This window comes from Platalea leucorodia (genome assembly GCF_965183815.1).
Source record: "Platalea leucorodia genome assembly, chromosome: 1".
Taxonomy (NCBI): Eukaryota; Metazoa; Chordata; class Aves; order Pelecaniformes; family Threskiornithidae; genus Platalea; species Platalea leucorodia.
In genome coordinates this window covers 83,341,582-83,485,760 of record NC_138823.1, presented here as the reverse complement: position 1 = coordinate 83,485,760, position 144,179 = coordinate 83,341,582, and positions in this window count along the sequence as shown.

Sequence of the window (144,179 nt, the reverse complement as noted above, 5' to 3'; positions counted from 1 at the left end):
GTTGTGTTATAGCTGAAGGAGAAGCAGTAGGAAACTTCACATTTTTTTTGTAATAAATGCATAAACCATTGTCAACTAAAAAGTAAGCATCAGTTAATAAATAACTGGCAGCATTTCCAAGTATGCAATAATTCAAGCCAAAGTATATCAAACTGTCATATTAATTTAAAATCATAGACAGTTCTAAATTTACATGTTAGGTATTGAATATTTTTTTCTTATGTTCTATAGGCTTTCCTCCCTAAAACAAGATTTGACTTGAGATACGGTTTTCAGTGAAAAAATAGCAGGGTATGAACTACATTTTCAGGTAAGAAGAAAGTGTCTTTTCTTCTTTTGTTCACCTAATAAATACTGGGCAGGATCCCTAGCCAGGGTATTAAAGTCTCCAGCTGAATGCTCTCCTCTGATGGAATTTGAAGCGACAGCGCTGACTCCCAGAAAAATGCATTAACTGCCAGGGTATCATTAAACTTTCCTACTGATGTCTTTAATCAGGAAGCATTAATTGGAACAAGATCTAGAACTTGGACATTTCGTGTCCCGGCTGAGAGTGTTAACTATCAAGAAAACAACATATCAGTAGAATATAATGTCATCCTAAGCAAATGTGTTTCCAGAGAAAGGTTTGGCAGGACACACTCATTCACTTAATTCACCCATGGTTCTGACAAATTAATGTAAACAACTGAGTATCAGGAAAAGCAAAACTATACACAAATTCAGGTTGAAGTCAGCAAATAAAATAAAAATGAGATCTTCTGGAAAGTGTAAAAGTATTTTATTTATTTTATTTCCACATTTTCAAAGAAAAGAGGGTGTGATTTTGAAAAGCCAATGTTTGGGCTCTTGTAAAACACCCTTATTTTAAAATTGGTCTAAACTGATGGGTAAAAGATTAAACTACATACTGCATTTTCTTTCAAGCTGTAGAAATAGATACTGTTTGAGCGATTCATTTATTTTGATGTTTTTCTTTTGATTTGTGTGAAACAGACTCTTCTTCCTCTGTCCCATGTTTTCATCTCAGACACCACTTGGAAGAAGACTTTCATCAGCTTCTGATTACAGTACTCAAGTTTCATCAAGGTTTCATCTCAATATATGAAAGAAATTTTATTATGGTGAGAACAACCATTCACTGGAACAACCTCCCCAGGACCTTGGTAGAGTCCCCATCACTGGAAGTTTTCAAGACATGATTGGATTGCTAGATAATCTCATCCAGGCTCTCTTTCCCAAGAAAGGCGGAACCAGATGACCTTTAGGCATCCCTTCCAACCTACGTTGTTTTATGGTTTTATGATTCTATGATTCTAAGTTCAGAGGTGCTGTTCCTGGACTGGAGTATGGGATCTGACTCAGGCTCAGCCACATTTTATGGGACTGCTCTGTTAGACCTGATACCATATTTTTTTATAGTTAATTATTCCAAACCAGCTCTTAACAGATCTCCCATTCCCAGAATGTTCTACATCATGGTGGCCAACACTGAGTATGTGCATTAGATAGATGAGGAATATGCAGATCTCTTCATATTGTGGATGACTGCCATAAACACTGAACTAATGAATATAAGGGTAATGACATTTCTACAATATTTTTTTAAGTCTTTTCTTACAAATCTCTGACTTGAAAAATGTAATTTTGGGTTACACCAACAATGATGAATACACAGTCCTGAAAATTAGCCACACAAATATTTTGAAGACTCTGAGATGTGTAAATTGTGGAGTAGATTACTACTTCTCTCTTTGCAACCTAAATCTGAAGCAATTTTTTTTTTTTTTGCAATAGACATTCCATTATACAGGAATTGCAGTATACTATTTCTTTGTTTATGTCTTTTTCAAGCACTCCTATGAAGCATACAGTATTCACTGATCCATCACTGTACTGTGCATTTATTAAAAAAAAAAATTAGAAGAAACATACTTCAATACAAATCTCCATATATGGACTTCTATTGTAATAAATCTATCCAGACAAAACCAATGAAATGACACATGATCTAAGAAAATCACTTCACCATAGGTCTGACTTCTAAAACCTATTAAAACTCTTACCTGAGGTCTTCTATTAAAAGTATTATATGTTCAAAAGAATGTCAAAAACCACAGAATATTTCATTAGTTTGTCTGCTTGCCTTAATTTGGAAAAATATAGGCAAGGCCTGTTCACTGTATCCAGATTCAGTCAACAGAAATCACTGGAATCATTCTGGATTTATATCCCTGTAAGATAAATTGAATTCACACAAAAAATAACTAATTACTGCCAACTGTAGCAAACTGTTAAAAATAAATCTGCAGAAATAATTTATCAATCCCTTGGTAACACAAAATCACCCGATATCATTAAATACTTCACCAAGCAAATGGTGTGAATTTTCAAACAAATTCAAGGTATTTTAGATCTTTTTTCAGTTTATTTAAAAATTGTAAGACTGCTTTTTCAGAGTAGGATGTTTTTTTGTACTAAGGATCTGTGTCATGTCATACATTACATACTTCTGAGACTAACAAATAGTTCAAATAATGTTACTTTCACCTAATGAAGATAATTTGGCAAATGAGACAATATATATTGCAATGCCATACAATACAGTTCTGAAGCTCTGTTTGTGGCAAGCGTCATTTTTCCTAACATACAGTCAAATTGTTTTTCTTCAGTGGATTTATATCAAGTACTGTAAGCCATTTGGGGGAGCCAGTGACAGAAGCATTCTCCACATCCATTCCATCTTTCTCTAGCCTTGTTTGATGATTACTTCACAGCCTCATCTGATATGTGATATCATTCCACCACCATTTTATCTGCTCATCTGCTGATTGCTTTCCTGACACTTTACCCTGCAGTATTACTTGCCGTGATTGTCATCCAACCTTTTGCTAAAATAGAAAAAGAGTTTCAGTTTTGTCTCTCAGATGTGTATATTGAATGCCTACTGCACACCAGCTGTTGAAGTATCTACCCACTAGCAGTTCCAAACATTGACTATTACAGAGGAATAGGTTTAAAAAGGAAAATATATAAAGATGGTTATTTGAGCAAAAAGTCTGTTTACCAAGCATGTGAACTGTGGGTCAAATAATATCTACATATTTTTGGTAGAGTTCTTTTCATATGGATCCTCTATTGAGTGGTTTTACAGCCAAGCCACAAAAAAATAAACAAATTCAAAGGTTGCATTTTTTAAAAAATATAAGTTTTTAGTATTAGGCAAATATCATAAGCAAGTTCTGGTGAATATTTATTTGCAGAATAATAAAAAGAACTGCAAATTTTCAAATGTCAGTATTTATGTTTTATGTCCTTGAATACTCATACAGCCAGGGAATAAAAACTCTGTGAATTGCTAATCTGCCCATCCGAAACTAACAAATTCTATAAAATCAGCAAATTTCACCTGCTCAAGTCTTAAGACTTAACATTAGAGACTAATGCATTTCATCACAGTAAACAATAGAACATTTAAAAATTGCACAGTAAATATTTTTGCTTCAGAACTACTTTAAAACCCCTTATCTAAGGCTGGACAAAATTTATAACCCATACAGCAAGACAGACAGTCTCTTCTCAGAAATCCATCAACTAAAATAATCAAATAAAAGAGAATAAGCATAGAGGAAGCTGAGGTGAAGCTTAAGTCTTCAAAATGTTGAATAAATGTGGTTCAAGACATTTTGAAAACCTGGTAAGGAAATTAAGTGCAACAGGTAAAATTTTGTTATAGAGTACTTACTAGCTCTAGTAAGGAGACTGCTGCAGGTTATTTTTTGTTCTATCATCTGTGGTAATGGGAAAACCCCTTATTCACATCTCAAGTCTTGCTCGGCAACTAAATACATTGAGTAAATTATGTAAATCAATATACTAAAGCAATGCAAAATATGTACAGTAGTTGCATCCACTAAGCGAGAAAAAAAACTCTTTTAATTACAATGGTGTTCTAGTGACAATTTAAATCAGCTATGCCACTTAGCTTAATGACCAAACTACATGAATGAAGACACTCAGAAGCTCCCAGGGATGAAGGATTCCTCCAAAAGCGTGAGCAAAATCTGCGCCACTTAAACCAGAGGTTCCTCACATGTGGAACTGACTCGACCCACTGGCTGTGTCAGGGTAGATGTAAGCATTCTGCAGGTAGTGCTGGCTACATTTTTGGCAGTCCATTTACCACATAGGAACATACTGCTGTGCTGAGATCACTGTCAAAATGTGCAGCTGGATGAATTTCCATCTTTATTGACACATGTGGAGCTATACTATCTCTTGGGTTGGATTTCTTGTTGCAATGCTCAATAAGTACTTGAAAGAAAAGATCCATGCTACCTATCCAGCACTGCTCAACACAGTTATGAAGGCAGAATGAACAGAATAGTCACACCATGGATTTTCATTTTAATGAAAAAAAAAACCAAATTGCCTTTCTCCTTCATAAACACGAAATGGTGACAGTCAGCTCTTGCAAGCTGTCCACAGATTTACTTTTCTTTACAGTTTCAGATAGAAATTGACATTTCAGTGTGCAATGTAATTACAAGAAGACCCAGAAAAGTGAACTGAGAGCATCTTTCTGAAATAATAAGGCAAAGAATGGCAGATGCAGCTTAATAAGTCATCATACTTTCAGGAAAATGAATATTGTGAGGGCAATTAAGACAATTAAGGTGCTGCAGAAATTAATGCAACAGTTAATTCTTCCAGCATGCTGGAACATTTGAGTGATAATTTACTTCCTGTCCAAACATAAAACTTTTTTTTTTTTTTTTATTCTTTCATTCTCAGACCAACAGAAGCTTTTTGTTTCCAAATAAAAAATTCTTGGAAAAAATCACACTTGCCTTTATGTGAAAAATCTCAATATTACTAAATTAAATGCTATCTGAGGCACTGGTTTTGACGCATTGTGTCATCACAGATTTTTAATTTTTATTATTTTGAAATACATTTTTTCAGAACAGTCAGTGGGTGAGGTGATAATTAGAACAAGTTAAGAGGTTTCCTACAAGATTTTTATGGAAAGTATTGTTTCTACTAAGCCTATTTCCACTGAGAAGTTATTTAATAGAATTTCTGTGTTTTGTAAATTTATCCAAAATGAACATTTTTATTTCGGATCACAGTGCTCATTAGGAACACTAATTAACACTTATTTCCTTTTACAGTTCTGTTCAAGTCTTCATGACTGACTCTCCCCAATGGGATTACTATGATGTGCCTCAGAAATTTTGTTCAAACAGGGATTTCTAGTAGATAAACAGAACAGGGATATATGACACTGTAAATGTTATTTCTCAAAGCAGCCAAGGAGTACAAGAAGACAGTTAAGGTTAACCTGAGTGGAACATCTTCCCCATGGTCTGCTCTTCCCTCTCCCCCTCAAAAATGAGGAAAGAATTAGGAAAAAAAAGGAATTATTTTAACATTGTGAATGTGGATTAAGTTAGAAGTATTTTAATGTAATCAGTTCTGCGAACAGTTAATTTTCTTAAGAGAAAATACAGAAAAAATCAGTGCTTATCTACAGCCAGTTCTACTTCTTTATCAAAATGAACTTTTAGAAACAGAAATAGAAAGGATTGTTGAATGAAAGTAGACTTTAAAGTTTGTATTCCACTCAAGCGGAGAAATGAAATAGAAAAATATCCTGTAAAGACTACTGAAAAGATGACTCCAGATAAAAGATCAAATCTGTTCCATCAAGACCAGGGAAATACCTTTTTAGCCTGTATTAAATTCACTTTACTTAACCCATGGAAAGATAAAGAAAAGTGATTAGAAGAGAGCATGTGGCCTGGAACATATTTGAGAACTATGTCAAAAATATTGAATAAATGTCTTCCCACATCCTACTTTATTTCTGAAGTGGTCCATAAGCATCTACGTGTTATTGCTATTGTTTTGTAGTTCTCTCTAATGTATTATTACTCTCATGTGAAATTGTTGTGAGAGCATAAATTTGACACAAATGCCATACATGTTAGTAATCAATTTGGTTTATATGCTTCAGATATACTTCTGTCTGTGGCACAACTACTTTATTTTACACTCACAATGACATCATCCAGTTCATACTGGACTCCTTTCCGGACATGACAGCTGTCAGTAAGTATTTAGAATTTAAAATGAAATTACCTTGCATGCCAGCATTTTTTCAAAACTCTCTAATTCAAATATGAAGATGTATTAAAACAAATTACAGGAAATCTCACTCACAGAGAAGAAAAATATCAAAGCACAGGATTTTGAAGGTAGCATAACTGTTTTCCTTAGTTAAAATGTTCTCTTTGCTTGCTTGGCAATAATGAGCACAATAATTTTTGAAGTGCCATATTATATTCTTTAAGATGAGAACTGCTGTATTTTTTCTCCAAAAGGTTACATGCTGGAGACAGAGTGGTAATAAAGCACCTCTATAAAACATTTTTTCAACTTAATATAAGTGTGAAAAGAGGTATGAACATTGTCCTTGAATATTCTCTCTGTGAAATTATGGGAAGTTTTAGCAAATCTGTTACATTGTGCAAAAGTACATTATCAGGTACTCCCCCCATGCAGAAACTGTGTCCCCATCACATTACATGTCACCAGGGAAGAGACCCTCTTCCCCAGGACCTTGCACTATCTCCTACTCTCCCACTGCTGTCCTAGCAGTAGATGAATTTGCAGTGGCCAAGCTGTATTTCACCTATGATTCCTGCCATAAATACAGTTGAGGGAGATAAACCAAGTGGTGGGAAGGCATCTCCAGGCAGTGATGAGATGCATGAGTTTACAACTAAAATAGGAGATTTGAGAGGCCTGGAACTGTGCTGGTAGGATTATTTGGCTCCATGGACAATGGCATCTTTTGCAGGAGCACAAGTGACATTCTTAAAGCAACTCTAACTACAAAGGCCACAGTGTACTCTTTAGAGGAAATCATTATTTTTTTCCGAGGTATGTTTTTGACCTTTTCTTGTTCATTGCTTTCTAAACTTGTAATTGAACGATTGTCTTAATGTCTACTCAAAAATATATACTTTTTTCCCTGGTATTTTGCATTGTAGAAAGCTAGTAAAACGCACATCTTATAAATGATACTCTTCTATTTGTTATAATGTTAATAGAGTTGAAAAAAATCTACATTAATTCAAAAAAACAACAAAAGCAGCGTAAGCACTGTTTAAAGATCTTTTATTTATATTGTATGAATTATTTATATGCATTTTTATAGCCATATGTGGCAAATTCCAGATAAAAAATACTATTTTGTAATTTCAGAATATATTTATAAAATATATGTGCAAAGTTGTATTAAATCAGTCTTTAAATTATACTTGTCAACTAACATATAGCAAATTACATAATTATGGTCTTACTAAATATACAGTTACTATATTACCAATACATACACCTCAGCCTGTTTCTACAATACAGGGTTTTTTATGCACTCTCAATGAGCAGGTTTGCTCAAAGTTAGAGCAATGTCAGTATGTCGTGGTTTAACCCCAGCCGGCAACTAAGCACCACACAGCTGCTCGCTCACTCCCCCTCGCTGAGATGGGGGAGAGAACCAGAAGAGTAAAGGTGTGAACGGGTTGAGATAAAGTCTCTTTAATAAGTAAAGCAAAAGCTGCACACACAAGCAAAGCAAAGCAAGGAATTCATTCACTACTTCCCATGGGCAGGCAGGTGTTCAGCCATCCCCAGGAAAGCAGGGCTCCATCATGCGTAACGGTTACTTGGGAAGACAGACACCATCACTCTGTATGTCCCCCTCTTCCTTCTTCTTCCCCCAGCTTATATACTGAGCATGATGTCACATGGTATGGAATAGCCCTTGGGCCAGTTGGGGTCAGCCCCCCCGGCTGTGCTCCCTCCCAGCTTCTTGTGCACCTGGCAGAGCGTGGGAAGCTGAAGAGTCCTTCAGTAGTGTAAATATTACTTAGCAACAACTAAAACATCAGTGTGTCATCAACATCATTATTCTCACACTAAACCCAAAACACAGCACTACACCAGTTACTAAGAAAATCAACTCTATCCCAGCTGAAACCAGGACAGAGCAGTACATGGAAAGTTACGTACAGATAAAAGTAAGAATACCATCATTACCAGTTTCCTTCTTCCTTCACTCTCTCTTCCCCCTTGCTCCCACCTAACACCCAAACATGCAATGTGCCTGCAAAAGGAAAAGAAGTATACGGAAGGATTATATTCCATATGGGGAATGCAGAATGGCTCCTCATGGCTGGGATCAAAAGGGCTGAGGCCAAAAGGAACAAGTATGACAATCCACCCTACAATCCTTCACACCATGAACTGTACGTTTCAAGCACAGATATCTTCCTGCAGGCTTCAACAGCTGAAATAGAACATGTATTACAATTCTTGATAATACATGTTAACCTTACACGTTATAAATATGTGCATCGTCTTCCCATTCTGAACCTGCAGTTTATTTAATTGCAGATCACTGGCTTTGCCTATTAAACTGCAGAGGTGGGTATGTTCTGTTTAGAGAATTACAGTCTGGGATTAAGTTACCTCAGTTTGGTCTTTCATGACCTAAACTAAATTTCTTCAGCTTCATTTTAAAGTATTCTTGTTGAACAATGTATCTTCTCCGACCCTTCATTAAGTTTTCTGTAGTCTTTTAAAAGAATGGACATGAAATGGGTCTCATTCATGTGATACACAGTTTTAAGGTATCCTCCTGAACATCCAATATAAATTCTTGTGTTTGACACAGTTTCAAAATTTATTATATCATAACATGTTGAGAACAGTACCAGAAATAGCGACATCAGCATTAAAAGGATTCCACTTTGAATCTGTACAGAATCTAGACTCATGACCACAAGTTCTCTTGTTACTGCTCAAGATACTGTAGATATTTACTAACCATCAACTGCCTGTAGTGGAAATACTTCCTTCATCCTTTTATCATGTGCTGTCATTTCTATTGTTTGACTCAGCCATGTTTTGATTCTGATTTTCACAAATTTAGCAGAGTGAAACATGTAAAAGCTTCATAAACAAAGTTTTTGTTGAATTGAGATGCAGATGGAAGCAAGCAAGCGAGCAATACCGGTGTCAATACATCAAAAAATTATAGATTGTCTCTTGAGACAATCCCACTGGGCTCAAATTCATTACCTTTACTCACAGTGAATAATTATACAGATTTAATTTCACAAGAGGCTACATATAAAGTAGGGTATTAAATGTCACTAATGAATGTAGAATCAGGCCCACTGACAGAAACAGGAATTCAATTACTGCTCTATGTAAGATTTGCTGAAAGAAGCAAAATACTACTATTCTACACATACAATCTCAGTTCATACGCTTGAACTTTACTTGTAGCCATTTTCTAAATCTTACTTGCATACTGACTCTTCACCTCATTTACTTTGTGAATTATGTATGCTGCTTAAATCCACTTGAAACTGTAAAATCATTGTGAGATGATGAAGTAAAAGGAAACACATGTGAGCATAAAATTTACAATAGATTTTGCACATCTATCTTTTATTGACAAAGTACAAGTATCATTATACATGCAAAGTCTCTGAGTTTTAGATGACTCTGTTAAGAGATCCTTGGCAGAGAGATTCATTGCATCAACAATAAACAACAATAATATCATCAGTTTGCAACATTTTGTAACAGAAGGGTTATTAAGGTAGTTATAAAATATATTTTTTTTTTTTAAAAATGGTAAGTTCTTATGAGAGTTGCACCCAAACAAGAATAAGCAGGACAAGAAGTTGATTGAGAATAGTCAGTGTGGATCCATTAAGGGCAAACTGCCCTTGGCAAGTGTGATTCCCTTCTCTGATGGGCCAACTAACTTCATGGATGAAAGGAAAGCAGTGACCATTCTTTACTTTGACTTTAGCAAGGTCTTTGAAACAGGTGATGCTTGGTGATGTATGTATGTGATACTTCAAATAGGCTTCGTTGGTCCACATGAGAAGGTTGCAAACCTAGAGAGACTTGTATATCTACATTCTCTCTGCTCTGAGAAGAAATACAAGAAGTAAAATCACATTGTTTCACTGGTAACTAGGAAAATCAATAAATTTGACTTGGAGTAACAAACATTAAATTCATTCCTCAGCTGATCCAACAGCAAATTTCCCCTAAAAATTACAGAGTTCACAAGTGAAACAATAAGTTTATCAAAATCAGTTAGACTAAACAGTAGAGTTTTGCAATGAAGCTTTTTCCAAGGCTGTATCCCCATGCCCCAACAAAAAAAAAAAAGTCAAGGTCCCAAATTCGGTACCCTCTCCTACCCCCCAAAAAACATCATTTTTTTCCTCCAAGTATGGGTATTGCTTTCTCTGTATTGATCTCTTTTTTTTTTTTTTCTTTTTTTTCCCCTTTCCTTTAAAAACTATGATGTGCTAAACTCATAAGCTGATGCTTCTATGCCTAAAGTTATTGGACACGGTCCAGTTTAAACCAGTGTAACTAAAAGAATTTAGTTTTTTATAGTGATAGATTTTTGTTTACAGTTCAAAAGGGAAAATATCATTTGATTTGCAGGGTTTGAGAAAATGATTTATGTAGCATTTTATGACTACTGTAATCAAAATTGAGAAACTTATATTATACTCTGTGCACAGTGATCTAAGATCCCATTTATAACCTAATATAACATATAATAGAATATTGGACAATCAATCAAGAAATTGAGACACTGATGACTAAATTATACAAAATTTGAAAGATTCATGACTGAACTGCTGAGGTTGGATTTCCTGGGTACTGTAAATATCAGAGAATTCAGCCTACTTTGATGCAAGTTCATAAATTCAGTTTACAAACATGGAGTCAAGTGGAAAAGAGAAATATAAAAACCATGAGTAAAACATTTCTCTGCTAAACCCCATGATTTTCCCATTTCATATTTTAACCAGGAATGCATTCCAAGACACAAAGAAATATAGCACACAACTGAAACTAAATATACGTTAATAGAAGGCATTTTCCATTTGCACCAGGAAATTAAAAAATATTTGTCTCAAAGTTACAAGAACTGAACATCAGCATTGCCTTCTGGTACAACATGGGGAAATCAGAAGCCAAATCATAGCTGATAGCCATTTCTTACAAGTTGTGATTCAAAGCAATTCTGACTAGCAGACCTGAACAGTCTCTAATTAATTTATAGACATTGCTGATAGCTATTGGTTTCCATTGACTGAAACATTAAAAACAGTTATTTTATGTAGCAGAAAAATGAGGAATACTGCACTATTTCAGGATGTAATAATGTGACTTCAGTGTTAGGGCAAAGGCCTAGAATACAAGGGAGTCAAGGGTTGTATTTGCCAAAACTGAGCAGTGGTACCTGAGCACCATTGTCACTAGGACACTGATTCTTCATTTTTCCTACCTTTTCTCTTTTTCCTCTGGAAGTTTACTCTGTGAGGCAAGTGCTATTGCTTCCTATGTGCTGTCACAGGGAGGCTCGGCATTGAAGCAGAACGCCTACATGTTTCTGTAATACAAAGAATAATTAAAGGTTACTGACACTTTCAAGTATAGCTGAGCCACAGAAAAGCTGTGTGAAATCTTTGCTGGATGTTCTGTCACGGGTCTGAGTGGGCTTTAGGGGCTGGCATTAAGATTCAATGAGTCATCACATTGGCTTGTCTACAAATGTAGCTTGAATTCTGTCTGGCAGAAAACTGTGAGAATGGATATCCCCCTTCTTCTACCCCCATCTGCTCATGGACATCATAACAGAAAAATGTTAATTACTTCAAGTGTCTGTCTAAGTTAATTACTTCTTTAGTGTGATAACCACAAATTCTCAAATTCCAAAACATAAGAAAAATGTTAAATGGGAAGCATAAGAGAATTGTCCCTTTAAATGCTAGTTTGCCCTATATGTTAGATGTACCTTAAGGTAATTTTCTTCAGCGACTTTGTGCTTGATCTGTTTTGACAATAACAACTTTCAACAACTGAAGTGGAGACTGAGGCTTTGAGCAGCAGAGAGCCATATGGTACTTTTTTTTAAGCAGAATTTTGCACTGAGCTAAGTAAGCTGCTCTGTGTAAAACTTTGACATACTTTGTATATGGTAGGAGTTCAATGTATTTTCCAGCACATTATCAATGGTTCTCAGCACAAATCAATACGGACACCTTGAGAACAGCTTATGAAATAATTTGGATTTTTATATTTTGTATCAGTGTTATGTTTTATGGCATTTGGCTCTATATTGCCTCACTTTTTTGCTAAGAAAATTAACATTAGAAAACTGACAGATTTTTAAGTTTGTTTTCTCTAGATTAAGGGTATGTTAGTTGAAAATTTTCAGATACTTCTTAAGTGGAAAGGAAACGTTAAATGTTATACTGCTGTAAGGTATCCCAGTGTTGGTTTTTTTTTTCCTTTTTCTTTTTTTCTAGGTACCTTAAATTATTTTTTTTTGGCAGTTCTCCAACGACATAGGCTTCTTAGCTGACTTGTTATGCCATGCCTTGTTTTTCTAAAAGACAAACAAACTGCAACCCCAAGGTTAAATGAAAGCAATTTCTAATAAGAGATCATATTTATTTAATAAAGTCATAGTTATAACCCTATCTAGCATAATATTAATATTTTAGTATGTCTAATAGATCATGAAAAGTTCTGCAGTATCAGTAAGAATTTCTTTATAGAGTTCATGTATAAAAATATTTTTCATTTTCAAATTACTTATGTATGATGCTTGAATTGACTAAGTTGTAGCAGGAAAGATACACCACCAGCAATAACAGTGCAACATGCTCTTAATGACCAAATTTTAATATCTTTACAAAAAATAATTGGATATTGCAGTTTGTTTACTACAGTCACTGCTGGCAAATATTTACTTGTTCAGAAACCAAACAAATTCTAACATATTATTTTTGCTGGTTATTTGGAAAATATTTAGTAATTTCTGATGGCATTTCTCTGAGAGTAATAGACCCTGCAGCTGTTTCCTCTTCAGTTAAATACCAAATATTTACATTCCTTGATTCTCTCAAACCTATATTCTCACACACATATACAAAATTAGTTTCAAGGTGTAGACAGAATAAAAAAGACAAAACTTGTGCAATCAAGGCTACCTGCAAGCATTTGGTAGGAGCACCCAGGTGGTCATTGTGATTACAAAGCAAGATTCAGAAGATATTTCAGACTGACTGCTTTTCCAGAGCTATCATATACTTATTCCTTACTTATTTACGTATCATATACTTACCGTGTTATATTCCTAACAGAAGACTGCCCTTCCTTCAGCCATGACAGCTGCATGTAGCCATGCTACAATGTCAACTCTTTTCTGTAAAAAGAAATAAACACTGAGCCAATGAATTATTTCACCAGGATATGCAAATCATTGCAGAAAAATTCCAGCTTATTAATTAGAGGAGACAGCTTTACTTTTTCCTTTGGTGTTTATTGTAACAATACATTATCCTGCTTTTTCAACATGATTCTTACATATGCAAGGTTAACTAGTACCATTTTATTTCTCAGTAACAAATATAGTAAGACAGTCATGTTCAACAGGTATGGTATGTAACAAGTCATTTTCCTCTGTGCAGCTTGATATGAGCAACATTATAATCAGGTACATAAACATATAATTACACTCTATTATCTGCAGTTGTGTTGTAGGAACCTTCTTACATCTCTGTGTTAACATGACTAAATATCAGTTTTAAACTATGGTTAACGAAGAAAAAATACTGCTTTAAGCATGTCCTGGTTGCAGCTGGAATAGAGTTAATTGTCTTCTTGGTAGCCGGTATGGGGCTGTGTTTTGGGTTTAGGATGAGAACAATGTCGATGATACACTGATGCTTTGGTTCTTGCTAAGTAGTGCTAAGCTGTCTCTAAATAGGTGCTAAGTGGCGCTCACACTGGTCAAGGACTTTTCAGCTTCCCCTGCTCTGCCGGGGGTACAAGAAGCTGGGAGGGGGCACAGCCAGGGGGAGTGCTGACCCAGACTGGCCAAAGGGCTATTCCATACCATATGACATCATGCTCAGTATATAAGCTGGGGGAAGAAGAAGGAAGAGGGGACATTGGGCATGATGGCGTTTGTCTTCCCAAGTAACCGTTACGCGTGATGGAGCCCTGCTTTCCTGGGGATGGCTGAACGCCTGCCTGCCGATGGGAAGTAGTGAATGAATTCCTTGCTTTGCTCTGCTTGCGTACGCAGCTTTTGCTTTACCTATTTAACTGTTCTATTTTTATTTTACTTCAATTATTAAACTGCTCTTACCTCAACCCATGAGTTTTCTCCCTTTTACCCTTCCGGTTTTCTCCCCCATCCCACCAAGCGGGGAGTGAGCGAGCGGCTGCGTGGTGCTTAGTTGCCAGCTGGGGTTAAACCACGACAAAGCATAACCTGAGTACTGCTTTAAACATAACTTTTTTTTTTTTTTTTTTTTTTTTAACAGAAAATAAAACCAATCGGTTTTAGAGGTGCTTTTATTTTAGCTTTTACCTTAATTACACACTTGTGTTTAGATAAAGTAAATAAACTTACCAAGCTATATTCTGAATCCTGCAATGGATGCTGAGAAAATATAAGGGCCCTTCATTGACTAGAGGTCAAAGATAGTGATGGTATCCCTGAGATATAAAACACAAACTACAAGACATAAGAAGAAGAAGGGAGAAAAAAATCAATGTTTTCACAAATCCTATATCCTAAAAATCACCTACCTCAGTTAGCTTTTAACTCACCTCAAATATTTTCTTCTGGAAGGAAAATAAAGTTAGAGGATTTTAGATGAAGTGTACTGCAATAAATATGTGTGGTATTTGAAAGGCAACAGCACCAATCTTGAAAATAAAGTTACAGACTGCATATTTAACATTCTGACTCTAAAACAGTTCCAGACGACGACTGACTGTGAGATTTATACTCTTCAAATTATTAACTATTTAAATACAAACACTGACATTTCATTCTTTAATAGAATCTCTAAGAATAATGACTGATGTAACAATTGTTGTAGAAAAATGCCATGTCACTTCCTTAAAAAAAGGAAGGCACTAAAACCAACTTCTTTCTAAATAAACAAGAACCCTGTATATATTTAAAGGATGTACTATGAAGCTAGTTTTGTTAATAATACCTTGATAAGATTCACTGTTTATCTAAACTGTGGAAGAAAAATCTCAGGCATACCATTACAGCAAAAAAGACTAGTTACCAGGGGTCCAAAGAAAGACCAACTTTTTCAATCATATCCAGCTTCCATGTCTGAAAAACATTTAAGAGTACTTTTGTAATTATACATTCCTCCCTACTGACAGCTGTCATCTGCATGGGTCTGCCAAAGGTGCAACCATTGAAGCATGCCATAGAAAAGATTCACATAAATCTCATAGAAAGAATGGCAAGGAAAAAAAAGTGCTCTAGCAGGTATGTATTTGAACCATAGGCAGACCCTAAGGAAATCTCTTTTAAATTATAAACATTCATATCTTCCTACTTCTTTGTCACTTTTTTCTGCACCAGAAGAGACAGTACTTTTTTCCAAAGAGGCAGTCGGCTGCAATATAAACAATTCTCAAGTGAGAGTCATATTCTGTTCAAAGACATTTTGAACTATCCCTCATTTGATGTTCCAGATAAGTAGAAAAATTCTGTCTGAAGTTACCATTCCTTCTCCATTAGGTGAGGACTTTTAATAAATAATGCCTAAATTTTAGAATATTTGTCAAAATTTTAGTTGGCTAAAATTAGGTGAAATGAATGGTAGGCTTAGAAGATGGTATCAGAGAGTTGATGTCTTTTTAACAAATACAAAGAAAAAATTTGGTCTTGAATTCATCTTCTCTCTGCTTCACAACAAAGTCTATCTGTGGAATACTCATATTTCACCTAGGTTTTTGTTTTGTTTTGTTTTGTTTTTTTAAATACAGTGCATTTTTATAGACAAGGTATACTTAAAGTTCTGCATGGGACCCCAAAGCTAGCAGAAGAAACTCATGTTCCACACCTTTGCATTGCAGAACAGTGTCTGTTAAGGTATTAACTCACTTGAAGAGAGTGGTCCTGGTAAACTTTTGTGAACTTAAAATAAGGAAATTACATTCTAGCATAGCATAGTCCTATTAAAAATTTAATATTAATTATCTTCAGTTCTTTGGGGCCCACGGAATAAAGTTCACATTGAACTACAACACTAGAAGATGGTGCTATCAGTTATGACAACTGCTGGCAATGGCATGATGCTACATTGCTTTACAAACTTTTTTAGCCTGTCGATCTATTTCTGGGTGAACACAAGGCACTGACCAACCAGCTTGAACTCACTTAGTTCAGATTCTCACAGGTTGATAGCAAACTTCAAGGTGTGTCAGCATCTCACAGCATCAAATGGCACCAACGTTGCAGTATATTTTCAGAACAGAAAGTTTAGATTTGTCTTGCCTTTCTGTTTCTTGAACTGGAGAACATTTTAGGTATTGTAACACATATTGTACTGGAATGTGTATTATGTTTGACTTGATATTTTAACTTAAATACAAGTGATATAAAAGGCCATGGTATAGTTATTTATGTCTCTGTTAGTAATGACATATGTTTAAACATTTTTCTCATTAAGCATGTTCTTCATGAAATATATTTTTTGCATAAGAGGTCTGGTGTCTGCTCCTGCTTTTCTCCTGCAATATACACAGTTGCATGGCAACCAAGACATTACTGTCCCTCACTTACTGTGCTTGGAAATCTATTTAAAAATGATCTCATGCCAAAAAATGACTGCAACATTAGCCTGCTATCACATGCATTAGATGATACTGTTGAAAAAGAATGCTATCTTCTTCCTATTGTATTTTCCTGTTAACTTCACTGCTGTGCAACTAAGCACACAGTCACAACATGTAACACATGAACTCTAGAAATGTCTTCATTTTAAGACACCTTTCCTTCTATGAACAGCCAGACTACTAGTCTAAATCTTAGACTAATCAAAAAATCTTAATTCTGTCTTCTTTTGCAGAAACAAAGGATTAACAGACCGTTACTTTTAGTGCTACAGAAAACATTTTCCTACACATCTGAAAGCACAGAGCAGTGCAACTAGTTAATAGATCATGGTCAGTGCATCAGCTGAATAGCATGTAGTCAAAATAGATTTCTGTTCTTTAAATGAGAAGCTATTCCCTGTACACTGTTAGGTATCAGAGAACACAAATTCTTAGCCCATCTGAATCAAGAGTTGTAACATGAGTTACTCCATTCTGCAGACTGTGAAAATTTACTTGCTCACAGTAATTTTCTTCAGTAAAGAGGACCTAAGTAGGCAGTGTCATGGTGCAGAACAGATGAGTAATTAATCAAAACATTGGAAAGATGGGACAGGAGAAAATTATTTATTTTCTCAGTGGAGGGAGATACCAGTAGCATCTCAGAGAGATCTCTGAGGGAACCTGTGCAATTCAACATATTCTCAAAAGGAGTCAATAATAAAGTGACAAGATTTGCTATTGATGCTAAGCTACTAAAGGTAAATCAGGGCCAAGAGAAGAACTGCAGAAGTTCTTTCTAATACTGGAAGATTAAATTCTTTGTAAATAAATGTAAAATGCTGTACGTTGGATGGGGGAATTCAATGCTAATGTTACATATGAAATGGTGGGCTCTTGACTGACTTACAGCTCAGATGAAAACTTGGAACTATAATAGATAGATAAAAAATGTTGGCTCACTACTCAGCAGCTGTCAAAAATAATAAATTTAAAGCTAGAAACTGTTGAGAAAGAAAAAGGAAACAAGGGGATTTATGCCACACTATGAATCCATGGTTCGGTAGCATGCTGATTACAGTGTGCAGTTCCAGGTACTGATCCCCTCCATCTAAAAAAGGATTCAAAGGAATCTCTGAAGATGTACAGAGAAAGGATGACAAGAGTGACTTGAAATGGCTTCTGTGCACTGAACAGTGGAAATGGAGGAACAGATGACTAAAGGGGATATGAAAGAGGCCTTCATGGTCATAAGGGATAGTGAAAAAAGTAGAAATAAATTTTTCACTGTCTCTTCCAAAAAAAGACAGATGTGATGTCAGATGAAACTAGGGGATGGCAGTTACAAACAAAAGTCTTCATATGATGAGTAAGTAATCTGGAAAACAGCCAAAGGGGAGTGAAGACAATAAATGTTTGTAAGGGTTGCAAAAGTAATTTGATTTTTCCTCCAAAGATTTGTCCACTGAGGGCTACTAAACAGAAGGATACATACTCTGGTATATATCATACATGCCTTATATATATCATGCATACTCTTGCCTAGGCATGTGCTTTTGGCACACTTACTGTCATGGGCAAAACAGACTCAACTTGGGGAAAATTAATTTAATTTATTGCCAATTAAAAACCAAGTTGGATGGTGAGAAGCAAAGACAAAAGCTAAAACTCCTTCTCTCCCCTTCTTCCCAGGCTCAGCTTCACCCCTTCACTCCCAACTCCTCGACCTCCTCCCTCCAGCTGCAATCTGTCCATAAGAAGTCCTCTCTGCTGCTCCTTCCTCCTCACATTTTTCCTTGTTCCAGTGTGGGGCCTTCCCATGGGCTGCAGTTCTTCATTAACATCTTCAGTGTGGGTCCTCTCCATGGACTATGGTCCTTCAGGAAAAGACTGGTGCAGCATAGGTCACCCATGGGCCTCAGTTCTTTCAAATCTTTCAAATGTTTCAAATGTATCTTTCAAGTGTTAAACTGGATAGGATTATGCTTTCTTCTCGAACAGGTGATTACATAAATTGCAAACCCAACATTCTCCTTTCTGTAAAGACAACTGCTTAGGGAGCCATCTTAACTACTATGGCTATCCTAAAGCATTCAGAAAGTACTTCAACCAGTCCCTGGAACAGAAGTCAGAAAAATTCTGAAAGTTCTTCTTACAAAAACAAAAACAATGATTTTTTTTTTCCCCCGCAGTTGTGGGTTCTGAGATGGTTACAGTTTTCTCTTTGTATCATGTTACTGAAAACTTAAGTCTCTTGTAACTATACATAGAAATGGTTAGAAACTTGATTTAAAAGACAGAAAATGCTATAAGACTCAATGATAATACTAAAAGAGCATTACTATAAATATTGCCAATTTCAGGGCCTTAAATCTCCTCTTTTTTTTGTGGCTTTCTCAGAATAATAGGGATAAAATCAGAAACAATTTCTAATCTTTAGTTAGAAGTAAAGAAATGCCTGTATGAACAGACAACCCACTGATATTATGTAGCATTTTAAAAATTTTGACTCAGTTCACAGTACAAATACAAAGCTGAAAGGTCCATAGAGATTTTCAGTCATTTGCAGTAGTATTCTCCAGAGTACATTCTCACTAATGCTACAGAAACAGAACAAAGGGAGGGGGAAACAAAAACATGTTTACTAAAAAGTGTATCTTGGAATAGACGTGATGGTTTCAGCAGGTTAGAAGGGCAACTACAGTCCCAAGTACTACAGATACCATTTCAAAGTTGTTAGGTGAGAGTTACCTTTTCTTCCCCATTGATCTTTATGTCCGCACAAGCAATGTCCTGGGCCTCCTCTTCACCTTCTCAATTCCTATGCACTATGCACGAAATGTGTGGAGAGGAGGGAAGGGAGAAACACAGCTGACATGGTATAATGCATTCTCCTTTGTAACCCCACAGAGGCTTCCATAGCCATGGACCTTACCAGTGTTATGCAAAACATCCATACCTCATCCTGTACTTTTAGGAAAATCAGCTTAGATATGGGGTGCGTATTTCCACGCTGAAGAACTCTCTACCTGTCTTTTAAATAAACGCGGATTAATCTCATCAGTTGCTCATGCAGGATTTGATTGAACACCCACACTTTTTTCCATCAGCTGTATGAGGATCCTTTGACTGGGTTCTGACCTGAAATCTGAGGCAAATCTGTTTGTTCACTTATCTGAAGTTGATTAATTTCATTATTGATCGCTGCAGCTTGTTTACCGTGGCTACAATGTCACAGGTTAATTCTACTTGCTGTGGTCTTGACACCGTATCTCCTAAATTATTGACTTTTGTGCATGCTACTCTCTCATTTTGTTTATTCAGAGTAATAAATCTTCAACTTTGTTTACAAATAAACAACACAGCACTGCTTAAGTGACTTAAATGTCACTCCAAGGGAAAAAGCCTGCAACTGCATCAAATCTTTACCCCAAAATAATGTTGCTTTCTAGTATCCTTAGTACCCCATTTGCTTCAAAAGTTATAGTCTGCTTTATGAACAACAGTTAATTTTCCTGATACTTTCAGGACTCTTGTAATAGAAAAGCCTAGTTAAGTTCTTTAAAGTTTAAAAAAAACAAACCCAACCTGATCAATAACTTCTGTTTTATCTGAGTATTTCCTGAGATTCATGAGGATCCCACAGTTGGAATCTATCTGCTCTATATGTGTCCTGTCATAAAGCTTCTTACACTCAAGACCCATGTTATGGGGACAAGCAAACACACCTCTTGGAGCTGACATCACTTAGTGCTAAGACAATCCTGCACTAAACAAAGTTGGATTCTGCACTTCTGTAAATTGTTAGTTTTATTTCAATTCAAATTTTTATGAGTGAGGAAAAAGAAGCATCAACATTTGCATGAGCAAACTGATAATTCACAGGACTGCGGAAACCTATACCTCCATCATTAAATATTGTCATTCAACAGTGGAACCACACTTTTCCATATTTGATCACCCAATGCTTGATGAAAAGAGTATATATCTTTGTTAGGCCATGAAACTAAGTAGTCCTTATTTTAAAATTATTCTTGAAGCAATAAATATTGGCAGTCAAATAGGTACTTAGCATGTTCAACAATTCTATTGTGAATATCATAAATTACTATAACCTTTTGATTTCAGTACAGCTATGTTGAAATTTTTCAGACATTTTGTCGCTGTCCTTAAGGGAAACTAAGCTTCTTATTGTACTTATAGATACTATACACAAGAATGACGCATTTATGTCCTGAACATCATTGCATTTAATTGCATTCTAATTTCTTTACTTTCAGAAAAGTCAGAGGTCTCTACATATAACTAAGGACAAAAATTATATAAAGAATTCCTCTGATTTACATTGTCATATCAGCTCAAGAGTCACCACAATGAGTAGTTAAACATCCTCTGTTGACAGCTCCATAATGTATATGTACAAATGCCTACTATCAGAAAGAATCATATTAATGTAGGGTTTCATTGGCCACAGTAACTAGCTGCAACATTACAAAAATTTACATCTGAAATATTTTACCTAACACATTGATTTGACAAACTGTCAAGAAAAGTCTCTGCTGCAGATGTATGTAAAGTCATATTGAAAAGCAATTTAAAGGAGATTATGATGTTTAAAAGTTTGGGAAATTAAGCAAGACTCTTTTTTATTAAACATTTACATACTAGTAAAAGATTTTGCATGCAAATGAAACAAAAACATAGAGTTCCATCCCACCATCCCACTGGTCCTGGGGAGTGAGCGAGCGGCTGCGTGATGCCTAGTTGCTGGCTGGGGTTAAACCATGACACTTCTGTAGCAACCTTCTTTACTCCATCAGGGCAGAGGTGACTGAAGAGGGGATTTCAGAGCCCTAAACTGGGCTGCTGCTCTGAATTGCTTCCGGAGAAGCATCTTTCTCAGCTCATTAGTAAGTGTGTCATGGCTCCAAGGGCACTGCCAGCCATCATTGTCCCTGACCAGCCCCTGGGTCTCCCCCAACCCTACCCATGGCCCAGGACCCCATGCCAGCCTCCCAGGGCTGTCAGCCCCTCTCCCAGTGATGCTGCAGCAGGGGCTGGTCTCCAGCTCCCCACAGCCCTGCCTTGCCCAGCCATAGGCCCTGCTGACACGAGCCCACCCACAGGCCCAAGTCCCAGCCCAGCCTCAGCCTGACCCTGTCCCTGGGGAGGTGCCCAATGCCTGGGACTGGAGCTGCCCCAGTGCACCCCCAGCTGCCCTGCTCCTGGCTGGGGAGATGGGACAGGCCCTGACTGACAGGCCCTGCCATCACCCACTCAGGAGAGGCCCCAGGGAGCTGCTAGCCTGCTCGGTGCCCCAACAGGTATCTCAGGCAGTGTCTATATACCCAGGCGGAACTGAAATGGGGTCCTGGACCATGGACAGCAGTGGGGTGATGCCCCAGCCAGGCTGAACAGGACTAGGAAACATTGGTAGTGTTCTCAGGAGCCTGAGAAAACCAACCTGGAAACACCAGCTACCTAAATCAGATGCCAAATTTGGATGTTGTGGATACTAAATCTGTTTCTTCTATGTGCTACCCTGCTTTGTCTTAAATTATTAAAATTGCCATCAACGAACTTTAGGATGCATTTGTTTTTATTCTGTTCCTCTAAAATTTTGTCTAGGGAAGAATAATATAGAGCGGTTTAAATCCCTGCAGAAGATTCATGGTTTTACGGGTACAATGATCCCCACCCCTCCACACTATGAACTTTCTCATTCCAATACCTAAAATTGCTTTCTGAAATCTGCCAAGAGGTTCAGATGCACTGTTAAATGGATTTCAAGGCATTTGAGAAGATAAGAGTTCGTAGCAAGTTTTGATCTCTAAAAAGGGGAAAACAAAATTTGAAGCCTCTCCTTAAACTGAAGGAAATAACAGCTCCGGTGGGCAGGTGACATGACCATCTCTTAACTAAATGTTTTGGACAGATGAGGTCATGAAAGGACACAAAATATTAGAATGGCATATATATATTTTTTTAAATACTACATACAGCTTCCTTGGAGTATCCAGTGAAACATGGTAGAATTTGTAACATTTGTGTAGCCAAATGTATGACTTTTCTAGAGAGAACATATGCCTTTGGAAAATTACTTCTGATACAAAGTATATATATCTGGAAAATGAGTGAAGGTACTCTCCCATTTGAGTACACAATACAGTCAGGCAAACATTTATGGAGATTGTTAATCTGAAAGGATCCGGATTGATTTATAATGAGGCAGGTAAAATAGCAGCTTGAAGGAGAACTGTCATCCTACTTTACCTGGTCTGCTAATGGCCTGGATAGTGCTTGTCGAATTGCCGTATAAATACAACAGGTTTCTGTTTTGCCTTTAAACCAGAAATGATAGCTTATTGAAAGGTATGACTTCATTTCTTTAAGAATACTTCTCAAAGAAAATCAGTGTCTTTCTTCATTTACCTTGTAAATGTAAAAAAACCTTCATTTACCTTACACTTGCACAGTAGTATAGGTTTTCTTTTTTCCTCCCATACTGATCATTCTCTCAGCATCAACTCATTTCTTCTAAGTCCCTCTGTAAGTATAATCGGATTTTTAAACAATCATACAAATCCTTAAAAAACTGATTCCACAACTCCATATGCTGAATTGTTGTCCTTAATTCTTTCCAGTTCATCCTCCAGCTTTTCCAATAGGAAAACTGGGGAAAAAGCTGTTGCAAAAGAGAAAAGTGCCATTCTCAGCATGAAAAGGCTGTGAATAGAAACTCTTTATTCAACCCATATTTTCTCATCTCTGGTCAGGACCCCGAAGGCACCCTTGAGGGCCCTCAGTTTGATTGCCCATGCTACAGGCCATCTGTGATCCAGCCCAGCTGTGGTCCCCTGGGTCTGACTGCTGAGAGAAGACCTGTGAGAAGCAGGTGCCTGGCTCAAATAAATCTTACTTCATTCTTAAATGATCATACTGTATGCTTTCTGTGAGTCTTCTCATTTTTCTGACCTTTGACTTTTTTAGGCCAAGAAGATGAAGAGAATTGGAATGGTGAAAGTCAGAAAACTCGTGGGTTGAGATAAGAACAGTTTAATAATTAAAATAAAATGAAATAGAATAGTAGTAATAGTAGTATTAATAATAATAATATAATAATAGAATAATAATATACAAAGCAAGTGATACAATTGCTCACCACCAACCGACCAATGCCCAGCCAGTGCCCAAGCAGCAATCACTGCCCCTCGGCCAACTCACCCCAGTTTATATACTGAGCATGATGTCATATGGTATGGAATAGCCCTTTGGCCAGTCTGGGTCAGCTGTCCTGGCTGTGCCCCCTCCCAGCTTCTTGTGCACCGGGCAGAGCATGCGAAGCCGAAGAGTCCTTCAGTAGTGTAAATATTACTTAGCAACAACTAAAACATCCGTGTGTTAACAACATTATTCTCATCCTAAATCCAAAACACAGCACTATACCAGCTACTAGGAAGAAAAATTAACTCTATCCCAGCTGAAACCAGGACAAGAAGTTACTGTCTAAATTATGATGCAGTTAGGTGCTGAGCATAATTGTCTCCATGGATGACTTTCTACACGTTTGGTCTGTAGTTCAGTAAATCCAAATTTGCTATCACTAGTAGAAAACCCAAGGCTCTGTACGGCCCTGACAATTCAGGGATCAGGACCTGTCTGTCTGTAATGCTTTGCATGTGTTATTACAACTGGGCTAATAAAACTTCTGGTTGTATTTTTATTAGATTGTTAATATTTTAATTTGCTCAGAGTAAATTGCTTCCTCCTCCCTTTCAGGTGGGTTCCAGTTTTGTCTGTAAGAAGATTCTGAGTTTAACAAATGTAATTGACTTTCTTTGGACCTCTCATTTTTAAATGTAATATAAACACCCTACCAAATCCAAGCATAATGAATACAAAGACTGAGATCCAGTCAGCCAAACTGGTTACCTAAATGACATTGAACTTTTAGACACCTCACATGATAGTGGTCTTAAAGTACCTGTCTAAATGCATATATAGCCAAGATTAGTGTTTTTATTAGAGATTAAAACAAAATAAAATTTCAGAAGTCTCCCTAATGCAGTAAAATTAGCATTCACTGGAACTATATTTCCCAAACTATGCTTAAGTTATTCACTAAGCTAGGATACTGAAAAACTGATGTTTTTTTTTCCAGGATCCATAATTTGTAATTCAGTGCAAGAGTTTTACTGCAATTCCTCTATGTTCAAGCTAAGGTATAAACCCATAAATATTTCAGGAGTAAACAATTAAAATCTTCAGCACCTTCCTCCTCCACTTGATAATTTACTTTGATAAGAAAGAAGCACACAACAATTGGTCAGCCCTAGAGTGACATCTACAGTTTAGAAAAATAGGCAAGAGAAACAAAAGTTACATCCACTCATCCTGCTTTAACTAGGAAACAGGAGTGTACTAATGATGAACTAAACTATAAACTGGGGATACAAAAAAGGAATGCATTTTACCACAGAGTATCCTGATGGCCAGGCAGCAACAGGAATACCTCAGCCCACCTGTCAATTCAACTCTTCTGCCAGTAGTTTCCCACCTCTACTTTTTACTAACAGTTCTAGAAAGTTTTAATCCTGGAATAGAAAAGGAACATCCATCAAGTGTAGTTGAAAAATAATCATCAGATCTGGGGAAAGAAGTCATCTGATGAAGCAATCTTTTTGGAGGATGGAGTACAGAAACTAATAGGAAGGACAGCCTGAGAAAGGATGCAAAAGATTCAGTATGATATATTGTGAGACAACAAAATTTTGCATCATCCATGTAGATAAAATTCTATCGTGTTATGGGTAATTGTGCAGTCTGCAACACTTGTTTCAATGATAATAAGAAGAACCATGAATTTCAACACCAGACAACAAAACTCTGGTTTTTTCTTCTAAATGTATTATACTACTTAGATGCTATTTTATGGGATAGATGTATTTTCAACTCCTCAAAATAAACAAAAACCAAGAAATCAAAAAATTAGTAGACATTTCTGAAAGAGGGAAGCATTTAATATTGGCTTTAATACACAGATAAAGAAAATAATTCCACTCCACTGACCAGGTCAATAGTACCATGCAAATACTGATTGGCTTATTTGATCTGACAGTATTTCTGGAACTACACATATGACATTTTAACCCTGAAGACTTCGTCAGTAGAGTAAAACAGTCATATGCAATGGATTTGTATGCTGAAAGTCAGAAGAGCTGGAAAGGTCTTTAGAATGGTCATTAGAAGATAAGAAGTGCTGGTTGTAAGACGATTCGTGATTGTTTAGACACAAGAATCAATGATAGATAATTTGGAACATGTGAGTCTATTATAGGTAAGCTAGCTTTGAAATATGATTCTGAAATTATGTACATTTCTCTCTCATGTCAGGTCATGAACAGTGAGTGCAATATTTTACTTACAGGAGATTGATAATCTCTTTGCATGTGGTTAGAACAGCTGTAGAGAAAAAAAATCTTAAATTTTCCCTTTAAAATTTCCTTTGACTTGTTTTTCATGCTTTCAATTTTATTAGTCTTTCATTATCTAGAAACATAAAATTCTGATTTCTGTGTACCAACAATATTGTCTGTGCACAAGGATTTGTAAAAGAATATGGGAAAGAATAATTAATTTTAAAAGGTGCCAGAAAACATAGGAGGAAGAACAGGGGAAGTACCACTATAAATAACCCATTTGCAATAGACTTACTGTCCTTGTCAGAAAAGAACAGATAGTTTAAAAAGATTTAAACTTTGTGGATATGACAGGTTTATTTTTACTGAACACAACCCAAAGATAAAGTCTGAGTGAAGGTGAAATGAAAAAACTAATGCATGATAACTACTTTGTGTCATTTTAGCAACTTGGCTAATAAATGTGTTTGTGTCCTAGCATTCAGAATAGGTACAGAGCTCACTCATTAACATGTGCTCTAGTACAAATTCGGTAGGCTGCAACAATTGCCATCTTTAAAACCAAACAAAAAAAAATCTGGATGGAAGGCAATATTTCTATTTCTTCCAATGGTGATGGAGTTCATCAAGATGTTAGGCAGTCCCACCATTACAGACAGAATACCACAAAAGACTTCAGTATAACTTCCCCTATCCACTCCACCACATATACTCCAGGTTCAGGAGCTGATCATTGATTCTTATTAATATTAAAAGATACCAAATTCACAGTAGAATTATTTTTGTTTGCTTTTTACCTATTTTCTGGATTTTCAACTTTTTGATTTCTACTCTCAAATTTATTTGAACACATAATGACAAATTCTGTTTCTTTAAAAGAAAGGTAAGATTTTCTCTTAATCACAAGATGCTAGAGGCATTGGCAAAAAACAAAAGATCATAAAATTAATGAGACTTGGGGATGCTGATGAATTCTTTGAGAGACTAAAATTTTCCATGTCATTTCAGGTATGATCCTTTACCTGTGTGTTCTCATGGGTGCAACTCTTTTTTCCACTGATATATAGCATATTATTTTGTACAATGCTTTGGTGGAGCAAGAGGTCTGTTTACTGACCCTCTGTCCTTTCTCTGATGGGTTGCTCCAAGGTGGAGGACTTCTTTTCTGAGAGTAGTTTTCCTTCCATTACTATGTTCTGGGCAACTTAAAGATGCTTCTTAGCTCATAGTTCCCCACTTGAAAGGAACAGGCCCTAGCATTCAGCACTTGTGAGATTATCACTTCCTAGCATGGGAAACAAACAGGAGGAATTAGAGGTTTGTGTGTAGTTGCAGGGCTACAATCTGATTGGGATCACAGAAGTATAATGAGACAGCTCACTCATCTGGAATGCTGTAATGAGTAGATATAGCCTCTATAAGAAGGAAGACCTAGAAAGCAGGGACAGGGAGTTGCCTTTTATGTGAGAGACATGGATGATGGCCAGTGAAGAGCTTACGGATTAGTCATAAAGGGCAGACCAGTGTGGGCAATGTTGTGGTGAGTGCCTGCTACAGATTGCCTGAACAAGAAGCAGTAGTATAAGACGCTTTCTTCACACAACTTGAAAAAGCCTCACATTTGCAGCTCCTGGACCTCATGAAGAACTTGAAGAACCACCTCAATATCAGCTGAAGGGACTACTCAGAGCACAATCAATCCAAGAGATTTCTGGACTGCATTAAGTTCCTGAAAAAAGTGATCAAGTAGCTGATGAGAAGAGGCACTCAGCTGGACCTGATACTTGCAAACAAGGACTGGCCAGGGGGTAAAGGCTGGGGGCAGCGTTAACTGAAATGACCATGAAATAGTGGAGCTCACTATCCTGAGAGGAGGAAACAAGGCAAAAAAATGCACAATCACAGACCTGGACTTCAGTAGAGCAGACTTTGGCCTCTTCAGGGACCTGCTTGGAAGAATTCCATGGGATGCAATCCCAGAGCAAAGAGGCTTCTGGAACAGCTGATTGGCTCGTAAGGATCAGCTCCTTCAAGCTCAAGAACAGTCCAATCCAATGGCCAGGAAATCAAACAAAGATAGTAAAAGGCCTGCATGGCTGAACAAGGAGCTCCTGTCAAAACCTGAACATAAAAAGGAAGCATACAGGAAGTGGAAGAAGAGTAATGTGATCCAGGAGGAATACAAAGACACTGTGAGAGCTTGCAGTGTTAGGAAGGCCAAAGCCCACCTGGAGTACAATTTGATCAGGGATGTGAAGGGCAACAAGAAGGGTCTCTGCAGGCACATCAGCAGCAAAAGGAATTTTAGGGAAAATGTGGGTATGCTGCTGAATGGGACAGAAGAGCTGGTGACAAAAGACATGGAAAAGGCCAAGGTACTCCATGCCTCCTTTACTTTGCTCTTTACTGGTCGTATTTTTCTTCAAGAATCTGAGGCTGCTGAGACCAGTGGGAAGTCTAGAGCAAGAAAGTCTTACCCTTAGTGGAGGAGGATCAAGCTAGGGAACATTTAAACAAACGAGACATATGCAAGCGCATAGGACCTGCCAGGATGTATCCATGAGTGCTGAGGGAGGTGGCCAATGTCACTGCAAGGCCACGCTTGCTTATCTTTGAAAGGTCATGGTGATCAGGGAAAGTTCCTGAGGACTGGAAGAAAGCAAATGCCACTGTTATCTTCAAGAAGGGCAAGAAGATCCAGGGAACTGGTTGTGGTGCTTAGGGATATGGTTTAATGTTGGACTTGGCAGTGCTAGGTTAATGGTTGGACTCGATGATCTTAAAGGTCTTTTCCAACCTGAATGATTCTATGATTCGATGAACTACAGGACAGACAGTCTTATCTGGATCCCTGGGAAGGTGAAGGAGCAAATAATCCTGGAAGCCACTCTCAAACTTCTTAAGGACAGAAATTGTGGAGTAGTCAGTATGGATTTATGAAGTGAAAATCATGCTTAATGAATCCGATAGCCTTTTAGAACGAAATGGCCAGCTCAGTGGATGAGGGGAGAGCAGATGATGTTGTTTATCTTGACTTGAGAAAGGCTTTTGACAATCTCCAATAGTATCCTTACTGACAAACTGATGAAGTATGGGCTAGATAAATGGACAGTGAGGTGGACTGAAAATTCACTGAACCGCTAGACTCAAAGTGTTTTGATCAGTGGCATGAAATCCAGCTAGATGGCGGTCACTCATGCAGAAAGCAGGTCTGCAGAGAAGGACTTGGGGGTCATGGTGGACAAAATGTTCAATATGAGCCAGCAATGTGTTATCGGCCAGCAAAGAAGGCCAACTGAATTGTGGGCTGCATTAGGAAAAGCATTGCCAGCAGGTCAAGGGAGGTCTTTCCCCTCTACTCAGTACTAGTGATGCTGTATCTCGAGTGTTGTATCCCGGTCTGAGCTCCCCAGTATAAGAAAGGTTTGGACTTACTGGAGCCAGTCCAGCACAGGGCCACAAAGATGATTAAGGACTGGAGCACCTACCATACAAGGAGAGGCTGAGAGAGTAGGGACTGTTCAGCCTGGAGAAGAGAATAATACCGGGTGGGAACGAGCAAAGAAGAAGGAGCCAAACTCTTCTCAGTTGTGCCCACTGAGAGGCCAAGAGGCAATGAGTATTTAAACATAAGAAAACACCTTTTAACTGTGAGGATGATGAAACACTGTAACAGGTTGCCCAGAGAGGTTGTGGAGTCTCCATCCTTGGAGATACTCAAACCCAACTGGACACAGTCCTAAACAACCTACTCTAGTTGATCCTGTTTTCAGCAGAGGTCCCTTCCAACTATTCTATGACTGTGTGATATAAAATGGTTTTATTGGACAGGTGAACACATGTAATTGGTTTATTTTAATAGGATATGTTTGGCACAGATCTAAGAAGATATTTTTGATGTATTGCTCAGTACTATTCCTGCAAGATACAAAGTCTCTGGGGTAAATAAAAGGTACTTCAGAGAAGCTGAAATCCACTATACATAACTAAATGCTTGGAAATGGTATCATCCTACAAAAAGCACAGAGCACCATGCATTTCTGATAATCCAAGACATTTATTATGTGTCTGTAGAGGAAATTGAGTTAAATAGGTACTACTGAATTTAACATGATATCATATGGCACTAGGGCAGCTCTACATTTCAGAGGAGAAAAATAGCTACTGTTCAAAAGCTACAGAGAAAACACACAGGAAAGCATGTAATGGAAGGTGTATGGAGAAAATTAATGCTTGCTTTTCTTTGGATTATTCTGGTTGGTTTTGCTGTTTGTTTGGGTTTTTTGTTAGCTTAAACTATTTTTTAAAAAATTAAATTATTATTTGTCTTTAAAACTATCAAAACACATACTCATGACAATCAAGAACACCTTTCAGATAGAATAAAACTACAAAACTCTATTAATACTCTATGGGATCATGTAGTTAATAATGTAATTATATTTATTTATAATTTATTTATATATTTATTATAGTATATTTACTTATAGATAACATATTTTAGTTATAGAAACATTTTTTTTTTCCTAATTGTAGTTAGGTAACTGTATGAAATCTCAGATTCTGCTGTATTATGTAAAAGTATTGACAGTTTTGCAGCAATTATAACTAGTCTGTTTTGCTAATTTTTAATGTGACAATGCATTTCCACAAATAAGCATTTGCCTTGCAAAATTAATGATCCTTAGCACTGTAATTACAAATTTCCTTAACATATATATTCCAGTGATACTGATAAACATACATTGCCTACCCTTGTGTTATGTATGAAGTATTTTTCAAGCCTCAGAGAAAAACAGGGTTTGTTTTTTGCTAGTAAGATGCATTACTTTACTTTTTTTAAGTCATAATGAGAGACTCTGAAATATATAGCAGGCTGTCCTTAGATGTTTTTTGAATCAGTCATATCAAGGACTAAGCAGAGAAAATCTTTGGGCAAAAAAGATGCACAGTCATACTAAAGTTTACAATTCTGTTCATAAATAAGACAGGATAAAATAGAAACCCACAGCAAACTGGTGATTAATATTTTTCAGGAAGTTCTCCCTTATTTCTTTGGCTCAAGCCAGCAGGATGGGGAAAATCAATTCTACCACTGGTCAGACCACAGCAGGAGGATTAAGTCCACTTTACTACTCACCACACCAATAACTACATTAGCAAGCTGCAGCAAATGCCCAGGAGGTCCAGGTGAGTAAGCAGACAGAGCACAGAATATATGAGGAAAGGGTGACACAACTGGCTTGAGTCACTCTGGAGAAAAAAGGCCAAAGGGGCCACACCCTGCTCTCTTCACCTGCGTTTTAGCATCCTCGAGAGAGGACACAGCCAGGCTCTTCTCATAGATTCCCATGAAGTCACAAGAAGCAAGAAAAGATGCTCAGGTGACATCTGCAACTGATGGAACATAAAGGACCAGCTGGACCTAGTGGTATGTAAAGCAGATGACCTCGTGACAAAAGACAGGGAAAAACCCAAGGGCCACCTTTCCTTGGATGTTGCTGGAAAGTTCTGCTCTTGGGCTGCCCAGGTGCCTCCATCTGGTAGGAGAGCAGGGGTAAACAAAGAAGCCTGAGCTTCCTCCCTTGAAAGGAGGATCAACTCAGAGAACACTAGATGTTTTGATAGCAGAGGAATTCCTATGTTGTTAAGACTAAAAAATGTGCATCTCTTTCTGATGAGCTATTACTTATCATAGAATCACAGAATGCTTTGGGATGGAAGGGACCTTTAAAGGTCATCTAGTCCATCCTCCCTGCAATGGGCAGGGACATCTACAACTAGATCAGGTTGCTCAGAGCCCCGTCTAACCTGGCCTTGAATGTTTCCAGGGATGGGGCATCTACCACCTCTCTGGGCAATCCGTTCCAGTGTTTCACTATCCTCATTGTAAAAATTTCTTCCTTATATCTAGTCTAAATCTAGCCTCTTTTAGTTTAAAACCGTTACCCCTTGTCCTGTCACTACTGGCCCTGCTAAAAAGTCTGTCCCTACCTTTCTTATAAGCCCCCTTTAAGTACTGAAAAGCCACAATAAGGTCTCCCCACAGCCTTCGCTTCTCCAGGCTGAACAACCCCAGCTCTTTCAGCCTTTCCTCATAGCAGAGGTGTTCCATCCCTCTGATCATTTTTGTGGCCCTCCTCTGGACCCACTCCAACAGGTCCATGTCCTTCTTTTACTGAGGACCCCAGAGCTGAACACAGTACTGCAGGTGGGGTCTCACCAGAGCAGAGTAGAGGGGCAGAATCACCTCCCTCGACCTGCTGGCCACGCTTCTTTTGATGCAGCCCAGGATATGTTTGGCCTTCTGGGCTGTGAGAACACATTGCCGGCTCATGTCCAGCTTTTTGTCTTTCAGTACCCTCAAGTCCTTCTCGGCAGGGCTGCTATCAATCCCTTCATCCCCCAGCCTGTACTGATACTGGGGATTACCCTGACCCAGGTACACTTGTCGTTGTTGAACCTCATGAGGTTCACGCAGGCCCACCTCTCCAGCCTGTTCAGGTCCCTTTGGATGGCATCCTGTCCTTCAGGTGCATCGACTGCACCACTCAGCTTGGTGTCATCTGCAAACTTGCTGATGGTGCACTCGATGCCGCTGTCTATGTCATTGATGAAGATATTGAACAGCACTGGCCCCAGTACGGACCTCTGAGGGACACCACTTGTCACTGTTCTCCATCTGGACATCGAGCCATTGACCACTATGCTCTGGATGCGACCATCCAGCCAATTCCTTATCCACCGAACAGTCCACCCATCAAATCCATATCCTTCCAATTTAGAGAGGAGGGTATTGTGGGGAACTGTGTCAAAGGCCTTACAGAAGTCCAGATAGATGACATCCGTAGCACTACTTAGATGTAAAGATTACTTAGATTACTTAGATGTAAACCCTGGAAATATTAGTTTTCAAGGACATGACATGGTAAACCATATCAACTGTATACATGTAATTTGTAAGACTGTAGCGAATGTTAACTAGTAAAGCAATAGTTTAATTGGCTGCCCTGTAAATGGTAAATCTAAGCATTTTTCTGTTTATGATCAAGGCAGTTTTTCCCTAGTTTTCATAAATTCACACTAAATTTTGATCTTATTTGTACTAAGATGACAGGTCTCCCAAGCACAGTACAGATGAAATACCGTAAGCAGAAGTTCCACTTTAAATGAAAGCTATATCCCAATACCACATTAAGTGCACTTAAATGCAGTAAAGCCAAGTTGTAAACAATTTAAATCAGCTGCCTTAGATACTCATAGCAGTCGACCCAGAACAAATTTCAGCATTAGTGAGGACAATCAGCTGAATACTTGCCCTGCTTCTTATTTGTATCAAACAGTATTGCTGCCAGAAAAAAACAAAACAAAACAAAACAAAACAAAACCAGCACCCAATCACCTCATGCATGTCGAACAGAGGGGCTCTAGAAGTCTTGATAAAGAGTTCTCCGGGGTTTGTGATTCTCCTTTAACAGGGCACATCTCAAGCAACACATTTCTACAAAGCATTTGTTGTTGTGCTTTTGGATATTATTCTGCATCTGTTATGCCAGCCATACATAAAGTCAAATAAGTCTTCACTTGATTCAAAACAACTTCCATTTAAAGTTTTGCCCACACACAGACTTATACTATTAGCAAGAAACAAAAGAAGTGAGTGTTATGCCCTCACGTGGGGGTATCTTTCTGCAAAATCTGTGCCTTCAGCTAGTTATTGTACACAAAGGCCACAAGATGGTAGTCTTGCCTTGAAAATAATATGCTGACTCTTGTTTTTCTAAAAAAGGGGTTGGCTGTCTTTGTGACATGAGGGATTTTCAGCTCCTATCCTATTTCTCTAAATAGCTTCTCATGTACAAGCAAAATTAAAGCACAGAAGGTTTAAATCTCAGCCCAGTTTTCATCATGACAATTTGATGTATTCCTAGGGAAATGAAGAAAGTTCATATATTAGTAGTAACTTTAAGAAATTCAGAAAAATAGTGCAGCTTACAAATAGCACTTGTATTTTAGCACTTGTATTTTAGTGGGGTAAAGCTCTTTCCTTACAGGAAATTCATTCTTGTAATTCAGAATTTTCCAGCTCCGTAACTTATTATAGCAGTTTTTGTTAGTTCAGACTAGGTTGAGTAGCTAATTTCTTCTTCACATGTTTTGAACACTAGGTGATTCAGTTTTATAAATGGAAAGGTGGACTTCAAAATACATTATTTGAATTAAATATTTAGAGTCAATCTTCAGGTCCAGCAATTCTTACACCTGTATCCTAAACTAGCCCCCTAAGGGCAGATGTGCAGCAGGTGTTTTGAGGGGGGGAAACAAACATGTAAACAGCCATGAGATTTGGATTTCTGTTGTAGCTCCTAATTCCTCAAAGCTGAGCTAGCTCTGAGCTTTTTGTTCATTCCAAGCTAACAGCACTAAGAAAAGTTTCTTTTCTTTGCCAGAAGTGGTAGAACACTCTGTGATGAACAGTTACACCAAGCATATGGCAAAAGAATGAATAGAGTTTTCTCCCAGAAATCCTCTGATACCCTAGTTCACTGAGATGCAGACAGCTGAATCATTAGGTACGCAGCTTTTCTTGATAAATTGTTTTTGTAACTAATGTGGACTTCAGCTTCCATTCTGTACATCCTTTGTTCTCATCTCTTTATATCATATTCTGCTGTTACTCCTACCTATACTGGTCATTGATGGCCTTGTTGAAAAAGAACACCTTTCAATTTCCTTAAGTCAAAGTTTTTCATGTGTTCTAATTTTGATAATAATCATCATTATGAGTATTGCCAGATGTTTTTTTTCAAACCTACGAACTTTGGGTACTTGGAATAAAAGGTTTTAAACACTTTCAGGTACTGCTGAAAAAAAAACATGGTTTAGGTTTCAGAGGAGAAATAACAGAACTTTTAGTTCGCTGGTGCTCTACACCTAATCTTTGACATCAGAAGTGTTAGCTGTTCTGTCACAATGAGATTATATGGTTAGAAAGGATTTACAATTCTATAGTGTCCAAGAGCTAATATTCTACCACTTCTGGCAAAGCAAAGACTCGTTTCTCAGTGCTGTTAGCTAGGAATGAACCAAAGGCTCAGAAAGCTAGCTCAGCTTTGAGGAATTAGGAGATTTAAGTAGCAAGCTATAGGATAGAACAACAGAATTTATTCTTGTACCAGTTTGGTAAATTTAACACAAATGTTTTGGGTTTAGTGGGTTTTTTTGGTTGTTTTGGTTTTTGGTTTTTGGTTTTGGGTTTTTTTGTGTGTGTGGTTTGGGGCTTTTTTCCCCCTAGTAAAAAAAATCTACCTTTCAGGAAATAATACATTCCAGAAGCATATTACCAGGAATTCACTAGGCACCCCTCTGGAGGTATATTGCCATCAATAATAAGGGATCTATAAATGAAATCAAGTAATTATTGGATAACTTTACACAAAAGTACAGGAAAATAAGGCTATGGATAATTCCTTTAGGAAAAGGTATTTTACCTGTTAATCACTATTGTTTCCTCCCTGGGAAATTAGACTTAATGCATCTTTTCTAAGAAAAAGATTGTGAACACCATAAATAACAAAAAGGAGTGTGGCTTAGCAGAGCTCCTATCGTCCTTTAAACCAGGAAAACAAATGAGATGGCTTTTGTGTACTAGAGATGTCTACAGCAGCAAATAATATGGCACAATAGTAGTTAGTTAGTAGATCAAAGCATTTAGTGCTGACACTTCAACATGTTAACTGCATGAGGTATGAAGGTTTTCACTTTCAACCAGATTTAGTCTGTTGGACCATAAGCAAAATTTTTCAAAGCTGCCTGAAGGACCAACTTTTGGGTTGGACACTTACGTCCCCACCAGAATTTGAAGTGTGTTTGGTGCCCACCTTTTGGAGCTTGTAGTTTAGTCTCCTTGGAAAGAAATCCAGTTTATGTACCCCAAGGTTGCAGGTATTCATAGGCATCTCCACTAAGAAAAAAATAAAAAAGTTTCTATAAAAAGCTTCATTTTAACCTGTGTTTTCATGTAGCCTTTAGCTTAAAGCAGAAAAAGAAATCTGTGGAGAATTAATAGCTTTTAAAATATAAAATTTATTTATGAAGATGATTTTTGTATTAAACTATTTCATCAAGGGTTTGGTGTTCCACACCAGATCGTAAATATGATCTACAGATACCTTCCCACACACGCTGCACTTACTCAGGTTAGCAATCCTCTAGTAACTCCCAGGAGACCGGCTTAATTAAGAAAAACTAGTTTTAAGAGGATAGGTCATTGAACCATGTGCATTACAGATTGCCATCCCCAATTTAGAAATAAGCCTAATAATTACCCCAGTTGAATGATCTTTTTTTGCCCCATGTTGTCCCTTCAAGTTACCCATCATTGGCAGAAAAATAATTTTGAGAAGGAAAAAAAAATTTTTTCTTTTTAACCTTCTGTTTGAAAACAGTTTCCTTTAAAAACCCTTAACACTATTTTGCTAACAAAAGCTAAAAATCATTCTAGAATTCACTCATACACATCTTCAATCGGTTCAGCATTGGTTCTTCAGAACAAATGTGAAGCTAATCATTGTTACTCATTGATTTAAAATGTGGAGCTGACCCTGTAGTTCTATTTCCTAAAGCGGTCATATGCTTGTCACTGAACAGTCCATCCTTCCCTCCTCTGCTGCTACATCTTTTCTTTTACCTATTATATGGCTCTTGCCTTAATGGATTATAGACTTTTCAGAGTGGTGTCTTATTGTATCTGACTGACAGAAAAATGGACCTAATCTTTCTCCAGAAGTTCTGGATTAAATAGTTATACTATATTAAAAAGCAGAAGAGGCACATCAATACATTACAAAAAGAGCTATTTTGTCTTTTTCATAGCTTTGTAAGAAGACAGCTAAACTAGCCTGTAAGAGTGAGGATAAATTTCTGCTTTATGTTATTACTCCAGCTATATTGGTAGACTAAAGCTATTTGTCATTAACTTATGAAAGCAAAATTAAGCAACTCTACTCTACTTAGAGTTGACAGAGAACAAGCTTTGAAGTATAGTGTGTTTCCCCTTTATTGACAGCTCAGAGAGCCAAGTGTTTGGTCTTAGCTGAGACTCCCACTCTGCAAGTATACTCTGACAGCTTATAGCATCAGAGTGAAAGTACATGCACAAGTGTATACAACAGAGGTCACTTGTCACATAAATGCTCTATTGCTAAGCTTGACTGTGGTCCAAACAATAGTAGCTAAAGCATCTGTTCTCTGGTATGTAATTTAGTTCTGAAAGGAAACCTCTTATCTTTTACTATTGATGTTATGATTATTTCTTTCCTTTTTATGATGCCTCAAGTTCAACTAATAGCAGCAATAACTGGTGTTAAATTTTTACATTCAGCAAGGAGAATGTTAGATTGTATGTGACAATGCTTACATTTACATGCAACAGTCACTTACAAAAAATTTTTGCAAGCAAACTCTTTGAATCAGAGAGAAAAGAAAACTTCGAATCTCTGATAGCTTGTCACACATTATTTAAGTATTTGAGTTACATCAACAAAAAGAACACCTCAACATCTCACAAAGGATGAAAAATATGGAATAGGGAAAAAGAAATAATTCCTTTAATGGATATATTTTTACAGAAGTTTAACATGTTCTACTGTCAGATTGCAATGTATCAAACATTAACCAGAGTTTACCCAGCACCTGAGCTTAGAAGCAGTGAACTGCTTCATAAGCTGGTCTCCAATTTCTTTTTTTTCCTGTCTTATTTCACTGAACTATTCATTTCCTTGTATGATTTATGCAGCTATGAGATTAACACATTCTTCTAGATGTGCTGACTGCCTAAGATTAGTGGCTCTATTTAATCAGATGCCAGAACTAATTCAAGTATTAAGATCATCACTGCCAAAAAGTCTTCTTAATCACATCTCAGCTGCAATCAAGACTGCTATAGATCCACAAGTGTAAACAGAAAAACAGTGTGCCTTTGGACGTGTTCTGTACCTGTTAGTCTTATTTTCTTGCTTGGTCAGTTAGAGAATCCAGGACAACTTGACAGGATATATGCATTCCCCATTAATGAAATGGTTGAGAGTTGATGCAATATCTGTTTCCATATGTGCTGAATAAGTAAACCAACTTCTACGTGTAGACCTGAAGCCATAGTGAAATATCTCGGTGGCCACACAGTTATTACAAAGAGTTGCCATTCATGTTAATTGTTTCCCAGTTCTATCACATTTGATATTTTATTGCTTTGAGAATTCTTTGTTTGTGAAAAGCACTTTATAAAACAAGCTATATTTTGCTGCTGATAATAATAATGTCTCTGAAGATAATACCTCTAGTTCTAGTAGTCACTTCACAGCTATCACCAACCCATTTCATTGACAAGAAAAAGATTAATTTCTCAAACTTGATGATGATTTAATGGAGAAGTACAGTTTGCAGTTCTTTACAATTGAAGTATGCCTGAACTTCTTAACACAGCCATCCTCAACCTTTCTGACCCATGGGAAACAATACTAAACAATACCTTGCTCTCCCCATTAAGCTTCATCACAACAGTGGTGGCCTTTCTGGGTGCAAAACCAACAAAGTATTTCATTAGCAACACACTGTATGGAATTCATACTCTATTGTCCACCACTTTAGGGTCTTATAAAGCTAATTCAGACTGTAAACTCATCAGAAGAAAAGCTAGATTTTCACATGCCTGTGAAAAGCAGCCAGTATATCGTCAGGACCAATAGCAATCAAAGAGTATTGTGGAGCTTGGTTTAATTAATTTCATATTTATTTTTTTATTTTGGCTTGCTTTGACATCTGTATCCTGTTAGTCTCTTTTTCCTTGAGTAACTCACTCACTGTGGGTAATTCCCTACCTTGTAATTTGCTGTTGGGCTCCCAAATGGAACTGAGCATAGAAAGCAATCACATGGTTCAGTCCTAATTTGCTTTATATATTGTTTCTCTCACCTGCTTCCCCCTCCTCCCAAATAAACAGATAAATAGAAAAGTTTTAGTAAGTTTCAGCCAACTTTTATTACTTTTTTGGGTTCCTGCTAGAATGCACTCCACTAACACATGCTACCAGATGTCTGACAATTTGAGGTCAAAAGATCAATTAAGCAGAAGTTACACCTTGGTTTTGATCACCGTCTCCTGTCTTAGAGAAGCAGAGATACTACAAATGCTATAAATGTAGTAGCTAATAAAAAAATTTTCAAGCTTTCCTAAACCAGTGTATGTTACAGCAAAAAAAAATGAGCTACTTTTTCCATTTGTAATGTTGCAAACCCAGAGTAGCTGTTCTGAATCTGATTGAATTACTTGGTGTTCACCGCTAATCCCAAACATTTCACATCTTCTCTCTGAGAGCAAAAATCAACATCGTAACAAATCAGAAAAAACATCAATGCAGTTAATCTGTTGAACACAGAATATTTCAAGTCATATATGTATTCTGCCTAGTCCAACATGACTTTACCTAGTGAGCGTCTAATCATGTTCAGGCCTCTGCACTGTTTTCATACCTAGAGCCAAAAAGTAAAAATGCAGTAGATATTAACCAATATTTCAGGTCTCAGAGAAAATTAAGACATAGAAGTGATAATGTTGCTGAGCCTGTATTGTTTGCCAAACTATAAAGAAAACCAAATATATGGGGTTTAATGCACAGTAGTTATTATACTCAGCCTTTTATTGTGATAAAGTTGAGAGAAATACTGAGAATCACTGAAAAATATGTCCAATCTGTACTATGCCCCTGATAACACAGTGTAGTAGCAACTCCACAGTTAAGTCTGGAAAGTCAGTGCAAAAATATATAATGTAATTTGTCTCCTATACTTGAGAAATTTCTAAAACAGTGCTCTTTGAGGCACAGGCCCCCACAAAGAATATAGAATCACAGGAAAACATAGGTTGGAAAGGATGTCTGGAAATCATCCTGTCCAACTTCTGGCTTCAAGCAAAAGTAACTTCAAGGTCAAACCATGTTGCTCAGGATTTGCCCAGTTAAGTTCTGAAAATTTCCAATGATGGTAATTCCCTCTTATTGTGAAAGTATTTTTCCTTACATCCATTTAGACTTTTATTTGCTGCAGTTTATGACCATGCTTTGCATCCTTCCACAGTGCACCTCTGAGAATAATCTAATTCATCCTTCTTTATAATCCTTCGTAAGGTATTTGAAGACAGCAAACAGGAATCTCCTTAGCCTTCCCTTCTCCAGGCTAAACAAATCCAGTTCCCTCAGCCACTATAACCAAGAGGTAGGCAGGAATCCCTGCTTCCTCTGAGCTCTGAATCTGATTGTAGGCAGAAAACACTGCCTTTGATGTGCTATAGGATCCAATACCTGGCTCTCCACTAACCCGACTGAATGTCATTTAAAGTTTGCACACAGGTCACGCTTATCATCTGTATATAGTTGGCTAATTCAAGGTGACTGGATCTTCCTTCAGCTTCAAACAAAAGTTTCATCCTGGAGCACACAGGCTTTTCTATCAAAACTGTCATGCTGTCATTAAACTTTGTTTTTTATTAATTATCGTTATTTTCTTAATATAGGGACATATCAGTTCTGAAGTATTCTTACTAGCAAGTCTTAAAGCAACTAAAGGAAAAAATAGCTGCCAAGATGCTAACTAAGAAGAATCCCTAAAGCTTTTAAAAATTACATTTCTGAGGTAGTGCTTAATATTGTTCAAACAGCTGACCTTGAAGGGAATGCACACCAAAAATTTCACAAGGAAGACATCAAAACCACATTTTTATAATCTGAGAAGTATTATGATTAGGTTATTCACTGTATCGTAACCATGATGAAGTGATCCCGACATTCATCACAAACTCTGTCCCTGATCCCAGTGCAGTGAGTTAAAAAATAAGCATATGTATAAGTAGGTGTTCCAAAGACAAAATCCAAGAAGGAGCTCACAAATGTAGGCCAACAGGTGCCTAAGGCATCTAAGGGGTACAGAGCAGTTTTAAAGCTGCAGATGACCAAACTAAAGCTTTTGCCATAAAAGTGCTAACTGGGTTCTGTGGTCCCAATATCCAGGCTTCAGGTACCTATTAATGGACATCAGTTAATTGCTACAGTGTAATACCCATTCTCTGGCTATTATTTTCCCATGCATTAACTAATGTGCAGAAGTTTCCATCGTGTAACAAGTCCTCATGATGATAGTGCACATTCATTCACAGAGCTAAGGTTGTTTAACTTGTCAAGCTTTCACATCTGATAAGGAAAATACCCCAACCCCCCAAAAAATAAACAAAAAAACCAACCCCCAAGCCCCAAGTTCTTGCAGAATTGCACTCACCAGCACCCTTTTCTATAACAGTAACTGGTGGCAAACACAGGCATTGCAATCCCACCATTCCCCAAGATTTTTATGGAGAAAGAACCAATGGAATTTAAATTAGTAGAAGAAAAAAAAAATCATAGCCACAACTACATTGGCAACTAATTTAGCTATAGTTCAATCAGCAGTGCCAAGACTCAAGAGAACAATAGAAAATATGTGCATGTCATCTGTGGAAACAGTAATGGAAGAAAAATGAGAGCAGTCACACCATCTTAAAAGACAGAAGTATTGTTAACTAGAAAGACTAGACAACTTCAATTGCTATGAACAGCAAAATGAAACCTTACAGGGAAAATATATAGAAAAGTTAAAATAATGTGTGATGAAAGTGAAGAAATACAGCAAATAGGTTCAACTGCACATTAAATGCCTAAAAGACCTCAGTCTCCTGTCTCCACTGCTGTCCAAAGCAGTATTTGAAGAAAAATATTTCCCTAAAATCATTAAATACTTGTTTTCGTAACAATTATGCATAGCCAGAAGATATTGTAAACATACTTCTCTTCCTCTTTTATCCCATACTATTTTCTGGCATCCAGTGCATGAATTTAAATCTCTAACCTGTTCCTTTCTAGGCAGTAAATTTAGGAAGAGATTGATGCAGAAAGTAGTTTTGCATACATCATCTCTGAAGTACTGAATTCCTACACGAGAAGCTGCTTTGCAAAGAGTATCTTTAATTTTTTATTCTGAGATAGCTCTTCCGTTTCTGTGACACTTCAAATGAATTTGTGCCTTTTTTTTAAGCATTAATATCACCTAGGGACAGAAAAACCTTTCCTACTAGAACAAGCCTCTCCTGAATGTGTCTTGTCCCTTGCAGTTTATTCCCACAGCCACTGGATGCCGCTGCTAGCAGTTTGGGGTTTTTTTAAAATATATAAACATTTGAATGCTCTCTATTTGCTGACCAGCTTTTGGCTTATTTTCTACCATCTCTTCCAAATCCAGTGCTGTTGCCATCTTTATTTTCTTTGTCTCCTATACTCCTCATTATGCATTTGATCCTGTTTAATAAACCAGTGCTTGTCATATGTTCATTATCTCTCAGTCCCAGTCGTCAGTCTAAGAAGTGTTACGATCAGGGACCATGGCTCATGTATGAAGAAATTATGCAAAAAAACCTTACTGGGACATACGTATGTTTCCATTCTTTAAACTGTTAAAACACACTACCCTCTCTGCTTTTTTACTGAGATGCTTAAAAAATTCAGTGTAATTTTGGCAGCTAAATATGTCTCAGACATCAAGATATTTCTCTATATGGAATTAAATAACGTTCACACATGATTTCATATCAGAGTAGACTAATTTCCAAAATTATATTGTTTTAATATAGCAGAAATGGTTTCTCTATAGTGAGTCTGAATACAGATTTTGCTAGCTAACTTCTGATCAAATGATCAACATTAAGCTAACAAAACTACCCACAATTGCTTGTGGAATACCCAACATGCAGAAATTCCCTCAAAAGTACAGTGCAAATATTAGCAAATCATATGAAGTTACAACCTCGTTAGCAAACACTACTGTGGCCTATAAATGATTTTTTTCCCTTAAGGGGACTAGTCTTCAACTGTAGCATCATTTATATCACTCCTGTGAGTTCTGAAAAAATCAGGAAAAAAGATCTCATTACCTCAGGGGTATGATTATGTCAACAGAGCCTACAACATAAACGTTCTACTTGTATTAGCTGTGCAAAAATATTTGTTCAAAATAAAAAGGCTACTAAAATTAGTGTTTAATATCTAACTGCTCTTAAACTAAAGATACAATGATGTATATGGGTAAAAGAAAGAGTCAGATACCTTCACTAACAAGAATCTAAGCTCCATCAGAGAAAAAAATAATTTCCATTCCTACATTTCAAGAGGAAATTATCACAGGGCCAATAGAAACCAGTGGTTTGGAGAACTACTGGTTAGGCAGGTAATGTAGCTATTCTGTCTAGTTGTGAACTGTAGTAGTCCAGGGAAATTAAGATTAAAAGCCATCAGTGTAGGATGGAGCAGCAATAAATATGAGAACAATATGTAAATAAATTTGAAAGAGCATGGGACTAAAATGCAAATGAAACTTAATAGGCTTTTTTTTTTTCACTATTAACTTATCTACACAGAAGATTTTAGGGTAGAAATGGTATAACTTTGCTAAGGTACCAGAAGCGAGTAGGTACTAAATAAAATAACAAGAGCTAGTGAGAAAATGGCATGGTATCTTATTCTCAAGCACGTCACAACTTCTAGGTCAAACTATTTCAGATAACCAAGGGCAAAACTCTTACATCTGTAGATATCAGTCTTCACATAAACTAAGAATAAAAATATGGGAAGATGCAAGTGTAACAATTCCTATATTAATTTATTTGGAGATTAACTGAATTCCTTATTGCTACTAATGAGTGTTTGTCTTATAAGATTCTCAAGAACTAGGTGAAAGTGAATCAAAGCCCCACTAAGCACATCCTCCAGTTTGCAGAAATACCAGTGATGAACTTTTGCTTCTTAAATGAAGTTTTCAGAGAAAAATTGAAGGTCTGATGCCACAGAATCAGAATCTCACCACAAACATTCAAAGGATGGTGAATAAACTACAGAAAAGCAGCAAAAGTATTGGCTATACTATACCACACCTGTATATAGAATTAGATTGTTAACCCAGCCCCTTTCACAAAGATTATATTTAGTACCACCATTTAAAATTTCAGAAAAACTATTTGCTACTGTGCTATAGTCTTACTGTTTTATATATTTTTACATCATTTGGAAAATGTAGTACAAATTGTATGTAGCTTTTTTTGACAGCATGAAAGCTGGTGCTAAAATTTCATAAAAATATTTACTCAGATTTAGAGAGATATAATCAATAAACCCATTGATAAAGATAAGATGTTTACTTTCTCTATCCAACATCTTTGGCAAATTCAAAGAAAACATCAAAATGTTTTGGTTTTTTTTTTTTTCCGAAAAAAAACCCTCGTATTTTTTTTTTTTTTTTAAATCTGTTATTAGGATGTGAATGCTTGATTGGTCTTTTCCCATACAGACCAAGTCTACCTCAAAGCATAAAGAGACAAACAGATTGCACCTGCTCCGTGCAACTGGGGATCAAATCATAACAGATGTGCAGGAGATGAGAGCCATTAATATAAACCATACTTCTTTCAGCTTTTTTTCATGTTTCACTCTTTACAAAATTTCTTTCCTTCATTTCAGCCTCAGCTAGCTTTTTTGTAAAGACACACGACTGAACACCTGTTATGTGACAGCACAGACCTTACCTGGGAACAGAGCACAGGACAAAAAAAACCCAAACTTGTAGGGATTTAAAAAATTAATTTTAATTTTTCTTTAGGCTCATTAGATGTCTATAATAAATATATTTCCATCTCCCTTTTTAGGCCTATATGCCTCGTCTCCAAGGAATCTCACAGTGACATTCTTGGGTCTCCAGTTACCTTTATTCATAGCAACAGGCAATACCGTGTCACTTCAAAAACATGTTCAGATAATTCAATTAGGTCCTATATCTATTTAAACCTTTAACTGACGGACTCATAAAATATTTGCCAACTGAAGGTGTTTTCTATGATTTGGGTTTTTTTTAATTCACACATGGTAGAACAGCTAATTGGCACATTAGTTGTGTTTAGCTCTCAAAACCCCATGAGCACCTGACCTCCTATAAATGAGAACACACTCTCAAAATGTGGCTAGAAGTCAACCACATTTGAGAAACCAACACAGAGGCTTACAGCAGCAAACCTGATTTTTACTTCAGATTTAGCTAGTTTTCGAGGTGTTGCACAGACTTTTTAGTGATGATACCGCTTTTTTTCAGCTATTTGTAAGTGGCTCCGTTTTCTAGCCTTAACACTAAGCCACAGATATAGTTCTGCTATTCTTAGTAACTTTAATTTCTTTACAGAATATTGTCACTTGAATTTAGTCACTTTCTTTCTACTAATTTAAACCACCTCTCCTAACTTGTGTTTCTTCTCTTGATGACAGATTTTGCTTAATTTCTATAAATGCATGTTTAGAAATGGGTACACTTACATCATTATTTTTCATCATTCTTTAGTTGTACTTTCCTAGGAGGATTTCTGCTAGGGCCTCACAATAGCAAGATTCCTTACAAGAGAAAAAAAAAAATGACCAGACGTGTTGACAAGCTCAGCCTGGCGCAGGAATAATTTCTGTGGGACTTCATTCTTTCCTCATAGCACTTTCTGATCTTCTTATGGTTGAATAGCTCACATTTTAACAGATATGATCTCATATTACTTTCTGGTGAGAGAATGCCATACTCAGGCTATGAACTCCAAGGAAAGATTATACAACCGCAATGCATCTACAGAGACGTATCTTAGGGAGTTTGCTTTGGCTCCATTTTCTAGATAGGGACTAACTAATCTATTGTTAAATCTAGCCTAATTTATCTCCATAAACTGGGAGATGGCTCAGCTTACTGCCAAGTCTTCAGATCTTATTTGGAGGCAGAACTTGCAGGGTTCCTCTAGTTGTGGTTTTCAATAGCTGGGTAGCCCCTTGACATATAAAGTTCAATAGAAGATTTTCGCTCATCCAGTTCCTCAGGATATTTGGCTAGAATCGATACCAACTTTACTAGTTTAGTTGCCAAAACCAGTAATAATCTAAGTATTAGCACATCACTACCTCTCTTGCCTAGGATCCTGGACATCGTCCAGGTATTCTGAGACCTGTTATAAACACTGATGGATTGAGTTTCTCAGCTTTTAAGATTCTTGAGTTTAACAGCGTGTCAAAATGGAAAGTTTTAAAACTAATCTCCTCCCTAGCCGGAATAAGAAAATATACCATTATAACTGTGAATATTATCTGTGGTCTTCCTATAAATAAGCAGTAATAGTATTTAGTACTTCTTTTTTAGCCTCCTGGACAGGGTTGTTGTTGTCCCACTTCAGGAACAAAACTATCACTGCTGTAACTATCACTGCCATAACTCTGTTTACGAACAGAGAAGGCCTGGTAGGGGATGTGGTGGTCAGAGGCTGTCTTGGACTCAGTGACCATGAAATGATAGAGTTTTCAATTCTTGGAGAAGTAAGGAAGGGGGTCAGCAAAACCGCTACCCTGAACTTTAGAAGGGACTTTGGATTGTTTAGGAGCCTGGTTAACAGAGTCCCTTGGGAGGCAGTCCTGAAGGGCAAAGGAGTCCAGGAAGGCTGGATGTTATTCAAGAAGGAAATCTCAAAGGCACGGGAGCAAGCCATCCCCATGTGCCATAAGCTGAGCAGGCGGGGGAGAAGACCGGCCTGGCTGAACAGAGAGCTTTGGCTAGAACTCAGGAAAAAAAGGAGAGCTTGCCACCTTTAGAAGAAGGGGCAGGTGACTCAGAAAGACTACAAGGATGTTGTGAAGTTATGCAGGGAGAAGATTAGAAAGGCGAAGGCCCAGCTAGAACTTAAACTGGCTACTGCCATTAAAGATAACAAAAAATGTTTTTACAAATATATCAGCGACAAAAGGAGGGCCAGGGAGAATCTCCCTCCTTTGTTGGATGCAGGGGGAAACTTTGCCACGAAGGATAAGGAGAAGGCTGAGGTACTTAATGCCTTCTTTGCCTCAGTCTTTAATAGTCAGACTGATCATCGTCAGGGTTTTCAGGCTTTCATCCCATAAATGTTTCCTGGACTTTTTCTTTAATTCTTTTATTTTCTGATGCTCCTCCCTGAATTTGACTTTAAAAATTTTCCCCACTTTTCAGACAATTCCAAGTGCTGTATGAATGTTCTTTATATATGTTCTTTGTGGAAAATTTCCACGCTTTAAACAAGGGAAGGTGTTCATAACAATGACACTCACCACATAAGACACAACCTCCGCTTTATGCCTAGAGTTATACCTTCATTTTTTAAATAGCTGCCTGTTCCTGTGCAGTCTGGCTGACTTATCTTGCTGTCTCCATCTCTAAGGGCAAGACTAGGCCCTGTCTGACATCCCTGTCTGCTTCTGAACTCTGATCTGCCTCATCAAGGCTTTTTCTCTTGTGCCCTGGCTGCTGCACTCAAACAGGAGGCTATTGCACCATACCTGGCTTTGCGCTGGTGACTGGGTCTACTTTTTGGCCAGATGCCCCACTTCCCTGGCTGTTTTCACACAGTGACCTTGACTTTGCTGCTTAAGCCCTGAAGAGTCCTAACAGCAGCCGCCTCAGTTGCTGCAGTGATCTGTTCCTCCATACAGTTTCTAGTGGTAAGCCTAGAAGTACATCATCTCATCAAGCTTTGTACCATAAAATTTGAAACTGATTTTAAATTGTTTCCTAAAGCTTAAATTTCAACTTGATGCTCCAGTTTAAATTAGAAAAGTTAGTTTGCCAAGCTATGAGTATTTTAAGTTAAACTGAATCACAGATTTTCCTTCTTTGATGAAGATATTTTAAGAAAAGTGAACGTGTTGTTTGGTCTTCCCTTTCAGCAGGTCACCATGCTCTACAATGTAGTGTAGAACCAGCCAAATCTGAAAAACTCTGGAAGTTCCATTGTATTAACACTCCTTAGAGCTAGCTCCAAGTGACACAATTTGGAGTGTCCAGTAAGTTATAGTTGCTATGCTATGAAAAAAGAAGATGGTCAAGGACTGCTTAAGAGAAACAAAAAGCAATACATGATTAATCAGAAGTAGTATGCAGAAAAAAGAATAACTCCAAGCATCTATTTTTCAAGTTTGTCATCATCACCCTTGGACTGAAACTCCCACTTCCTTTGTCATCTCAGTCCATTTCAGGTCCTGCCCTTTTCATGCAGTATTGAAGACAGCAGTGTTACATTTGTTCAAATATGGTTAGGATACCCTTTTCACATTTGCATGTCATAAATAGGTAGATTTCACCAGATAAAAGATGTCAGATAGCTGAAGGATATCCAGAGCCTTCATCTCATATAGCTGTTTGAATGGTATAGCGGAGAAAACCAATAAACTATAATGTTAATGAAATAAATATGTAAAATACTTCCACTGTAATTTGTGTAGATTGTGATACCATTCAGAGACTGATTCAGGGTCAAGATTCTCCTGTTTCAGATTCAAAGGCTCAGCTTAGCAGGTATTATCTGATCTCTGTTGATTGCTTATTGTCTAACCAACTTTTGTCTCAAATTGCTTAGAGATGCTTTGAGTACTTCAAAAAATATTATACTATTATTTCTGACAAGATATCAGATGTCTTTCAAAACTGTGTTGTGGGCTTTCAAAAGGAGATCCGAATGCAGCATACTACAGCAGGCAGCTGGAGTCTTGCCTGTGAGTTGTAAAATGTGGAATCAATAACTTTCAAATTATGGATACCTATTTGCAGATATCTGTAGTGTAATAAAAAGCAGGCATAACACCTGACTTTACTTCCTCATTCAGATTTTTAATTTTTTCCTTTATTTGACAAAATGGCTAGTGTTGACAGCAAAAAAAGCTCTTAGGATTAAATGATTTTGCTTGCTTTGCAGGCTATGAGCTAAAAGATGTTGTTTTACCTTCCTAATAATGAAGAGGAGAACAGTACAGAAGAGAAAGTCAGGGTATCATCAGATACTAGAGATGACCAGTGAGTACACTACAGGTGCCTGGATAATATATAGCACATTTCTTAACCTATCCCAATTTCACAAATCAAAAGTAAAACTGGAAAGAATAATTTTAGACATATTCCTAATATAAGAGAACTACAAGAATTAATTTCTGACTGTACTAAAACATCTAGTGGAAAAAATACCTATATTGAACAAGAAGTTTCTGCAGGTAGGAAATCCTAACAGCTCCTGCTTAGCTTCCTCAAGTCCCTTACTGCTGAAAGTATTTACACTTATCACCATTTTTTTTAATTTGTCCAATTTCACTTTCCCTACACTGGATCTTATTTTTATCTTTCCGACAAGTTCAAGGGATGTTATCAAAGCTTTAATCCCTTGAGATAGCTGACAGTTATACATAAAATGTCTCTCAAAATGGATTGAGCTGCTGAAGCTTACAGTATTTTCTAGTTCTCTGATCATTTTCATGAGTCTGTTTCAGTTTAAGACATTCTTTTTCCAGCTTTTGTTGAGTATGGGCCAAGTAATTCAGAATTGACCATACTGCAGAGAGGTAATAAACTTGCTGCGGATCCACTGTGGATTATTTACTCCAAAGATCATACTGACTTTTCTGGATAGATAACCCTCCACCTTCAGAAGTTAACAGAGTAAACCTCTGCTATTTCTTTTTAAAACAGGGAAAAGCATATCAGTTAAGCAATTTATTATATTAGTAAAATGCATGCATTTAAAGTTAATTGACCATAAACACTTATCACTTTTTTTTTTTTTTTTTTTTTTTTTTTTACCTCAGGAGTTTACTGGTGATATCATTGATGCTTCATTTGAGGATAAACCCATTCTTCCTTTCACTTTAAACAACTTTGTATGGGTTGCTATAGACCACCCAGGGTTTTACTTTTATACCTGTAAATTCTTAGTGATATTCAGATACAAGTATTCCTTATCTTAAAATGCATTCTTTGACAAGTACCCAGAAAAAGCATTTGTTAAAAAGCAGTTTCTAGTTTTGCAATCAGGTTAATAATAGCAGATGCCTCTGAAAGCAGGCTGCAGTTGACATCATCTGCCAGAAGCATTTTAGTAACTGTCCTTAATTTATCATTGTCTGTCTCTTATTGTTTTTAAAATAATGATGCAAAATCCTTCAGGAAATGCATACAGAACAGCAACCAATAATGTTACAGATAACAAGGAAAGATAATTCTAACATTTATTTTGAAGTCTTGAAGTATGATACCGTTTCTCATAGCAGTTTAACTTCTTCTAAATAGTAGAACTAATGAAGACTTACTCTATAAAGAAAAGTATTAACTGGAATTTAAATTTAGTTCAGAAAAGATGCCATCAAAGGTATTACGATAAAAGCTTTTTTTTTATGTAAAGGGTACAGGAATGTTGAACAGATTATGTGCCTCTTAGAAGTTCAGCACTACTGAAATGCAATGGCATAGTTCCTAAATAGGATTTGTCGTATGTCTGTTTATGCGCTTCCTTTTGAAACCTCTATCTATGAATAAGTCTAAATTATCTTTCAAATATATTTTGTTTATTTCATCTCCTTCTTGCTTAGAATCATTTTCTACCATTGCTTCTTCACAGCCTGCATTTGTCTAAAGCAAAGAAAATATGTTATTTAAATAAATTGGATAGACCTTTTTCTTTCCTTCACCTATTTTTCTTCACCAATATTTCTGCACTAAAAAGTGACTTGGTTTCCTCAGCTTTCCACTCATGAATTCTCCACTCTCCTCCTTGCACACTCTTCTTTTGTATTTTCCTTTTGTGTGCATGTAAGTTCATCTGGAGGAGAACTGATAGTACTTTGAATGACTCCTATGGCATTTTCAGTCAAATATGTGAAGTCTGGGTGATTATACAGATTATACAGACTCAGATTATACAGAAGTATAAATACAGATTATACGGCAGTATAAATACATATTATACAGTCTGATAATAGACTCGGATTTTATAGAAGTGTCACACTACTGGTCTGATTTGAGTACTTCTCGCTCTTATTCAGAACAGGTAAAAGGATCATAAGAGACTGCGATTGGTAGTACTCATAGGTATTGCAATAAAAATGGAGAGGCTGAACAGTCACCCTAACCACATACGACATAATTTCCATTCAAACAATGCTGATCAACTTTTTTGTTTTTCTAAAGGAGTTTTATCGCCTGTTTATGATTCTCTGGCATGGCTCATTTGTACCAGATCAAAGAAAAGTGCAAGAACAGTTCAGCACTTTGGTAGGTTGATAGCCTAGGCTAGTAACCTCCTCCAGAGTAGCCAAGGCAATAGCACAAATAAAACCAGTGTAGAACCATTCAATGTTATGCCGAATTTCACTAAGGAGCTGTTGTATCAGACAGCCACAACTGAGCCCAGGTATATCAGCTGGGTTCCCTAGAAAATGATAAGGAGACTCACCACCTGAGCTGCCAGTAGTTTGGCTCCTTCTGCATTCTATCTTCAATTTTACTACTTCCCATTACAACCCCTCTGTATTTTGAAGTATTACGCTTTTGCTTTCTCCAATTTACTTCCCCACCCTCTTCCCCTCGGTATCTTATAAGTCTGGAAAATTGGAGATGAATGTACCCAGATCAATAAAATATAATGCAAAACCTGACTTTTACACCAGGAAATTAATTTTTTTAGGTTGCTTAATGATAGTCTGTTCCATATAACTACATTAGAATACTACTCAAGTACTGTTATAAGCACATGTGATCACATGCATTGCCCACGTAACATCTTTTGAAGCAAACAGGTTTCTTCTGACATTTGCAAGAAATACAAAGATATTTTGTACCCCTGAGATACTATGTCTAAGATCCAACTGTGAATCACCCATCTGTTTCCACAAAGGGCAATGACCTATCAAGATTGAATGGTGATTTGCAAGTCCTAAATGCAATACATTATTAAAAAAATGGAGCTACATGCTGAACTGATATGTCAGCTAGAATCATCCAACATCCGCAAACACTCATTTTACATAGCCTACTAGTACACTTGTAAGGCAAAGAATTTGACTCCAAGCTGTTATGAGTTATATTTACTGAAGAGGTCGAATAAAAGTAAAAGACGAACTTTTGCACTTAAAGCAATTACATACAAAAAGAGCTGAGGTAGACTGCAGAAATTGGTAGAAATTTGCTAAATTAGAAATAAAAACGCATACAAGCCTATACAATCTATGCCTCTTCCCCTACAAATCATGCAAATTCCTGTTGTGGGGTGAAAAAATTGTTTTTAGACAAGGATTTTTTGTCTGTCTTTTTCATGCCATTTACTTTGAATGCTTCCATCTGCTGTACTTAGATAGTATGCAGAGGAGTTTTAGTAGCTACAACATGCCAAACGGACCAACCAACATCAGTACAGTAATATAGTATAGAAATAGGAAGACAATATAGCTGTTAGTTTAAAGTATCAGCTAAATCAAAGCCAACTGGACTAGCATTGCGTAAGAATGTTTGTAAGCAATTCAGCTTAAAAAGTCATGCCACAAATAATTAAGGGGAGTCAGACAGGGGTTTAAAGGGTATGAGACTGCTATAGACCTTCTATAAAAAAAATTGTTTCCTTCTCATATTTGCCACTTGCTACATCCTGCACCCTGCTTCCCCCAGAAAAAACACTATAGTTTTGTCTTGAGATGTGAAGAGTGCTGGAACCTATTCAGAGCATTTATAGCCCTTATGTAGCACAGTGCACAGCTAAAAGGGGATACCTTATACACCAATGACATGATATTTGTCTGCCAAGTAGAGAGGAACTGAGACTGTGATGATGAGTTTTATGTGAGGTAGTTTAAATTACTACCTCCTGCAGAGAGACAACTTGTGCTTCACAGATGCTGAACTGGAAAGGGTTTCTACCTCCTTTTTTTATATCAGTTTTGTAGAAAATAAGATTCCTTGAGCTGAATAACAGTAAAATTTACCATATACTGAACAGATTAATAGTGCCATAATGGGATTCTAGTGAAATTGCTAAGTTCTTGCAGGATCAGTTGTCACACCTCTATAATGTTATTCTGCAGTCAGAGTAATCTGGACTCTGTACAACTGTGATAGAAGATAATGTGAAAAATCTTTTCCAGCATTCAAACCTATACATTTAAAACAGACGAGTTACCTACATGGACTGCGGGCAGATTTCAGTACTACTTAGTCTCACTTTAAACATCAAGATTTTCTACTGATTCCATAAGAATAAAGGAAACAGGTTGGGAGCCATGTGATTTCAAAATCTTCCTAGACACATCTGCCAAGTAAATACCAGTGTGTTACAAACAGATAATAGTACAGATGTTGGTGAGCTAAGATCCTATCCAGGAATTCAATTTCCATTTTAAATTCCATTTACAACCTAAGGAGGTATATTACTAATAATTAGGATATTATATATTCATCAGCATAAATGGCACCAACGTAAGCTTCCATGATTAACTTGTGAACTTATCATGCAAACATCATCCTAAAGCACTAGCTGATGGAGAAAGTTAAATAACCTAGGAAGTCTTCCAAATATTTTTTCAAAATTGTTAGTAAGAAACCCGATGGTGAGTGTTCTACTCTTCTCTCTAGATAAAAACAATGCTGCTAGCAACACTGTATATCTGTTTTACAGCTAATGAAAAATCAAGCTTGTTTCAGAAAATCAGTTCTTGTCAGAGGTCTCCTGCCAACTTCTGTTGATTAGAGGATCATGCTTTTATCTCAATAACTCCATCACAGAATCATAGAATAATTTAGGATGGAAAACACCTATGGATGTCATCTAGTCCAGCTTCCTGATCTAATCAGGACCAAACTCAAAGTAAGATCCAGCTTTGAAGTGAAAGTAGGTTGCTCAGAGCCATGCCCAGTTGAGTTCTGACCATCTCCAAGGATGGAGATTCCTCAACTTCTCCCAGCAACCTGTTCCAGTGTTTGATCACTCATTTACAATTTTTTTTTCCTGATGCCTAATAGCAGTTTCTCTTATTGCAAACGGTGTTCATCATCCCTTGTCTTTTCAGTGTGCCCCTCCAAGAATAATCATAACAACATTTTTCTTTCCACAAACAAAAGAATAACTCTGCTTTGATAGTATTACTTTGATTGAATCCGGTTGGTTGTTCAACATGCTCAAATGCACTGAAATTCAAAGATTGACATACAGAAAGCACAGCCATTTCATAGTTATTTCAGTAGTATTTTTATTGCTTCATAATGTACCAGACTGAAGAACTAGAGCAGGTAAAGGATAGCAGCAAAGAGAATTTTTACCTTCTTGAATCTTGGAAACTCTCCATATGTCATAATTACAACATGTAGTCTCTACCATATTTATATATACATATATATGTAAAGAATGTTTTTAGGATATCAGCTATGTTAAGGGCAGGGTGGGGGGAGTGAAAGAGCATTCTAAACCAACTGTATCAGTCAAGAGAAAGGTCGTCTGTCAGTGATCATTGCTTCTCCCACCAATATCAGCTAGAAATTGATTTCTCCAGCTGTAGGAAACTCCCTACTCTCTTCTTCCAGCCAAACTGATACAACAATCTGAGAGAAGGTAAGCTTCAAGTGTTACAGCTTCAGGAAAAGAAAACTAATAAACCTTCAAGGAGAATCACCACAATCCTCCATTTTAAACATGCTCATAAATTAAGGCAGCTCAGATGATCACAGTTTCTGAGTTGTCCTACAGAGACAGCCAGATATCATTTTGAATTTGGAAGTTGGAACCAAATTAAGGTTCTGAATGATTTTATATACCTCTCTTACCTCCACAGCAATACAGATGACAAAATCTCCAGATGGCAATGTTTTTGGTGTATGCAGAGATAAAAATTGTCATCTTTATACTTTGTATATGAATCAGATTGATTATGTTCTTCTCAAAGAATTATTCTACAATATTTATAATTCTTAAGTGTGTGCAAGAATCAGTTGTGCTTGAAAAAATGTGAAAGATCAAGGTAACTGAAAGTGCAAGAAGAATTGATCCTATCACCAGAAACAGAGGCCCTTCCCAAGTCTTTGTAGGTAATTCCACCACTCTATAGGAGTAGGAAACCAGCACTACCAGAAATAAGTATTTGCAAAAATAACACTAATGGTCCCCACAGATACTAACAGAAGTTACTTGAGTTTAGCTGACCTTGCCCACGCTTGGGAGATAAATTAGATGAGTTTTCAGGATCCCCTCCAGCCTGGGACTCTCATATCCATTATAAAAGCTCAATGCGTTCTTAACTTACTACCTTCTTTGTTTCTTGAAGTGACATAAAGAACTGATAATAGGCATTGCTAGAAGTATTCCTCCCTTCTTTTGACACTGTATAACAGCATCCATGGGCTTACAGCCAGGCTTTTAAGCAACAACCACAATTCATCTTGTAAAAGCTAGAACAGACAAGAATTAACATATTCTAGAGCTATGCATACTATGAATGCAGATCATTCCAGCTGCACTAAATTCAGTAAAATTAAATCTAATTCTTAGATATTTTTTTTAAAAAATGGAAGTAAAAAAAGTGTTTAACAACTGAATCTGTACATTTTATACATGCTGAGGAGACAAACAGACGGCTGATGTAAAAACACTTGAGTTGTCTCTGGTATTAACATGGGGTAAATGTGAAATTTTGAAACTTACAATAACTGTGAATTACTTAGGAGAACAAGTTGTTTGGCCCATCTCATTACATAAACACAGCAAATGAACATTTTAGGAGACAGGTTAGTTGAAGGTAAAACATGAATGCTGAATGAAAACAGCTCGCAAGTTTTGTGAGACTGAAAAAAATACTTTACAAAACTTTCTGCACAAAACAGTAAAACAAAATATACTTTGGTAAAGACAAACCTTACAGTATAATAGCCATCATTTCTACTGTGGGAAAATCAACTGACTGATTAATAATTTATTATATGGCCAAGCAGAATTTTAAATTTGTTTACCTAGTCATCCTTTGAGGCCTTAAAACTACATATTTGCATTCATCTTTTTGTTTCTACGTGTTTCAGTGAGACATTTCAGGAGCCAGTGACAATGGTCCCTTTCTCAGTCTCTTTCTCTGTTTTGCCATTTGCTGGCACCTCATATTCTCAATTGTGTAAGGCTCTTAGCCTCCTCAAGACAACTTTGTAAGCAAACAAATTACACTGAGCTCTGTGCTTTTATCAGGTATGCACTGTGACAGTTTAGATGATAAAGCCCCAAAAGGGAAAACAGCCTGCAGTGCTTTGCAATATTGTAAAATGACAGAAACAATATAATTAGGTTAAAAACAGTCTAAAACATTACCCACAGCATTGTGTAGGAAAACTTCACAAGCCTTAGTAGTATGACATTTGAAGATAGATCTGTATAGATAAGTTATAATAGATGTTCTTTCACATCTGAGGATAAAAAAAAATTGCAAAGCTCAAATGTAATTTGTATTAACTTGGTCAAAAGACTAGTTGGAGATATAATTTCACATGTAGGGAAATCTAGGTCTCCATCTAGATATTTTTTTCCCATCTAGGAACTCGCATCTCGGTAAAAAACTAGAATTTATTTTCACTTATGCTTAATTTAAGAAAAGCAATATAGTGTTATGATTAATATAGCACCACAATGAACAGTTCAAATAAAGTGAAAAATTTAATATTGTAGCTACTACATACTCACAATATTTTTGCACACTCACGATCCTATACTATAGTTGCCTAGAAAATAGACCTGAGGAATTTGATCTCAATCTTGATGGAAACCATGGAATTCTGTGTCAGTTTTCCCAGGGACACTGTCATTCCCTACATACTCAGACTCACAAAACTTTTGAGGACTCTTTGGTGTTTGAGGAAAGCCGTGGCCTTTTACATCAAAAGATGAAACCCCAAAGCCTTCAGATCTCAGGATTAGTAGTCAGTGCAACATAAGTGGGAACACCCTTGGCTGGCAGAACGATTGATCAATTGTCAGTGTGGGGCTAGGTTTCTTCCAGCTCGGGCTTCCCATTATCTCAGGTAACAGCAGCCAACATGCAACTGCTGTAACATACAAGCCAAATGCTGTGGCCAACAAGCAACAAGCCAATGCTGGAAAATATGTTCAGTATTCTGTGTGTACAACTATTAAGACTACATATGAGCAAAAACATTTATATACCATTGCTCAAACTGCATGTGTCCACAACATTGTAAACCTAAATTAGCTTAGAGTTCTGTTTTAGCTATTTTTCAGAAGTGGTAACTTGTATGATACTACTGAAAGAGGCAGTAATTTAAGAATATGAGATTTCTTTCCAGTTGAAATAAATTTCAGTGCAATAAAGGTGAAAATATTGAATACATCATATGTAATTTGACCTTTTACACTTTCTCCAGCTAAATAGGAAATGAGAAGTGGCTAGAATCACTCCTTTTACTGCGTCCTAGGAAATGGGTAGTCTCAGACATTGTGTAGCTCCAGTGGTGCTATGTGACCCAAGTGGAAATATGCAAAGAGCACCTGAAGAATGTTGGCTTTAAAAAAATACTAGCCTTCATTGTTGGAGAAATTTGGAATATACATAGACTTGAGACTCCAGAACAATAATATTATAAAATAATATACTCATTAGAAGCTGACATAGGAAACTGTGTATCAAATAGTAAGCTAATTTTACCAAGGTGCGTTACACTATGATTGTATTCTGGCTAGTAAACTAAATATGCCTGAGACCATTCCTCAGTGCTGAGGCCAGCTGCCACTGAACAGCCTGCATCCGTAGTATTAAACTCTGTTATCCTTCGAAACAGGTTCACATACAAACTGCCAGTTTGGAATGATTCCTGGAAATGATCACTCTAGCTCTCAGACTGCCCATACGAATAACCTGAGGGAGTGCCACTTGGCACAGGCCAGAAGCACACAAGCTATTGTTCTAACGGTTCGGTGATACAGGACATTCCTGGGCCCTATTTAATTTACCAGTATACATACAGCCTACAGACACTTTATTTTCAGTCACTAAAGTATAAACAGTACAAAAAACTACAATAATAAAAGACTGAATCAAATAAAACTTTGCAAATTAGGTGAGCTGCTTTTGACCATTTTGCATAAGTATGTCCAAAGCTTGCTATAATTTGTAGGGTGAATGCAAAGAGTAACACCAGATCAGCATTAAAACCCACCACACTGGATTTTAGGAGTACTATTTCAAAGGAAGCTAAAAGAATTCAGTGTCAAATTTCCATGCGAATCTTTAAAATTTCCAGTAAATGTATCTTAAGGAAATGCTCCACATTTCAAACATACACTTTTATTAATGCTATTTTACCTGGATTGTCTGTATATTAACATTTGTTTGTATTCCCAGACTCTCACATAATTAAACCGTAGTTGCCAGACTATTAAGCCCAATATCCTGTCTTAAACAGAGGCTTTCACAGACTTTAAAATGACACAGAAAACATCATGATAAGCAGATATGGGATAACTCTTTTAGAAGGGTCTTATGATTGGCATATAGCCAGACACCTAAGATGCAACTGTGCAAATAATTGCATAACCACTATCAGGTAAAAAAGAATTAAAAAACCCCAAAACCCAACAAAAAAAAAAAAAAAAAAAAAAAAAAAAGACTTTTATGGAGAATGGAATCTTTAAAATGTCTTCTGCTTAATTTTAACATAAAAACTACATTTGGAATAATTTCAAAAGGAGGTGTTGTTTCAAAGGAAAAAAAAAAAGAAAATTTGCCAAATGTTTAGGGTGATGCATATCTATATTTGTAGATAAAAAAAATTTTGACCAACATTTCTTGCTCAGCATTTACTTTGCTAACATTATTCAACACTACTATTCTTTGAAGGTATCATATTGCTTTAATTTTCTTAAACCTGCTGCTCCACAGTAGTTTAAACTAATCTAAGCCAGAGATGCTGCCAGTCCCCTATCTTCTTTGCGGTAGTACTAGAGCCTATGCAGCCAGATAGTTCAAAATCAGTTAATTTGTCTCAATTTTCTTTCATCTGGGTAAGATCTTGGATCTAGTTTATCATGTTTCCAAATATCCATTACAGCTAACATGAGTGGGCTGGAATACATAGCCAGAAACAGGGAGACAAGGAGAGAGAAGGACGGTAAGACCAAAGTGGAAATCGGAGTAACCTCCTTATGGCAGTAGCTTACTTCATGGCACTTAGTTTAGGTAAATTTCAGGACTGATTCAAGTTTGTCACCATGTTTTCTATGCTATTAAATCCTTCCTCAGAGAAAACTGTTCAGCTTCTTGTCAATAATTTGCTCCCTAACGAGGAGCAACTATAAAGTCATAGCATCAACAGTTGCTTTACGTTTAGAATACCTTTATGAATCATGTATTTTACATTTATTTTAAACAAGGAAATTACTTATTTGTAAGCAATCAATAGTTATTTGACTAGCTTCAACAAATATTTATAATCAAAATGAGAGTTTTCATTATGCCCAGCTGTTAAATCAATATTCGAGTCTTTTCAGAGGTCATTCCTCTGGACTGAAAATGGTTCTGCAGGGTTTAAGGAGAAATAAATGGATTCTGTAGGTCAACAGCTGCCTACACAGCTGGTATTGACAACAGGGATTTAGTTTTTATGACCATGGGACCCCATCTGAGGATTGCAGACTGCTTGGAAAAGACAAGATCCACTTGATGAAGTGAGGCAGAAGTATCTTTGCCAACATATCTTTGCCGACATGCTCGCCAACCTGGTGAGGAGAGCTTTAAACTAGGAGGAGGAAAATGATGATCCACAGTCAAGTGAGGAACTGGTAGACTGAGCTGGCTAACAAAGTATGCAGGGCGATGTGGACAAAACAGACATTGTAATTACTAAAACAGGGCTGAAGGGAGCACACTTCAAACATATGCACATAAATAAGGAATCACCTATGGGACAGCACTATGCAGAAAGCTTTCACCTTTCCCAGGAAATCCGTATAACAGAGAGCATCTCTGAAGTGCCTATACAGTAATGCATGCAGCATGGGGAAGAAACAAAAAAGTATTAGAGGTCTCTTATTGGGAAATGCAGCAAGATAGCTTACATGACTGGACTGCTACAGTGGATGGATATCAGCTCTCTAGGAAGGACAGGCTGGGAAAGTAAGGAAAGTGAATGCCGTTTATGTGAGAGAGCAGCAGGAATGCATGGAGCTCTGCCTGGGGACAGATGATGAGCCAGCAGAGGTCTTGCTGATCAGGATTAGAAGGCAGACTAATATGCGGGTGATGTTGTGGTGCGAGTCTTCCACAGTCTGCCGGATCGGGAAGTAGTAGTAGATGAGGCCTTCTTCAGAAACAGGAAGAATCTGCATCTTCACAGGCCCTGGTCAGAGAATCACAGAATCATATAATGGTTTGAGTTGGAAGGGACCTTAAAGATCATGCAGTTCCAACCCCCCTGCCATGGCCAAGGATACATTCCTCTAGATCAGGTTGCTCAAAACCCCATCCAACCTAACATTGAACACTTCCAAGGAGGAGGCACCCACAACTTCTCTGGGCAACCTGTTCCAGTGTCTGTCCTGCCCCTCACAGTAAAGAATTTATTCCTAATATCTAATCTAAGATATATAGATTATATATAGATAGATAGATAGATAGATAGATAGATATCTCTATCTACCCTCTTTCAATTTAAAACCATTACCCCTCATCCTATCACTACACTCCCTGATAAAGGGTCCTGCCCCATCTTTCCTGTAGGCCCCCTTTGAGTACTGGAAGACTGCTGTAAGGTCACCCCAGAGCCTTCTCTTCTCCAGGCTAAACAACTCCAACTCTTAGCCCATCCTCATAGGGTAGGTGCTCCAGCCCCCTGATCATGATTGTGGCCCACCTCTGGACCTGCTCCAACAGGTCTATGTCTTTCTTATGTTCGGGGCCCCAAAGCTGAACACAGTAGTCCATGTGGGGTCTCATGACAGTAGAGTAGAGGGGGAGAATCATCTCCTTTGATCTGCTAACCACACTTCTTTTCATGCAGCCCAGGATGCAATTGGCTTTCTAGGCTGAGAGCTCACATTGCTGGCTCATATTCAGTTTTTCATCCACCAATATTTCCAAGTCCTCCTCTGCTGGGCTGCTCTCTAATCCACTCATCACCCAGTCTATAGAGATACTGGTGACTGACCCTACCCAGGTTCTGGACCTTGTATTTGGCCTTGTTGAACTTCATGAGGTTCACATGGGCTCACCTCCCTAGCCTGTCAAGGTCCCTCTGGATGGCATCCCTTCCCTCTAGAGTATCAACCACACCACTTAGCTTGGCGTCATCCGCAAACTTGCTGAGGATGCACTCAATCCCACTGTCCATGTCTCCAAAGATGTTAAATAATACTAGTCCCAATATGGACCACTGTGGGCACCACTCGTCACTGGTCTTCATCCAGACATTGAGCCGTAGACTACAACTCTTTGAGTGTGACCATCCAGCCAATTCCTTATCCACCAAGTGGTCCACTCCTCAAATCCATGTCTCTCCATTTTAGAGACAAGGATGTTGTGTGGAACAGTATCAAATGCTTTGTACAAGTCCAGGTAGATGATGTCAGCCACTCTTTCCTTAACCACCAATACTGTAACCCTGTCATAGAAGATAACCAAATTTGTCAGGCATGATTTACCCTTAGTGAAGCCACGCTGGCTGTCACTAATCACATCTGTTTTCCATGTGCCTTAGCATAGTTTCTAGTAGGATCTGTTCCATGATCTCACCAGGCACAGAGGTGAGACTGACCAGCCTGTAGTTCCCTGGATCTTCCTTTTTTCCCTTTTTAAAAATGGGGGATATGTTTCCCCTTTTCAAGTCACTGGGAACTTCATCAGTCTGCCATGCCTTTTCAAATATGATGGAGAGGGGCTTAGCAACTTCATCTGCCAGTTCCCTCAGGACCCTTAGATGTGGCTCATCAGGTCCCATGGACTTGTGCACATTCATGTTCCTTAGATGGTCTCGAACCCAATCTTCTCCTGTGGTGGGCGATACTTCATTCTCCCAGTCCCTGTATTTGGTTTGTGTGAATTGGGTGGCGTGGCTACAGCACTTGCCAGTGAAGGCTGAGGCAAAAAAGTTGTTGAATACCTCAGCCTTCTCCATGTCAGTTGTAGCCAGGTCTCCCATTTCACTCATCAGGAGGGATACAGTTTCTTTCATCTTCCTTTGCTGTCCTATGTACCTGAAGAAACCCTTCTTGTTATTTTTTATGTCCCTAGCCAAGTTCAGTTCCACCATGGCCCTCATGGGGGATTTTAACCACCCCAAAGTCTGCTGGAGGGACAACCCAGAATGGCACAAGCAATCCAGGGGTGTTCTGAGTGCACTGGTGACAACCTTCTGACACAGGTGATTGAGGACCTGACAAGAGTAGGCACTCTTTGGACCTTGTACTTACAAATTAGGAAGAACTGGTCAGGGATGGGAAAGTCAGGGACATCCTTGGAGGAAAACATGATATACCAGTTCTAAAGTAAGTCTTTGATTTTAGCACTTTACCCCTCCAGATTGAACTTACTGAATGGAAATTTTTGAAAATGAAAAAACATTGATTTCAAGGAAAACCTTCAACTTCACCATTTCAGAGAATGAGACTACAGAAATATTTTGTACTAGAGCTTATAAGCATTTTACCAGTTGTTTTACTGAAAAGCAGAAATGTCTTAATACTTTGAAAAGAGCCTGCCAACCTAGGACAGCATTAATTCTAACGTTACTTTTAGTCCTAGGCTAAAGAATTCATACTTTCACTTTGGAATTTTTAATGCCATTAAATTATGCCACATTTATGAACAAGATTTGTTTTCATATCAGAGCATGGTAGGTCCCTATCCATATCCTAATGGGGAAAAATAGCCATTTTCCATTGACCTAATTAGGGCTAGATCTAACTTTATAAAAAAAGAAATGGAACAGTGAAGACCACAACTACTTTCCAGTTGTAGTTAAGAACTGTTTGTGTCTTTTGAACTTTCATTTCTAGCCCTAGTACCACCTTGCTAGACATTTACATATTTTGCATTATATAATTTCTATACAGAGTAAAGCATTCATGAAGTTAGGGGTTTGCAACAGTCTTCTTGCTTGACTTGTCAAGCTCAGTCCTTCAAATATTGAATAATGCCAGCTTTAGCAATTTTTAATTCCCCATCCCTTCCTTCTCCCTCTTTCCTTTGCTCCTGTCCTGTTTGACAGTGTTTCATATATTTCAATTTTTAAACCAAAAAATGGCTTTTTAAAACAAATCTCTGTTCAAATGTCATCTATAATTGATTGGCAGGTTTACATGCTGTAGGAAACCCTGAATTATTAAACAGTCAGTCCAGCTGCTTTAAATGAAGAATGATCGAATTATATGACTCCCTCCACAAACAGGCTATTTCTTAAACGTGAAATCAAACTCTCATTAAGATATTCTTCTCACATTTCCTTTTCAAAAGCAAAATACCTCAGTCTTATCTATTAAATTGTTTGCCTGTTGGAGTCAGAATTTAATTTTGTCTAGTTAGACCAGGAAAATTCATAACATGCTCAGTGCTACTAGATGTAGTCAAGTTTAAGAGTGAATGTGAACTCAATATTTTCCCCAAAATATTTTCCTAAAAACTAGCACAGAGACAATAGCATGAGGGGAGTCCAAATAATACACTAAGTTCATCACAGAAGAGCAATCAGCCCATCAAAGACACATCTCCACAACCCCATAGGAGCATGAAGGTACACAAAAGCAGGGAGGAACCTATTCCAAGGTATGCCTGAGAAAGAAACATCCTGTTTGGGTCCCTCCCAGGGCTGTCTCAGCAGAACCTAGGGGGGTCAGCTCTGGGAACAGGGGTGTCTCGGCCAGTTCTAGGTGTGTGTGTACAACAGTCTGTACCAGCAAGTGGAGTGGGGCTTTGTATGACCCAGGTGCCAGCACAGCTGGGGAGACTGGGATCCAGGAGCCAGCAACTGGGCAGACTGAGTGAGCCCAGCTGTTGGAGGTATCCACTTTGTACAAGCATATATATATATATATATATATATATGTCCACCAGTGGACTTCCATCCTGTCCAGCCAGAGAGGGGAGCAAGATGAGACTGTTGGTGCTATCTGTGTTCATGTGAGTGCTCTGAATGTCTGTCTGTGATCTGTGTGGCTGGGCATGAATATATGTAGTGTAATACATATGCTCTGACTGTGCATGCCTACTGGAAATACATCTTCAGCCTTGCTACTGGTTGGACCTGGGCACATGGAGCTGCAGCAGCCTCACCTCTCTCATACTGTTGGATCCAGCATGACATATTTTCATCTAAGAACATGGGCCATGTAATTGTTCTAACTTTGTCATAAACAGGATATTGAAATCTACTGATAAAAAGCCCATTATAAGAGAGAGGTGATACTAGCTATTATATTTAAAAAAAAATTGAAAAACATAAAATTAAGCTTTTTTTTAAAAAAAGTCAAAACTTTCATGCTAAAAAAGAATCTATACAAAGCAACTGTAGCTCAAATTAAAAAATTCCCTGCCACTAGTAGGGTTTTTTTTTTTTCTACTTATGTATTAATCTTTTGCAGATGAATTATGCATATATTCTATATTTAATATTGGCATTTACTAAGGAAAACGATGATGTTAAAGATCTTTTTGAAAATATATGCTGAAGTATCCCTGGGAAAATGCACTGCATCAATTAAACTCTTAATACTCTCATCTTCAACAAACCAGACTTTCAAGACAGCGTCATTTCAAGCCCTATTTTTAAACATAAAACAGATTATAGGATTTTTGGGTTTCCTGATTTGCACTTCCTAGGGCAATAAGCAAACCTGTAGCCTACAGCCTAGTCATATAATATAAGCCTACTAAAACATGTAAGACTTCCTTGCCTGCTTTAACCTAATCTAGATGGCATTAACAATTTGTACCTGTATGGGCAACCAGATCCGTCTACATCCTCATCTGTGGCTTAAGCCTCTAAGTGTCTGTCTTCCAAAGCTGACAGTATTGAGAAAGGCTGAACTATTAACAGATTCTACCAGTTTTTCTGAATCCTTTCAGAATTTTCTGCATCCTTTCAGAATTTTCTGCTCACGTTTTGGTAAATCTTATTTCCCATCCCTGAGAATGCATTTTAACCCAGCTGCCTGTCCCCCACCAACAGCAAGATTATTCAGCAAAATTATTCAACTGCAAAGAGAAATTAATTTGTACTACTTCTGTGCCTGTAAACTGGAGGTAAGATCAAGAACTTAAAAAATTATAAGCTTTCACAACATAAGAAATGTTACTTACTGGGGAAAACTTAATACAGAGATGTACAGAGCAACCATTGTTGCCATTTACAACTCAATGTAAATGTCAATTTACATCTCAATGAAAGTCAAAGGAGTTGGATAACCTGCTTTGTTTTCATACTTTCCTGTCTTATATTTTTAGGCTGGTAGTTTAAAAGATTTTAAGAGAGTGATTTGCCCATGAGCAAAAGAAGTCAAAGAGCAGAGCAAATAATTTGGCTAAATTCTACATAAGTTTCTTCCTATGGAAACATTCTACCTCACCAGGCAACAAAGATCAAAGACATTCAATCTGCTATGATTAATCTCTTTTGCATCCCCTTGTCACCCCCTCCCTGCTGCATGCAGAGACATCTTCCACTTGATCAGGTTGCTCAAAGTCCCGTCCAACCTGGCCTTGAACGCTTCCAAAGATGGGGCATGCACAACTTTTCTGGGTGATCTCTTCCAGTGCCTCACCACTCTCATCATAAAGAACTTCTTCCTTCTATCTAATCTAAATCTACTCTCTTTTGGTGGAAAACCATCGCCCCTTGTCCTGTCACTATGGGCCCTGGTAAAGAGTCTCTCTCCATCTTTCTTATAAGCCTCCTTTAAGTATTGAAAGTCCACAATAAGATCTTCCTGGAGCCTTCTCTTCTCCAGGCTGAAGAACTCCAACTCTCTCAGCCTTTCCTCATAGGAAAAGCTGATCATTTTCATCCCTCTGATCATTTTCATGGCCCTCCTCTGGACCCGCTCTAACAGGTCCATATCTTTCTCCTGCTGGGGGACCCAGATCTGAATGCAGTACTCCAGGTGGGGTTTCATGAGAGTGGAGAAAAGGGGTAGAGGGGTAGAATCACCTCCCTCAACCTGCTGGCCATGCTTCCTTTTATGCAGCCCAGGATACAACTGGCTTTCCAGGCTGCAAGTGCACATTGCCAGCTGATGTCTAATTTTTCATCTACCAATATTCCCAAGTCCTTCTCAGCAGTGCTGCTCTCAATCCATTCATCTTCCATTCTGTGATTGCCCCTACCCAGGTTCAGGACCTTGCACTTTGCCTTGTTGAATTTCACAAGGTTCATATGGGCCCACTTCTCAAGCCTGTCCAGGTCCTTCTGGATGGCATCCCTTCCCTCTAGCATATTGACTGTACCACTCAGCTTAGTGTCATCTGCAAATTTGCCGAGGGTGAATTTGATCCCGCTGTCTATGCTGTTGATGAAGATATTAAACAGTACTGGTCTCAATATCAGCACCATTATTATTTATCCTTTCACCTAAACCTTCCTTAATTATTGGCCCAATTTCTTGCCATGGCAGAAGTGCCCTAATTAATTAACTCAGAAACTCCATATTCCTTTGTTTAAAGGAAGGATAATATTCAAGTTTTCCATTCATACATTACATTACTTGCATGAATGACTATACCACTTGACATGATTCATAAAGCTCATGATCTCAGAAGATCACGGAAATACTGAGGAACAGACATTGATATTCTGTATTTTTCATATGTGAACATATAAATCTGATCTCATCAAACCTCTTGCTCCAGATCTAGAATTATCAGGTGTCCGCAGTTTTATGTTGAAGAAAAAGAAAATTTTACTGCCTCTTTTTGCAATCTATGTGATAAATTAAAATAATAAATATGTGCATGATGGGAAGAATGGTTCCATTTTTCTTTATGGACAGACAAGTATTTCTGTCAAAAGACCCAGTATTTTAGCTGTCTGGTCTTACCTTGCATTGACCTCATACAGCAAATTTAAATATCAGCTTTTCCCCAGAGAAAATATTAGTCCTTTTAAGCCTCAGGTCTAAAAAGACTGTCAAATATATTCAAATGTTGCTGTCATTTGAACTTCAAAAACTATATATTCCTTCTTTATAGTATAAAATATTTTAAGTTGGCTACAATAGTTTCACTTTGGAAGTTTTATTCTTCTATATATGTTTATATATTTGAAGTTCAGGGTTTTCTGATCTGAGTATCAAGTGTCAAAGCCACTATTATTTTTTTCTCCAAGTATATGTCCCCAGTGTATCTGAACACACAGATTTTGGTCTGGTTTTAGTTCATTAGAATAGCTTTGTTCCCTCAAAGAGTTTTTTTCCCAAGTTCCTGAGTAGCAAGCTACATACATGTGGTTATCCAACTCCGGTGTACAAAGAATACAGGACAATTCTGGAACATAACTCCCAGTTATTTGACCTATCAGCAGTGAATTCTACTTAGTTTAATGCTTTCATCTCAAATGACTGCATTGTAAGAACTGTTTGCCTTTTTTCCAGAATGTCAAACACACCTTCTTTTTATTCTGTCCTCTGATTGAACTTAATGAGATGCCTGCTTGTATGTTGAGATAACAATAAATCAAAATTCACATGTTTTTTATTAAATATCTTCAAATTATCCCTTCCGTCCTGGTATCAGTTTACAATTAAGATGTTTAACTTCAAAGGGTCCCAAATCAAACTGTGTAAATGGATAATAAAAAAATACTATATTTTCCTTGAAGCCTTTCTACCAAGAACTCATTCTCAGTGAGTTTAATAACCTACTTTAGCTACTCAGCTGAATATACAAGATTTACTGCATACATACCAATTTTGTAGCCTAGTGTAGAACAGGGTGATATCGTCTAACTCAAATCATATTTCAAATTAAAGTAAGTTTTTTTCACTTTCTTCCATAGCCAGACATATAATGGTCTAAGACACAATTTGGGAAACAGTCACACATTTTTTCATGTGTCATCTCTGTAAAGTCAGAAATGAGTCATCTTTGTTGAATTAGACCCTAAAACTACAACAATCATAACACGCTTCTAAACTGGATTTTTAACGCAATATAATTGGGCAGATTGATTACATTTCCTGCAATGTTATTTATACAGACAAAAATGAAATTCAGTAGTGGGATCCAACATAGCAACAAGGTCTAACCACTACTGATACGAAACTTGTTAGAAGAAACCTAGCATTGACTAATTATGAGATCCTGTGTATACACAGTGTATATATGTCTACACAGTGACATACGGAAAATAGCTTTCCTGGAACATCTAATTTCTTCTGTAGGCCAGGCTTTAGGCTATAGCATAACTTTTACAGTGCAGTGCTTGCCTTTGTAGATGACGAGAGCAGATTGAATCCTGGAATATGTCTCAGGTGAGAAACATGCCAAAAAAATGGGCTCCAAGCCTGAGGTACCTGCACAAAAGAGTTTACGCACCACATCAAAAGCATTAAAAACTTTTCAGGTTTTAGACTGTTATAAGTAGTTTAGGTAACATCCTTCAGTCCTCTGATCACCACTTTTGTAAAATGAGAAGCAGTTTGACCAGCTTGTTTTGTTATTCAAAGTTGCACCCCAAAATAATTATGCAACAGATGGAGCTACATTTGTCTTCAAGTGCTTTCTGTAACAGGAAAAGACACTTAGTTCAGCACTAGAAGAGGTGTTAGAGGACATCAAGTATTGAGAATGAAGTATTTACTAGAAAGAACTGCAACTCTTCATGAATTCTTTATTGAAGTACTGTAAATACAATTCCATGTACAATTTTTTCATTTTTTAAAATCAATTAAACAAGGAAAAATTTATGTGAACTAGTAACAGAACAAATTCTATAAGAAATTCTTGTGTATCTTTGAAAATGGAAGAAAACAGTGCCACAAGGAAGGATTTTTGAAAAGCCAAAAATTTATCAAAGCTAAATTAATAAATTAATAAAACTCAAAAAACCAAAACGTAGAAGTTATTGCAGGAAGGGTTAATTACAGGATGTTAATCAGTTTTTGGTTTTCATTTGTCAAAAATCTGTCACATCAAAAGATGGTTAAAAAAGTTTCATTGACATTTGTCCAGAGCAAATTAATCAAAAGATCCTCTGGAATAAAATAAACATATAATTTTGACATTTGGACTTCCTTAACTTTCAGGTGTAAGCTTCCTTCAATTACTGGTCATGGATTCACTCGAATTTAGATTTCATTAGCATTTAGATAAATGCAAGTAGCAACTGATTCTGCCTTCAGACTGATACCCCAGAGGTACTTCACACCTGATTTTGGATGATTTTGTAACATTTTTTGTAGTTCTGTATAAAGAGTGCTGTAAAGGACTTTAGTTTTAAACTTGGACTCTAGGATATATCATGGTTTGAATTACAGAACTATAAAAGCTTGAGCTACAGTATGGGCAAAAATGCCTGGAGAAAAATAGTATAACACAATGCACAGTTATAAGTAAATAGCATTTCCTGACTTTTAGCTTGTTGACTCAGAAGACATTTCATCAAGGATTTTACAATGACAAATTCTTTTCATGGATATAATAATGCCATATTAAAGTTCTAGTTCCTTAAATTTTAGATAGGTTATAAATACCCTTCTTTTACTTATAGATATTGACTATATGGGCTGCCTAGGTATTCTTCTGCTCACTACATATTAGCTGAAGATAACATCCTTGTCTTTTCTATGAAAGCATATAGAACACATTAGTATACAGGCAGCTTGTTCCCAAAATAAACTTTTTAAAAACTTTTACCTTGTTTCTGTCAGTCAATCGAGATAGTCCATCAGTATTCTTAACAATGAGTTATGCTTTGGTTATATAAAATCCAGAGCTATTTTTTGACCAAGCAGTGCAGAACACCATTTCAGAAGCTACCCCAGTTTCATATGAGACTCTGAGAATTTCAGCATTTCCCATCAGAAATACTATCATTAAAGAAGCCTGATAATACTGTATGCAATCCAAAGTGTTTAAATATTGAAAGTGCTCATTCTTCCTCAAAAGGTCTGGACTTCACATAATTACTTGGGCTTTTTTTTAGTTTTGGGAAGAGGGCAATACGTATTTTTTTCAAATTTTTATACATTATTTCAAATTTTACCTCCAAATACCTCTAGGGAAAAACTTTTCTAAAAAAAATAGCTTGAAATGGTAACAGAAATGCTAAACTGATGGGAGATGATACAATATATCTGTGCTCAGATCTGAGATTAAGATTCTTCTGATAGGAAAGTAACATTTTACTCTTTGCGCACCGATTTTCTCTCAAGGATATTCCAAACTCCTTATGATAGTAATCTACTATTTGTCCTGCTCCATCCTGACAAATGAGGCCAAAATAAATGTTTTATATTGCTCCAAATAAAGAGTTGTAAAAGAACATTAAAAATACTACTTCTTTTTCCTCTGGATGTTTATTCACATACCCACACCCACCCACCAATCATAATTAGCCCCAGCTACAAGAGATTGCATGAACTAACTTATTTTCCTGATCATAATGTTTGGTTTATGAATTAAATTTATACAGTGCACCTACAGTAATTGCAGGTAAACTGACCAAGACATATACACAGACAAGGAGACTAAATTCAAATAACTTTTTTCAGGGTATCAACAAAGTAATCTGGAAGGAACAAAGTCTGCCTCTTACAGATAAATCAGACAAACCTCAATTTTTCAATTTGAAGCTCCAAAAATATTTATCGTGAGGTGAGCGTGGATATCTGATATATGCTGGAGATATCACCACAGGCACATCATTTTCACTATCTGACACCCAGAAAGATATGAGATACTGTTTAAGTGGGTTTATTGGTATCTGTACACACATTTTTAAAAGTTGTCGCAACAAGAAATGCTTTAGAGATCACTGGAAGCTTGTGTTTAGTCAAAGACAGATACATTCAGAGAAAGCATCAGAAAGGGATAACTAATTTCCTGAAGAAAGCTGTTTCTTCTGCTATTCTTTATGTATAGATAGATACATATATATAGCTAGATTTTAATGTTACATGAACAAGTGAAAATAGAAAACCTAAGCTGAGAATAAAAATACTTGAAAGTTTTTTTTACAATTTATCTTTCAACTAACACATAATGTGTTTTGTCATGAAACATACTTATTACTCAGAGCAGCTATGCCTTTGCTAGTCCAGGAAAATGTGTACCCTTCAGCATATGATTATTCCCCAAAAGTCTTTGCTAAAGGAAAAAAATTCTTTCATTTTTTCCAGATGAGTTTGATAGTGATTTAATGATGATAATTGACCTCCGGTGTTTCTTTTCATGTGCCAGCTCTGCACCTCATTTGACCTCAGGCTTGCAGAAACCAATTAAATAAGAGCACAGAGGCAACTTTAAAACTCAAAAGAGCCAAGACAGATAACAAAAGATTACTTTCTCTACTTTTTTCTCCTATTTCTTGAAGAAAGGAGTTCTATATTCTTAGTAAAATCCACAGACTGTCCTAGTTAATAAGATCATCTGGGATCAACTACTGTCAGGCATAATGGTTCCTTACTTCAGATTTGAGAATGAGATAGCTATATATCTCTCTGTAGAAAATGAACACTGGCAGTCACCTTAAAATTTTAGGCTTGCATCACTTTCGTATGTACTTATTTGGAGGGCCTTCTGTCCACTATGTTTCTCCTGAAGGGGACAATTAGGGAGGCAAATCAGCTTATATAGAGAGTAGCACCCTATAAAAAAGGCATTTTTTCTACATAAATAGTAGACAGCTGATTTCAAAGAATTATGCCTGCATTTAGATGTTCTCTATGAAACCCAAATTTCTGCCTGAAGAAGGATGCGTTTTCAAAAGCCAGTCTAAACCTGAGCTGCTGGAGGAGATGGTTCCATCTTCCTCCCTGCATACTCTGTGTCTTCCATCCTCCTCCAACTCTTCAGCTCATGCAGCTATGCAGTTAACCATGTCAAAGATCTGATACACTGGAAAAAAACGAACAAACAGAAATCCCCAAAACCAGTCAGGTTTAGGTCAAGTATGATTTTGGCTGTCACACAAGCACCAGTCCTAAAATATACAGGAAAGATAACATTTTCAATAGCAGGAGTCTTAAGGTAATTTAAGTCAATCAAGGAATCAAGTACTAAGAGGAAAATGAGATTATTTTTCACTACCTGTACAGTGCAGAGTTTACAAACAGGCATTCTGTAGTGTTATCCTGCTATACTGTGTATGGCACTTTCGCAGGATAGTGGCACTTCACAGAAGTATTTTTTTCACATGCTGCAAACAAGTGTTCAGCAGAAGGACAGGCAGAAGAAACCGCAAGGTCAATGTGTCGCAAAACAAAATTTACATGGCTGCATCCACTTCCATAGGAAATATCATCCACTTTTAAGGTTTTACTTATATTTTTCTATACACTATTATTACTGCACCAAGTAATCTCATCACAGGACACTACATTATACAGGACTGCCTGGTAAGGAGTGAAGAGTGCCAAGTGCTGTAGTGAATACATACAAACTCCTCCAAGACAACGTGTGTTCAATCTCTTACTATTGAGCTGGAAAATGCAAAAAAAAGACTAGCACAGAGACACACAAAGGCAGCCACCATCATTTCCTCATCTTCTCTTTGCAGCTGCTAGAACCACAATTAATTTGCACATCTCTGGTCTACCACTGTAGGCTTTGCACATTTCAGAATACACTTGAAAGTGACACTTGCTATGATCCTACCTATCAGAGGACAGATATTACCCTACTGGCTATAAATATTTCTGCATATTGTACAATTGGCTATCCATACAGGTAGGTATCTGAGCCACTGGAAAGGCCTAGGAATTGGTCCTAAATAATTTGCTTGCAATTGAACAACACAGGTTGCCTTCACAATATTGTCTGACTTGTAATAGAGATATGTGGAGAAATGTTATCTGTTAGAATACACCCAATTCCCTAGACTGAATGAATTAAAAATAGGCTGTCCTACTCAGAAACTACTTACTACAAATGCAGCAGTTTTGGAGTCTCAGGGTTGAAATGTCATCAATCCCAAACAGGCTTTTATTATACAAGTAATCCATTGTGTAATACACATTGTCTATATGTAGTTCTCTGCTTGGAAGGCTGTAGTATCTTCCTTAGAGCCAGCAGGTGGAGAAATACTTCCATTAAAAAAATATAAGTGAGAAAAGAATTTCAGCAGCTATAGAGGTAACCAGCTGCACTTTCCAAATGTATCCCTTCCTTATAATCACAAAATCTATACCGGTCTTAGTTTCCTAGGTAACCCTGTGAAACCGAGACTTCTAGTAGAGACTGCAGGAAGTAAAAAACAGACATAATTTCAAGTTCACCTTCCATAAAATAAGTTATGTCAGCTTTGATAGGATTCAGAAATTTAATTTTTTTTTTCTTCCCACAATGGCTTGTATATGACACTGCCATTTCCACACAATGTCTTGGAATGACTTTGTAAGATACCAGAGTATTGCACAATTTTTTTCAAGAATGCATACACTGGCCTCTCCTGGTTATTATAGTTGGCAGATAGTATTTTTATTCATCACTTGTACCGAATATAAGCATGGTCACTGATACTAGGGAATATCAGCATCACACAGTCACTGTCATACACTCTGCTGAGCAAGCCTGTTCAGAAAAGAGCCAGCAGCCGACATATATTAACATTGCTGGAACCCGTAACATCAAACTGACCAAAGATGCTGAGGTAGCTGGTGGAAATTCCCTTCCCACATTTCTTTTTCTGTTGTTCTTCTAGGAAAAAAGACACATCGTACTGGAATAGAATTGCATTTAAAATGTACACGGAATTCATGTAAAGCAACCCCAGTCACATCCTCTTCCTCAAAATGAAATTTCTTGCCCTCTGTAATCACATCATCTGCTCAGTATCTGTCTGTATTGAAAGCATGGGGACACAGATTCTGAAAATGCTCTGGATGAAGAGAGGCTATAAACCAATGAAAGAACAGAACTGTGTGCTATGTTTGTTTGCAAATTTATATGTATCCACTTTACCTTATTGTTATTTACAGAGCATGTATGGAATTGAAATATAGAAAGAAAATATCCATATCCTTCAGAGAATGAGATCTGTGTATTTCAACACAGCACTGCATGCAAAACTGGACTTGGCCAAAGCAGACTGACAGGTTGACAAAGCTGGTGATTATATTTTAGATCTCTAGATAACTAGCAATCTTAAGGGTTCCAGTGTTAAATATAATTACAATTTAAGCAGTCATTCTGCCTAATTTTTATTGTTTCTTTTCAATCTTGGCCCATATTTGGAAAAAAAAAATTCAAAAAGGAAAAAAAAAATCAGTATTAATATGCCTTAAGTATATCACAAAAGCACGCAAATAGACCTTTAAATTAAAACAATGACATTTTTAAAGAAGTAAGGAGTAATAGTGAGAATGATTATTTAAAGAACGTCTTTTAACTAGAGAATATACATTTTTTTCAAAACTCCTTGTGAGAGGCACAGGTACCAGCATGCAGCTATAGCTGCGCTGTCTGCTATGCAGGCTTTTAGCTGGAGACCTGCAGCAAAATTTAGTGGAGAAAGCTGATTTTGTACAACTCTGTCTTTGTGTACTGGTAAGTTTAACTGAATCCAGAAATTAAGCATCTGATAACTGCTCAGTGATATAATTTCTGAAGACACAGTTCCTACAAGATGTGTAGTTTCAGCAAAGTGTTTATGCACAGTTAAGAGATGTTGCATGATTAGTGCTCAGTCATAGTATGTGTTTCAGTACCTCAAGTACTGAAAAAACAACTGTGAAATACCCAAAATACCTGAAAACGTATTCAATGCAATCACCTTTGGGAAAGTAAGCAACAAGATTTATAGACAGTACAGAAGAGCTTTTCAACTGGTGCTGTCTTTCAGCCTTACATAAACTGATTTCCATTTCACACTTGATTTAAAATCAGAGTTCTCATTAATACTAAGAAATTTTTGCATTTTATTTGTGGGTACTAAAAGGCACCTAACATGCAGTCTTTCCCTACAAAGTTTCAGATCAGCTAGGGTAAATCAGAGGTCAAATTGTCTATGACACCTTATCTTCCATGGTTTTTCACCATTTTGAGGGTTTTCGGACATGCCTATAGCAATATAGACCTGTAACCCTTCCACTGCGTGCTCTGTGGCAGTGTCTAAGGCAAATGGTGCTGAATGAAGGCTGTATTTAGTATATCTGCAATGCTTCGATAACCTAGGGGACCAACCATTTCACAATTTAGAAGTCCAGATGAAACTTTGAAGCCTTTTGTATGGGCAGATGCAGGCAGAAATAAGCATAATTAGCCTGTGCCTTGGATAAACTTGCCAAGCTGGTTGTAATCTAGAAGCCCAAGTTAGCCTGGAGCTACACCTGGCTCATGTGCCTTGTCATGGCAATGGGCTATACAGCTTACACCAGCTGTCAGTCAAGTCTGTAGGCTTCCTCAGATGTGCCCCCATGTAGACATGCCTAAGAATGATGAATTAGAGGCATTTATCACATAATTGATAGTTCCTTTCTAGGTAAAATTTTCTCAGCAGTACTGAGATTTAATTGGCTTAGATATTTTAGATTTTTTTTTTTCCTAAATATAGAGAAAATAAACCTCAGCTGCTCTCTAGTTACCATAGCAACTGTAAGGTATTATGGCACTTATCTGAGACCAAATGCATACATATAGCATTTTCTACGTATAAAACTGTCTGAATCAACTTTTATATATGGTAAGAACATTTATTTTTCCATTTTGTTTTACAGGTGATCCTTCAGCGGAAATAAAGGAGCGGAGACTTGTTAGAATACTGTTAGAATCATAAAATCATAGAATCATTTAGGTTGGAAAAGACCCTTAAGGTCATCAAGTGCAACTGCAAACCTAATGCTGCCAAGTCCACCACTAAACCATGTCCCTAAGTGCCACATCTACCTGTCTTTTAAATACCTCAGGGATGGGGACTCAACCATTTCCCTGAGCAGCCTGTTCCAATGCTTGATTACCCTTTCAGTGAAGAAATTTTTCTTAATATCCAATCTAAACCTTCCCTCATGCAACTTGAGGTCATTTCCTCTTGTCCTATCACTTGCTACTTGGGAGAAGAGACCAAGCCCCACCTCACTACAGCCTCCTTTCAGGTAGTTGTCGAAAGCAATAAGGTCTCCCCTCAGCCTCCTCTTCTCCAGACTAAACAACCCCAGTTCCCTCAGCCGCTCCTCATAAGACTTGTGCTCTAGACCCTTCACCAACTTCGTTGCCCTTCTTTGGACACGCTCCAGCACCTCAATGTCCTTCTTGTAGTGAGGGGCCCAAAACGGAACGCAGGATTTGAGGTGCAGCCTCACCAGTGCTGAGTACCAGGGGATGATCACTTCCCTGGTCCTGGGGAGGTAAGTGCAGATGAAGCATTTTGGAATTTGTGACCAGTTTATGTAATAGAAGCAAACAACTTATAACTGCTGAACTATTGAGTTAGTAACTGGAAAGGAATAAATTACATATAGGGTCCCAAAAAAGCAGTTAGTCCTACATGAACAAACTAATAGCACATAAATTAACAGTGAAGTTAACAGGTATACCAAGCCACCCACAACAATTTGTTCTGTAAGCCTAATTCTCAGTAAGTTGTTTTTTTTTCAGACACAGCTCACCTATGCAATTTTTTTCCCTGCATTCAGTTCTTAGTAACATCTCACTTGAAATACCACGATGGTGTAGGAAAGAGAGAAGAAGCATGTTTAATTTGTATAAAAAGTAATCCCAAGTTGTGTTTCAGCCAAATTACAGAACTCATGGTTAAGACTATTTTTGAAATTCATGCTGGCTCATGGTATGCAAAGTAGTTTAGTTTTAGTTTAACTTTGCTTTTCCTGCTTTTAAAAGTTACTAAAATAGTTGTCAGGAAAAAAAGCTTTTTTTGAGCTATCTTTTCTATTTTCTTTTATAGAAATTCTATTGTGATTAACTCAGTTCTGTCTCAAATCAAGCATTTATCAGCTCTAAATTGCAACAGTACAATTTAACACAACTTAATACAGAATTATACATCAGTTTTGTATCATTGTATTTGCCCTCTTCTGGACATTCACTTCAAAAGAACAGCAAATCACAAAATCTGTCACTAACTGAACTGGCATAAAGGCTTAGAAGTTTATTTCAATACCTTAAGTTTCTGTTACATTAGCAAACATCACTGCACTTGGAACGCACTGTGCACCTTCAGAAGAGAGGTACCACGTGCAGCTTAAAATGACTGCTAAGACTCCCACACTCTCAAAGGTAAGGATTCCCATACTAGCAGAAACGGCAGCAATTCTTTCTGGCTCTGGGCTAGGTGCTATGAAAGAGGATTGCTATTGCTCAAGAGATATGTACTGACTGCTTTGAAGTAACCTCTGTGCTAATGGTTCACAAACTGTAATTTGGGAACCACTTCTCACAGGTTGTTAAGTGCTTGCTACAGGATACATCAACATTATTTTGGAGAAAGGTGCAGGCTCCCTTTGCCCATATTAACTAAATGTGAATCAGCTCTGAACTGAACCAAAAGCTGTGTAGGCAGAATATATTAACTTGGGCTCTCTGCTAAGCTAACACAGTTACTGCACTAAGTAGCTTACAGTACAGAGTGAGCCCACATCTGCCTGCATCAGACATAATGACTGAAGGAAGGAATAAGCGTCTAAGAGGAATCAGGAATCTAACAGTCTATTAATCTGGTGTTTAACCTCTAAATATAAGGCTTGTTTAAGTGTAATTTTAGGATAAGCAAATCTGTCATGTACTTACATTGAAAGTTTATGTGCAAATCCAGAGCAATACTTAACTATTCTGATCCCCATGAAAAGCCACCTCTGCTTTCCTTCTAGATATTTTTTACTTCCATGACAATTTTTAACAGAAAATTGGGTGGCTTCAAATAACTAAGATGGGATAAACGCTCTTCTCATTTTTATGAGTCCTACATAGCTGAAGAATTGTGAAAGTACAATACTTGCCCTCGGTTGCCCATACCATGAGATTCAGGGAATTCCAACTGGAATGGTATTTACTGTTTACCAAACCTCAGGAAAGTCTCAACTAAAAATAAGAGCTCAGTATCTGTGGACTTGGTTGTTTTTACTCTTCAACTTAGAAAAAAATGGAAAAGCTGAGATTAGAACATCTTTCTCTACAGAACTAATATCACGCAGCTTCCTTTCATCTCAGAACTCCATAAAGTAAAAAGAATTTTAAACAGTACATCCACACTTAAAGAACTTTGAAGATTCACTATAGTTCTATGCAAAAAACAATCTACAGCTATAAAAACCACTGTCATGGTTTAACCCCAGCCAGGAACTAAGCACCACACAGCCGCTTGCTCACTCCCCCTCGCTGGGATGGGTGAGAAAATCGGAAGAGTAAAAGTGAGAAAACTTGTGGGTTGAGATAAAGACAATTTAATAGGTAAAGCAAAAGCTGCGCACGCAAGCAAAGCAAAACAAGGAATTCATTCACTACTTCCCATGGGCAGGCAGGTGTTCAGCCATCCCCAGGAAAGCAGGGCTCCATCATGCGTAACGGTTACTTGGGAAGACAAATGCCATTGCTCCGAACGTCCCCTCTTCCTTCTTCCCCCAAGCTTTATATACTGAGCATGACGTCATACGGTACGGCATAGCCCTTTGGCCAGTCTGGGTCAGCTGTCCTGGCTGTGCCCCCTCCCAGCTTCTTGTGCACCGGGCAGAGCAGAGGAAGCTGAAGAGTCCTTCAGTAGTGTAAATATTACTTAGCAACAACTAAAACATCAGTGTGTTATCAACATTATTTTCAACCTAAATCCAAAACACAGCACTATACCAGCTACTAAGAAGAAAATTAACTCTATCCCAGCTGAAACCAGGACAACAACTTTATCCAAACAGCAAAGACCTTATGACTATAATTCTGTGTTACTTTTAGGCCTCTGAGTATATCAGTCTCTTCAATTATCAGAAACCGATCTGCTTATCTAGTTTATTTGTCTGAATAAGCTTTCTCATACCTTACTGGGGAGTACATCCGTTCTGTGACAGGACTTATTACTTATGCCCAGTACAACTGTTACTGAAACACACACAGTAATTAACATGAGAAGTGAATAGATGAAACAGTCCATGCACTTTTTAATCGAGTCAGTAGCCTAGCTGGTGTATCACCAAGCATGCCTGGCTTAGGTTAAAATGTTCATTTGTATCAAGTATTACAAAATGGTATTTTTCCCTTTGCTACACCTCATTGTGAACTAAAAAAAATCTAATAGTGTCCAAAATGTGTAATACAGATATCCAGCCCTTAAATTCAATCAACTCTTACAAAACATTAGAAAAATCTTACACTGAATATTTAAATAAGAAGAATCTGTAATGAGATGGCCTGGTTTTGAAAGCTACTTGATTCCTGTGTTCTGCACTGTACTCTCTGTGAAAAGTTCCACAGCCTGGACCTCCTTGGCATCTTATATGTCTGCATGAGCACACGTTATAATATCTACATATATGAAGCATTCTGAAATCAGATGAAATAGAATTCATTTACATGCTGAAGCTTAATGCCAGGTGTATCACTACAGCTTTGCAATCCTTTAAACCAGATATAGTCAAAGATGGACTGCTCTGAATGTAGTGCTGCAGCCAGAACCTATACCTATGTCTTATTAATAATGTAATATTGTCTGTGCTGACAACATAGCACTGTTTGCTTAGTCAACATTTGCATTCTTCAAAGAAACACTATTCAGATATTTACTATCAATGGAGGAAGTCTTGGTATAAAATAGACATATATAAACATATGAATATCCAGAATCCTTAGCACTAATCTTAGATTTTTAAAAATAAGCAATGCAATAAGGAAAATATTTGGTAATTTGTTATAATTTCATAATATAGTCTACTCTAGATATGTTATTTAGAAGTTCCAAAAGTTATTTTAAAATCAGATTGAGACACAAACTGGCAATAGTGCAAACAAGTTTACAAGTACCAGCACTGATACAGTTTTATAGAACCTCTTCAGTTTAGCAAAATGAAAAGAAAAATTGAAGTTAAGATATTGATCCCGGAAATACCTAAATAGGTGTAACATTCTCAAGTGCAAATTCTTGCACCAAAGAAGGATGGACAATGAAACTATTTTCCTAAAATCCTTTTGAAGTCTTAAACATTGCTTAATTTAATATATTGCTTATTTGAATTTAATGGATAGCTTCCTTAAAATTCTTCCCTGGTTAGTATTTGATAACATAAAACGTCCATTTTCAGTTCCTCAAGAGGGTAAATTAAAGCTCTACATCATTTCCACTTGTGTAGGCCTTTATACTTTAAATACAAAGAAATTGAAACTACAGTTTAAAAGTAAAAGTTTAAAAAGTTAAATTGATCATCACTACCCTTTTTTAGCTCTCCTTATTCTGTGATGCAACTTCAATGATACAATGTTGAAGAGGTTTTTGTCACCTACTTCAGCAGAGATTTCTATCTTTACTGATGTCAAATATGATTTCTTATACTCAGAACTGAGCTCACAAAGTTTACAAGGCAGTTTTTGATATCTACTGAATCTGAAGGGGTCCTTTCTTCTCAAGATTGCTTTGTATCAAAAATAGCATTCAGCTCCGCAACAGAGCTATTGTTTTTCTGATCGAAAAGATGTCATTGATTTGCAGGAAGATTAACTGAGCAAAGACAGTTCTGTGTTTGCTAAGGGGCAAAACCACTGCCTTTGCAGCCTTAGCTAGAAATGCATCTCTCTTCACTAGCTTCTATATTTTGGCCCAAAACCCTCCAATCTTAGGGGGCACAATGAAAGATGTTTTCTATGCAGCTTTTCTTGCATAATAGACTTTGTTTACAAAAATAAGTAAGCAAAAACTTGAAGAGCCAAACTGAAATAGAAAGAACATTCTCATTTTTGAGCTGTTTTCTAAAGTAGGTATGCAAATACTCATGAGACTGAACTGTTAAAATGCATTGGTCATACAAAGCATTTTTTGAAGATACCTTTATGTAGGCTTTGTTTGAAAATATAGAGGTATTTAGAATCAGCCCTAAGAAATACTTTCTTCTTAACAGTGCTTTCAGTACTGACCAGACATGCAAAACGATGATATAAATACATTTTATATTTTATTATGGTATGAGATGTATTAACAAAATCAGGTATTTCTTGCAGTCATTCTATCTACCAGATTTTATGGAAAACTGTGCATAACTTACTGCACTGTTGCACTTTAGCTATGATGATACACAGGGGTAACACACATACATATATGTATATAACTATATAAACTGGGAAAGTTCATAACCAAATATGATTTCTGGGGTTTAGTCTTAATCCCTGCTAGAAGAGACAGACATATATTAACATAGTAGAAATATAGAATCATAGAATCATTAAGGTTGGAAAGGACCTCTGAGATCATTCAGTCAATATGCTAGTAGTAGTAGAACATAGCTAACCTTGACATAAAAAATTGAACAAATGGTTCAGAACAGAGAAGTTAGGAGGTGTGTTCCACAATGGGGAAAAACTCGTCCCCTTGAGGACTTTCAAAACACCACCATGATATCTAAAAGGCGGTGTAATGCCAAAAATTTCTGATCTTCCTTGGCAAGATATCCATCCATATCTCAAAGACCAGAACTGGTGCTGTGACTAACTTCACTCCTTGTCAGAAAGCAAGTAGAACTTTGATTGCATACAGTTTCCAAATGAAATTTTGAATATCAAACTGTGCTTGACTAAATAAGTGTCTGTGTTAATAACATCATTGTTTTACCTACTGTGCTAAAATGTTGTTCTTGGTACATAGCAAGAAGAAGCCAAATTAACTCAGTGCATAAAACTGGAAATTTGCTGAAATTTAGAACAGGACAGGCATCCAGCACCACAGCCATCACAATTTCAAGAACGTTAATAAACTGAACCAACCTCTGTCACAATCATTCACTTTTCTGTTGAAAAAGTAATATGAAGCAAAATGAGTAAAACCAAAATGAATAAATATTCACTTTGGTTTGAACTATGCGGTTTAGAACTTAATCACTTTATAGGGAGGGAGGAAATCACAGGCAGAAAAGGAGTGATAAACTTTAAACCAACCTGTTCTAATTCTGTCAAAATAGTTAAGAAATATAATGTTAATTAGTTTCTCTTCACAGGTATCTGTGTTCATACTCAGATTTTTTCTATAATTGCACATGAAATTTAATCTTGGTGGATTTTTTTAAAAATCTTCCTTGTTTTGTCTTGTTTTTCAAACTAAGTAAGCTATATTCAGCTATATGTTGAATGACATCTTTGAATTTAATGACATTTAGATTTAGAACCATGGAAATGATACAAAAAAATTAGTCTGCAGCATATTACAATTTTTCTCAAAGCAGAATAGTTGCTAATCAGCAGTGACAGCTCTCATAACTTTAGGATGACATCTTGAAAAAAATATAAACTAGAGTTCTGCAAAACCATACATCTTTTAGGCAAATTAATAGTACAGTGGAATAAGAAATGTTGCTTAATAGCTAAGAGCCTTTTTAGGAGAACTGACCAAATGCTAGCTACTCCCTCTGAAAACTACACAGAAGAGCTTTTCTGTTAAGTGGCTGGACAATCAGGCAGTGATATGCCATGGGGCCTGAATTCAGAAAGCTGTTTTTAGGAGGTTGTAAGAAGCCAGGCTGCTCATTAATTTGGAAATAAGCTTGCTCAACAATTTTTGAAGATGGCCAGGGATTCCTTCTGGAGGAGGCTGTACAACGTAACCACTATTACACTGAGAAATCTGGTGAGTGGGAACTAAAGACGTGACCTGATGACCCCAGGAAAGGGTCTTTAAGAGGGTGAGCAAAATTAATGTGATTCTGTTTTTTGTCTTTCTGATTTAGATCAAATTCAGAGAGCGTTAGCTCTTGTGCTGAGCCTAGAACAAGAAACCAGCAAAACATGTTTAACTAGATTTTAAAATGTTCATTGCATGTCCCTTGCAAGTGAACTTAATGTTGAGCAAGGCCCCAAAAAGGAGATAGTGTTTATACCAGATAATCTGCTTGTGCTTCTTTCATATTCTCAGAGCAAGCTTCCCTCAGATGCGGTGAAAGGTGAAAGACCTACTACTAGGCTGCCTTCAGCACATGGGGTACTTGGAGAGACAGATGCAGTGGTGCCGTACTGAGAGGAAGAACACTGTCATCTGGGGTTTGGACTTCCTCAGTATAAAAAAATGTGAGGGTTCAGGACACAGCTCCATTGGAGAGAAATGTGCAGACACAGATTTATCTATTCTTCTAAAACTGCAAAAAGACTCACTGAAGTGCTGAAGAACCACTGGAGTGCACTGACTGGTTTCTCTCAGAAATAATTCAGACAAGAAAATTTGTTCCTTCAGCTGAAGTGGACACTCTAAACAAAAATTTAATTTAGCAGACAAGAATAAACAGCTTATGCTTTTCAATGTTAAGAAAATCCTTTGAAGTGAAGAGGAGAAACATTACAAAATGTAAGAAGAAATTGCCACTCTTTGAGAGGTATTTTAGAAAGTTGTAGTATATAAGTGGTCACAAAATACAAAATCTGTCCTTTCAAGTCTGAAAAACTGCTTCATAGTATATCCATAATATATCCAGAAGGTGTAAAACACACTGATGAAACTAAATTTCCTGCTTATAATGATATACTGATTGCTTTTCATACTGATCTTCTGGATTCATTGTTTTCACTCATGTAAATTATTTATTTCCTAGAGATGTCAACTGTCACATGTATTTGTTTTCATCCTCTACACAGCAGATGTTATATTTAATCTTTTCTGGCACAAACATCTCTAGGCTTTATCAGGTGCCTTTATGCGACTCTTTCCCAAACACTTAGGAGTGATTACATTAAAACTCCATTTCTACCAGGACCACTCTACAGCAATGAGTATTTATTTGTATATAATCCCTTGCTCTGATGTAGAGCCCTAGTGATGGCAAATGTGACAAACTAAATGCTTAAATAAAGGTGTGGTGAGAATACTTCTGAATTGCTCTCTAAAAAAGAAAACATACAGCCTTTTAATAAGTAGGTCTTGTTTGATTCCAATCTGTCTGCCAAACATCAGATTACACAGTCTTAGGAAAGTACACCTGAGTCTGAACATAGGCCAGTATCTTCATAGAGTCATAGAATCATTTACGTTGGAAAAGGCCCTTAAGATCGTTGAGTCGAACTGCAAACTTAACACTGGCAAGTCCACCAGTAAACCATGTCCCTAAGCACTACATCTACCTGTCTTCTGAATACCTCCAGGGATGGAGACTCAACCACTTCCCTGGGCATCCTCTTCCACTGAATGACTAACCTTCGGTGAAGAAATTCTTTCTAATAGCCAATCTAAACCTCCCCTGGTGCAACTTGAGGCCATTTCCTCTCATCTTATGGCTTGTTACTTGGCAGAAGAGACCGACCCCCACCTCGCTACAACCTCCTTTCAGGTAGTCGTAGAGAGCAATAAGGTCTCCCCTCAGCCTCCTCTTCTCCAAACTGAACAACCTCAGTTCCCACAGCTGCTCCTCATAGACTGGTGCTCTAGACCCTTCACCAGCTTCATTGCCCTTCTTTGGACACACTCCAGCACCTCAATGTCCTTCTTGTACTGAGGGGCCAAAACTGAACACAGGATTTGAGGTGCAGTCTCACCGGTGCTGAATACAGGGGGACAATCACTTCCCTAGTCCTGCTGGCCACACTATTCCTGATACAGGCCAGGATGCTACTGGCCTTTTGGGCCACCTGGGCACACTGCCAGTTCATATTCAGCTGGCTGTTGACCAGCACCCCCAGATTCTTTTCCACCGGGCACCTCTCCAGCCACTCCTCCCCAAGCCTGTAGCATTGCATGGGGTTGTTGTGACCCAAGGGCAGGACCCGGCACTTGGCCTTGTTGAATCTCATACAGTTGGCCTCAGCCCATCAATTCAGCCTGTCCAGATCCCTCTGTAGGGCCTTCCTACCCTCCAGCAGATCAACACTCCCAGCCAACCTGGTGTCATCTGCAAACTTACTGAGGATGCACTCAATCCCCTTGTCTAGATCGTTGATAAAGATACTACACAGGACCGGCCCCAATATTGAGCCCTGGGGAACACCACTTGTGACTGGCTGCTGACTGGATTTAACTCCATTTACCACAACTCTTTGGGCCCAGCCATCCAGGCATTTTTTTACCCAGCAAGGAGTACGCCCGTCCAAGCCATGAGCAGCCAGTTTCTCCAGGAGAATGCTGTTGGAAACGGTGTCAAAGGCCTTACTCAAGTCCAGGTAGACACTTCCTCATCCACTAAACAGTTCATCTCGTCATAGAAGGAGATCAGGTTATTCAAGCAGGAACTGCCTTTCATAAACCCATGCTGGCTGAGCCTGATCCCCTGGATGTCCTGTACGTGCTTCATGATGGCACTCGGGATGATCTGCTCCATAACCTCCCCTGGCACTGAGGTCAGGTTGACAGGCCTGTAGTTTCCCAGATTCGCCTTCCAGCCCTTCTTTTACATGACCGTCACATTTGCTAACCTCCAGTCATCTGGGACCTCCCCGGTAAGCCAGGACTGCTGATAGATGATGGCAAGTGGTTTGATAAGCACCTCCAGCACCTCCCTCAGTACTCTTGGGTGGATCCCATCTGGCCCCATAGACTTGTGTGTGTCTAAGTGGTGTAGCAGGTCGCTAACCATTTTCCCTTGGATTATGGGGGCTTCATTCTGCTCCCTGTCCCTGTCTTCCAGCTCAGGGGGCTGGGTACCCAGACAACAACTGGTCTGACTATTAAAGACTGAGGCAAGGAAGGCATTAAGTACCTCAGCCTTTTCCTTGTCCTCTGTCGCTGTTTCCCTCCACATCCAATAAAGGTTGGACATTCTCCTTAGCTCTCTTTTTGTTGCTAATGTATTTGTAGAAACATTTTTTGTTGTCTTTTACAGGAGTAGCCAGTTTAAGTTCCAGCTGGGCTTTGGCCCTTCTAATCCTCTCCCTGCATAACCTCACAACATCTTTGTAGTCCTCCTGCGTTGCCTGCCCCTTCTTCCAAAGGTCGTAAACTCTCCATTTATTCCTGAGTTTCTGCCGAAGCTCTCTCTTCAGCCAGGCTGCTCTTCTGCCCTGCTGGCTCGTCTTTCGGCACATGGAGACGGCCTGCTCCTGGGCCTTTAAGATTTCCTTCTTGAAGAATGTCCAGCCTTCCTGAACTCCTTTGCCCTTCAGGACTGCCTCCCAAGGGACTCTGTCAACCAGGCTCCTGAACAGGTCAAAGTCTGCCCTCCAAAAGTCCAAGGTAGCTGTTCTGCTGGCCCCCCTCCTTACTTCTCTGAGAATTGAAAACTCTATCATTTCATGATCACTATGTCCAAGATGGCCTCCAACCATCACATCACCCACCAGGCCTTCTCTGTTCACAAACAAGAGGTCCAGTGGGGCGCCTTCCCTAGTTGGCTCCCTCACCAGCTGTGTCAGGAAGTTCTCTTCCACACACTCCAGGAACTTCCTAGAGTGTTTCCTCTCTGCTGTATTGTATTTCCAGCAGGCATCTGGTAAATTGAAGTCCCCCATGAGAACAAGGACTAGCGATTGCGAGACTTCTCTCAGCTGCTTATAGAATGCTTCGTCTGCCTCTTCATCCTGGTGGGGTTGTCTATGACAAACTCCCACCATGTTATCAGCCTTGTTGGCCTTCCCCGGGATTCTTACCTATAAATATTTGACCCTTTCATCACCATGTTCAAGCTCTAGACAATCAAAACATGCCCTAACATACAGGGTTCCCCCACCACTTCTCCTTCCTTGCCTATCCCTTCTGAAGATTTTATAGCCATCCATTGCAGCACTCCTGTAGTATGAGTCATCCCATCATGTTTTCGTGATTGCAACTATATCAGTTTTCCAGCTGCCCAATGGCTTGCAGCTCCTCCTGTTTGTTGCCCATGCTGCGTGCATTGGTGTAGATTCACTTCAGTTGGGCTACTGATCCCACCACCTTTTTTGGAGAAGAAGCCCTAATTCCTACGTGACCATTCTCAGGCACTTCCATGTTTTCCAACACATCAATAACCCCTGTGTCTTTGCTGCCACATGGATCTCCATCCCCTACCTCCACCTTCCTTACGAATACTTCAGTTTGTTCAGAAGAAACATGATCAGTTAAGAAAGTCATGTGCAAGTCTTATGAATGCATGTGAATAATTCACTATGAATTGTGAGATACCAAGTTCACACCTCTCTTTTAAACAATAGCCAAGGGTGTGGTATTGCCTACAGGGTGTCTGCTCACTGTACTTAGTGCTAGTTAGATCAAATATAAATTCACGGTTATGCTTCTAGCCTCTACCATCCCTACTTATGAAGGAAACCATGTTTTCTTTAATTTTCTCTAGGCTAAACAACCTGAAGACTTCTTCCTAATTAGCAAAAACTCTGTTGGAGCACATGTTGTACTTGAGATAGGATGGTTGGTTCATCTTACAAGATAAAGAATAATCCAACTGTTCTATCACAGATGTGTTGTGTTTTTATCTTCAAAATTATAAAAACCCCATAATATTTTCTAGAAAACTTTTCAAGGAAAGGGCAATAAAAGTGCTAAAACCCCTCCCTGTGGCAGCAAAGCCTCCTCAAGGGTTCTCAATCAGGACAATCTGACATCTAATACAACCACTGAAACATAGACCCTAGATGATAGGCAGAACAGCCCTGAGTCTTGGAGGACACGTACTCTAAAATTTAGTTGTGTAAAGAGAAGAGGGAAGTGAGCACTCATCCACACTGGAGACTGTCTCTGAAACAATAAAACTTCCTGCTTCACATACTTGTGAGGAGCAAAAGACCTTTTTGAGTTACAATAGCTGCAGTGAAGCTTATTTGGCCAGAGTCAAATGCAAATTCCACTCTGCAGAAAGAGAGAAGAATATCAAGCATGAGAACAAGGTCTGTAGACTGCATCTTAAGAGCCTTGAATTCATCTGGAGTGAAAATTCCTCCCTGCCCGTCTTCTCACCTTGAGTTCCAGCTCTAGAGCACTAGGAGCTTCTTTTCACAGACCTGCTAGGACTCAGGAGGCTCCTTTGCCTCAGTCTGTTTCGTGCTGTGTCCACCCTGACTGCAACAAAGGGTGGAGAAGAGGATCTAGAGATGTGTCCTGTAGGCAGGAGACCCAACAGTCATGTAGGTTCCCAGGGCAGAATGATGTGAGGCAGCTGAACCCTGCCCAGACCTCAGTCTCCATTTCAGCCTGGGAAGACGGGAGTGTTCAGTGCGCTTGTCTAACTTCAGTTTAAGCAGTAATTTAAATAGAGCCTAAATCTTAGCCTGCTTCAATCTACTGCCAAATTGCTAACAGCATAAAACTTAAGCTTGTAACATACAGCCTCAGGACCTGTACAGTAAATATTTCTTTTTGGGGCACTCAGTTTTTCTCAGATTTATCTCCTATGCTATGAGAAACTTCCTTTCCACTTTATGCTCATGGTCTCTGTACTGTAGCTGCCTTGTTGTTCCAGCTCTATTATTGCTTGGCCTGAGCCTTCGGTCCTTAGAAGCAGCACATGAATGCCTGACCTGTAGCAAATGTAAGCGCGTGTGTTGCAAGGGGATTGAAAGAAATACCTACATCACTGTATGCACATGCTAGAAAGCTAACTGAAGTTGTGACTTCTGTATAAACTGCTTTCAAAATTAATGTGGCTCCTCAGTACTTTTCTTGCCGAGAACATCTAACATAGCAAAAAGGAGTCTACTGAGACCCACAACAAGAAAGAAGTGTAATAGAAAATCAAACACACCACTTAAAGCAGAAAGACATCAGGCAGTAGTAAGATAGCTTCCAATGTACTCTTAGGGAAAAAAAAAAAAAAGTATCAATGATTCTCTAAAGGGCTGGCCACAGCAATAAAGATGAGATTGAAAGTAAAGAGTACTTCCCTTATTGGATGAAAGTAAGGTTGCTGGAAGGAGAAAAATAGAACCTAATAACTTGTAAGTGCGAGTACTCAGACTCAATCTAATTGTTATACCCAGGGAGGGGGGAGGGGAAGGGGAAAAAAAAGGGAATAGATGTTATGTTTCACTGAAGAGGAAACTGATACTTACATGTGGCTTTAACAACACTGCAAATTTGTGAGTTAAAGGCCTGATTGCATATAGAGGATGTAATTAGCTCACAGTAGAAGGTGGAACATGCAGATCAGGACCAAGGACAGGCTTTCTGAAACAAAATGAAGTTATTTTGGGCAAATGACATGGCAGATAAAATGCTGTATCCCAGTTGCAGCCTTGAACATGGCACTGAAGCAAAATTTTTGGCATTTTCCCACAGGAGCCCTGAAAGATACAGAAGGTAACAAAAAAGCCATGCTTTCTGAAATGAAGAATGCCAACAATTCACATTCAGATAAAAAGTTCAATCTGACCACAAGCCCCTTTAAAGCATCATGATGAAGTATACTCATGACTGTAGCTGGATATTACTATGAGGAAACCTGTGTTAGGGTGCAAAGGTAAAGTACTGCCCCAAATTTTTTTTCTGAAAGTTTTGTTACAATATTACAAAACTATAACTTCAAACAGAGCAACAAGTGTCCTCTGAAAACTGTTAGCATGTAGCCATGCTTTGGTCATGCAAAGCGCTGCATACAGTTGCCAGTTCTAACAGGCAGGAAGTTTTCTACCTGAGGCGATCCATGGCTTCATGCACAACCTGCTCTGACATCTCCACAAAGCAGCAGCAACTGGCCCCTGGGCTCAGTCCTCAACCATAGTGCAGCACACAGATACAAGTATGGTGCAGATACGCAGCATCAACAGCAAAGAACGGACATGTGGACAAGCGTGGAGGGATGTTCTGTGAAACTGTGCCTAAGATTAGGCTGACTGAAATATTTCCCCACTTAAAGTGCTTAGAGTGCAAAAAAGCCATTGCATAGCTGAACGGGTGGGAAAATCAATTAAAATGTGCGAAGACCTAGTGTGGGACATGGTTAGAAACATTTCATTGTGTCACACTCTTCTGTAGTATTCCACTGATACATAGTAGATGATAATTAAATTTATCATCACAATGATAAGCTTCACCACAGCTTTACAGCTGGTTTCTTGCCTTTTTGTAATAAAATCAGTTTTATTCATTAACCAGCCTTAGTCCACCAGTCTATCCTACGATGAGTTAAAAACTGCGAGAAAGGTGCTAATGACAGAGTGACTACTGTCAAGAGGAATGACTATTACTATCCTCAAGGGTCTGCTTGACCTTGAGAGTACAGTCCTCTGAACCTCCTATTCAAGTGCTCATACTTAACTTTGCAGAAGCTTAACAGCTTTTAAACTGTTTAGCAATTGGCAATACCTCTGCTCAGAAGATCTAGATATGAAAAGAAAGTAATACTTTTGCAAGGATTTTCTTCCTTGAAGAGAGAGAATAGGTCTTCAAAGAATTCTTCCTTGGATGTATAATATCACCCTCTTAAAATGCAAAAGTTACAGGAAAATAAAAGTCTCCTATTTAACTTTCTTGCTTTCCCCTGTCTTTCCTCAAAATCGCCACCCCTAGAAGAACTGAGCATTTCATAAGATCTCCGAACTTCCCCAGCATGAATATTAGTTGCAGCAGAACTTTAATTCTAGAATGGAAATAAAGTAAAATGGTTAAGTAACATAACTAATGGTTATTAGACTATTTTACATTACTATTACAGCCAAAGCAAAGCCTCTCTAAATTTTTCAAAATATCAAGCCCACATCCTAAAAGAAATTTTAAATAAAAATCAAAGTTCAAGTCAAACTGAACATCTAAACATTGCCACTGACATAGACTTCGACCATGACTTTTATGTTAACCCATTTTATTCTTTTTTATTATTATTATTCTGCATATCTTCTGAAACCTACTAACTAAATATTCATGAGGTACAAAAACGAAAGCATGCTCATCATCTTCACACACTTTCTGCTAAGTTTTGCTTCACGTGTTCTCTGACAATTTGTTGCTTGGTAATGTAGAAATCCTGAAGTCTCCATGCTACCTTAGCTTTCAATTCTTCCACTTTCCAATTGTCTTAGCTCTCATACGCACAGTTCCTTTGTAGTTTTAAGAAAATAGTTCCACAGTACTCTACAACATATTCCTTTTAAAATGTGTTGCTTAGACCACAATCTTTGAAATATTTGATTACAGATTTTTGAAAACTGAGCCAGTTTTAGATGTCTGCATCTCTGGTATACATATGCTGTCTCTTTCATTCTAGAAATGACTATTGCAAATAAGCCCCAGATCACACACGTGATAAAAAAAGGAACCATTGTTAAATTTAGCCTTCGGTAGAGTCTGGAACAACTGTTTCACATAAACTAGATGTCTCTTTAAGAGTAGCTGGTGGGCATTAAAGCAGCTACACAAATGGATTCAAGATCTCACCAAAGCGTATTTAATACTTAGGATAAAGATTGGATTGATAGCCCTGGAAATAACTACTTGTTTTTCCACAGAACAGGATAATGGCAACAGCTGCACACAGTATTCACATGGGCATGAGAGGGATCACTGCTATTGTGAAATCATACTTTCACTTTACTTCTAATTCAAACCTCACCATTATGCTAAACCCCAGGGCAGAAAGGTTGGCTGCTGTGATGCAGACAAGGTAGGGAGGCATAAATTCCAGAAGGAACAATCTACTTGATAAGATTAGCAATTGACATTTTAATCTGAGCTTTAGCCCTGAAGTCAAACTGAAGGAATCTACAGACAGCCTTGTGCAAGATATCATCTCTCCTTAGAATATTCACATAAGATAACAGCAATATAGGAATGTTTTGACAGCAGAAAAGTAAGGAAAGCTTCTAGGACTTAGCACAAAAAATTTTATTTTGAAATATAAAGAAAGTGATTGTTCAATGTCATTACTGTTCTGCTCCTACTGAAGACACTGAGGAGGCTTCCAACTTTATGTTCATAAATCATGAAATCTTTTTTGACAAAGCAATTATTTTTATTAGTACAGTTTGAGTCACATATTGACTCAAGATCCTTATGTCCACTACCTAATTACTATAAATATAGGAGACTTATGCTATAAATATATGTATATTCTGCCCTGTTAAAACTGTTTTGTTTTGTGTACAAGACAGTTACCTGAAGAGGCAAATAATTACTACTTTAAAAATTCCTCACATTTCATACTGTCTCCTATTGTATTTTGAGTTTTCTTTTGAAATTATTTAAATGAATAAAAACCAGTTATATAGAATATAACTTGTGAAAATTATGAAGAATGAAAATAGGAACAATGTTGGATTTTTATTATATCTAGCGTATAATGTCTTTTAAGGTTCAAGTAAGCTGTAATGGAAACTGTTTCACCAGGTGTCTTGGGGTAACTTTAAAATAAGCATAAAATGGAGAGTCTCATATCAGAACACTAAATCATACTATCAAAAAAGAACAGCTTAAATCCTTTCAAGGCTGTGGTATCCACTGCACAAACATTAAAGCTGTCCAAATTGTAAAATCAGGCTGTGATTTACAGCAAGCCTTGTATAAACTGATCTCTCATGGTGACCTGCTGAAATGAAGAAGTCTGTTACTTCAGCAGGCAAATAAAATACCTTTCACTGCTGATATAAATAAAAAGCATGGCAGAGAAGTCTTAGTAGAGATCCTTAGATTTTTAAGCTCTCATTACTCCAGGGGCTTAAATAGGTGCTTTAATTATCCGTTATCTTTAATTACACACCAGGCAAATCACCCCCTCCCAATTCTTTTTTTTTTTTTTTTTTTTTTTCTTTCTTCTTTCTTTCTCTTGGTGATGGAGGTACATGGTAGAACCGAATACTTCATATACTCTTTTACATGTCTCACCATTAAACCCCTAAGTGTTTTGCAGATATGAGCTTAGTTTTACTGTATGCGTGTAAAATAAAGGCTTATGAAAATCTCTGTGCCTATTTCCAATAGTGGATAGTCCTTAAACTGTATTCACAAATTTGCTTACCCAGTGTGCCTGTGCAAAACTGATTCTTCTTCTTCAGAATAGTTAGATCACTGCAGTACTTCATGTTCAAAGCACAGCCCCCACTGATCTCAGCTGCAGCAACTGTGACCCAGTATCTCCCTTAAGCAGCCAAAACCAAGCACCTCACCAAGTGACTACTTGTAAACTATTTGTCTTGAATACATGCAATCTTTGGCTCAGACATGAATACAACTGAGTAGTCCCAGGAAAACACCTGAGTGGCTTAACCACTGAGTCATGTTTCTTTTCCTGCATGCTTTCTAATTGCCACAAAAATTTGGGCAGTGGCTTTATAATCAAGCCTTCCCCAGAGTGGATACAGAATTGACTGGGGTCCTATAGGACACACAGTACAACATAATAAAACAATCACAAAGTTTATGCATATGGGTAATGAAGTAACACCACACAGGCAACTAACACTTTCATTTTTAGCAACTTTGGAATGCTTGAACTACAACCTCAGGAGTAAATTTCTGTGCCTTAATCTCTTATTTTAAAAAAGCAAATTCAAACAGCATTAAATCAGGTGGTAACCTATTGTAATTCACCTGGGTACAACCAGGGCTAGAAACTCTAAAGCCAACACACCACTTGAGCAAGCAGGAGAGTTGGTAGCAGCATTTGCTTATCTTCTGCTCAGAAAAGCACCTCAGAGAAATGAGAGACCTTAGCAGTGGGTTCCCTGTTTGCTGATAAGAGGCAATAGTGAGATCTGGAAACCTCAAAGTTAGTTTGACACACTGTTGATATGTTCCCTTAGCAGGACAGATTTCTGCCTAGCTTTTCCCTGAGGACACTGTTCCAGGTTGCCCTCCACATTCTAGCTTGAGTCCCTCAAAGCTGCTGTCCCAGCTACTTCTTGCCCCAAGTTCCAGTTCCACCTACCCACGTTCCTCATCCTTTCCTCATAGCTAAGCTGATTTTCCCTTCAATACACAGAAAACTCCCTTTCAGTAAAAGCCAATACATTTTCCAAATTTCAGTGCATTTTCATGCTTTCCTAATATTACAGAAGAATTTGTTCTTTTCCTTTTATCTCAGGTGATTCAGATTGGAAAATTGCATGCAAAAATGCAGTCCAGAGACAACATGAAGCAATCTTAGAGTTAGAAAACCTTAGGCCAAAAGACTGAAGACAAAATGCCTCAAAATGAGATTTTTATAGTGAGAGAAAACACTGGCTCCCTTATTACATGTGGTGCTGCTCAATCACATTTTCTTGCCTATCTAAAGCCATTTAATATATACAGAACATTTTAAATTAATACAGTTTTTAATTCTTTGTTTTTGCACCAAGAATGTATTAAACCAAGGTCAGGACACATGAGAGAAAGTAGATAAAGTGATGACTGAGTTTTTAATCCATTTTGGAATATTTACAGAGTAATATTTTACATCGGTTATTTGTTTAATCTATATCAGTAATAATGCTGTACTAGTATCTATAGTCTTTAGCACTGTCTTTTAAGCACCTGGGAACTGTCACACATTTAGAATGATGCATAGTTTTTTTGATCTTCAGAATATGTTAGGAAGCTTTCCTTATCTTACCACATCCTCTGCCCTATACTGAGAAAAATATACTTTTCAAAATTACACATAGTATGCAAACCACTTGTAGCAATTAACACATCTTGAATTTTTTAATGAGTGTTCAACCAAACTAATATTCTTAAACCATTATGTATCTTGTGTCTTTTATTCTAAAGCCTAAAACAACTAAAAGTTTCTCCCCCTACAGAAAAAAATATTTTGATAAGTATTCATCTTTAATTATTATTTCTTGGAGACCACCTTAGTATATCAACTCTGTTGTCACTACAAGGTAAAACACCTTTATCATTATCACAAAGTATCTTATAGCACCATAATAAAGCAAATCAAAATACTATCTCTGAAAATGCCACTGCTTATTAGAATATTTCCTGTGTAAACAAGAGAGAAAAAAAAAAAAAAAGAGAAAATACACTACTGCTTGCACATGATAGTAGGATCACACCTTTCTTGGAGGAATACCTCATCTTACTCAGGAAGAAAGCTTGTATGCAAACACAGCCTCAGACCACAAACTTACTGATAGCTAAGATAAATTTAAACTACTAGAATTCTTGACACTGAATTATATCAACAAGTTGTACAGGAAATTACTGGTGCAGTGAATCACAAAAGATAACAAACAGGAAAGAACTAATAATTGTGGTTTGATACTTTTAATACATGTTTTACTGTCAATATTAAAATTGACGCCCAATAATAAAATTTAACATACACTGTTGCTAAGATTTAAAATATAGTTTATAAATATAATTTTTTATAAAAGAAAAAGCAGTAGTTCTAAAAGAGTCTGTTTTAAGGCTATCCATTTCCTACATTCTTCCAGTAAGATCAATATCTCTTTATGAAACTTATGTCTTATGCCCTAATCCACCCGTTAAAATACATCACTATTGAATATTGCAACCATACACATGTTGCATGTTGTCACAAAAAGTATTATAATCTCCTTAAAAGTCAATGAAATACCACAAAAGCTTTGAAATTTTATTAGTAAGTCTTCCTGATACTTTAACAATAATAGATAAAAATGACATCTGGGTTCCTGAAAAGGAAGTTTGCTGTTCTACCTGTGAATTCCTGTGTTCTTGTTAATTACAAAATTTCTACAAAATACAGTCAGAAAAAGAATTATTTTCATTAAAATATCTTTCACACATTTGTTCCTATGGGTAACCAGTGTATTAAAGATATCAAGAATGTAGTCTTACAAAAGAATGCATTTTTCCCTGATACTTGCCTAAGTCTGTTCTGTGTTAAAAGTAATTATATAAACACATGAAATAATCTTAAATACTTGGAGATAATGTGGTAAAAAATTCAGACTGTGTCACACACTAGGTATTCAGGCTCAGAGGAAAATGAAGTATACATCTGAAGCAGTGCTGACGATGTCGTTTCCTTGCCACGTCTGCTAAATATCAGCAGAAAAAGAGAGGATCTGCTTCTAAAATCCCTTAGCAACATGTAGAAGTCCTTCCACTGACCTTACTGGATGGAAGTCCACTGAAACTGGGCTGAAACTATTTGAAAAAAGGATGGAGAATGGGAAAAAAGTAGCACTTTGTGATGCGTGTTAGACAGCTGATACAGAGTAAAACTCCAGTATTACTTTCTTATGTAGGAACTTGGACTCTGTTGCATTACTTCATCTTGAAGTGAAACTATTAAAAAATTAGGATCAAATAGAAATTAAAGGCTGGAATATCAAATGCAAGGGGTTGCTGATGCTTTTTCTTCCAAGAATGATATATTTACATGAAGTTGGAAAGAAGAATTTTTAATTCTATTGCATAGCATTTGCATTCAGTACAACTTTTTAAAATAATCTAACTTGATTCCTCAAAGGATAGTGATATACGCAGAAAGTGATGTTGACAGCTCTGCTTTCAAATTCAGTGTTTGTAAACAAAGAGCTGTATGATTTACTTCTGTATTAGAGTGAAACACCATCTGTATTATGCACTGTGTGAATAGTTATTAAAGTATCTGCGTTTGATAAAGAGAAGCCCAGTTCCTGAGAGAATAACATAAAAAATAAGTTATATTTAGAAATCTTCTCCTGCATATTGAATGTCACAGTAACAAAGATAGAAACTAAAAAATAGGCATATTTCTATCAGTGTTTCAATAGATAATGCTGACAAGGGACTAAGGCTAAAATCTTCAAATGTGTGCATGAGTTCTAGGTGCTCAAATCCTGTTATAATCAGCTGTACATTAAACTCATAATTCTACTGCTGTTCTTCACATGGCTGATCTGCAGCTTCATTGTAGGAGGAAGAACTGACTCATCTCATGGAGCTCACTCTATGAGAGTGAGCTAAACTATCCATATTTGTTTTCCATAGAATAAAATTCATTGAAGTCTTTATTTAAACAGAAGCTGAGCTAGAGCATGATAAAATTAACAGAAAAATAGCAAAGGATATATCTTTTGTTCTACCTCAAGATGGGATGTCAACTCCAAAATCAGACTATAGATCTTTGTATTCCAGTGTTTCCACCAAATATTAGATTAACCTTTATGCTTTCCTAAATGTAGTGACCCTAACAAAAAAAAACCAAAAACAACAACAACAAAAGAATCCTACATGGACTTCAAGTCAAATTTCTGTGAATTATCTTGGAAACCAAAATTAATTTAAAAAAACCAACCAAACAAACAAATAGGATTAAGTACAATGTAAGCAAACCATAAAATAATCAACTTGATAATTGGTTCACTAACAGCCAGTGGAGTATTATTTTGTCAACGAGGGTTTCTGTCTCAGTTCCTTGTACACAAGGACAGGCCTTCTCTCATATTTACTAGTTGTTCGCCCTCTGGGCTTTTGCGAGCATCTCTGAATACTTCCTACTATAGTGTTCTTTTTAATGTTGGAAAAGGGGTGGGGTTTTTTGCTCAGACTAAATTTTGGGATACTGAACAGCAAGATTTATCAAGGGATTATATCAGTAAGGCACCAAGCAGCATCTCCTCACAGCCCTCCCAAGTTCTGTCAAGTTAAGCAGTGTCAGGCTTTAAGCATTTAACACCAGTACGGACTGTAAACTGCCAGAGTACTGCTCCAACCACTGCTATGTCTCAGAAGCACTCCTGTGGCCTGAAGCATAACCTCGTGTGAAAAAAGGTTTTTATCTATCTATATACACCCACTCTGATAAAAACACATGTATATGTATACACATACATATATATATATATCTATATATCTACTAGCTGAAACAAGCATTCAAACCAGCCACGTGCAGACTGTAAGGTGGGAAGTCTGGATATGGAAGAGAGAAAGTTCCCTGAAGGGTTTCTCTTGTTACCCGGCAAAGAGGAGGAGAATTATGATTAAACAGGCTAGACCTGTGTTGGATGTAGGGCTGTATTGGGTGTAAATGGCAAGGTGTTAGCAGTGGGGGGCTTCAGGGGTGACCTCTGTGAGAAGAGACCAGGGGCTGCTCCATGCCAGACACAGCCAGTTCCAGTTGGTTCAAATGGACCCACTGCAGGGCGCAGCTGAGCCCCTCAGCCACAGGTGGATGCCTCAGGAAAAGTATATTTAAGAAGGAGCAGAAAATACCACATAGGTAGAGAAGGGAACAAAAGAGTGAGAAACAGCAGAGGAAACACCAAGGTCAGCACGGTAGGAGGTGATCCATGAGAGAGCAGTCACACCCCCAAATAGACTGCAACCCATGGATGACCCACGCCAGAGCATATGAAAAGAGTGAGAAGGAAAAAGCAGCAGAAAGAAACTGCAAGGTACGGACCATAACTTCCTGAACTGTTCATTGCCTCACTGAAGTGATCTGTGGCACTTATAATGGGGAGAAGAGGTGTCTGGAGTGAAGTTGAGTGTGGAAAAGGCAGAGAAAAGGTAGTTTTTACCAGTGTTTTCAATATTTGGGGTTTTTTGTTTGTTTCCCCAATACCCAAATCAGTAATTAAATATTTATGTTAATTGGCAATAAATTAAGTTAAATTCCTGACATCAAGTCTGGTTTGACTGTGACAATTGTGACTGAAGTGATTGAAGTGAGAAATAGTTGACACATTGCTTGTCATATCTGAAGTGATCCTACCTGAAAAGTACTATCAGAAAGGGCATTCTGTGAGATGGACAGGGAAACATAGAAAATATTGACCTCAATTTGATTGACTGCTTTAACCCACACCAGAGTTTCAAGAGCAAAATTTAAGGACCTGGACTACCAAAACTATAAGTCTGAGAACATAGCAGGGACCAGATGCAGATTTAATAGCAATGACTGACTGCCACTGGCGGTTGTTGTGTGAGAGGGAGGTGTTCTTTTGGTATTCTAAGTTAAAGTACAAGAGAAGAGAATGAAGTCATTCAATATAAGTTTTATGCTAAAAGAATTCAAGAAAATTGTTGTAGTTCTTTAGGACACATATCTCCATCCATCTCTACTTGGAGCTCTGCAGCATACCAAACATTTATGATTGCATATACAGAGGTGTCTGCTACTGTCTCCCTGTACCATCTACTCCTGTCTTATGAAGATACAGAAAGTCCCAAAACTAGATGCCATGTTGAACAAATTAAATTTGGTTAACACAGGTTGATTCCACAATAGCCTGCTTTTGGCACTCCAAATGAAAATGCATGTAGCCAGATAACTAACAAAAGTGTTTCCAAATACAAAACCAAATGCCTAACTGAATGTAGATGTCAAGAGCTACACTCACCCCCACTCTTATCTTTACTGCCTAGCAGATATGAGACCTGATTATAGATTTTTAAAAGCTAAAATGTAAAAAAGACAAATAAAGCTGTAGATGGGCATTGTTTGTCCTTTTCAATGAATTAAGCTTACTCCCTTCTGGTTTAGCTTTAATTATTAAAATAAACAGAAGCCCTATAATTAAAGAATGCAAAACAAAACATTTGGGAGGCAAGGCAAAGTAAGAGCTTCCAGGAGAAAGGAAAATAGATACTAAAATTTCTCAAAATGTGCATTTAGAAGAAGCCCATATGGCTGATCTTTAAAGTGCACACACATTAAAAAAATTTTAACTGTTGTTAAATTTACACATATCCATCCACATATTCCCTCTGTAGTATAAGCTGTGAATAACTCAATGAAAAATGCATTAGTAAAGTACTTTTGTTAGAACTTGTCTTGTAATATGAATTTGCTTCAAGAAGGAAGAGCTTGCATCTTTTTTTCTTCGCCATACTAGTAGACACCTTCTATTGAAAATCCGAGGTCAAAACAAATCAAGATTCAGCAAATGCAATGACCTTGAATTATTAAATATATTATATATGATTAAATCTACTACTAAGAGTAGTTGCACTGAACTTATTGAGGTTCTTTAACAGTACTGAAGCTAAGTGTATGCAAACTGAATAAAGGAGTAGGGATGAAAGATGTTTGTATGTTTACTTCCACCTGTACTATGAAAAAAATGTATACTTGCTGTACTCTTCCATTTTCCAATTTTCTCTTAAACACAAGAGGTTAAGTTGAAAAAAATAACAGGTAAATATAATTCATTTATAAATAAGGAGTCTAATACCAGTTTCATTTCAGAGGGGGATAACATGCATAGACAGAAAACACAAACAGAAAATGTTTATAATCTCTCCCCCTTGCATACTGTGTACTCATGGCAGGTCTTACTTCCAGTCCTAGAGCTGGTCAACTTGGTGGCTTTTTGAATTGCAGCAAACACTGCACATTCCCTTCTGATCTCCGTCCACCACCATTGAGTCACAAACAACCAATGCCTGTCTCTCTAATCCCCGCTTTCTCATGATTCTGTTGTATTGGAAATTGTAACTGTGAATGAATGTAGTATTAGCTGCTGCTTTACTCCAGTTCATGTAAGTTGCAGGTTTAAACTCAGTGCTGTTGAGTGCAGAATAGGATAAGATGAAAGTTGCATTTTGTCACATTCAAAATTTCTAACTCTACCTACTTTGTAAAGTTAGGAAAAAAAAAAAAAAACCAAAACCTAAACTTGGCAAATCATTACTATAATTGAATAAGGACTGACGTTACATGACAAATGAATCCCACAAATAAAAAGGAAGCATGCAGCTCAAGGCAAAATAATCAGACAGCTGATGTCCATTGAACCTTCAGTATGACTGTCTGGTTTCAATGTCAACACAAATCTCTTTCTAGGGTACTTCATCAGACACACTGAAATTGTTTGAAGCGATTCAGAAAGAATTTAGCTCCGGAATGCTTACCCACTTGCTGGTAACTAATGGCTAATATGGAAAAAAAAAATCCCATGTTCTCCTCTGAAGGTCTAATAATGGATGCTTGGGGTTAGTTTTCATTATTATGCTCAGAACCACACATTCGATGCTTCACTATAAAAAAAGTGTGCATGATTAAGCTTTGAACTCATCAAAACAAAAAATCTTCCGTTTCCCATTACAAGAGTGTATGTCATACTACAAAATTCATTTCAGCTTCACCTGAGTCCTTCAGTGTGTTTGTTAACTAATAAATATTCTCTGTCACTCACTACTACTATAATGCCAGCAAACCAGATTGTAACATAGGGAAGGATGAAAAAGAATAAAGCATACTATACATGCATTCATTTTCCAAGACTGAGTGTAAGAGTACCTATTCTTATCAAACTTATATTTTTCTGGTTATCAAGTTGTTCTTATTCATGGTTATTGTAGAATTTCAGTCTTCAGAGTATTTGTATTAAGTTGGGTGAACCCAGTCTATCATTTCAAATGATTCACAATTCAGGCAGTGTTGTGCTCCTTCAAATCAGGCTAAGTAGCATAAAAGTGTTTTCACTAAAAGTAATAGTTCATTCAATTAGTTCAAAGTAATATTTATGCAATGAACAAATGAAGCTTAATAACCTTTCTGAACCATGGTAACATGGAATGAAAATCCGGTCAGACACTTGCCTGAACTTCTTTTGGGTATTGAGATTCCTAGAACAGTAATACTGCCGATGATGTTCAGACTATAGTGTTCAGTCAATACCTGGATTGCAGACTTTTCCAAGGGAGACCTTCTGATTAGGTAATCTTTTACTGCAAGGTCTTAACTAAGATGTTTATCCTCACAGTTGTTTACTTGCAGTTTTACTGTTTTCCAACAATTACACCACTAAATAGGTACATTGATTAAATAATTTTTATAGTAGACTCTTTTATTAATCTGTGTAACACTTGATAAAATAACAATCAATATAAACAATCAAAATTCTTTGCACTCCTGTATTACTGAGCTGATGAACTGCAGATACTGTAACTTGCATCACAGGGTTACATGTGTAGGGCATCAGTTGAACCTGAAGCTTCCACCACTGCCACCTCTTTAAATGTACCCCAGGCACTGTTCCCAGAATGTTTCTTTCTTGCATACACATTATTGCTATTAAACCTTATGTAGGCTAATTTATCCTGCCCTTACAGCTGTGCAATTCCATGGTTTTCCTGCAATGACACTTTTACATAATTTTATTTTTGTTATGAGCATTTCTATAATATTTTACTGTTACCAATCTTTCACAGTAGGTTGTTTGTTGTTTTTTTTTTCTTTTTTTTTCTTTTTTCTCTACTTTAAGTCCTCAAGTTTCTTGATATTAGAAATAAAACATCAAGACTAGAACAAATATGGCTTTTTTTTTATACATGGTAAACAAAACTCGTATGGAACCACAAGAAATATCAGGTCTTGTTTTTCAGGGATGGTCCTTTGTAAAATGGGGTGGGGGAGAGTAAGAAGGGTCTAGGCATAAGTTGAACATAGATACTACTTGCTCTAAAAAAAAAAAAAAAAAAAAGAAAAAAAAAAAAGGGAATCATTCTGTCTTGTAAGAAAGAGTTCAAATCCCTAGTCTAAAACAGGACATATCACATGTATCCTAAACCTGTCACTATTAGGGAGTCAATATAACATGCTCTCACTCTTGGTTTTCCTATTCTTTTTAATAGTAAAGCCAATAAAGCCAGAGAGACTGACTTCACGGCTTAATATTTATTCTAACTCCCAGCACACTTACTTGACAGCTAGAAAACTTGTGTTTCCCATTCTTGCTCCCAATAATTTCTTTAATGAAATATGACAGTGTCACCAGGTGTGTGTGAAACCACTTGAGTCCAGGCCATTTTATAACATGACACTTAACAGCTTGTCACCTACATTGACCGCTGATATTGCAGTAGGAAGGACTGATGTTATTCCCAACCTTAAGCTGAGATCTCTAGTCCAACCTCCTACACTTGGTCAGCTATGAGATGAGGCTAGCTTGGCTCAGTTCCTTAGTTAGACCTTGAAATCCTACAAATATGAAGGCTGCACAGCCTGTGTGGGCAACGTCTTCCACTGTTTGACTCTTGTCACAGCGAAAAAAATTTTCCAAATATCTAGTCCAAACTTCTCTTATTTCAAATTATGTTCATCACCACTGCCTCCAGTAAATCTATCCCTCACTCCACTTGTTTGCTTACAAGTGCACAGAGACAAAACATTTTGTTTCAGACTGCATGAAATCTGCATGCCATCAGTCTCAATTCAGTCATCTTTTCAGGATTACTTCTCTCAGATTTTCATTTCAGCATGGAAGATTACTTCAATTACTAGAACTTTGAACTTTCTGTTTGAGAACTGACTCCAAAACTGTCAGTTATTCACACAGCCTTTGTGAAAGGGAGCTTATAAAAAAGCAGCACAGTACAAGATACTAGTTAACTTTGGCTGCAACTAAACGGGATGAGTATGTGTCTGAATGACTAAGTCAGCAAAACTGTACTGTAGTACTTTTTGATGAGAGCTGCACATTTGCACAGCTCCTCAGCCCTGGTAGTAAGTCAACCACAGAACTAATTCCCATATGAAGAAAAATATTAGAAACCATCCTAAAGCAGTTAATTTTTCTTTAAAAATCTATTATTATTTAACCAGAGAAGAGCCACACAGAATCAATAATGAATTGCAGAGTCATTCAGGCTGGAGAAACCTCAGGTCTCTAGTCTAACTGTGCTCAAAGCAGGGTCAGCTCTGAGGTCAGACCAGGTTGTTCAGGGCTTTATGAAGTCTGGTCTTGAAAACCTCCAGGACAGACATTCGACAACATGTCTGGGAAGCCTGTTCCAACACTTGTCTGTCCTCGTAGCATTCCTGCTCCTCCCACCCCTTAAATTGGAAGAACTTCTCCCTCCTTCAATTTATATCCATTATCCCTTGTCCTCCTGTCATGCACATCTGTAAAGACCCTGACTCCATCTTCTTTATAACCTCCCCATAGGCACTGGAAGTCTTCTATTATGTTCCCTTTGCAGCCCACCTCCCCTTTTCTTCTCTAGGCTAAGTAAGCCCAGTTCCCCGAGCCTCTCCTGGTGGGTCATGTGCTTCCAAGAATAAGTCACAATTAACTTCAGCACTAGGACATAGACCTGAATAAGTAATATGGAAAAAGTCAGCTCATCTTGCTCTAGTCTACTTTAAGTTCAGTGCATTCTTTTCTACATGACCTTTTAGTTTTATTCTGTAACTGTCTAAATGTTCCTGCACAGCACCACTAATTCTCTACTTCCCTTGAATATTGAAGGATAAATTTTCAGACCTTTTCCTAATTTGATATAGGTTTGCAATTCAAGAATCGATTTGCTCCTTGAACCAGTTGCAAGTATATTTTACATCCCTTCCAGCTTTAGTACTGGATTTAATGAACTGCAGATTTCAGGTGCTTATCCTGAAGAGACAGAGCTATAGTTCTGAGATGTAATTCCCATAAATTAAAGTTTATCTGTTCATGTTAATAATGGCTTTCAAACCAGTTTTCCAGTAAGTCTAAAAAAGTATCTAGTAGTATCATTCTAAACTCTAAAGGTTACTGGAAGTTAGGTTGCCTCTGTTTATAAAGTATACAACTTCTTATAAAAATGCTTTTTAACTGGATTTTAATTGGCTGTTAGGAAGCAGAGCCTTACTGATACTTAATCACAAGCTGAGCAAATTTATCACCGTATTTTTAATGTTCAGCAGAACCCAGGTAAAAACCTAACAAGATCCTTTTCACATTTATGATCTGTTTTCATCGCCTCTGTCTGACTGTCAGGGAAACCTACAAAGGGTATTTAAATTGACCCACATGTGGTTCACCAGATTTCGTGCAACCATAGTCAGAAAGGCGGGGATTGAACATCAGTCCACCTACTCAGAGCATAAACAAGCTGCAGCATGTGGTTATATATGACATATAACATATAAGAACAGACACAAATAATTAATAAAAGCTCATTCAGTTGGATTATCTGTAACTTAACATGGGTACAGTCAATTCAGCTTTTTGTCAGCTTGTGAACTGCACATCTATTTAAAATACTTATTTGCTAGGAGGGGTTGCTACTGTAAATTTCAACTTAGTTTAAGAATAACAGTCCCTCCTGCTTTAAAAACAAATAAATGTTGCAAAGTAAAAATATTTGTGTTTTCTTTCTGACTAGGAATCTTCAGGGAAGATAAACCATAATGCTTAAAGTACTTGTATCAAAGGCCCACAAAGCATTTTAGAAATTGTCTTAATTCCATGAGTCAGTTTGCTATTAACATTACTGACATCCACCGACTGAAGCATGAAAGTCATTATGAGCACACTGTAGCTGCTCCAGACATCATACCAGATAAGAGAGAGGAATATTGTTCAGTTTAAAACCAAAAGGTATATAGACACAGGCTTGCAATAATAGCTCTTTACACTGAACAGAAAGAAGGCTAGCTGAGCTGTTCTGTGTTAACTGTTCTAAAATATCAGATAATCTCTAAAATCCAATTCTAATTTTTTTAAATTTTTTTTTAACTGAATATTAAATTGCAAAACAAACACAGTTAGGGAAGACAGCAGCAAACTTCCTGAAACAAACCGTATATCAAAATTTTCATATGACTAGGAGTTATGTCTTATCCTATCATATCCATATATCTATATGCCTAATTTTCACCATCACTCTACTAAGTACATGTATTTCTCCATGCTTCTACAAACAGACACCATGACTACAATTCAGTCAGAAGAACAGGTCCTTCACAAGTAACTTCAGGAATGGTTGTAGGAGAGAATGTGTAGAGAACATGTTGTAATGCAGAGAAATATGCTACCTTGTTATTGGGTTACAGTTGTATGAAAAGAGTTGTTTCTGTATTCGGGACAGGAGTACTAGCACAGAAAGCTTTTTCCCCCACATCGTTAGGTCACTTCAGCCCCACCTGCTCACAAGCCACAAGTCAAACTTTCCTGAAACAAAACAAAGAACAATAAACTCAGTAAAGGTCAATTTTGGGGATAAAACAGTTATATGTCCAGCAGCCTTGCAAAAATGAATCTCCACTAGAAGATCTAGAAGACTTGTAGTACAAGTTGATGGAGCTTGAAGCAGTGTTGCAGTTTATCCCCACGAGCTGTATGAATTTGGGGGGCTTAGAGGAGGCAGAGTACAGGTCCCACATATTCACGGGCTCACTGGCCACAACTTGCTGTCACTGTTAGAGACAGCCATTTCACACAGTCCTCTAGAGACCCCTGCTGTAGGGTGCTGCAGGTGTCCTAACTAGTCTCTGATCTACTGTTCCTGATCTACTTCAGTGTGCAGAACCTAATATTATCTTCTCACATTTAGATCTTCTAGTGCCCACAGTGTGATCCAGAGTGATTTTGTTGATATATTCTGTCCATGGATAAAACAATTTCAAACTGACCATGAATTCGATTACCACGTGTAATGGCAGAAGTTATGAAAGGATGCTACTCAAAGAAAGAAATGTTCCTGGTTTGCACTGGATGGGAAAGGGGCTTGTATGGTAAGAAAGGTCTGACTTGTGAAGAAAAAGAACCAGAAGAAAGCTACCTGTGGTAGATGCAACATCAGCTATGAGCATTAATGTAATATGCTTTAACCCAGCAAGATACAAATAGCACCTTGCATATTTGAGACAGCTGGTGCTCCTTCTTTCTGAAGGACATATGGAACTGCTCTGAAGCTCAGGCAAGCAGCAAGTTCTGCTGCAGTTGTGCACTCAGCAATTGACAGAGTTGGACTGCTGCAAGATAGCTTTCTGAAGCTGATCTTTGAAAATGTGAATTCACTCGCATTTTCCTCTATTCAAGGCTAAATTGCAAAAGAACTGCTGAATGAACATGTCATGGGTGTAGAAAATGCCCTTATACATCAGAAGTTATAAACAAGATCTTTCAAAACTATCTTTATTCTCACCAGGATTCTCAGTCTTAGCCTTTCCTCCACAAATCAGCACTGTGTGCTTTGGACGCACTTAGTACTCTCTTCTTACAAGCCAATTCATCATTTTTGCTAAGATGTTGAGCCATATTGACTATCTACAATTTCCCACAAAATATTCCTAGACTCATCGCCATTTTAGTTTGTAATAACATGCAATGAATTTGTCAGTTGACTAAAGGTTCTGGAGAAATTTTATTCTCTTCACATGAAATGTCCATTTTTAATTTGCTATCAAACCTAAAGATTTTCCACTGAGTTAGCTTGTGCAATGTAGTTGCTAGGCAACCAGAATAATTTTTCCTGTCATAGTTCAGCAAAAGAAGATATACATTTACCAGCCTGAACCTTGCAGGAGTTTTTGTGGTTTAATTAAGTCCCTAATGTTCATAATCCCTTGTCACTCATATCTCTGCACACTCATTTCTTTTCATTGGAGTTTCATGCAGATGGGCACAGATGTAGCAGTTCTCAGACTGCCTGCTATATGCACAAGCTAACAGCAAATTACCTGGATTCATAACTTAGAAGGGAGCTGTGTAAATGCACAGAGCTTTTCAATAGCTTTCTATTTGGTGAAACAATAAGTCATAAATCACTAGAGTCAACTTCAAAAGTCAAACACAGAACGGCTGCTGGTTTTAGTGTCCTCAGTGTATAGAGATTTCTAGATTGATAGAATGCTTCAGAAAATCACAACGGCTATAGTTTTCTGTGAACAGTATCTTACCTTTCCCCCATAGTTTATTATTTCATATTTAAAATTGGACACATTCCACATTTAGAAGCTTCTGATTAAATGATCTCAAATAGATCATCAAATCTTATTAGATTGCCTCTTATCATTCAGCAGTGAAATGTTTGTGTCCAGACATGTATCCAACACAGTAACCATGAATATATTTTTAAAAACACAAGATTTAGCATGTTCAATGAGTCATAAATTATATATATACAATATATATATATAGCATTTTCAAAGTGGGAGAGGAAGACGGGTCGGTCAAGCAGATGACTATATTCCATTTACAATTAGGGCAGTTAAGAAGCAAAATAACAACTAGCAAATTATAACAATTGTTCCCTTCATGACAAGAACAAATCACTACAGGAAAGGTAAGACAGTACTGGCAACAAAGTCTATGCTTTGGTGAATAATAGTGCTGTTTCAAAGGGTTCTTCATCTCCCACTTTATTTTTCAGCAGATTTGCATGCTGATTCAGTATTTTCTATGCACACAAGTTCTGTGATAACTGCTATGGCAGACTGAGCTTCAAAAACAGTCCCCAGAAAACAAGTTTTGGTTAACATAACAGATTCTCTAACTGTTGAACAGATGCAACTCATTAAATGTTCAGTATGGAAAAAAGGTGGAGTTTTTATTAACCCCATGGTGGTTTTCAGTCTCAACAACTAAAGCTAGAAAATGCCCATCTTTCAGAATGGCCGATTAAAAAAAAAAATGTATTTTTCCAGTTAGACTCCAAATAGCATTTTCCCTCCCACTCAGCACTTCATTTTTAAATCCAAGACTATCAAATTAAAAACCCCAAAACACTGAGAGCTACAGTAATAACTGGCACTTAGTAGGATTTAAGCAAGGTTTCATGGGGATTAGGTAAGGGAGGAACTTAATCATAAATATTCCACCTCTAAAGAAAGATTTTCAGCATGAAAGAGAAAATACAGCTCTACTATAAAAAGATGTCACACTAGTTATTCCAGCATTTTTGAAGAACTAATTTGGTATGTGACAAAGGTAGGGTTAAGTGAAAGCAGTACCTGCCACAGGACCTAATATACCAAGTTTAGTGGTTATGTTGCCCAAAAAGAAGTGCATAACAGAGGCAATAGGGATCTGAGGGTCATTACGGAGAAAGATAACAGACAATGGCAGGGGGTTGTTTAAGATGCCAAATGATTCATTACCTCAACCCCGATTCTGCTATTTATGCAGAATACAATAATTAGGTCTCACTACCTGGGCAGTAATTTAGGGACAGAACAACCCTTTTTCATACGTAGCATATGAATCCAGGCACACTGAAATAAGGCTGAGATTGCTCTGAACCATTGCCCAAAAATAAGCCAGAATGGACCATTGTGAAAATGGATGCTGCTGGAACACAGGACCTTATTGTCCTGTCTGCTATGCCAAAATGACTGGAGGAACATCTGCCATCTTTATATTAGCAAGGAATTTGGTACCTTCTTGGAAAAAATAAAACAAAAACCAAACAAAATCAAACACAGGCAGTTACCTTAGTCTGTGTTGCTGTGGGCTGCAAGAACATTAGACATTGAGCTTGTTTGTTTTCTGCAGCAGCAAAGATGTGAGCCTTACTTTGAGACTGAGATTAATTTTTTTTTAGTAACTTCTAGCCACACTTCATAGTGAAAACCATCTAAAAAGATAAGACTATGTACTTTTGCTATCCTACAAATAGCACGGCAAACTGCAACTAACTAAATGCAACATTGCAACTACTGGGGCTACCTCTTGTTTGTGTTTTTATTACATGGTCACGCACAGCATTAACCCGCTGTGTTGGTGTAGCATGTGTACCGAATTTCTGCTCAGGCAATAATTCGGTTGAGTCAACCTTTCCAAAACACTGAGAGGCATCTTCCATCTTTAAGCCAGCATGAATACAGTGATACCAAAGCAAAGAAAAAACTTTTCTTGAGGTCGTGTTCAGACCTTCACATTTATTCAGAGAATTACCCTGACTTCCAGCCATGCATAAGCACATGCATGTATTTTAGCATGGGCCAGACCCATGGCATGAATAAACTGTCAAAAATAATTACTTAACCTGTGTACATTTGAAAGTTGCCAATAATTATACAGTGAGCCAGATCCTACTCTGAGTGACTGAAAACTGAAAGTCCAAATGACAAAAGGGAAGAAAAACTAGACTTCCATTTAGATTTGCATGAAATATCCTAGAACTATTAAATGGTGCCAGGTGAACAACTAGCAGAATTTCCAAACAGCCTGCACTGCTGTGAAGCCTCGAGATCACAACATTGTCTCTGCAGCTCCTTAACTAAAAACAGTGAAGAGAGGGATATGCACAGTGCTGGCGAGGGTACTTAGAGAGAAAGAAAATTGAGCAGTGGAAGCAGCAGCCTCTTCAGAGTAGCAGCAGCCCAGCAGAGTCCTTGATTAGAAGGGCAAAGCCAGGACAGATGTACCCTGCTGCCTGCTAAAGCCATCAGTGTCATTCCTTGTTCCTTTAACGTCTGCAGGCAACCAAAATGCCACATGTAGTTTGCTAAAAGGAGAGGTTCCTAGCCCTCGTTCCCACTCAGTTCACCTGTGTTAGAATGGCTGGAATATGGCACCAAATAGTCTGAACTCAAGATTTACTAAAAAGCAGAAGCTGAAAAAAGTGCAGTAGGAAAAGAGTGCCCAGGACATTATAGGGAGTTTATAATGCAGATGTATCAAAAAAGGCCACCTTCAGCTTTCTTTTCCTGGACACATTTCTTTTCCACAGTTATCTCAGACATTTTACAGTAATAGCTCACATAGAAGAACTACAGAAATAAATTTGCATTTAAGACAACTAAAAGTGTCCAGTCACTGATCTGTCTTTTTTTTGAAAGATAGCTCTCTGAACCAGCTTCATTTTTTTTCCTACCATTTCCAGTAAAAAGAGCCAAAAAAAAAAAGTGGGCAAGGTCTTTATCACACAATGTGCTATGCAAAAATAAAGGAACAGTCTTACATGGCAGTTCCTGGAGCACACTGAGCTATTTACAACTGCAGGAAAAATTTAAGCAACAAAGGGAAAAGACACATCTCCAGAGACTCATAATTTCCCATATTAAGGCAGGGTATAAGTAATGATTAAATAGCATCATTAAAATGTGGCTAATTATTTGCCATAAATAATATCACCAACAAATTACCTTTTATATCTTCATAGATTGCTCAACAAAATTAGCCATAATTTTTTAATGAAATCACCTGTAACAACTACAACAGTGGCTTTATTCCATAAACTTCCTTGTAAGCAGAATTTTTCCATTAATTCAGTCTCCTGAGTTCCTGGAGAAAAAAAAAAAAAAAAAAAAAAAAGACCAAAAAAACCAAACCCTCAACTTAAAACACTAACTTCCCCATGGCTTGCAATATTCAAAGAAATTGTACATATAGCTATTGTCCTGGTTAAGAAAGGCCTCTTTACTGTGCTTGTATATGTGGGCAAGATGTTGTCCTGAGCTAAGAGATGCAAAATGATGTGTTACGTAGCTGAAATTAAGGAAAACTGATACATTCTGTAAAAACAGGCATAAGGAAATCTCTATCTGTAAATTTGAACCCTGCCAAAAGTTACATAATTTTTAACAGTCTAGATTACCCCTTGAAGATATTGATCCAAGTAGGGTCAGAAGTATACCTTTCTGAAATACTAGTTTTATTAAATAAACTGGAAAATGTCAGAATTAAATGTCTTGATAAAGAACAGAAACCAAGCCACTCATATTCCTGAAATAACTAGCACAGGACAGATTTTGGCAGCAAGGGCATGGCTTGCATTTTAAAACTTATCTGAAGCTGTTTTAAAAATAACTGGTCTGTCAACTTGAGTCAATCATTTTATTTTTTAATCCTCTAATACTCCGTAGCACTTCTCTCCAAGGAATGTTTCCGGTGTGCTGTCATGTCATATTAGGGAGTTGATATGGAGATTGTATATATCGGTGAAACCATTAAATTCAACCTTTATTCCAAGAGAAAGTGCAGCAAATATGAAATTGGACTCAACCTCTTACGATAATTGTAAAATATTTTAGAGTTGTTATATGATATTTTTGTTGGTTTCAAAGCAAAATTTTAATTTAAGAACAACAGCTTTTCAGTGAGCAAAATTACCTTTTTGGTGTCAATGTGAAAGTTAACACTGTCATAGCTTACTTAAGTAAAACACTTTATTGAATGCTTCTGAACACTAGTTGGATATTTTTAACTGTTCAGTTTGATTAATTTTTCAAAGCCATGCTAGAAGCATGACCTTCTCAAAGGGTCCCATGCCTACTCCTTAGCTTGCCTAGCATAAACTGAACACAGATTTGATTAAATGATCAAATATCTGCTTTTATTTCTTTGCACCAGAGCCCCAGCCATGCTTCAGTCCTCTGGAATTTAGGAGTCTAGGATTTTTTTCCTGTTCACGGTTTCTCCTCTAATCTTTCACAGTAGGTTGGAAGGAAGAAGTACGGTCTTTTCTGCCATATACTAGTTACCTCCTTTTGACTGGTCCAGATCTAAGTTAGGACTCTCTCCTGAACAAAACCACCTTTGTGCTTCTTTCTGCTACCCAGTCTACTTTTTGTGACATTTGCTTTCCCATGTCCAAGATGGATACTAAAGAATATCATTAACATCTGATATCTATTCTGCTGCTGTGATAATCAGTTCTTCTAAATATTTTCTGCATGTTGATCTCCTTGGCTTCAGCCATTTTGTTACTACTGATCTGGAAATATATGACCCAGTCATGGCAGGCTGTGGTTCACATCACATGTTTCGGGAATTTCTTCAGCAAGAACCTTAAAAACAATTTATCTGTCTATCTGTTGGCAGATACTTCCCTAAACTAGAGCATCGCATTTCAAAAAATTATATATCATGATAATATTATTCCTCTGCACCATTTGTTTCCTATTCCACAAAACAGATCAGGGGAAAAAAAAAAAAAAAAAAAACAAAAAAACAACCCAATCATTATACCCTCCATCAATTTTTACTTATAAGTCACTACCTATCTAAAGATTTTATTGACAACATGGATTAAATTGTATCTTCTACTAAGCATAGATTTAAATAGCTGGGTAATAACTGATTAGTAGTTCTTCTGTTGTCTTTTGAGTATGCTTCCTATCTCTCCAGTAAGTGTACATATGAATGTTTAAAATGTGAATAACAGATGAATTTAATGTTTTCCATATGTATTAAGGTATCTATGCTTGCTAAACCCACTAATATAAAACATTTGCAATAATTATAAGCATTATCAACTAAATCTAACATGCCTCACACAGAGCGACTTTTCCAAATGAGAACAGGATGCACATACATTTAGGATAAACATCTTAGCTCTGGAAGATGCATTAAAAACAAAACAAACACACACTCCCCGCCCCCCCCCAAACCAAACCAAACCAAACAACCACCATAAAGTAAGAGAACTGAACTAGCAATAGTAAAATTGGAGTTTGATGAGCCTTTGTCCAGTTATAAGGAAATTTTACTACAGATGTCCTTTTACTATCCTGTCATAGTAAATGCTAAAAGTTTGTTGCTTTTTCACTAGAGCCATATGCTACAAAAGGGTGAAAGTCCAGCTTTAGAAAAACATTAATCAATTGAAAAAAGGTGCTTCATTTTAGTTAATGTAGCATAAGACATGCTACTGTATCAAAAGCCAGAAAGTTATTACAGCAGATAGGGCAGAGGCTAACAATGTGTAGTGTGAATGTTCTCAGTGTCCGGTAGCGAGCTGTAACGAGAGCCAGAAGAACTTTGCTTTTAGTTGAAATCCTAGAATTTCTGGTACAATAACATCTTTCTTACAATAAGCTACGGTGCACAGTGTAAAAGCAGAAAGAGATGCTTCCAGCTTTTTCACTCCTTTTGAAAGATCTCATTTCAAGATTGAAAGCACAATTTTATGATGTGCTGCGAAGCACTAACTATGCTTAACAGCCGTTGAGACATCGTCCTTGCTCAGGGAGGAGGGGAGGTGGTGTCCTTCATTTTTACTGTTCACTGCAACCACTTTGTGAGTAGAAAAGGGGGTCAGGAAAGGAAAGGAAAGTTGAAGCTAGGACAGCGGATATATAATTACAGCCTGCAGAGATAATCTCACATATTTTCAATTGTGACTGAATCAGGACTAGTGATTCAGGATGTAGAGAGGTATGCCAAACCTTCTGAAACAAAAATTATGCAAGCAAATACTCAATATTAGCTACTGAATGTTTTACCTAAACAGTTTTACACATATACACAGAGGAAATAAAAAAGGGATATAGATTTACAACAAAGTGAGAACTTAATTTTTCTTTTTTTTTTTTTAAACAAATTATTGAAGATCACCATGTAGCTGCTCTTTGTTTTTATTACTAAACATTTTAAACCAGTAAATAATGTGAAGCATAACCCTTCCTGCTAGTGCAGCAATTTTAGTTGTAAAATATTTATCAGAAACATATGTCTAACAGTTAGTACCAATAGACTAGACTGTGAACCTGTGCTGGTTTTGGCTGGGGTGGAGTTAATTTTCTTCATGTCACCATCATGTGGGGCAACACGGCGGAGGAAGTGTTTGAGAAAGGGAGAAGAATAATCCAGATTCTTTTGGAAGCTGGTTTTAGTATAAAACAAAAGTCAAAGGACCTGCACAGGAAATCCAGTTTTTAGGAATAAAATGGCAAGATGGGCATAGTCATATCCCAATGGATGTGATTAATAAAATAACAGCTATATCTCCACCAACCAACAAAAAAGAAACACAAGCTTTCTTAGGTGACATGGGTTTTTGAAGAATGCATATTCCAGGTTATAGTCTGATTGTAAGCCCTCTCAATCAAGTGACCCAGAAGAAGAATGACTTTGAATGGGGCCCTGAGTAGCAGTATGCCTTTGAACAAATTAAATGGGAGAGAGTTCGTGCAGTAGCAGTTGGGCCAGTTTGGACAGGACAAGACGTGAAAAACGTGCTTTACACTTCAGCCAGGGAGAACAGCCCTACCTGGAGCCTCTGGCAGAAAGTACATGGGGAGACTCAAGGTCAGCCTCTAGGGTTTTGGAGTTGGGGATACAGAGGATCTGAGGCTCGCTATACTCCAACTGGGAAAGAGATACGGGCAGCATACAAAGGAATTCAAGCCACTTCAGAAGTACTTGGTACTGAAGCACAGCTCCTTTTGGCACCTTGATTGTCTGTGCTCGGCTGGATGTTCAAAGGGGAGATCCCCTCTATGCATCATGCAACTGATGCTACACGGAGTAAGTAGATCGCACTGATAATGCAATGGGCTCGAATGGGAAACCTCAGTCACCCAGGAATCCTGGAAGTGATCATGGACTAGTCAGAGGTCCAAAACTTTGGAGTGTTGCCAGAGGAGGTGACTTGTGCTGAAGAGACCCTACTGTATAATAAATTACCAGAAAATGAAAAGCAATATGCCCTGTTTACATATGGATCCTACCGTATTATGGGAAAGCATCGAAGGTGGAAAGCTGCTGTATGGAGTCCTACATGACAAGTTGCAGAAACTGCTGAAGGAGAAGGTGAATTGAGTCAGTCTACAGAGGTGAAAGCCATCCAGCTAGCTTTAAATGAATGAGAAAAATGGCCAGTACTTTATACTGAATCATGAATAGTGGCAAATACTCTGTGGGGGTGGCTACAGCAATGAAAGGAGACCAACTGGCAGCACAGAGGTAAACCCATCTGGGCTGCTGAATTATGGCAAGGTATTGCTGCTCAGGTAGAGAACCTCATTTTTAAGAGTACGTCACGTAGATGCTCACGTACCCAGGACCTGTGCCACTGAAAAACATCAAAATAATGAGCAGGTGGACCAGGCTGCTAGAATTGAAGTGGCTCAGGTGGATCTGGATTGGGAATAGAAGGGTAAGCTATTTATAGCTCGATGGGCCCATGACCCATCAGGACATTCAGGAAGGGATGCAACATACAAATGGGCTCATGATTGAGGGGTAGACTTGACTGTTGATGCCATTGCACAGGTTATCCATGAATAGCAAACGTGTGCCATAATCAAAAAAGCTAAGCAGCTAAAGCCTTTCTGGTATAGAGGACAATGGCCAAAATATAAATATGGGGAAGCCTGGCAGATTAATTATATCACGCTACCACAAATCCACCATGGCAAGCCCCACGTGCTTGCAATGGTGGAAGCGACTAGTGGATGGTTGGAAACATACCCCGTGACTCATGCCACTGTCCGGCATACTATCTTGGACCTTGAAAAGCAAAGTTTTATGGCGACACGGCACTCCTGGAAGAATTGAATCAGACAACAGGACTCATTTCTGAAATACCCTCATAAACACCTGGGCCAAGGAACATGGCATTGACTGGGTGTATCACATCCCCTATCATGCATCAGCCTCCAGGAAAATTGAATGATACAATGGACTGTTAAAAACTACACTGAGAGCAATGGGTGCTGGGACATTCAAGCATTGGGATACACATTTTGCAAAAGCCACTTGGCTAGTTAACACTAGAGGATCTGTCAATCAGCCTGGCCCTGCCCAATCAAAACCCCTGTGCACTGTGGAAGGAGGTAAGATCCCCATAGTACATATAAGGAACTTCTTGGAAAAGACAGCCTGGGTTATTCCTTCTTCAGGAAAGAGTAAACCTATTCATGAGATTGTTTTTGCTCAAGGACCTAGGTGCAATTCGTGGGTAATGCAGAAGTATGGGGGAGTCCAATGTGTACCTCAAGGTGATTTAATCCTGGGTGAAAATAATCCATGATTTAAGTTGCATGTTATGGGAATTACTATAGCAGGAACCCCTTTGTTAGCCAGACCAGGGGCAAGGGGAGGAGTTCATTGCAATGTTAAACCCTATAACCTGGCCCAAAGGGACCAGGGTAGAGACTATAATGGAAATACCTTTAAATTGTTGTAACCCATGATCTGAGTTGCATGTTAGAGGAATTACTACAGCAGGAATCCCCTGAACCAACAGAGGACAAGCCTTATAAGAAGCAGTGCAAGTGCAGCAGTACCTGACCTGAGCTGGCTTTGGTGCCCAATAACTCCACACAACACACCACCTTTCCTGTCCTGAGTGACCACCATAACAGATGGAGCTCAAAGTCATGGACTAAATTAAATCAGTGGACATTTTACAGACATTTCACTGGGGTAGTCCATAGACTAAGGGAATGATATCTGTGTATTGTATCAAAGGATGGGAAGGGGAGGGGTGGATAATGAGAATGCATAAGATAGTGTGGTACCCGAGCATGACGTAAATGGTATGGAATAAGGGGTGAAGAATGTGCTGGTTTTGGTTGGGATAGAGTTAATTTTCTTCATAGTAGCTAGTATGGGGCTCTGCTTTGGATTTGTTCTGAAACAGTGTTCATAATACATAGATGTTTTAGTTACTGCTGAGCAGTGCGTACATAGCGTCAAGGCCTTTTCTGCTCCTCATACTACTCTACCAGTGAGTAGGCTGGGGGTGCACAAGAAGTTGGGAGGGGACACAGTTGGGACAGCTGACCCCAACTGACCAAAGGGCTATTCCACACCATATGACATCATGCTCAGCAGTAAACTGGGGGGAAGGCTGGCCAAGGGGGCTGCTGCTCAGGGACTAGCTGAGCATCGGCTGGTTAGTGGTGAGTAGCTGCTTTCATTTGCAGCACTTGTATTTCTTGCATTTAATTTCTCTCTCTTTGTTAGTTTCCTATTCATTGCAATTCATTATTATTTCAATTATTAAAATGTTCTTATCTCAGCCCACAAGTTTTCTCACTTTTAGCCTTCCAGTTCTCTTTCCCCCATCCTGCTGGTGGAAGAGAGTGAACGAGTAGCTGTGCGGTGCTTAGTTGCTGGATGGGGTTAAACTACAATGGAACCATATAACCATTCTCTAATGAGCTTAGTTATCTCAAAAAACAGTTCAGCTTGTTACCACTCTCAGTTTCAATGCTCTATTAAAAATCTTTACTCTACAATTTATTCATTCGTGAAAAGAAAGAAATTAAACCCTGCTAGGTTTAAGAAATAAAATTTTCAGGTATAAGGTTTAAAGTAATAGGAAAGACCAAGTGGTTTGCTTAGCCTAAGCTACATTTGGTGCCAAAAACTTTCAACTTTTATAAATTATTTTCAAATAAGACAACACATGTTTGTTCACAATTACTCTGCTCACTTTATTCATATAAGTGCTTTTGAAATGTTACTGTGTACTTGTGTGCATGCATACACGTATCTCCGTTATAGTTCTCTCTAAGCAAACTAAATGAGGAATAAGTCGACAATTCTTCCCAGACATTTAAAGATACATATAGCATTACATATGTGAAAAAACATCCCCTAGTTATAACAATAATCTTTATAGACATACTCCTTTCCTGCCAACTTATTATAAGTTATTAGCAAAGTCATGCATACAAACAAATCATAAAGCAGAAAAGCTTCACCTTATAGCAGAAGGGTGCTGCTGCTATCTTAGATTTTGCACTTCAGCAATTAACTCACCTCAGTTGCACCACCAGACCAACACAGGGGTTGCTAAGAAAAGCTTTGTCTAATATATTTTCTGTAGACAATTATAGTGAGACACTGGATGGCAACTCCATTCTGTTACCTGCTGCCCAGCAAACTGAACTAGTTTACGTGACACTTTCCATTCAGCCCTCTACTACTTCAGCTCCTTTGCAAGACAAAACAACTTTGTCAATGCACATACCAGCCCCACCACTAAATCTGTACTCTGTCTTCTGTGATTAGTTATTTAAAAATATGACTGGTTAAAATTATACAGACTCAACTGTGCCCCCTTCAACAAACCATTATTTCACATTCCCTTCAAAATGTTTTACTTTCTATTAAGCATCAGGAACATAATTGCTGTATGCCCTTTCATGGAGGTCAGAGCTACCTTTAGCTTTTCATTGAAAGGTTATCATACAGAATAAACAAAGAAACCATGAAAAAATTCATAATGAGACAAGTGGACTGTTTTGAAATAACCTCTTACAGAAGGTGATCTAAGGCAAATAGGACTGCAATTTACAATCAAAGTAGGTCTGCTGGGCTTGGCAGGCATCTCCTTCCTAACCCTTTCCACGTTGTGAGTGGTACATTGATTTTGCTGAAGAATTCAAACCTGATCCTTCCATTTGACACACACAAGTCTATGGGGCCAGATGGGATCCACCCAAGGGTACTGAGGGAGCTGGCAGAAGTGCTCACCCAGCCACTTTCCATCTTCCATCAGCAGTCCTGGCTAACCAGGGAGGTCCCAGTTGACTGGAGGTTAGCAAATGTGACGCTCACCTAAAAGAAGGGCTGGAAGGAGGATCCAGGCACCTACAGGCCTGTCACCCTGACCTCACTGCTGAGGAAGGTTATGGATCACATCATCCTGAGTACCCTCACGCTGCATATATGGGACAACCAGGGGATCGGGTCCCAGTCAGCATAGGTTTATGAAAAGCAGTTCCTGCTTGAATAACCTGATCTCCTTCTATGACAACGTGACCCACTTAGTGGATGAGGGAAAGGCTGTGGATGTGTCTACCTGGACTTGAGTAAGGCCTTTGACACCGTTTCCAACAGCATTCTCCTGGAGAAACTGGCTGCTCATGGCTTGGACGGGCGTACTCTTTGCTGGGTAAAAAAAGTGCCTGGATGGCTGGGCCCAAAGAGTTGTGGTGAATGGAGTTAAATCCAGTCAGCAGCCAGTCACAAGTGGTGTTCCCCAGGGCTCAATATTGGGGCCGGTCCTGTGTAGTATCTTTATCAACAATCTAGACAAGGGGATTGAGTGCATCCTCGGTAAGTTTGCAGATGACACCAGGTTGGCTGGGAGTGTTGATCTGCTGGAGGGTAGGAAGGCCCTACAGAGGGACCTGGACAGGCTGAATTGATGGGCTGAGGCCAACTGTATGAGATTCAACAAGGCCAAGTGCCGGGTCCTGCCCTTGGGTCACAACAACCCCATGCAACGCTACAGGCTTGGGGAAGAGTGGCTGGAGAGGTGCCCGGTGGAAAAGAATCTGGGGGTACTGGTCAACAGCCAGCTGAACATGAGCTGGCAGTGTGCCCAGGTGGCTCAGAAGCATCCTGCCTTGTATCAGGAATAGTGTGGCCAGCAGGACCAGGGAAGTGATTGTCCCCCTGTATTCAGCACCGGTGAGACTGCACCTCAAATCCTGTGTTCAGTTTTGGCCCCTCACTACAAGAAGGACATTGAGGTGCTGGAGTGTGTCCAGAGGAGGGCAATGAAGCTGGTGAAGGGTCTAGAGCACCAGTCTATGAGGAGCAGCTGTGGGAACTGAGGTTGTTCAGTTTGGAGAAGAGGAGGCTGAGGGGAGACCTTATTGCTCTCGACAACTACCTGAAAGGAGGTTGTAGAGAGGTGGAGGGTCAATCTCTTCTCCCAAGTAACAAGCCATAAGATGAGAGGAAATGGCCTCAAGTTGCACCAGGGGAGGTTTAGATTGGCTATTAAGAAAAACTTCTTCACCGAAGGTTAGTCATTCAGTGGAACAGGCTGCCCAGGGAAGTGGTTGAGTCTCCATCCCTGGAGGTATTCAGAAGACAGGTAGATGTAGTGCTTAGGGACATGGTTTAGTTGTGGACTCAGCAGTGCTAGGTTACCGGTTTGACTTGGTGATCTTAAAGGTCTTTTCCAACGTAAACGATTCTATGATTCTACAATTTGATCAATTGTTCAGAGCTTATTGACCCAGAAACCGAAATGGCACCAGAGACTTGTCTAGTGCACCCTTCACAAAAAAAACACATTACATCCTGAATCCATTCCAAGAAACTATTAAATATACAAATAAAATTAAAGAATTTAATAGCTTTGAAAATGTTTATGGAAGAGTATTTCAAGCAGTTTCCATTGATGATAGATCATCCAGAATTCTTTTAACACAATAATTTACAATCTTTAACAGGAATGCGAGTATGGAAACCCTGTTCTGCACAATACAATAACACCATTCTGAGAGGTAAAATATGACTACAGTCCTGAAGATTTGGAACACGTTCAACAAAAACAAGGGCAAACAGCTATGGTGCTCTTAAATGTTTTTTTTTTCTTTCCCTTCCTTAAGCCCCAGCTGCCGTACATTCAGTTGTTCCAAGGCAAAAATCACCAAGTGAAGATCATGTTTTCAATGTGCTTTCAAATTTCTCTTTGGAATATACTTCTCTCTATTGTACTGTTTGAAGTATGAAGTGACTTGAGGTCAACCAATGTGTGATCCAAGACAGCATAAGTCTTTGTATGTGATCTGGCTTGAACTTAAAAATTACAGCCTTTACTCACAGTTTTCCTCCTGATGGAGGTTACCAAAGTTACCGTTTCACCTCTTTAAGAAAGACTGTCCACTTTTAGCTATAAACAGGAGTAATGCTTCATATTTTGTTTTTATATAGTGTTACTAACATCTGAAGTATAGCCAATTATCTTACCTCTGTGGTCTGAATAACTCCCTGAAAAGCTGGTGTAAAATGTCATGTAAACACCAAGACTGAATATTTTTAGAGCATTTTTCTCTTATCTTTTCCTCATTATGACATCAGATAATACACAGGCAAAGGAGTGGATGGGATGGAAATAAGATCAACACCCATTACGGGGAGACAGATTTGCCCCATACGCATTCCAAAGGAAATAAAATTTCAGAAGGAAATAGGAATTGAAAAGAAGGTAAGGAAACTGAAATCTGAGTAAAATACACAGTTCAGTTCATTGACAAACAGAAACCACGAAAAAGTCTAAAGGATTATTTCTTACAAACAAGTTTTTGAAACCCTCCTTTATGGAGAGGAGAAGATGTACAAACAAGTTAGGCAGCTTGTGATGTCTGTCGCTGTGAGCTGCAGCAACTGCACTGCAGCTGACAGCACTGCCTGCTGGTGTCACAGCCAGTCTGACCCACTGTGGATTTTTACTAGACATGAGGGAAAATATGAGGCCATGAGGGGAAAATTATAGTTTTGTCTTACAGTTATCACTTCCCAGATGTTTGAAAGAGTGCAGACAGCTTATGTTTTCATGACTTGGCATTAACAATGAGTACACATTCACCTGTCAGATGCTGGCTATGCTTTCAAATTAGTGCATCTTTGATTACTTCTCCAAGGCCTTAAATTCACAGGTTGAGCTGGGCAAAGGTGGTTCTCCTTTACTTACTTTCCCCCCCCAATGTGAACTGGGATTGCCAACCATATGCAAGTAAAAAACTCAAATCAGTGCAGGTCAGTTGAAACAATATTAACACTGAAACATCCTATATCCCAAAAGTGAACTTTACTTCACTTTCCAGAATGACCATATACTTCTGAAATTAAGTTTCATTTGCAGTAACATTTGTTAACATTAGAACTGTAGTCAGCTTTTGAAAAATATTTCAAACGCTTGTGATTTTTGTTCCAATTAAGTATAAAAGGATTCAAGTTGATGCTTAACACCATTCAAGAGTTTAGCTATATAGTAATAGTCAGTGGTTATCTAGGAATGCAATAACTATCCATTATTTATGACAAACAAAACTACGTAGTAGGTCTCAAAAGTGGCTAAACAAACTTGAAGCTGAAAATCAGCCAAAGATGTCAAGTTCAAGACAAAAAATGATTCTTCAGATACAGGAGCAGTAAGCAGAAGCATGGGGAAGACATAGGCCTATTACTAAACAGGGCAGGGAAACTAGTCACTGATAATGCTGACAAGGCAGAGGTTCTCGATACCTTCTTTGCCTCTGTCTTTACCAGCATAGCTAGACCTCAGATCACAAGATCAAGTAGCTATGACAGCACATGTGTCAACCCACCAGTAGTGGAAGAAGGACTGGTCTTCAGCTTCTTGCAAGGTCTCAGCCCACTTAAATCTATGGGCCCAGAGGAAATCCACCCCAGGGTGTTAGGAGAAGTAGCTGACATTGTTGCAAGGCTGCTGTCTATAATATTTGAAAAGTGGAGCAGACCAGGGGATGTCCCTGATGACTGGAAGAAGGCAAATATCAAGTCCTGCACCTGGGTCAGAATAACCAAATACCCCAGTAAAGGCTAGGGTCTGTGTGGCTGGGGAGCAGCCTTACTGAAAGGGACCTGGGGGTCCTGGTGGACAACAAGCTGAACATGAGTCAGCATGGTGCTGCTGCTGCAGCAAGAAAGGCAAATTGGATCCTAGGCTGCATCTGCAGGGGCATTACTACCAGAGAGAGAGATGTTATCATCCCACTCAGTGGTTTTCAGGCTGCACCTGGAGTACTGGCTCCAGTTCTGGTCCCCACATTTCAAGACAGACATGGACAGACTGGAGAGGATCCAAAGGAAGGTCACAAAGATGATCAAACAGCTGGAGAACCTGCCCTATGAGGAAAGACTGAAGGAGTTAGGTCTTTTCTCCCTAGAGAAGAGAAGGCTTATGGGGGGGCCTCATCACAGTATTCCAGTACTTAAAGTGCAGCTACAAAGACGACAGAGGCTCTCTTTTCACAAGGAGACACATGGAGAAGACAAGGGGTTACAGGTGCAAGTTGCACCAGGAGAGGTTTCATCTCAGCATAAGAAATTTTTTTACAGTAAGAACAATCATTCATGGGAAAAACCTCTCCAGGGGCATGGTAGAGCCCCCATCATTAGAGGTTTTCAAGATGCAATTGGACAGGGTGCTAGCTAATCTCATCTAGGCTCCCCTTCCCACAAAGTGTTGGACCAAATGATTGTTTGATCCTTTCAGCCTGGGCTATTCTATGATTCTATGAAATCAGGAATTATTTTCAATCAGAAAATGACTGGGTCCTGCTGTTATTGCATGCTTCTTGCATTAACAAGTACCTGAATCACTGTGGATCATTAAGAGGATTTATAGACTTATTAAAAGGTGAACATACATGAGTTTTTCCACAGTTTCTCAGATGTTTTGTAATTTGCTTTGATGGTATACTTACTATAAATATTTATAGGACCAGTAGGACAATAGAAGCTTGAAAGCAAAACTGCATAATTTAATCTGCAGCTATTCCTATAGTAAAATACTTATAACACTACATTCCACTGATTTTTATAAGTAAATAGTAACTCCAGCACGCATAAGCAATATTAACTCCATCTTAGCCTGCCGCCTCATCAACACAATAAGACATGAAAAAATTTAACAGTTAACACCATGTTTCAACATATTTAAAAGTCAGTAACACAGAGAACATTGTGCAGTGGAGTCATCATTAGTGGGGGACAATTTTCAATGAAGCCCTTCACTTTTCAAATCTGTTTTGCTATGCTTGACCTTTGCTCCCATTTGCCACACCGGTAGGCTGCCACCAGCCACAATCACACCACCCATACAAGAACAGACATGACTAACAGTGATTCCATCCTTTAGTGCACATTTTGTTTCTATACTGAAAACAATTACATATTGTTTTGATACCAGTGCAGTAGTGGGCCACACCACGTCATGTCAGATGGCTTAATCCTCTACCAGATACTGAAGAAATTTTGTTGCCCTTCTAGGACTCTTTCCAGTTGAAATTCAGGGCTACTCTGTGCCCGTCACTATCATATACCTAAAAGACCTATGCTTTCCTTGCCTTTCCATAAAACTTCAGACCTGTAAGTCTTTTAGGACTATTTCATGTTCAGCTCCAGTCCTAATGTGAGGGCTGGCTTTGGTGCCAAGATGGCAGTGCTGTGGATCTTTCAGAGCTTATCAATTTAAATCTTCCAGGTATGCACATCCTCAGCAGGTACCAAAGTCAACTAATCAGATCAGGAGATCAGAGAATCTACAATATATATGTAAAAAGATTTTGCTTATTCACCATTGCAAAAAGAAAGCTCAGAAGGCTGCCTAGAGATAGGCTCACTGTAGTAGCAGTATTAGCAAGGAAGAAGGAATAGTTTATATAAAGTCTATATTGTCACAAAAAATAAACTGGCAATTAAAATATACAGGCTGCTATGCAAAAAACTTTTCTAGACATCTGGAAAGTAAAAAAGCAGAGATCATACCTACACTTACAAAAAAGGGGAAGGGAAAAATGGACTGATAATCTGAACAGTTTGAAAGTATGTGTTTTTGTGTTCTCTGCTTGCCAAAACACATTCCTGCCTACATTTTTAGCAGACTGGAGTTAATAGCTTTTTTTATTTTAATACTAAGAGATAGTAAGCTTTGTATTTCCACATTTCATTTTTAAAATGAGGTCCAAAAGACAATCACAACCTGAACGCAGATAACAAACACTAAAAGAGTAGGTGTTACGGTAGCATGAATAGCAGGTGGCCATGGAGTGGGTGATTCTTCATTTGCATGTAAAATGTGAAAGAAGTATAAAAGTAAACAGAGATTTAAAGTATTTCTGGTACTGCTTAGGATAAATAGCAAGTAACTTTGGAAAACATATTGAGTATGACAAGAAAAATATGGTATTTTTTCTCAACTGACAGACTTCTATAATTTCAAAGGACAGAATTCTGAAAGCTGTAGGAACGGTGTGAGGTAGAGGCTTGCTCAGGAGACAAGCCACTAGAGATTAGAGGCACTATTCTGACAGAGTTACCTACCAAATGGATCTGGAAGAAGGGAAAAGGAATAAGACTTTCAAGAGAGCCCGGATTTGCTCATACACTTATAATACAAAAAGCTATATTCCAAGACCTTTTGTATATTTTAACTCTTGGCATGGCAGAAATACCTTATCTACTATTTGTTTCTGTCCTCAACAAATCCTGCTGTGAAATCGTAAGGACAACAGCAGAACACCTTCCAGGAATTTAATGCTGTCCAGATAAAAGAGAGAACAATCTTTGAAGAAGGTTTTGAGAAACAGCATAGACCAGATGATTCCACGCAAGTACCAGTGTCTGGTACCAGGCACAAGTACTTCAGTCCTTGTGCATATCCAGTTTGTCATTTGCTCTGGGCCTCCACTCTCTAATGATCAGTGGTAGGCTGTTCTTTGGCCCCATAATTAAAGAAAAGCTCTCCCCAAAGAAATAAGGAAAGGATCTACCATTCAAAGCTGTTGGCATGAAGTACTATTGTAAAGGACCGATAGAAAAATGCGGTTTTGTCTCGACATTGCCGCTGTAGCGCCATCCAGCGTCGCGCTTTGAGAAGACCATCTTCTCCCCAGTTTTGAGGAAAAACAACCTCGTCCGCCTGCGCAGGGACTAAAGGCGCGAAGAGAGCTGAGGCGGGGACAAAAAGGCGCGAAAAGAGCAGAGGCGGGGGCAGCACGTCCGTGGCGAACCGCACGTAGACATTTGTGATCCGCGCATACGTGGGGCCCCTATATAAAGAGCGCACGTGGCCTTTGGCGGGGGCGGTGGCAGCGCGCGCGAGACCGATGTTTACGTTCCTGCACCCTCAAGGCTCCACCCCCCCCCACCCCCCCCGCTTCGGTCCCCGACGAAGCCCGAGGCCACCGAAGACCCTGCGGAAGATCCTCGGACTCGAAGTGGTGGTGACAAACTCCTCCTCCTCTCTCTCTCCCCTGTTCTTTTCCTCTCCTCCCTTGCCCTCCCTCCTCCCTCCGTTCTCTTCTCCCCTCCAATAAAAGTGAAAGGTTGTACGGCATCTGACCGATTCCAGCGTCTTCATCTCGTCCTTGGGATCGTATCGAAACCTCCCCCGACATTGGATCGGGACAACTATGCATGGAGTCAAGTGGCATTTCAGCATAAGCATCCCATTAGTCATCCTAGGGAAAACAAGTAATTTTTTTTTGTTTTGATTAGATGTGAAAACACCTTTCCTAGTCTTTACACCAACTAATGCTTCTGTAGGTTTTCTCATTTTAAGACTAGATTTACTCCACTGAAATATGGTAACTTTTTAATTGATCTGACTAAGCTCAAAATCCCTTTGATTTCAACACTACAGCAGTACGGCACTATTATTATGTTGAACTATTTTTGCAAAATCAAAGTTAAAGGATTTTAGAGGAAGCTTCACAGGATGTATGATTTACTAAAACATTTGTCAGTGCTTCCTTCTCTACTGCATTACCTGAGAGACCTCATTTCTCCTTGTACAGTAAAATGAATAATTCTTAAACAGTAGTTTACTTTGAGCTCCCTTGCCACTATAGAAAAGATAACAGCAGCAATTTCTCTGAGGACCACTAGACTAGAAAGCACACTTTCTCTTTAGTCCTTTGTGCCTAACTTGTTTTAAGCTCGCTGCTTTTTGTTTAGATGTTAGCCTAAGGATGAGGTCTGCTTGCCAAACCTCCTTTACCACATCTCTCAGCAAGAAAGATTCTGATTATGTGAGGCTTCAAAGACTGAATACCATGTTTTGATTATGCAGAAGTTAAGCAGCAGTAACAGTTCACCTACTTTTCTCCAAGGCCTGTCTAGCTCCTTCCAAATACCATAATTCCATCTGAAATTCTGAACCATGAAACAAAATTCCCTGCACACAGTTAGTACTCTTATCAGCAGTTATTCACAACATTGGTGAAGAAGATTCTTTTAGGATGACGCTTGCTCCTTGTTTCAGTTTTGAAGGGAAATAAGTAACACCTCAGTGACTGAGAATTGAAGAAAAATGAGAAACCCCGAATATGAAGTTCCCCTTTTTCAGGGCCTTATCTCCTAAATGCGAGAAGCTGATTTCAAATATGTTGAGCTCAGACCAACGGCATTTGTAATCATTCCCAAATTTGCCACTGCTTTATGTCTGGCATTAAAATATGCCCCGCTTAGTATCTTAAAAGCAAAAACCAGACCTCATAGACTGCTTCCAGACGATGCTTAATGCTTATTCTGGGGAGAGAGGAAAAGAGCGTATAACAGAATCTGTGGCACTTGTGCAGGTTCTGTTGAATATCTCCAGGAAAAGTTTATACACACATTATAAATTCCATCACTGAAGAAAACACCACAGAGGATCCAGAGAATAGTTTCAATTACTTCCATAGAAGCCTGGGTTTTCAAGTTGGCATCTTCTCCTTATTCCCCAAAACTGAGTCTCAATTGCCATTATCCTTTCTTCTGTCTAGGAAGATAAATTAAAATATCATGTTTATATTACAGAAAAAGTATAAGCATTTTAAATTATAGAAACAACTGAAAACAGGACAATATAATAAAATTTGCCTGGTAGCATGACCAATCCAAGCTGCTAGCAGCCTACTGTCCTGAAGCTTCCAAGCACAGCAGCAACCACAATGTGGCGCCCTTTAATGACTTCCACACTGTTTGAAATGGCTTTATGAAGAATCCAGAAGACAGATCCAACCCCTGATCCTCTCAGGGTTTTAATTCTTCAAACAAGTTGAAACACACAGTCTATACACTGATCCTTTCCCACCTGTTTTAATACAGGCAATTCTAGAATAGAAGACAACTACAACACAGGTACAGTGTGCAACAGTGGAGAATATCATGCTTTTGAAATTTAATAAATCTAAGCAGGGAGAAAGTAATAATGAAAGCTAGACAATAACCTTCCTACCCATGCTGGCTGGAAGTACCATATCATCATTAGTAACTGTATCCAGAAAGGATCTCAACTTTAGCACATCCACAATTATATGACTAATTTATTTGCCAGATTTGCAACATGTTCTTAAGCATGGCAGTGAGAGCCTAACTGTTCAATATTCAATAAATCTGTGAAACTCTGATGTGAGCAGCTATAGTCAATTGAAGTACGTTAAACAGCATCATGAATTAAAAAATTAATCAAATGACTGCCACAAGTTTCAGGAACTAGTCACTGATTACTACTCTGGGAACCATTTGGTTTACACTATACAGTATTTTGAGTTCTCTGCTTAGATTAACTCGTAGGAGAAATATTGAAAATAGCAGGATACCAAGTGTCACAGGAGAGCCTGATCTAAAGCTGCAAAGCCTTTTATTTAGAAAATGAATCTACTTTTCATAGCTGATCTGCAGGTTCTATATCTATATTTCTTATGTCCCCATGGAGCTTTATTTGTCTAAAAATTAGATAAGTACACTTAGGTTAGCATTATTATCTGTAAGGTCATGTTAGAAAGAATCTAGGTTTTATTTTCTCAACTAAACCGTTTTTCAAATATTCTAGATTGGAATATCCAAAAGTAAGACAAGATTACATGTACAGAGAATTAAGATGATGCAAAGAAATGTAAAATAGGATAGAGACCACACAATATACAACATAACACAATCCATATGCTGAAGTTTTTGTAGGAGCAAGCACTTTCTTTAAAAAGCAATTAAATTATTTTAATGGAACCATTAAAAATGAAATCAGGAAGCTGGGTTCTTCCTACTAGGCTGTGATAATACTTTGTAATATATAGAAAATTTAATTTGGTCTGTACTTACATTCAACTCAGGAAGCTGTTGATTTGTTCCTGTTGTGGTTTTCCTAATAGATATCAGATGAAATTTATGGACAGGAATTGATTTTTCAGGCTTAGTGCCAATCTCCCCGCTGACCGGGTTTGGGGTTTATTTAGCAACTTCAGCCTATTTCCAAAGTATAGAATTTGGGCTGACAGTTTAGCTTTAGAAATATCACAAAGATTTCTTGTCAACAACTGTCCACAAGTGTATGATTTTCTGCTATGAAGTGTATAATTTGAAGAACTTTGTGATGCTTTTGAAAGGTTACACTGTGGTGGTCAGTCAGGGTAATATTAAACTTATCTTTTCTTTCCTCTTCTATGTCTAATAGAGCAGATTGAATTTTTATACAGGCTCTCACTCTTCCAAAGAAAACATATTAATGTTATTTACCCTCTATTTCTTTCCTGAAAAGCAGTAACAAAAGCCAGAAAAAAAAGGCTCATAATATAAATTGTAACATAAAAAAAAAAATATTTAACAGCTTGCACAGATACAATTTCAGAAAGAAAAATAAAAGTTACTAGGTTTGGGAATAGTTTATTACTACAGCACACACACCTTTCCTGTATGTGTGTGTTTGTGTATATGTGAAATGAAGGTCCATCTGAAGGACAGGAAGGAAAGATAAGCTTAACCATGTTCATTCTCAGTTAACCCTCAAACTTTACCACACCAGAGATCTTCAATAACATAACATCTTTGGACTACCCAGGACCTGCTCCAGGCACTGATAACCTAATCTATAGTCACATCTTGCATTTCCACAGCAATCAAACACTTAACTGGAAATTACTTTTTCTTCTCTAACTCAGTTATAAAGCATGCAAATGGAATGCAGTCCCTACGTATGCTGCATCCTAAGAAATTAAACTACTATAAACTGCATTCGTTTTAGCAGCATTAATTTCACATATCCAAATGAGGTAGGACTGTATAAAAAAAAATAAATAAGACTAAAGTGGCAGACCTATGTAAAAGCTTCGTGCATTTCTTATTCTACCATTGCTTTAGCAGTGATTTAGCTTCCTATACCTTAATTTTTCAAATACAAAAATTTCCCTTTTACTCCAGAAGCTACCTGCCTACACTGAGATTTTAGTCAGCTTGGAGAACATGCACAGGGGAAACAGAGGGGAAAATAAAAATAAAGTAAGAGCAGAAAGGTGTCAACATTTATTTTATAATCAGCTGCAAGTACAGTCAAGATATTTACAGAAAGGAAAGTTTCACATCATTTCCAGCCTATTCGGATGAAGAAGAATTTATTAGTAATAAAGCCAAAAGATACACTTCTGGCATTCAGAAACATATCCAAGCTTCCTTTACCAGACATACTGAATAAGTTAAGACATGTAGAAAGAAATAAAGTTATACTAAATGAAGTTATACTATTAGGAAAAATAGGGACAAAATTTGGGGTGCTCAACCCTTCAGATATTAAAGAGGAAAACCCAACTTCAAGTTATGTATAGATTTGGAATAATTGCTCATGGTTAACAGTTATACCGTTAGATATGCCCAAGAACTTGACTGTTTTTCTAACGGTATCAGTTGGTCGTTCTGCAAGCCATACCACATCCTGAGACCACAGCAGTTAAAGTGATATAACTCAAGCATTACAGATCGACTTTTTCTTACTACAATTTGTCACTGTTGAGGAAGCTGTGATGATCTAGCTTTAGTGCTAGAGAATGTCTTGGCTTTCTTGGACATGCTTAAGTCTCTTGAATCAAGAAATACACAGTAGAGAGAGAACGAACAGTTATCTCATTTTGAGAGGCCAAACTATTCAAAGAAAACTTGGGAATCTTTTTGTGGATGTGGATTAGTTTAAGTGCTGTCTCATGTCTCACTTAAAATTCATTCTTAAAATACATTGGTGTCATTAATAATTTTCTGCATTGATTTAAGCCCAGGTTTGCTAAGAAGATTTAAACTCACTCTTGTTTTAACGAATATCATCTACCATCTTTTCTGCTACCTTATTTGAAGTGGTGAGTTACACTTCTGAGGCTTGTCAGGGGCTTAAAGGGTACAGTCAGTCATGCTCTCTGTTGTCAGCCTCAGTTGTCTGCTCTGCACCAAAAACATGCAATACAGTCAGGCTTTTCACTGGATACCATTTACATTAAATCTTTGAGCGCTCCTTCTGTGGTTAATTTGGTCAATAATTAATATCTGGCATTTTTTAAATTAATACTATAATGGAAGAGTTATATAACCTTTTCTCTGCATATCTGACTCCATAATTAATTGTCAGCATTTTTAATTCCCTGTAATTAATTGACTTATTACCTTATCTGTTTATGAGCTTGTCATGGTTTAACCCCAGCCAGCAACTAAGCACCACATAGCCACTCGCTCACCCCTCCCCCACAGTGGGATGGGGCAGAGAATCAGAAGGGTAAAAATGACAAAACTTGTGGGTTGAGATAAAGACAATTTAATAGGTAGAGCAAAAGCTGCACACGCAAGCAAAACAAGGAATTCATTCAGTTCTTCCCGTGGGCAGGCAGGTGTTCAGCCATCCCCAGGAAAGCAGGACTCCATCATGCATAACAGTTACTTGGGAAGACAAACACCATCGCTCCGAATGTCCGTGTGTCATGTTCCCCCCCCCCCGCCCCCTTCTTCTTCCCCCAGCTTTATGTGCTGAGCATGACATCATATGGTATGGAATATCCCTTTGGTCAGTTGGGGTCAGCTGTCCCGGCTGTGTCCCCTCCCAACTTCCTGTGCACCTCCAGCCTACTCGCTGGTGGGGTGGGGTGAGGAGCAGAAAAGGCCTTGACTCTGTGTAGGCACTGCTCAGCAATAACTAAAACATCCCTCTATTATCAACAGTTTCCAGCACAGATCCAAAACATAGCCCAATACTTGCTACTATGAAGAAAATTAACTCTACTCCAGCCAAAACCAACACAGAGCTTAACTTATTCACCTCATTAATAATTTTCTACTATAGAAGTTTTATATATTGCTCCTCTGCATCACTATTTCATCATTCAAACAGTTTTAGATACTATTGATCAATTCCAATATAATCATTTCCCAGATTACTTGATTACTGTACCACTGCCGGCTACTAACTTCTTTCATTCTTGCCATTACCTTAATTAACTATATTCTCATCCTTGGAACACTTTAATTCTTCCCAAATTTAGGCCTTTAATTCTTGCATTATTCAATCACACTGTTCCTATTGAAGCATTCATATCACAGTGACAAAATTTGCTTCTACCAATCTCACTCCAGATGTACTCCTCCACAAGACGGTCCTCAGCCCACCCCAGCTAACAAAGATTTCTTCTCTACTACATTTCTAAACAAGCCTCACTTTTCCCTCCTGAATGACCTATTCCTCAGACAAGCACTGGTGGTTTCTCAATTATTTATTTTTTCTTATTATTTTATCTTTCTAAACCAGCTCCTCTACAGTTACATGGTGTTTTGACTTTTTACACGAACACAAAATCATAAAGGATCACATCTTGTTATCTCCTTTCTATAGCACACATATTTCCACCAGTTTTGTAGGCTTTCTGTCCCCTCCCTTGAATTTTTATGTTGAAGCTATTCCCAAAGCTTGCATGTGTGAACATACAAAAAACCCACAAGAGGTCTCAAGTAGACTGTCATGATAAAAATATTATTGTTTGTCTATTAGCCCATGGTGGATTTTTGAATTCTGTAATTTGCTCAACTAAACCATCAACTGATATTATGGTGATGACATTCTAAAAAAAATATTTTAGATATAACATTTTAGAGATGCAACACAGCTATAAACTGCATCTGTAATATCCTCAATTAGCATTGTTTTTCCAATAAAATCTCCCGATAGCGGAAAACACCTTCTCAATCTCAAATATTTTTCAAGATATGAAGTTATTCACTTAAGTTTGTTTTCAATTGCTTGTACTCCCTTGGGAACAGAACTTCAAAAAATATTTGGAAAACTGAAAATGATCATGAAGTCATTTAGATAGCAGATTGGCACAAAAATTATGTAACGCAATACATGAGCCTGAGTCCCATGAATGTGCCACTCTGAGTTTTAGATGCTATTATGCATTTCAATGCTTACAAATCAACCAGGAGGTCAGTCTGATTTACTTAAAATAATCTTTAAGAGAAAAAACTGAAATAGCAAAGAATATCTTTTAAAGTAAAATGACATTCCACAAAAAATTATCTCCTAATAGCTAAGAGCTTTTGGTGTATATGTTCCTCTTCCATAAATGAGGGTATGACCCACCAAAGGAGTACTGAAGCTTAGGTTGCAATCACTTGAAAGAATGGTAGAAAATTTGACAGAGAAAAATTGCTAAGATGTTGCCTGTGTATGCCCATATAGATATTGTTTTATAATAATATTTTCATACTTATCGATATAACAAGATTAAGTTAGTTTGCTGTTTAAAGTGTGAGTTGTTTAGGTATTTGTGTTCTGCTTTTCTGGAAAAAAATGAATTTAACAATTCATGGTTGCACAACAATGAAGAGTTAAACATGGAATAGTAAATCTGAACAGTACTTTCTCACTATATGGTTACAATTAGGCTTGCAAATCTAGGCTCTTATAGAAGAGATGTTATACAGATTAGTATGACAATGGCAGGGCTTACCTATGTTAGCCTAATAAGAAAAAAATACAAGGTTATTTCATATATTACCTGCCACCTTCTTGTGTTTCATTTACTAAGGATACAGCAATTCTAAGACAACTTTTTTTTAATTATTACACAGCAACAAGGCTAGGAAAAATTCTGAAAGAAAAATTTACGATAGAAAGCTTTTGTTGCTGTAAACAGAATAAAAGACAAATGACACCTATATGCAGCCCACCTAACCCTCAGACCGTTACTGAGGTGTATCTAATTTAAGAGTCTAGTCAAGCTTGCTTCTAAACTATTTGAAAATAGAGGCATTTCCAGATGTGTGAGGAAAGGAAAATCAGCATGCAACATGAAAAGCCTTTAAAAAAATTCTGACTAGCTTTGCTAAAAGCATCTTCCCTGGCCTGGAGTAGAGTGAACTGTCTCATTTTGGAAATATTTATGCTCTGACACATAAAAGGGATAATTCATGTTAAGGAAGGATTCAAATTCTACTGAAAATATACCTTCCTAAATCTTGCAGCTGCTGCCCCATATAAAATGCAGAATGCTGTTTCAGAAAAGATTAACTCACTCTATCCTACTAATTCTTATGCTGATTGATTACTAGGGTCAAATTCTTATTGTTGCAGTTTGCTTTGAAAAAATCCTTTTACTTTGAACAGACTCCTAATAAGATTCTCTCTTGGTGCATATAGACCAGTGAATCAAGCAAAGAAATTTTTATTTGATTTGTAAGACATAGTCAAACTTGCAAACACTGTATGTATGGCAGGCATGGGGATAAATACAAATAGTCTTATCTTCATTTGAGCTGACCTAATTTACTTAGTTGTAAGAAAGATATTGTGATGTAAACAAACAAACTACTAGTACATTAGTGTTTAGCATTATTGGGAAAACTGCATGTAGTTGAAGGCATGTGTTATAGGTGGGACCTCAGTTCCTCCTTCTGTTATGAGCTTTCTTCATATTGTTGAAGAAATTTCTTCCCTACACTGTTCTTCAGCTGCCTTCTCTAAAAAGCAGCTAATACCGTTTCCCCTTCTTGTCTGGTTTTCTTCCATCTGTCTTGTCTGGTTCACCTACACCTAACCTTCCATGTTTTCTTATTGATTAGTACATAAATTATCACAGGATTGGAACCATGAGCATCTAAATATCAACTTTCTCTTCTACATACATAGAGCACAATGAGAACTCTAGCTCCCTGCAAACTCTTACTATTACTATAGCACTTTGCAGATTTTTTTTTTAAATTAATAGAAAAACATTTTAACTGTTCTAGTGTTTGCTGTGTTTATGATCAACATTCTTAAATTTTTTTCTATAATCACTGATTATACACTGAAGTGAAAACTGTTAGAAGAGTTTGAGACTATTCTCCATCATGTTAGGCAGCCATATAGATGTGAAAAATGCTACCACTTTTATTTGCCTCCAGAGATGTTAATTTCTAGTCTCCTCAATCAAGAAAATCTAATAATGAACTGCATTTATGCAAATAAAATAGACTCCCTACTTTTATTTCCAGATTAGTAGTGTTCCAACAATACCAGAATCTCACCATCAGCAACGTTCAATAGATTCTAAACCACAAAGTAATAACAAAGACAAATTACAAAAAATACATATTTTTCTTATATATAGGAAATATAGCTCATAGTACAGCCTGCTAATGCAGGAATTAGATTGTTCTAGAACTAGAACACGTTTTCTTCAAAGCATTTTTAACTTGATTTTTCTAAATGTGAGATAGCTACTAAGCAATTTATTTCAGTATGTCCTTGAAAAAACATTTTATTTTGAATAAAACTCTGATCTGGGGTACAAGTTAAAATCCACAGCTAACAAGTCAATAGATATCCATGTAGTGAGACTAAGAATTTTCAGCCTTGTAAATAGCAAGTCTTCTCCAACCAGATGAGTCACAACTAGGTCTTTTAGGGAAAAGGCACGTGTATTTTCATACTTTAAATTGTTACAGTTTGTTTCTATCTTCGATTTTTAAAGCAAGAAAATTACAAATACATTATTTGGCTTTGGAATGAGTGCCAATATTTTATTTTTTTTTTTTTAAAGAGGCTAAAGAGATTCTTGTTTATCCCTTTCTTTAGCTAATAGAGAGTTCGTATTTTCCCAATGGGCTTATGGATCAATTTAGCGATGAGTACAGAAATCATCACTATAGCAATTATAAAGTCATTAACATTAAAATTGTGTCTTTATTGTCAGCATGACTATTTATCAAAACATTGCAAGGTTTTACATGGAGTATCCTGTACTTGTCATCAATTTTGTCGCATTCCAATAGCAAAAAAACCCAAAACCGAAAATCAATTCTGCAGGCAGAAAAATCCAATCGATACAACAATTAAATCCACACTGGGAGAGAGGAAATAAATGTGTTAGTCCAATAGCCTGAAAAATTTTCTTGAAGCAGTGCATTGAATAAAGCTTTTCTGTTCATGGTAAAATTGCAACTGAGATAGTTTCTCTTCAAACAAATTTTCTAGTCAAAACAGTTCTCTGGTCATATCTGTAACCAATGTTGCTTAGAAGTCTCAAGCTCCCTTTGTAAAAGATATGATTTTGAATCATAGCCAGCCTTTCACATTTGACTACCTTAATCTCATTTTGATAAAGTGAAAAGGGAAAACAATCCCGAAGAAGGATTCAGTCACACTATTATGAGCAGAAAATACTTTCACTAATAGAGCAACAAAAGCAAAAAGAGATGCAAAAATTATTTTCCAGATACAGCATTTAAATTCTTCAAAACAAAAACCTTTAGTCTAGTTTTACAATATTCTGTCCTTTCCCCCACCAACAGATGTTGGCTTCATGAAAGCCTAAAATAATTACCAAAACACTGGGGGCGTGGGAGGGTGTTGTTTGGTTGTGTTGGTTTTTTTTTTTTTAATACCTCTACATTGGGTCAAGTTGTGTTGGGAGCCTTGCTAACAAAACTATTTGAAGAGTATTATGCATTTGCTCTTAAAAAGTTACTATAGTATGAAAGTTGTATACAGCACAGGTTTTATCTCACTGGAGGCCCATGTCGGCAGAGGTTACTTCCTGAGGTTACAACGATTCTTGTATTTTTAGTTACGATCTTATAAATGACAAATATTGTCATCTAGGTGGCATTACAGTTAGAAGTGCCAAATAACTATCCTGAATTCTATGCAATTATTAACTCAGGAATATAATAATCACTTAGTGATCCACCACTGTTTGAAGAAACAGTCAAAATATGACAGAAAGTGCTTTCTAGAAATAAACACATACAAAGATCACATAGCATACCTGGTTGAACTCACATCCATTCAGCTTAATGGAGTTAGAGAGTGAGACAATAGAAATAAATCTTTTGAAAACCATTCTCTGTGTTCAGTCTCTACACAAGGAAATGAAATCACAGTCTGGATTTTGACTTTAGTGTTGTGCTCATGGCCTGCCATGCCACAGCTACACACACCTCTGCTGTAGAGAGTAGACAGATGCATAGGTAAAAACACCACTAGACAAATAACATGACCTTAAACTTTTGGTGTTAACATCACCAAGAACTATTGAATCCACTGTTACTTTTCATTTAAACAGCTGTTATACATGAAGGGCAGGGTAGATATTCTCATTCTGAAAGAATTGATAGTTAAACAATAAGCAAACTACATCCCAAACCTTGCAAAGAAAGATTGTTCCAAAACCTAACACATTCTTTGCAGGATAGATTTGTTTCCTCACTACTTTTTATAGACCATGAGTGCTTCTACATGTCAATATAGGTAGTTCCCCCTCCCTCCACTTCCCCTGGAGCAGGACTGCAACACAAATGAATTAAATAGCAGTGGCAGTGCAGTTTAAGTATAAAATGAAAAAGCAGGTAAGATACAGTCAAGTACAACAGAATAGGTACAATAATTAAGTGGTTTATATATGTTAAGTATTGAAAGAATATTTTTTGACAAATGAGAGTCAAATCTTTCCCCTGGATGGAGGATGAGGAAGAGAGAGCTTAGTATGTTTATCTTAATAGTGCTTAGTAAGGAGCTTGCATTCCAAATAAATGTAAGATTTAATGCAGCAGGCAATCTGCCTTCAGTTACATGGCTTCCTTTGAAGCCTCTATAGCAAGTTTCTAAGCAGTTGCAGTGTGCTACAACTCAAGGAAAGGAAACCTACTCATCTTATCAAGACTGACATCTCTCAGACCACTGAATTCCTTGGTCTCATCAGTACAACTTACATCAAACAGACAATAGATTTTCTTCTAGAAGGTAAGATTGTGGTTTAAGCAGTTCTCTTAAGAAATTTGCAAGATTAGCTGCCTGATAGCCAGGAACTTCTCTGTTGATTAGCAACAGTTGGGAGGAAAATATTTTAGGATTTACTCTACTACAAGAAAAAAAAAAAAAAAAAAACACTTTACTGAAAACACATCTGGACTGAAAATGTGTCATGTCTGCCTTTTTACTAACATTCCTAGTTTTATTGAATTACTTAAAACAATATTCCCAAATTTTATGTCAGCATGAGCTGAGATTTCTGGATCTTAAAGGCATTTCTTCTTCCAAGAAGGTTTCAGAACCTGCAGTTATCTCAATATCTATATGGCAGGCCTACCTGAAGAAATAAAGCAATCTTTCCTTTCTCTTTGTCCATTCACTTTAGCTAGCAGCCACCACACACTAGAAACTGGGCTGGTGATTCTGGAAGGGGTCCTTCTGTCTCCATGTCATTATGAAGGTAGTAACACTATTTTGCATCTTCTGTACTCTAGTATTGCTGGAGGTACAGAATTTCTCTCTTTTTAGGCTTGACACAGGACAGACATTCTGCCCTTTTACATCTTCCTCACCATCCCTATCCCCCTTCCCAGGTTCTTCTCTTTTCTTGACATTTTATTTGTCAGATAAAGCCCCAAATCATCCCTGGAGCATACTCCCTGCTCAGCTGCTTACAGAACAACAGATCAGAACAAAGTTGCTTATACAGTTGTGCAGGACAGAGATATGTATTAAGGCTCCAGGTATTACAAAGACTAAGTATTTCAAGCCCTGGTACAAATAATGAGTAACTATAAGACTTCTTGTCACCATATGTCTTTGCATGCAACGATCAGTCTTGCCTACAGTTTAGATAGATGAGGATAATCAATACAAAAGACACAGCAGTAGTTTGCAGTGGTTCAAAGCAAAGTTGGAGGAGTTTTGAAAGTGTTGCAGTCTTAAAGAATAGGGAAAATGCCAAATGAGGAAAAAATAAGTGTGTTGAACAGGATCCTACACTAAAGCAAGAAGAAAAGAGTATATTGTTCAGATCAGCAGGTAGAGAACATACAGCCACAAAGTGAGGAGTGAATTCAAGAGTAACATCCAAGTCTCACTGTTTGCCCATTAAAAAAATCCACAACATTCTACAGCTACTTGAATGCTTTCTCTGAAGAGTAAAGACAAAAAAATCCCACCCCAAAGCCCCATACCACCCATAAACACACCCAAACACTTTGATATGGAAGTTCTCTAAATAGCCTACTGGATGTATTTCCAGGCACCTTTCAGTAGACCAGACAATGTTTTTACCTGACCTCAAAAGTGTTTAACATAGCTTGCCTCTTTTACTATATTTTCTCTTATGGTGGACTTTATGTCAGTGTAAATGCCCCTTGCAGGAACAGTTTCAGTAAATAGTACACTGGATCTTGTTATGTTTGGATGAGGAGGCTCCAAATATCCCATTCAGGCAGATTCTTGGCAAGGAAGGTCATGCCTTCCCATCCCCATCCCATCACCCCCTGTCCCATCCCAAAGTTATGCCCAAATAAAAAAGCTATAGGGTGCCTTTCAGAAATAAGTGCCAGTGTAGCATCTTCTGTCCACCTGTAGAAATTATGAACCTCTTACAGTGATGATGGAGTTGGTAGCCCATACCCTTTTTCAGGGTTCAGTCTTATTTACAGGTTATATAGGTATTTCAGCGAAGTCTCTTCATCCATCAAAACAACAAGACCTTGAACATGACTTATTTACATATTAAATGAACAGATATTACATAGATTCTAGGCACATCTGATGTTATCATTTCAGCCCGCATACAGGTAGAGTTTCCTGGCTTTGTTTTTTCCTTCATATATCTTAGATACATACAGCCAACTATTGAGATATCTTAAAAAAAAAAAAAAAAATCTATCACAGTGTCCCAAAAAAGCAGCATGGTCTGTTGGACAGTGCACTGGACTGGGCCCCAGGGACTAAGACTTTACTTCTTAGTGTGCATTGTCTTTTTGATATTTGTCAGAAAAATTAGTCCATCCTCCCTCAGCTTCATTACTTCTACAAAAGGAAGGGATATAGTTTCTAAAAGGTTTTGGAGGTTAATAATTGAGAAATGCATTACATTAGCTAGCCCTGGCTAGCTACCTGTTCTTCTAGTCTCCAAAGCAGCAAAGTATTCCTGAATCTTAGTATTTTCCTCCTCAAACCATACAAGCTTTTGCAGACATGGTGCACCCTAGTCATAGCCTCACAGGTTTAACATCTAGAATTTCTGCCCTCTCAAAATAGGGGAGGAAAAGAATTCCTTTGGCAACCACTTGTTTTGCCAAGCCCTTAAGCAAATTGATCAGGAAATAAGTGAACAAACACAGCTCTAATACATTTCCCCCATCAGAAAGACAGGAGTCCTTTAAGATCTGTATTTGCCTAATTTTTATTGTGACATGGGGGTGGCTGGCTTGTTACAGAGTTTTTCAGGTTGTTTTTAATGTCTCTCTAGTTTATCATCTTATGACCTTTGTTTAGAAAACCAAATTAGAAGCTTCATGTCTACTTTTTGCTAGGACTCGATGACAAACCTTGCTGTATGCACAGTAATTATTTCTCCCGTCACACATCTTCAGGTTTGTACACATGCAGCAGATTACATTTCCAAGCAGTTCCAAAGACAGCTGATTAATATATAATCCACTAACAATGATGTATTTAATTTCAGGGAGAAGTGTTTAGAATCAGTTTTCTGAACTACAGCAAGCATGTAAAGCCATTCTGTTTTACCAAAGCATTGCTTTCTCTTCTTAAGACGAATTCAGTAAAGTTGCCACTCGGAGAGAAAGAACTACACTGATTAAATGAACAAAGTCTAAAAGTTAGAAACAGATTTTCTGAAGGCTTATATGGGCAACAGTAACTTGTTTGTGCCAGAACTACTGCATGTAATTAATAGAAATCTGTTTCCCCTTTCACTTATCCAAAATGTTGGGACAGAAGTTGCTGCAGGACAGAGCTTCTGACCTTGACTACTGCTGATGAAACAAAGCTACTTTTCTACTTCCTTTTCCTTATGAGGTATTTCCTTACTTTAAGATCTTTAGGTGAGGGGTTCTGTATAAATACATAGATATTATGAGCTGAAATATTCCCTTCCTAGCAAAACAAAATCGTCACATGAAGTAATGAGTAGAGCTGAAACAGGATGACATGACTAAAAATTCTTAAGAGCAAGATCTGTCTATATTCAGCAAGAAGGCTGCAGAAATTAAAGCACAACCAGAATACAGTTTCATTCCCACAACATTCTTTGTCATGTCATGACTGTTAACATAACATTGAAGACTTCAGTGTTGAATCACATAGAAATACATTGTTATAATATTTCTGTAAGGCGTGCCTTCTACCTGTTGTCAGTCAGAAAACCTGTTCTCTCCACTCAGAGTTTCTTTCTCTCATTTAATCCTGCCAGAAGAAACAGTTTCACACACACATGCAAATGCACACATGACATATAAATGCTCTAACTAACATCTCACTACTAATTCTTCCACTAGTACATTAGGTGACAACTAATATCCAGGTGAAGGTGCTTCATTTAAGTCTTGTTATTTTGTTACTATCTACATGACACAGTAAGCAGGAAGCAAATGCTCTGCAGGTGATGATTTAACAACAGGAGAAGTTGCCACATAACCCGAAAGATGCTCTACAAACAACAACAACATAATGACCTTAGGAACACTTAAGCACCCATCCACTGTGAAGCAGCAATAAATATACCTAGCTCATCCATCTTTCCTACGTAGTTCAGTGGCTTTTCCAGAGTTTCTCACACTACAGAGATTGCAACAAGTCATCTTAACTAGTGAGACTGAGAGATACATACCTAAGCCACTTTTGAACCTGCTCTAGCCATCTGCAGGTCTGTACCACTTTCCTTTAAGGGAAAGTATCACTTTGCTTTAAGTACAGTTGACAGAATGGATTTGTATAATCTACAAACACACCTTACAATACATTTCCCTGCAGTAACTACTATTAAGTGACCATGGTTGTAGACAATATCAACACACATGTAGACCAACACAATTCCCTTATTGTGGGGATGACCATATTTAATTATATTTGATTACCTGCAAAAATTGTATTCAATTTGTTCACTGCCAGTGCAAACACTTTACAATTAGACCTTCACTGAAGTTTGTTATATCAGGACTGAAAGAGGTTTGATCTAGGTCAAAACCTTGAGAATTTATCTGAACCTAATTAAAGTTTCCTAGGAGCACAACATGGATGGCAAATTTCATCAAAAGCAAGTCCCCAAAAGCAATTGTCCTTGCCTCTAGCTAAAAGACATTTGAAAACAAATAAAACAAACAAAAAGCCACTGAAAACAGTTGCCTTCTCACCAAGTTGTGGTAGGGGAGCTGAGTTCCAACTCGAACAAGGAAGGAAAGACAGACAAATGAAACATCAGTACAAAGCCACCATTTGAATTTGTGTTGCAAGATTTTACCCAAATGTATGTGTCACTTGTGTTATTCCTTCTTAGTTCTACATGGACAAAAACAATTCACAGTGTTCTAACGTTTTAAAATTCATAGGTTTTTAGATGAGCTTTTTTGGGGTTTTAGAGTAAATTGGTTCAAAGTTTCTCAGAGTATCACTGGTACTGGAGACAATACCACCATCTTCTCTTCTGCTGTGCTAGCATAGCCATGAAGAATACTGTTCATATAGGAGCTCTTCAGTGGATGTATTAGTCTCCCACATGGAATTTTTGTCCCAATAACAATAAACCGGCAAGTTCATCATTGTGTGAACTTGGAGCACTTTTCAGAGAAATCAGTACATTTTTCATGTTCTGCTACATTAAAACAACACTGGTTACAAGACATCAATCTTGTTGAGTCATAAAAATCCATATTTTATTCATTACTGTAATTTGTGGTTTAATATGTACAAATGCTCATTCTCCTCTTGTACTCCTCAATATGGACATACACAAAGTAATATGTTAGTTTAGGTTTTATTTGTACTGTAGAGGTATTTGGAAACCTCAGTAAAAGTCTGCTTTCAAATTATAGTTAATTCTGATCATTCTGATTAAGTTGTAGGAACTTATTTTAGAGATTTGAGAAGAAACACACAAACCAGTCAGAGTTTAGAGTTCAGGCTAATTGTCCAGCATTTCATCAATGGAACAATAAGCCTAGATTAAATAACAAAGTGTTTTCATAGTCAAATGAGAGGAGAATAAAAATGACAATTATATTGAAGTTGTTAATCTTAATACTCTCTAAAAAATTTATATTACTTCAAGTCAGTTAACAGTCTCTGAAGTTTGTTTCAACTGAATGTGTTAGTCCCCTGCCTGCTGGCAAGTAATGAACTCTTTGGGTATCAGTATACTCTTTTGCATCAGTATGAATCTACTTAAGAAAGCTTTAACTGAATCTCACTTTAGAGCTAGCATTCACTTTCTGAAATGGAAACTGTACTTTTTATGAAGATGAATTATTATATGTGAGGTTCAATTTCTTACAGTAAGAGAAAGATTCAAAAGAAACATTCTAGTCAACACTGGGAAGAGAAGATTACAATATTGTATCATTTCCTAAAGGAGAAGAAATACACCTTCTCTTTTAACTTCATAGTACTGCTAAGACAGCTCCTGATTTCATTGAAAGTTTATACCTCAAGGGGTAGTAGCACAACCACTCATGGTCATTTTCTGTTTAGCTGGCTGGGATGGATTTTTTTAAATTATTATTATTATTGTGAGTGAAACCTCCTTTGTGAAAAAGCTATTTGAAAAAAACCTTCAGTTAAATTCAGGTTTATAATCAAAGAAGTAGATGATATTTCCAAATTTGTCTAGTAATCAAAAAAGTTCAAAAAGTGACATTCACTATTTTATCTGTTTTTTGAAACGAGGAACATTACAGAAAAAGAAGATGCTTCTTGATCACCTTTAATTACTGCTTTGCTTCTCTCTCATTAGAATCATAGGATCATTAAGGTTGGGAAGGACCTCTGAGATCATGAAGTCCAACCTGTTAACCTAACTGCCTGGTGCACC